The sequence below is a fragment of the Sceloporus occidentalis genome, unplaced genomic scaffold, assembly GCF_023333645.1.
Source record: "Sceloporus occidentalis isolate IW3139 unplaced genomic scaffold, rSceOcc1.0.p SCAF_53, whole genome shotgun sequence".
NCBI lineage: Eukaryota > Metazoa > Chordata > Lepidosauria > Squamata > Phrynosomatidae > Sceloporus > Sceloporus occidentalis.
The window spans coordinates 3,744,595-3,888,773 of record NW_028317033.1 but is presented as its reverse complement, the minus strand read 5'-3'; the positions used below and the strand labels follow the sequence as shown (position 1 = coordinate 3,888,773).

The window sequence follows — 144,179 nt, the reverse complement described above, 5'->3', positions numbered from 1 at the left end:
TTATAGGAGGCTCCACACCTTGTGCCCTACACCTTTATGGCCTGCCCTTGGGGCAGGTTCATTTGAGCAGATCATACACATGATACCCCTCACGCTGATGGTGTCCTTTGTCCCCTCCTTCACTGTGCTCCACCCCCCGTGTAGTTCAGGTATAGATCAAAAAAACATCACATGGAAACAGCATTACCGGTATAGCTCAACTGAAAAATCACAAGCCAACTCAGCACTTAAGGTATAGATCAATCAAATAATGCATGGAAACCCTAAACTACAGGCCAGTGGCGACTCTAGAAACAATATATAGGGGGGGCACAAAAGATACCACATTCAAAACTGGGGGGGGCATTAATAATTTCCACCATTAAATCATACCACTGAAAAAATCATATATATATATGGTATGTCCTGATGAAAGTCAGTAATGACTGAAACGTCGACTTGACTTTGAATAAAATGAAATTGTCTATTTAAAGACCTGGAGTGCTGACCTTCTTTTTGAAAGTGTTTTACATGGAAACTGCTGGTTACTAGCACCGGGCTTGGAATATTTGGAATGGTGTGCAATGGACTCTGTGAGTAAATATATATATATATATATAATATTCCCAAAAGTAATGATACTTTTGTTATGGACTAATACTTCAACATGGAAAGCCTGAAGCCACAAATAAATAACACAATACCTTAACTTTTCCACTAAATGATTTCTGGGTGTTTTATCTCTGGATATAGCTCTGCCATACCGCCACCTAGACAAACACACCAGGACAGTCTCTGCCACACCAACATCCAGACACACACAGCAGGACAGGTTCTGTCACACCGACACCCAAACCAGGACAGGCTCTGCCACACCGACACCCAAACACACACCCCAGGACAGGCTCTGCCACACCGACACCCAAACACACACCCCAGGACAGGCTCTGCCACACCGACACCCAAACACACACACACCAGGACAATCTCTGCCACAATGACACCCAAACACACACCAGGACAGACTCTGACACCCAAACACACACACACCAGGACAGGCTCTGCCACAATGACACCCAAACACACACCAGGACAGGCTCTACCACACCAACACCCAGACACACACACCAGGACAGGGTCTGCCACACTGACACCCAGACACACCAGGACAGGCTCTGCCACACTGACACCCACACACACACACCAGGACAGGCTCTGCCACACCAACACCCATACACACACACCAGGACAGGTTCTGCTACACTGATAACCAAAATACACAAACAGCAGGACACAATCAATGACACAGACATCTACACCAGGATGGAAATTCCACACTGCATTGTTGTTGATACCCCTCTTAGTGTTTTTGCCCCTTGTGTATTGGTGCCTCAGCCAGAACCCTTTTTAGTATAGATTAATGTGGTGCCCCCACACCCTTGTATGATCTCCTCCAGCCAGCACTATTTGTATTAATGCCCCCAGCGAGCCCCTCCCTTTATTATTGATTTATGTGATGGCCCAATCACATATATGCGTTAGACATGCATTTTTAACTATCATAATAAGTAGACTTGTGCATTCGTCTTCGGGCGAACATGAAAACGAACACGAAGAGTGGGTTTTCGTGTTCGTTCCGAAGACATGAAGAAGAGAAGACAGTGCCGGTAAAACGTAGGCGAAGACGAAGACTCACACGCGAAGAATCTTCGCCTTCGTCTACTATTCTCCCCGGTCCCTTCCCCATCTAACTTACCTTATCTTCACAGCATCGGGAGTTGACTGAAGTGGAAAAGTACTTATCACTTGAAATTGAAATATGATTTCAAAATAACAGCTGAACTGGCAGTTTCTTTAATATATTATTTATTATATATATTAATATTAGGCCCTGCCGCCGATATATATATAGATATATATAGATAGATATATAGATAGATATATAGATAGATAGATAGATAGATATATTAGACCCTGCTGCCTATAGCAGGTATAGATCCACACATTAACATACAAGCCCAGCATGTATAGATCAATTGAAATTCACTTGTGAACTCGGCATTGAGGGTATAGATCAAATAAACAGAATCAGACATACAAATCCTGCAGGTATATAATTATAATGTATGGAAACATAGCATTGCAGGTATAGATCAACTGCAAATCACATGTAAACTCAGCACTGAGGGTATAGATCAAATAAATACATGGAAACAGCACTGCAGGTAATGATCAACTAAATATGACATACAAACCCTGTATTTGCAGGTATACATAAATAATGTATAGAAACATAACATAGCAGATATGGATCTATAGAATAACACAAAAGCACAGCTTTGTGGGTATAGATCAATTGGAATTCACATAAAAACACAGCATTAAAGGTATAGATAACCCCCCACTTGGTATTTAGAGCTCACACAATAAAACACAACAAAACAATTACACACAGAAAGCTCAGCTGGACATAAGGCAGTGGATTCAACATGGTTTTGTGTAAATAGCTTCATTCTACAATATCATATTATTCACAATGGTTGCATAATTGAGTTATTGCATTTTTCCAGCATACCTGGAATGCATAAGGGAAACTGGGGTCAAAGGCAAACTCTGTCCCCAGTTTCCCATAGGCATCTTTGTCACTAAACATGGGACCATGGTAAGCTATTTACTGACAAAGATGCCTATGGGAAACTGGGGACAGAGTTTGCCTTTGCCCCCAGTTTCCCATAGGCATCTTTGTCACTAAACATGGGACCATGGTAAGCTATTTACTGACAAAGATGCCTATGGGAAACTGGGGACAGAGTTTGCCTTTGCCCCCAGTTTCCCATAGGCATCTCTGTCACTAAACATGGGACCATGGGGAGCTATTTAGTGACAAAGATGCCTATGGGAAACTGGGGGCAAAGGCAAACTCTGTCCCCAGTTTCCCATAGGCATCTTTGTCACTGAACATGGGACCATGGGGAGCTATTTAGTGACAAAGATGCCTATGGGAAACCGGGGACAGAGTTTCTCAACAGTTTCCCATAGCCATCTTTGTCCCAGCCTCCCACTGCCAACCATGCCCCCAGTTTGTCAACTTACCTGACTGAAGACACGCGGCCTGACAGTGGAATTGGTAATTGAGCCGTGCTGACGCCACCCACGAATGTTATTGAGCGGCGCCGGCTGACTCAATTCAATTTCAAATCGACAGGGGCGGCATTTTAAGAATACACCCCAGTCGATCCGAAATAGATTTGAGTCAGCTGGCCAGCGCGGCTCAATAACCTTCGTGGGTGATGACAGCCCCGTTCAGTGAGGTGCACTGTCCTGGATTGAATCCGGGACATCTGGATCCAAATTCGGCGGGGGGGCAACAGAGGGGGCAAGGAATAACCTAGGGGGGGCAATTGCCCCCCCTTGCCCCCCTGTAGCGACGCCACTGCTACAGGCATAGATTACAAGTTGCACAACCCAGAGGCCAGTCCTGACACCCAGATTGCACTCATTTGATTTGCCGCAGGATCACTCGCTGGCAGTAACGTGAATGAGCAATGAAACACAAGGTCATTAAGTAATGCTGAGCACAGATATGGCATATCCTTGCAGGGGCTGTGAGGTCAAGCGCACCGCTGGTTAGATCAATGATCTCCCCAAGAGGCCCTGTTCCTACAGGAGAGGACAGACTAGCCTGCTGCAGAGGAGCTGCCCCCAAGCATATCTGCCGGCACATACCTTGCCCATAGATAGCACCAACCCTGCCATTGGACATTTTTCATACTTGCGTAGAATGCAGCCAGATATATCCAGCCAGCGGTCGCACACTCAACGCACATTGACCTGGTGTTCCAGATGGCCAGTCCAGGCCTGATTGCATAAGTAATTTGGGTGATTCCTTAAGACGTTCCTCACAGATTTAGCCATGTATTATGTAAGGGCAGCTTAGCCCTTCTCCATGAGAGCCTCACTGGGGTTTGTCCTTGATAATGTGAAAGGGAAATCAAGGAGTTGAAATGTTGAACACTCCTTCAAACTTTAGTGGATAGAGTCCAAAGAGTTACTTACCGCTAGAGACAAACAATGCCAAAATTGCTGTGCGACTAATGTAATATATACCTTTGTTGTGTTTTGTCTGACCTTTATTGTGTTTTGTGTGACTTCTAATAAGAATGCTTTCAGCAATGCAATGGAGTGCCTGTTGTAAAGGATTCTGCCTCTAGTTAAAAGGACCAGGAACATTTCACTTGCATGCTATTTATTACTAGTTTCCATTACATTTCTTTTTTTAGGAGGCAGTTCTTTTTTGGTCACTACTCGTTTTGCTTTATATCAAACAAATTGTCCAATATATTATTGAAGTTTAAAACTGGAGTTTTTTCACTTACGTAAGCATATGGTCCAGACTGAGATTCCAGGGATAAAAGAAGATTCTATCAATTCTTACCTGGACTTAATCCTTTGGGTTACATCTTTCCCCAAATGAGCCCCCATCGTATCAGGCTGGCATCCGTTGTAATGGTGTTGTCTACCAGGAGGCTCCATGAAGGATCTATTGATAATTTAGAGCCCAGGGAATTGCATTTCTTGTTGGAGTGCCAAGGGGAAAACAAATGGCAGGGCCCTGAATTGAAAATGTCTCCTGAGAAAATACTAATGATCTGGATGAACAGCATTATGGAAGTAAGCATCTGAGAGACCCCGATCATTACGTTCCTTTATTCCTAGGATGTTGATAGACCTAGTCCTGTCACTGATTCTGTGCTATGTGGTAATGTTTTATACATGGTCCTTTAATTGACAGAACCTTTATCCTGTGCACAAGACATTCAAGTTCAGTCTCTTACAAAGTGACCGCACTTAAAAGTATCTATTGTAATCTTGTCTCACATAAGTCATGGCACTATTCTTTTATCCCACTAATTATATGTATCGCCTGGTACTACCCACCATTTGTTCACCGTTATCTATATTAATTTCATTCATAACCACCCCGTATTAGTTGGTTGTCCCACTTCTTCAATTGTTTTAGACCACCTTGTCATCTATTATTGTCACCAAGTGGAGTTCGACGCTTAATGTCCTGCCCATCCTGCAGGTTGCACTTCCAGGGGTCAGGTATGCTCTCAAACAAGTCTCCCTCGTTTAACCCAGCTCAATTTATGAAGTGAAATCATAGGAAAGATATTTTAGAAGGGAACACATTAATTTAGTATCCCTCTTTATCAACTCTCATGATTTGGCTGATAAAGCTCTCTCCTGCGGGCAAGTCTGGGGATCCAAAAATATATATATATCCCATAACTTGTTCAGGCCTTTAGGCTCTACTTGGATGTAGTCTGTGCTGTATATCCTAATAGAAGGGTAGAATTAGATCAATATTTGTACAATGCTGTTAATGTAAAAAATGTGGGAATTATTTATTCTATGACTATCATTACATTTTCTGCTAAGGTAGCAGCAGCTTTGACCAGTTGAACTAGATTTTGCCCACCAGTGCCTTCTGCCCCCTCAGGTCCTACTCCGGTTTAGACTCATGGCACGTTAGGAAGTATTAAACTTCAACACCACTGGCCCTAATCTTAGCCTGTGCAGATTACTTCTTATCTGTTCTGATTGCCATAGTACCTACCCCAAAACCATGAGTTGAACAGAGCTCAGTCCCATTGGAGGGATCTGGCTGCTTGAATTCATCACCTGCTGGGGTACTACAGACCAGTTAAAAAGCCTGGAGCCAGTCCTAACCTGAGGACCACAAAAATAAAGGGGAGGGAGTAAGAGAAAGATAACTTATTGTCTGCATTGTGCCTGTGCCGAGTCATCTCCAAGGGATGGCATGGGGAAATAAATAGATTGCAGAGGAGAGTGGAAATACTAAGCAGAAAAGCACGGCAACAGTCAAAACCGGAGATAATCAAATGGAGTTTTTTGTGGTTCATTGGAGATGTGAGGATATTTTTTTTATTTTAACACAAACAGGATGATCTAGTGAGGGATTTAATGTGAAGAATGAAAGAGCAGCAGAGTAAAGGACAACCTTAAGGCGTTGGGCCTGGACAGCAGGATAGTCATAACGGAGAATCGGAATTCAGGTAACATTGTGTGGTAAAGGAAGAAAAACAAAAAATACATATTAAAGAAGGAAAAGAGAAAGAGTTTGAGCATTAACTGCAGATAGGCGATACCGGAAGCCAAATTATCCTTTTCCAATAGGTTTAGAGTAAAGTGAAACAAGCAGAGCGCCAAGCACTGACCCTTTGGGGGACGATAGCTTGAAGTGGAAGAGGTGGGTGATATCTTGACAGAGAAAGTACAAACAGATACCTATAGAAGCAAGCGAGTCAAGAATGTGGTGATCAACAATATCAAAAGTAGCAGAGACAGGCAGGAGTATTTGGGTAGAGATATCTGAGGGACCGAAATCTTCGTAGGCATTGAATTATGAATTACACATGGCCAGCTCATCCCATCTTGCTGGAAAAACTTTCTAGCGTTGGCCGTTCATTAGGAAGTCTAAAGTAAAGGAGTTCAAACCACGATACTCCCATTAGCGAAAGGTTCCCTTTAACACCTTGTCTTGACTGGTGTTCATTTCTATGGAAGGATTCTGAAAACACAGGTCAAGTCTTTGAAACACAATAACACATTTATTTCCAACATGGCTTGGCAGTACGTAAGACGCACGTCTTCTGTGCGGCCCATTTGAGTGGATGTAAACAGAAACATAAAAGTAAAGCCTTAAACTGCTGTTTGCAAAATAGAAGTTAACCCTAATAAAGGCTTGATTTTAAAAATATACATCAACTTCATATTTACAATAATTTATTAAAATAAATACTTTAGACATTCAAAAGGTGAGATTAAAGATTGTGCGGTCATGCTGCAACAGTATATTGCTCTATAGTGAAATGCAGTTTAATATATTCAACAGCAAAGGTTTAACCGAAAATAGAAGTGACCAGGAAACCAAAATTACAGCCAGGGGCAAAGATAAAAGGGAAAAAAAAATTATGAATGTATAAATCCATTAGAAATGGAATTTTCTAATGCTGTATGAGGGAAAAAAAATAGTACGCTTTAACAATTTGCTCCTGTTGCCTTCCATTATCCAACATCCATACAGAGTACTGAAATATGCCAGAGAAGAATGCTTTAGGGTGCATCATGTACATACGTCAGAAAACCCAACGTTACCGTCTCACTAGAGCCACTGGAAAAAGTTTTGATGTAAACATCCCATCTTTAACAGGAGTTGGATATCAGGGGAAAAAAGGCAAACCATCTTTTCAGTAAACCAAGCAGACCCTTCTAGTACACTTTCCCAGTAGCTGCCTTCCATCATCAGGAGACAGTGCTGGGTATCTGCAGGTACATTTACATTGTATAGTGCTGCAGCTATATAAAACCCACCACCAATTCATTCTCCACATGCAGCATCGTGGACAAAAAGGATCTGTCCTGCTTTGCAAGTTGCAGGCTGAGAAGAATTACATTTTCAAAATACAATGCACATGGCTGGTTCTGCGATGCTTAATTATGCAAGACCACCGAGCTTATTCCCTCAATTGGCATCAAAATAAATAGGCTTCCTACTAGGCTGAATGTATTTTCACCTTGGCAATGGCATGATTTATTTATCTTGGAGAAAAACAAAACAGCTGGAAATATATGCAACTTCAAAACTGAAGAAAATAAAACCATCTATTGTGACAAACTGTACACTAATCCAGCATTTACTCCACCGTAATGAGAAACCTTAGGAAGCACATGTTGCTTTTCTTGTATTACAAAGTAAAGTATTCTGAAAAAAAGATTTCACTCCTTGAACCGATATACAGGAAAAAAAAAATAAAAAAATCTGTAACCTCTACCTGGTTTGGGGTTCTACAGATTTTATAACCAATCTGCTTGTGGGATTTAAGCCTTTAAAAGAAAAGGTTACATTGTCAGGATACTAAGTGACAAAGAAAAAACACAAACGAGTAGGAGACCAAGCCAATCACAGTCAAAGTCGTAGTCAAAGCTTTATCAGATGCTCAGCATGTCACCAAATGTCCTTCATTACTCAGTAATTGTATACATGGCCGACAAGTAAAGGCCGTCCCCTCATCATAAATAGGTGGCATTATCCACCATGATTACAAGCCGCAGGAAGGACTGTACCCAGCCACGTTACTGTTCATTATCAGGCATAGACAGTGCAGTCCATCCCTAAATACTGCTACTTCTGTGGTAATGCAAGTTTATAATAGCTGCTAATTCCCAAGTCCATGTGTTAATTAACAAAAGAAAACAGTATGGAAGGGAAGAAAGAATCTGAATCTTGCTTGTAAAGCGTAATGCGAGTGGTGAAAACTGGAAAACGCTGCAATTTGAGAACATAAAATGAGATCATCTGGCTAGAAGATGACTCCAGATTTGTGGTATAAGGCTTTTTTGAGGAGATTTATTGGCACCTGTTGGGACGATACGGCAATAAGTTATATGGTGGGCTGCCAGTAGACGGTAAAGTAGATTTAACCTGTTAACGTCTTCAAAGCTCAGTGAACTAGTCACTGTATTTAAATATAACTTAGTGTGTTACAATTGATGGCCACTAACTTTGAGCGGTAAGAAGATGTGGCAGATGCCAGATTCCAGAAATGTTTCCTCACAGTCATAAAGTGCCCTTACAACCACATAAAGAGACAGGTTTATGCTGATTAATACCTGTTCCCCGACCCTCTTTAAGGCTGCATAAGACCGCAATCATATTAGGGACCTCGCCACACAAAGGAGCCCAGCGGCAGCTGCCCTTTTGGTCTAAGGAAAAAAACTGAAAAATTTATATATTTTTCTTCTTAAGTATACTTTGTAAAGTGCATTTTAATAAAATATTCCAATCCATCTAAAACAAAAAGGCCCTTTCCATGACAGCAAGTGCTACTTAAAACGACATCAAGAAGGATTAAGATACAGGTAAAATCCAAGCTGTGCATTAAAAATATTTTTTTGAATGTCTTCTATTCAACATTATCTGCATTTATGAGTTTTGTTTTCATCAGTGTTCAGAATGTTAAATCACTTAAGTCCTCGCCTTCATTGAAACCATGAGGTGAATGAAGACCTCTGCAGTACTTGGTGGCAAGTAGCTCTGTCCACACACCAGAGAGCTTGGAGACCTAGCCGGTATTGGGTGCTGAGATGTTAGAGCTGGCTCCATCACCACTCCGAGACCAGTTGCTTGCAGTAGAGGCTCCATCTTTGGGTAGGCTAGCAATTATAAGTCGGACCACAAAACTCCTCTGCTTCCTTTGTCCACACTGACCACATAAGCACCAGAGGGAGACCACGCAACCGCATTTATAGAAGATCTGCAAGAGAGAATGTTAACTTGTTATTAAACAAACACAGATTTTTACAAGGTATATTTTACAGATTAATTTACAAGTTACACAACAATTTATGTTTTTTTCACTACATATTTTAAAGAAAATAATTTGTATACGAAACTACAAACCCATTATCCTTCATTTAACTGTTAGGAGTGGGACTGGTGTCTCACATTTAGCACCGCACAGTTTTAAAAGGGAAGCATGTTCCAGTTATAGAGAGGCATGGAATTTAGCACGATACAAAATTAAGTGCTTTAAGTTCTTAAATCACAAGCAATGTATTGAAGCTTGCATTCTTTTCAGTTCTTTCCACGGTACGTTTTGCAATATTCATACATGCTCTTACCCGTGTTGTTTCCCAAGCATCTTCTCCACTTTGCCTGTCAACACATTCCAGAAATACAGTGTCCCCTCGGCTGAACCGGCTGCCACATAATTGCCATCTGGGCTATATATAAAATAAGAGATAGATTAGCAGCTACAGATCATTTATAACATTAAAAAGGTGTCCTGAAATTCAGATGAGGATATGGCTGCTAAATCCCAATATTTTATTGAGAGAGAAAGCATAATATAGGTTTTAAGAACTTTACTGCAGCACTTACCTAAAAATGACTCTGGTCCAATCAGATCCGCACTTAAACCCTTGAGCACTGAGGAGAGGAACAGAGAAAGGGTTACAATCATCTTTCATGTCTGGCTTTCTCTAGGCATGACATTTTGGGGATTGTCTGTATTCAGAAAACCTACAAATTAGCTTGATTTCTTTAGAATAGAAGTTATATAACAGAAACAAGCCCAAAAAAGATAGATGGTAGGCGTGAAATGGCATCCTAACAAACATTTTCCTGGTTAATGTACAAGGTCATACACCTCTAACTTTAAGGAATATAAATTTTACATCATTCTATTCCTGCTCTGACACACGCAGATAAGTTGTGTCCATACTATGGCAGAGAACATGAGCTTCCCACTGACCAGGTGCTATGCATTTATTTTTAGGATGTGAAGTGCACTGGCTGAGGGCGATAGACGATAAGTACTTCTTAGAGCAAATTAAACTTTACATGACAGTGTACCTTTAACAGACAGCTACCAGTGCTATTTCTGGGCATTGTTTGCATTACAATTGGCCATTTACAACCAAATTACAGTTTTAAACCACAAAAAAAAAATTGTTCATTGTTACCCGCTGTTCTTACCTGAAGGTCTGCCGCACAGCACAGGCACGCAGGTCAATGATCTTAATAAGGTCATCACGAGAGCAGCTGAGCAACTCTGTCCTCTCTGGATTTAAATCCAGAGCAGTGATTCTACCTTGCAATTCCAATTCTCGAACAATGGTCTCTGTCCTAAAACAAAATAAAAAATACATAAAAAATTTAGGGGGGGAAAAATGTTTGCCTTTTTGTAAATAACCAGGAAGGGATAATATGTTTCAATTGTAACAAAGATTAGATAGGGAAGGGATTCAGGAAAGAAAGAAAGGAACAAAAAGCTTTAAGTATCAAATGAACATAGAAATATGCCTGTTATACCTTATATCCCAAAATCGTATTTTTTTATCGAAGTGACCACTCATCACACATTGTTCTGTACAGACAATATCATTACAGCTTGACCCAGCAAACACAGTTTTGATACCTGGGAAATAAGCACATATGTATTTACTACATTTATCACTGTTCAATGAGACAGATCAAAATTTATAAGTCCAATGACTAAAAGAATGCACCATCTACCCAGTTAAAAACAAAACAAGCTGTATGGTTTTTGAGCATCAGAGGAAATAAAGATGTGGTTATAAGTTTATATGTACATTTGACTTGCACAGCAAAGAATAGTGATTCAGAGCTTTCCTGGCAGAGGGCACCATTTACACGCACAATTGCCATATAATTCTGGATTCGATGCATGTATTACCATTAGGACACGCATCCTGTTACACAGTTCCTGCATGTTTAGGAGCACAGAGTAAAGGCTCATGGCTTAACCAGGAAAGGCCTTCATGGTAAAGTCTATACAGGGGTTGCTATAGAATAATGGCAAATAGAAAACATTCTTACAGACTTTGCTGCGCAAATCCCAGAGTTTTAATGTCCTGTCGTGGCTCCCTGAAACAATCCGAGCGTTGTCCAGCAAGAATTTGGCAGATAAAACTTTCCCACTGTGACCAGTTAGTGTGTGCTGAGGAAAAAGAAAACAAATATTATGACTATTGAAGAAGGCAATCTAGCATGGTGCATAATACCTGAAACCATCCTAGCCAAGTAAACCATTTTTGATACATGAGAAGCCATGTATACAGAAACTGTCTCAGATATACTTAAGAAAAACACAAAAAAAGATTAAAATAATAAAAAAAAAAAAGTACGAAGGAGGACTAAATTGGGATTATTTCAAATTATGCTCAGTAATTTTTTATAGTAATTTATACAAGACTTTGTAAATTTGGCGCTTTGTGTTATGAAGTTACAAGTCAAAGTTGCAAATACAGTACACAGTGTGGACACAATTTTGAGAGCCACTACATAAAAAAGAAGTCTCAGTTTAAAAATCATATCAAGCATTGTATATTGCTCCATCCATTTCACACTCCTTAGGGGTTGGTTATGTTGGATGTCCACCATTGCCACGCCTTGCTGTTCTCTACAAGGTGTGTGTGTGGGGGACTTCCTAATGTGTCATCAGTCTCAACAACCACTCACTGCACATCTAGAGCAGGACGGGATAATGAAGAGACCGTTGGGAGCTAGTAGGGTGTATGGCGAGGAGCACAACGCAATCAGACCTTTTACTTCTCATCACAGACTTCTTGTCAGAAGGAATACGTGAAAATTAGCTTATTTTAACCAAGTCACATTCTTACCCTCAACCGGTAGTCATCTACTGTCCAGATTCTGCTGGCAAAGTCATTGGAAGCAGCAAGAAGGTAAGAGCCCTGGTGACACAAATCACAACCTTAACACTGAAACTTTAAAGCTAAGCACACCTCGTTACAGTAACTTTGGCAGGCAGCACTATGAAGTCTCCTGTCTACGTGTACACTGAAGAGCATGCTGATGCCAAGAAGATCGACCAGAGGGAACGCAACCACAATATAAAGCCAGGTGCTTGCTAAGCAAGACTGAAAGCACATGGTAAAATTAATTTAAACCCCTATATTACTGCCATCAGTAAGTGGACTTCTTACCCCCTCAAGGATATGATATTTGTTTTTAATTCAGAGAGACTGCTAGTAATCTCTACTACTTCTGTTGGAAGGCACACACTGATAGGACTGGTGTTAAGTAAAGATGCAGTCTAAGTACTGCAGAAGATACTGCATTAGAGGAGCATGAATACTTACAGCGCTGTCAAACTCTATGCTGGTGATTCCTGCGTTGCTTCCAGTGAGGGAACCTTTACTCTCACATTTATCTGAAGAGATAAAGACAACCACGTAAGATTAAGTACACATCTAAGAACATGTGGCAAATAAGGATTAAAGAATAACAAACAATGAAGATGAGGTCTCAGCTTGAAAACTTGAGATCACGCACTGCATAGTGCCCAGCTCCTGCACCACAGCCTCCTTAAGGAAAAATGTTGGATGCCATTAATATCCACACACCCGTAGTCTCCTGGATACATGGAATAGTGGATATCCAAATTATGTCAGCAGCGCTTGAGATGCATAATGGCATAGCTAGAATATTATGCAAAAAGGGGCTGCTGGGAGCTTTTGGTGGCAGGGGGACAACAGTGCTTTCAGACCTTTTACTTAGCATCATGGACCTCAACACACTACAGAAGTTATCCCAAATTTAACAGCAGCTTGCTGCCTAACCTCATACTCCAAAGATTAAATGATAAAGCTCAGGAAGATTCACAGCATACGGTCAACGCAGCTTTTATAAATTGATTTAGACATAAAACATCAGATTACATAGACCAACTCCTGTGTGTGTTTCAGGAACTAACGTTGCAAAAATGATTTAGAAGTAGAAGAAAAAAAAAAAAAAAAAAAAGAAAGGAGTAAGCTTGTCCGAGAGATAAATTACAGATTTATCGAGTTATGCTAGAGCACTATATAAATGATCTATAGCCAAACAAAAATAATGAAATGTTCCAGAGCAGTCTCACATTGCCATTCTTACAGGGTTGTCATATGAGATCAGATGGCGCTTTAATATGTCTATAAAACAGACACCATCCGTGCTGGCTTGAGGAACTCTGGTAAACACACATTGCTGGAAAACATTCTGCCCTGTAGGTTTCCTACAAGTGGAATAACCACCACTTAAAACATAATACGTTTCAGTTGTACACATATGGAAATTCAGTAAAGAAAGAATATACCTCCAATCACCTCCCACAATTTTACCCTTCGGTCCATTCCTCCTGTGGCCAATAATCTGGAACCTGGGCCAAATCGCACTGCATTGACTTCACCATCATGCGCATCCTTAAAGAAAATTGTATAGAACAAACATTAATAGTGAAATTAATTTGCAACAAACACATTGTTTAAAGTTAACTTATTTGTGATATATATATGTAATTAAAAACATACTATAATAAAGTTTATCAAAACGTTAACTTAAGATTGTGCCATTGTATAGCTTACACATGAATGTCAAGTACAGAATCCAAGTGTATAAAAAAATGCCCTAGAGAATGAATGAGGTCTCAGCTTGAAAACTAAAGATCATGCACCATACACATAGTTCAACCCAAACACCTCAGTCTCCTTATTCATTAATTATGTAAGATGCTTCTTAAAGCCAGCACTTAGTGAATCTTAAGTAAATGCGGGTTAGAGTGCATCCGAGTGTGTCAGCAAACTCTCAAGCCTATCAGAGCATTACTGGTGCTTGAAGGGAAAAGGAGAGGATGCTGGGAGCTTGCTGCGGCGTGGGAGAACTTTAGTGCTTTCACACCTTTTACTTCTCTTCATTGACCTCAAACTAAACAACCACCTGACAGTGTGAGGAACAATACCATTCTGACATTCCTTCTTGGTATAAAAGCAACAAGAAACTTGAGTGTAACTTACAAAGGAATGAACAGCCATCGAGGGAACGCATACTTTGCGGTTTGCACCGGCTTGAGCATCGTGACAGTCATGAGAGGCTGGTGAGGAAGATATAGACCGTCTCCTGAAGGGAAATAAAGCTCAAAGTTAATTGAAATTATTATTTGTTCTATATATGCACATGCATTACACAAACAACCACCCCAGAACTGTCTTGATATAAGCAAAATGTCAGATTAAAATAATCAAAGGGGGCAAAGTAATCGGGTCTCCTTCCTTAAGATAATACAAAAAGAATCATTAAAAGCATCGGATACATGCAATGAAGACCATCAGAACAGAGGATTATTGCCATTGACCTTGCCATTACAAAAGTTACCCCATTGCAGGAGGAAACTGAGGAAAATACAAATTTTGAACAAACAAAAGCAATGCAGCATGTGCAAACACAAACTCCTCAGACATGCCGTGACTAAAGATAATTACATTAAATATTTGAATTGTAAAGTTAAACGATTCCCTACATGTGTGAAGCCATGAAAGTTTTTTCCCAGATGTAGGCCTTCAGTGTCGCCTCACTCCTTACCTAGCATGAAAAGCCATCTTTTCAATGTAACTCCTGACCACAGGGAATCTGAATGCTGCCGGAGAGTCTGTAGAACTCATAATACTGCATTCAGTGGGTATCTACACCTGCTGCCCAGCACTTATCACAATGACCTGATGTGCATGAAGTCCATAATTGTTAGGTTGAAATGGCAATGTCCAATAAGTCTGTGACAATCTGTTTTGTGTGAACAGATGGGATTGTCTACAACAGTTCGGGAGCCCTTTAGGTGTTGCGCTGTTTTCATTATGAAGCTGTCTCTTGAAGAATTACATAAAGTGGTGCTCACATTTTTGTGTCGGCTAAATCGGACTTCATAGAAGTTCAAATAAATTAAAGGTTTTGATTCTCAGTCATACTCCTATTATCAGCCACTACAGGTATCCCTGGTGGATAAAGGTCTGGTCCCTGTCTTCGAGACAGTTTAAGAGTAAATTCTTTCACTTTTATTCTATGTTCTTTGACTATTTATCCTGAGTGGTTTTTTTTTTATCAATCTAGACACAGGGAAAATAGCACACTAGAAAACAAAGCTGCGCCCTACTGCTCGCGGCAGTGTAACGGCCTCAAAGTAACCATGACAGAAGGATCAACGCCCCACGATTAAAGGATTGTATGCCTTGCAAAGCAAAGGTGTGAAAGGAAACGAAACATCACCTGGAAGTGTCAGAACGATGGCCCAAGAGGGGAGAATCAGACAGACTGCAGGGAGAGCTCAGTGAAGCAAAGGGAGAGAGGAACAAGAATCATAAAACAGTAGAATGACGTTAGGCCCTTGGGTACAAAAGCAGCCAGCAATTCCAGTACCTGGAGGTTAAAATGGCACATACAGGATGCAAGCTTTGAAAGACGAAACAGTGACCAATAGCCAACTGTTCTGTAATCTACAGCTACGGGCTGGATACATTACACCTAAGCAGACCTGCATTATAAAATACATGGGGTCTACGACATGATTGAACGATGTTAAATAGCCATAGAGACGTAAAATCATTTTGTGAACATGCACTAAAGAATGCAAAGTGCACAAAGTAAAGACGACCATATCTGGGCTATGTCATAGCTACTTTTTGTCGCCGGTAGCCAGCAAGGATGATGCCCATTTAGTGGTCATCCCTTTTGGCATCTTTAAAGTTATGTACCCTGAGCTCAACATAATAAAAAAATAAAAAAAATCTCCAACAGTGTTATGGCATTTTAAAAATATATAAATAAAAGGGGCAAGGATGCAGACCTACCCGAAGATATTAGTGATGGAGTCCAGGAGGCCTCCTACGGCAGGCTGAGAAAGTCGCTTACTAAAGAAAGAGGGAGCACAGGAATAAGCCAAGTGTTGAAGAGAGTCCATCACCAAAAACACCAGCCCCATAACCAGAAGAGCAACTTATAGAAACTGATACGGTCTATGGGCAGGGAACTTGGTTGAAAGTTAGTGTTCAAGGAGAATGAATAGTCTAAAACAAAAGCCAACCCTCAAGAGAAAGATCCTTTTATACTGACCAGTGGGTCTAACAGACATGTACACAGTTTATTCCAACAATGAAAGTACGTTGGAAAACATTGTACTATAATCTTTATTTCCCCAGTCACAGCTGTTACTTCTCAGGAGTACTTGGAGTAGTTTACTCATTTTTGCTTTGAGTTCAATGCCAACATTTAAGAAATCCAAGGTAAACACACAAAGTATGAAATTCCCATAAAGGTTTGTTTTTAGCAGCTAAGTATAATGGTAGTTGTATTTTCCCATGTGGCTTGTTGCCTGTCTATGGCCTTGTATACTATGTGCAACTGCACAAATAACTAAGTGACCATGCCCAAGGTACTTTGGCTCATTTAGAAGAACATAAGACAAAAACCACAGAATGTCCCTACCACCAGCTCCATTTGCTCACCTGGCCGTTCGTCCCAAGGTTTGCACTGCAGAGTTCTCTCCAGTAGGATCTGCACTATCAGGCAGCACCTCTATATCATCATCACTGCAGGAGGGGAAGGACACACCCTCAAATTAAACCAGCCAATCCTTGGAGAGAATGTTTAACACCTACAACCAGTTTTACCAGATCTGCTTTGTTTAAGGAACAATACTGGATTATGCAAATTAGATCTCATTAACATCTCACAGCACCTTGTTTAATGAAATTATCCTAAAAAGTTGTCATCTATTCACTAAAAAGAAAGTCCTTCAAGCGTCCTGCAAATTGTTGGAATATATCTGTCCCGCTCTCTGTCTCTCTATTATAAATATATATATCACAGATTTCTGTAAAGAAAGGCCTATGTAATAAAAAGCAAATATAACACAAACAGCACTTCAGCATAAACTGCCTGAAAACTAATACAATTTCAAAAAAGAGAATAGTTGGAACTCAAGTACAGAAAAAGCCACCCCCTTGTTTTGGAGTACAATGTTACCTCACAACTCCACGACACCTCAAAGTGCCTCTGATTTTAACGAATACCTGCTGTGAGTGTGATGTGTGATGAAATGCAATGTTATTGGCTCTAGGGTGATAAACTATCTTTATGTATACCACAGCTAGACAAAATTTAGTAGAAAGAGCCAGTACTTTGTATTATCGTTAGATGCCAGAAGGACTTGACAAGCACAAAGCACCACTCTAAAAATCAAGGCATCATGGCTACTTGTTGGCTGAGATCGTCAAGTCCCAATTTACACTCTCACATTCACTTATGAACTTAAAATCAGGCAGGTGGGGTCTTGCTGCATGGTCCAAGTATAGCAAACACGGAGTCCCAAGCATATTTCAGAAGGTTACATTAGGTAAAGATGATAACTTTATTGGCCGACATATAATGGATTACAAAGCTTTTAAGATGATTAAACAAGACTTTTAATTCTACAAAGTTGTGTATTTAGCTAGTATGATCATAGAAAACTGCAATACAAGCCAGGCTTCACTGAGCAACATGTACAGTGACACGCACCTAACTTCACAAGACCAGTGAATTAACATTCCGTTAAGAGTGCTTGGGTATCGTCCCAGACAAAGGCCCTGCCGGTGTACTTACACAAACTCTAATAGCATTTCCCACTTTGCATGGGTCCAGATTGAAAGCTCACAAGAGAAGGGCCCTCTTCTCCTTTTGTATCAATTTGTTGCTGTGTGTGATTTTAAATTATTCCACTGATTGTACTGTGCTACAGAGTCTGCTGGCGCTATATAAATGTAATGTAAGGGTTCAGGCTTAAACCCACAGAAACTCAACTGGGATGCAAGGGGGCAAGCGACTGTTTGCACTGGTGCCAAAAACAATCTAAGGCCAATATGTAACATGTTTTACTTTATTACGTTTCAAAGCGACTGTAGTTAGTTTGTGGTCAGAATAATACTTACGGCTCCAAAGCAAGAGGTTCTTTAGCTGCTTCAGCCAATTCCTTTTGTAGCTTGGCTTGCCTTCTCCTAAGGAATATAGAATGGAATGGACATTATGTCATGAGGCATACTTTTTTAATGTAAGGATTTTGTGCCCTATACAAGTAGTGATAAGATTTAAACCACCAGTAGAAGCAAAAGCCATTTAATGCAGGCATGTTTACCTGCATTAGTGTACTATAACGCATGCTTAGCCAAACAAATGACAGTAGGGGATCTTCTGGTGAGGCGAGACATGTTTTACACAGTAGACACCCAAACTCAAGGGGTTAAGTTCAAAGACACTACAAAACTAAGCATTTCCTGCTCAAGAAAAAAATGCTCAGGAAGGATAATCCACTATAATTCATATGAAATTTGTGAATTCTCATTCATGGATTACAAACAAAATTAAATTCCCAATATCAAAAGTCTAAGAATGAAGCACACAATGACACTGAAAGTAATATTCTCTACACCCATGACTACGCCTTCCATGAATTAGCACTGCTATTGCATATTAATAGAAAAAGAGGTGGTGTGCACAATTGTTGAATTGCTAATTCACATGAGTTTAGTTTGTATCTTTCACTTTCAAATGTAATACAAAGCAAGGTAGCAAGTTTGCTAAATGTGGGTATTGTTTCAGAGGGTGTCGAATTAATCTGAATATTGTGTAAATGCTGATGGAGGAACGCAGGTGCCATGGGGCCAATCTAGTTTGCAGATCTCCTTTCCGTCCATAAATCCACAAACCCTATTTGATATCTGACCTTGTCCAGGACAGCACAGCATTTATACAATAAATACTTAATTCCAAACAGCAGTTGCCATCCATTTAAGATTTTTTTTTTTAACCAGAGTTCTGTTTCTCTATTACCAAACTCTGTACCACCTCAAAGTGTTAGACAAGGACTAAATTATTCAGGGATATCTCACAGTTCATTAGATTTCTGCAAGTTGAGGAAAAAAAAACGGAAAAAAAACAAACCTCAATCTGCATTTGGTGTACAAAACGTAAAAATATAAGTGAGGCTCACTTTGAATCCTTCTCGTTCTCTGCATTTAGCTTGTTGGCTTCTTGGGCCTTCTCAGCCATCCAACGGGTCACTAGCTCCTGGTTGTCCTCTGTAGTCTTCCGCAGCTTCTCTTCCAGAGCGTTGAAAGTGATCTGTAGAGCGTCGTACTCGTCTTTTAAGGTCTGGTTGGCACGTTCAAGTTCTTGCAGTTTGTTACGCAAATCCTGGCACTCTGTCTCCAGCTCATTGATGATACGCTGGTACTCCTTAATTCTGTTGTAGGAAATCGCACAATATGATGGTGCTTCACATTTATCAGACTCGCCAGTAAATCAGAATAAGTGGAGTAAGATCATCTTGCAAAAAAGTAGAAGTACTGATAGAACAAGAAACAGAATTGCTAAATAAATGTCTCGGGAATAGGAGCAATACCATGCAATTTATACTCACGTTTCCTCGTTTGTTTGGATTTCTTTGTCCTTTTGTTGCATCCGATTGTTCAGCTCTATCACTGTCTGGGCCAACTGAGAGGGAGAGCGTTATTAGCAAACAGCTCGCAAGAGGAAAGTTAAAGGAGGGGGCTAGTGGAAAAAGAATGGATCGAAAAATGGGCTGCATGACTACAGATGCAGAACAAAATGCATCCAAAAAAATCAAATGCAGGTTCAATTCAATGTAATATTCATTAAGGCAAGACAAGAGCAGTTTAAGCCCAAGCTTCTCAATCAATTTTCCTTTAAGTACACAACACGATTACTGAACAAGTTTTAGTTAATTCTAAATAGAATTTTATACAAAAAATGGGAGAGCAACAGACCATTTTGTGCTGTAAGCACATTCTTACAGGAACAGTACTGGGCAACTCATTACATTCAACAGCTTGCCCATTATTTCATTGTATTCCCAGGGTGGTAGGTCTCTCAAAAAAATCTAAGTTGCCATGACTATAAAGTGCAGAAATATATCCCAATATATATAATAGATAAATAAATAAAAACACACAGGCTTATACCTCTCCACGCTTTTTATGAAGCTCAGTGAGCTCTTCCTGATGTTTTATCCTCATCTGGGCCATGTCTTGAAGCAGTGTGTCATTTCGCACCACATCAGGGCCCGGGCTGCAAACAGACATGTACAATTTGTTAAAAGCAAAAAAACAATTAAGCTCTCTAACACGGTAAACAAATATAGTTTAGAGCATCATTGTATTCTCTCTCATGGAAGTTTAATTAAACAGTACATTTTGCCTTTAAGGGAGTCAATCAGTGCTTGCTTTTATATTAAATCAGCAGCCTGAAAAAAATTACAAACAAGGCTAAATTTTACATGGTTATTTCTGAGAAAGGTTTTGTGGTTTTAAATGCTATATGTAGTTATAAAAATTAAATTCCACCAGAGTAGGTGGAGGTTCAAAAACAGAGCATCCAATACATGTTACATGCTCTTATGTGGACAGAAAAGATATGTTCTGTTACACTTGATTTACCCAATAATGCAATCAATTGAACCAAAATAATCCGTACACGACAGGAATTCATAGACTAATTTGCATAAGGTAGCATTATCCATACAAAATAGTCATGAAAGAAAGTCAACGCATTAATGAGCCCCTCTATTTTGATACCTGATGTCATGGCGGCTTTGCTGGTCATATTTTTCTGACTGCAGTTTATCAGCCAAAACAGACTGAAGGTCAGACTTTTCGAGTAGCCGGTTATCTGTTAAAAGAGAAAACAAAAGCAATTAGCAGAGTGACAAATCCTTACTCCCTGAGGGTTATTGTGCTTTAACTGTCAGATCTGCGCCCTTGACCTGTGCGTCTATGCATGTTCTTCCCCCCAGGGACGGACAGTTTATAGTTACTGCTACTCATCAATAAGGGGCAATACCGTTTAACTCACTCGCTGCTAGTGTGTACATACAACACCTAACAGAAACCATCAGACAACAAAAACAGAGTGTATATACACAAAGTCTAAGCCCACTCATACATTACATAGAACTGAACTAGGATACACAAAACATAAAAGGACAGTACAGTGTCACAGATTAGCTATGATTAACAAACATTAAAGTGATTTAATATCCGTTCCGCAATCTAAAAGGGAACAAAAACCACTTGAGAAGAAGGGTCTTGTTGGAACCCCTGGAACTCTCACACAAGCCTGAGGGGGAACTGACAGGAGGTGAGTATATTGCAGGCACACTTTGAAGAGCAGATCTGTAAAGATCCTTCTGGGTCAAAATATGATCAAATTAATCATTCCTGTCCCGAAAACCATATATAAATTTGTGCGGGTGCACTAAAAGAGAGAAGAAAATGACAGCTAAACAGCAACAGCACAAAAGTGTTAAACCATTGTTACAGCTCTGTCCTTAAGGGGTTAATTTTAAAAATGCCTTCACTTCTCTCCATGTACTGGCCAGACGAACGCCACATGCTAAATTACACCAGCAAGTATTTTATATTATAGGAAGATGACCATTTTGCCCTTAATTAGAAAGAAGTAGGATTTCAATCTAAAAATAGATGCTCACGAGGAAGTGAATGCACAACGATCATGCACGCTGCGCAATATACGAAAGGTGACTTTACAGCAGCTTCACGCTGGTAACGAGAAAGGTATGCATTTAATAATGCAATTATGCCAATTAGGAATAACGATAGTTAAGCTGCAGTTTAATTAAATTATGATTAATTGAAAGCAGAAGAGCCAGAGTTGATTCAGTCACGTCTAACTCCATTCCTCAAGCGTTTCAGGAGAATTGCCGGATAAAGCGGACTACAGACGTTACATATTTTCCCGGATCTATTTAAAAAGCCACCACAGAGAATTCTAACTAAATAGAAGCGGCTCACGGCTTAAAACCCCAAAACATTTTATCAGCCGGACGCAGATACGTCACGCTTTATCAATGCCTCCATAGATTTACTGAAATACTGAAGACTTACGGACATGTAGTGCTGCGCTAACCCTGCGTTACCGGGAAAGATCCGATACAGCATTAAACACAATCACTCCCAGCTCAGGAAAACAAACACTTATGGCCCAAAACGAAATGCTTTTAAAACAGCGCGGGAGGCTAATACACGGATCCCAGTCCCGCTGCTTAGTGTTATACATCGCTCCCCAGCACCGTTTCACAGAATGCATATTATTTATACACATTAACCCATTATGTGTACATACAGCAGTCTTAAGGGGACAGTGTCATAAGTACATATATGTCAGGGGGGGGGGGGTGTATTAGTCGTCGCATAAAACGCCCTCTTGCGGGTTAATGTTCCCGGAGTGGTTGTTTGTTTATTTCCGAGGCCTGTAAACATCACACATAAATACCCGCCGTGTCCGTGGAATTGATAGTTACATTGCTGGATGAGCTCTTCAAACGCCTGCCTCTGCTCGCGGTCTCTGCGCCTCAGCTCTCTAGCTATGTGCAGCTTCCAGCCAGGGCTGCCAGGCGCCCCGAACTGAGCACCGCCGTCCCGCAGTCCCCACATGGCAGCCAGGCTGCGGGGTGTAAACCGCAGATAAGGGGGCGCAATGTAAGCCGTGCGAGACGCTTACGAAGCAACAACTTCCCGCTCTCGCATGGGGCAATTATGGAGTTTGCGCCGGAGAAGGGAAAGACTTCAGCGAGTCCGGGCGCCTGTTTTCACCCGCACTACAAGCCGTCAGCGACGCGGCGCACATGAAATGACGTCACATTGTCGCACTCTTTGGACAGCACTAGGGTGGAGCTTAAACTCGTTATAATCGCTGCGGAATGAGGTGCCAGGGTTACCGGATGGCTTTGATTAACCCGTTCGGGACCGGGTTTTTTCCATAGTCTAAAGACCAGAATTTGTCATTTTTATTTTTAGCAATATGTTGGTAAACCCTTATTCTAATTTGCCATTTTTTATGTGCTCACGGAAGACACTGTAGGGCCTTCTTTTAAAATAATAGAAATCCATAGAACGTATTATTAGTCCAATAAACCTAAAATAAAATATATATATTTTGCAATTTAGCTTAGGAATTCTTCTACACAGTAGGTGCGGCTGCTGAATGATGTCCCAATCTACGATCGGCAACATTCCCTGATAACAGCAATGCCCCACATATGTTGCTTTTTATGTTCATTAGCAGTGGCGTCTCCAGGTTTCATATTTAGGGGGGGCACATGGGGGGCCAGGGACCAAAGTAGGGGGGCCAATTATAAAACGGTACATATACACTATATATATATATATATATATATATACACACACACACACACATAATATGCACTTATCTCTTTGAAGTAAAGACTGTGATTAAAATATGATTTCAAAATAACAGCTAAAGTGACAGTTATTTTTCATTCTTTAATATTAGCCCCTGCTGACAATATATATAAATATTAGACCCTGCTGCAGATATATAGAAATATTACACCCTGCTTCCGATATATATTAATATTAACCCCTGCTGCGGATATATATTAATATTAGCCCCTGCTGCGGATACATACTTATATTATACCCTGCTGCCGATATACATAGAAATTATACCCTGCTGCCAACATATATTAATATTAGCCCCTACTGCCGATATATAGTATTAGTCCCTGCAGCCAATATATATAAATATTAGCCCCTGCAGCCAATATTTATTGATAATAGGCCCTGCAGCCAATATATATTAATATTAGCCCCTGCTGCCGATATATATAAACATTAGTCCCAGCTTCCGATATATATTAATATTAGCCCCTGCAGCCAATATATATTAATATTAGACCCTGCTGCCAATATATTTGCCACACTGACTGCAGATCAGAGGAAGGCAGTGAGAGTCAGTGCAGTGTTCCCTCCTTCTGACTGCACCGTGACATTGAGAGGTCCTCTCCCCTGTAATCATCCCCATAAACCATAGCGCTCTTTTACTACACCCTGTAGTTCAGGTATAGATCAAATAAACAACACATGGAAACAGCACATGCAACTGAATGAGATTAAAAAAAACCTTGTATTTGCAGGTATACATAAATAATGTATGGAAACATAGCATTGCAGGTATAAACCAACAGAACACACAAACCCAGCATTGCAGGTATATATCAACTGGAAATCACATGTACACTCAGCACTGAAGGTTTAGATCAAATAATCAACAGCACTCCAGGTATTGATCAACTGAATAAGACATGCAAATCCTATATTTGCAGGTAAACATTAATAATGTATGGAAATATAGCCGATACAGATCAACAGAATGACACAAAACCCAGCTTTGCAGATATAAATCAATTGGAAATTACATATAAACTCTGCATTAAAGGTATAGATAAAACCCCTTAAATTACAGGCATAGATCACTGGTCACACACCCCAAAGCCAACCCTGGTGTCCACACTGCCCACTGTCACATAGAACCTGACCAGCACCTAAGTTACACATTATGTCAACTTTGTCCCCAAACAGCTGAACGTACGCCGTTTTTGTCCCATAAAGACCTCTCCCTCCCAATCTATCCTATCTACCCCCTCTCCCTCCCAATCTATCCTATCTACCCCCTCTCCCTCCCAATCTATCCTATCTACCCCCTCTCCCTCCCTATCTACCACATCTGCCTCTCTATCTACCACATCTGCCTCCCAATCTATCCTATGTACCCCCCTCTCCCTCCCAATCTATCCTATGTACCCCCCTCTCCCTCCCAATCTATCCTATCTACCCCCTCTCCCTCCCAATCAATCCTAACTATCCCCTCTCCCTCCCAATGTATCCCATCCACCCCCATCTCCCTCCCAATCTACCCCCTCTCCCTCCCAATCTATCCCATCTACCCCCCTCTCCCTCCCAATCTATCCCATCTACCCCCCTCTCCCTCCCAATCTATCCTATCTACCCCCTCCTCCCTCCCAATCTATCCTTATCTACCCCCTCCTCCCTCCCAATCTATCCTTATCTACCCCCTCCTCCCTCCCAATCTATCCTTATCTACCCCTTCTCACTTCCTATCTACCTCTTCTGACTCTCTAACCCCCTCCTAACTTTCTAACCCCCCTTTGAAGTTCACTTATCTTGGGCTTGTCCAGCGGTGAGATCGCGAGGTCTCTGTATCCCTGGTTCTGCCGGCTTCACTGCTGGGCGCCGGATATGACGACATATACCGGCGCTCGGCTTGAAATGCCGGCACTGCGAACCAGGAAGAGGCCTCGCGGTCGCGGAGAAGAGTGAGAGGCGCCGAACGGTTGCTGAGAACTTATTCCTCAGCAACCGCTCGGCGCCTCTCACTCTCTCCTCCGGGTCTATTAAAAAAAAAAAAAAAAAAGACGGCGTTTCAATTGGGGGGGCACACCGGGCGGCACAGCATGATGTAGGGGGGGCCATGGCCCCCTCTGGCCCCCCCCTGCCGACGCCACTGTTCATTAGGGCCACAATCATCCTTTACATATTACCGTCGGTTGTAATTTTTTTATTACAAAAGATTTGATTTCCAAACAGGGACTGTTCCTCCTAAGAGGGACACTTGGGAAGTGAGTTACAGATGGAGTCCCATTGGAAAAAAACACAAGCTTTCTGTGTCCGTCAAATACAGTCAAAGCTATGGATATATCTTTTCGCTGCTGTGGGACACTACTTCTACAACGTCCTAGAAGCGTAGCGTAATACAGTCTAACCTTGAAGTTTCTTCTATTTGGATAAAGTGTGGGATTGGACAGGCAAGTGGGAAATGAGGTTCAATACAGGCAAATGTAAAATAATGCATTATGGGAAAAATAATAATGCAACATATACTGTAATACCAACGTAGCCTTAAGCCTAAAAAGAGGAAGCACAACCCTACAACCTGTCACAACCTTATCACAGATACAAAAATGGTTCTAACCACTGGCATAACTACAGCGGCTGCAACCAGGCCCATGCCTCTAGGGGGTTCGATATGACCCCTGCGAGCCCTTCCTGTCTCCTCGTGGCGGTTCCATATTGTTTAGAAAGGGCCTCTCCAACCTGGCATGTGGAGATAGGAACGTATCAGGGTCACGTGACCCAGTGGTGAAACCGAGGCTGCCCGCACAGTGTGTGCGAGCAGCCAGAGGGAAAGTTGCATGAGCGCTGCGAAGTAAGCGCGGGCGGGAGGTGGGATATATGTGTTTGCATATATATATGTATGTATGTGTACCTGTGTGTGAGCATGCATGTGTACTTGTGTGTGAGCATGCATGTGTACTTCTATGTATGTGTGTGTAGGACACAAGTACTGGTTTTCACAAAGTTTGCTGCTTCAGTTTTCTGATATTTTTATCAGACATTACTACGGTATACTGAAGTACAATTACAAGCATTTCATAAGCATCAAAGGCTTTTATTGACAATTACATTAAGTTAAGATAATAATAATAAAAATAAGCTTTTTTTCCGGATGCCCCAAACAATTGGAAAGAGGATTCATCAGAGCAAATGACTTTACCCCAGTCCTCGGCAGTCCAATCCCTGTACCTTTTGCAGAATATCAGTCTGTCCCTGATGTTTTTCCAGGAGAGAAGAGGCTTCTTTGCTGCCCTTCTTGACACCAGGCCATCCTCCAGAAGTTTTCGCCTCACTGTGCGTGCAGATTAGGGCTGCATCTAACGATTATTTTCATAATCGATTAGTTGGCCAATAATTTTTTCGATTAATCGGATAAAAAAAAATACACAAATTTTTCGTTTAAAATAAAAACGTATAATTTACATTATGATGTGTCATTAACACTGACATAATAATAAAGCTATATTTTAAAGGAAACCAAACACACTATTTCTCTAACTAAGTTTTAATACCAAAAAAGTTTTGCTAGTAAATATTAATTCAAGTATATTTTTTCATATTTAATAAAAACTATGAGAAAAATGCCTCTTGTTTATATTTTCTTTTATTTGCCAACCTGCCCCCCAGTTATGCACATCTCACTCCCAGCTTGCAACTCTGCCCCATATATGCCTTATACCTCCTATGTACCAGAGATGCCACTGTGCTCCCCAATATGCATTATACCTCCTATATGCCACTGACATGCCACTCTGCCCCCTGATATGCCTTACAGACCCCGATATGCCAGTGTGCCCTCCTGATATGCCAGTGTGCCCCGATATGCCTTATATCCCCCTATATGCCACCATGCCCCCTGATATACCTTACACCCCCGATATGCCACTATGCCCCGATATGCCTTATACCCCCCTATATGCCACTGTGTCCCTATATGCCTTATACCCCCTATATGCCACCATGCCCCCTGATATGCCTTATACCCCCCTATATGCCACTGTGCCCCGATATGCCTTATAGCCCCCTATATGCCTTATACCCAATATGTCACTGATATGCCCTTTACCTCAATATGCCACTGTGCCCCGATATGCCTTATACCCCCTATATGCCACCATGCCCCCTGATATGCCTTACACCCCCTGATATGCCACCATGCCCCGATATGCCTTATACCCCCCTATATGCCACTGTGCCCCTAATATGCCTTACACCTCCTATATCCCCACTGTGCCCCCTGATATGCCACATAGCCCCTTTACGCCACTGTGCCCGCCTGATATAAAAAAAACTGACAGCGCTAAAATAGGCATAAAATATATGCTTTAATGAATATAGAAAAAAAAGGATACACAATACAATATAAATATATATAAATATATGGACAATACAAACAATAAATCATATATTACAGCAATCAAAAAATAAAAAACACAAATTAAAGAATGCAAAGACATAATTAATAGATCCTGAAAAAATTATACCTGCCCCACCAGGGGTTAATATATCAACAAAAGAAACACAGGGCAAATAAGCATAAAAATAAAGATAATACTCCATGCTTACCTTACCCAGTGGTGCTTACTTGCTCCGTTTTTCTTCTGCTGCTATATTAACCCCTGGTGGGGAAGGTAGAAGTGAAGGGATGTAGGGAGGTTGCGCACATCGCGCACTAAAATCCACTCCGGCAGCCGGTAGGGGTCTGTGCGATGCGCGCAGACAGCCGCTTCTCCCCTCCGCTTCCGTTGGGGCTTCCATGATGGAAGCCGCACCAGAAGGTCTCACGTGACGCCGGGTTCAGTAATAGAAGCCCCGGCGGAAGTGGAGGGGAGAAGCGGAAGTGGAGGGGAGAAGCGGAGGATGTCTGCGCGTTTTGCACAGACCCTCACCGGGTGACAGAGAGGATCCAGGTCTCCTTCAGCTTTGCGGGGGGTCTGGATTCTACTGTTATAATCCGATCTCTATTTGAGATCGGATTAAAGAAGGACGGGAGTTTTTCAGAGCATTTGCTCTGAAAAACAATTTTATAAAACGATAAAAAACGATTCAACTAATGATTATTATCGATTTTATCGATTCGTTGTTTCAGCCCTAGTGCAGATGCACTCACACCTGTCTACTGCCATTCCTGAGCAAGCTCTACACTGGTGTTACCGATCCCTCAGCTGAATCAACTTTAGAAGACGGTTGTGGTGCTTGCTGGATTTTCTTTGGCGCCATGACGCCTTCTTCACAATAATTGAACCTCTCTCCTTGAAGTTATTGATGATCTCATAAATGGTTGATTTAGGTGCAATCATAATAGCAGCAATATTCTTGCCTGTGGAGCCCGTTTTTGTGCAAAGCAGTGATGACAGCAGGTGTTTCCTTGCAGGTAACCATGGTTAACAGAGGCAGAACAATTATTTCAAGCACCACCCTTCTTTTCAAGCTTCTAATGTGTTATTCTAACTCAATCAGCATCAGCATAACAAACTAATCCCCAGCTTTGTCCACGTCAACACTCTCACCTGTGTTAACGAGAGAATAACTGACATGATGTCAGCTGGTCTTTTTGAGACAGGGCTGAAATGCACTGGAAATGTTTTGTGGGCTTAAGTTCATTTTCATGTGTGTAATTTGTGTTGTAGGGGGGGGCAAAGAAGGCACAGACCAGCTGTTAAGTTGGGGGGCCCCGGGGCAATTTTTTGCACCAGGGCCCATGGATTCTAGTTACGCCCCTGGTTCTAACTAATATAGGTGCTGAACCACTCCAGGATTTCAGTAGACTTATGGTATGGATACATTTACTAATATACTGGAGAGATTCATTTGATTCATTAATCTAAAAGGCTTGGGTGATAAACGAAGATAAATAAAAGTTCTTATCACAACATTCCAAATGTTTTTTGCAACATTAAGAACAGAGAACCAAATATTTAAAGTGAACAGTGATTTTCAGATGACACTATTAATGGTCATACTCCCTAATGAATCGATATCTGCAGCACTTTGCACTTTAGCTGCTGCTAACCACTTAAGCATCTATTAGGCAACAAGCTCAGGTAAAACGGTATGAGGATGATGAGATACATAGACAATTTTTTTGTCTTTTGTGACTTCACAAATTGCAGAATGCATGAACCTAATGATAGATAAAAACTAGGACTGCAACAACTAATTCATAAAATTGATAATTTCATAAATTTTAGGGGGTCGTCTTATAATCGAGCAAATACAGTAGTTCTGCAGATTCGTCCATTTGCTTCAACTACTCCGCAATCTTTTCCCCTCTTCTGTCACCACCTCTGGTATCTGCTACCCGCTCTGCAGTCTCCATCTTCATGCAGCCGTGTGACCTCAGCGCTCAGTTAAAGAAAAATGTAATGAATCAATGTACTACTGGCATTCAAATGATACCATTGTATTTTTTTTTTAAGAGAGTTCTGGAGCAAGTCTGAGTGCATAGAGCTGTGGCAAGTCTGAGTGCAACTATGAGTGCTGAGATAACTACATTGCAATAATTAATACACCACACACTTTTAAAAAGAATTCTAGCTGCATGGTGCTGGCACGGTAACTGTGGAAAAAAGTGTGCAACCCTGGTTCTCTAAGGCATAGGAGCATTTTACTTTAAATGCCGCAAAGAAGGTTGTTACCTGCAAAATTTGCAATATGGAGCTTGCGTGGCACGGAAGCATGACAGTGATGAAAAGGACACGTGGGCTTCACAGAGGAAGGCGAAACATCAGGATGGTAAACTAAACCCATATGATAATATGATATATTTATTGCATTACAAAGAAATTACTTTTTCTGCATACTACTACTCATCTAATCTGTTAATCTTTTCTTTTTCATTTCAGGAAGAAACAGAGCACTATGACAGAGTTTGTTCCATGAAATCCCCCATGCACTCCACAACAAGCAGCAGTTATAACAGATTCTATTCTGAAAACGCAAGTCACTGACATTCAGCCACCGTCCATGGTGGAAGACCAAGGATTCAAAAGCATGGTCAGTGTACTAAACCCTGGATATACTCTTCCCTTAAGAACTCATTTTACCAAATTAGTGGAGAGGAAGGACTAAGAGGAATTTCAGAATTTAAAGGATGCCATCAGCACTAATGAAAGCAGAATTGCTTTTACAACGGACATATGGACAAGTGTAGCTACCGAGGCTTACCTTGGCATTACATGCCACTACGTAGGGGATGATTGGAAGATGTCTTCTATCTGCCTCACTACCATGCCTCTGGAAGACAGGCATACTCAGCAAACATTGCAGAATGGTTGGAGAAGGTCACCGCAAAATTTGGAATTCCGGCTAAAAAAATTATTGCCATTGTGCATGTTAGTGGTGCAAATATTGTCGCTGCTGTAAACATCCTGGAGGACAAGCGTGAGTGGACCAGTATCTGCTGCACTGACCACACCTTGCAGCTGGTGATCAATACTGCATTAAAGCATTCAGGAATTTAGAGAGCTGTTAGTGCTGTAAGAGCACTAGTTGAACATTTTAAAAAAGTGAGCTAGCCAGCAGCAAGTTGAAGAAGCAAATGGGTACAGCTGAGCACAAGCTTCTTTAAGATGTAAGCACAAGATGGAATAGTACTTACTATATGGTTGACAGACTAATAGAACAAAAGTGTCCGGTATCTGCCACTCTGTCTGACCCATCAGTTACAAAAAGGGGCAAACATTATCTGGAATTAAAACCAGACCAGTAGAGTATTTTGGAAGAACTTTCCACTGCTCTTAAGCCCTTTGAATGCACTACTGTATTCATGAGTGGCCAGGAATATATAACACTATCTTCCATGCCTGCCCTTGTGAAGGGGTTGTTGTGGTCAAATGAGAGTGCCTATTTTGACTCATCTCCGCTGAAGAGCTTCCAAGCCACTGCAACAGACCAGCTTCAAAGCAGATGGAAGGGGATCCTTTTCTAAAAGGTCCAAAACACTGTAATTATTTCCTCTGCCCTGGACCCACAATTTAGAAGATTGACATTTTTAATACCAGAGCAAATCATAAGTGTACATTAGCCCCTATACTGTCTCTTAAGCCCAAATCTAACTAGATAGAATCACTGTATTATTATTGGTGTGCCACTTTGGTTTGAGACATTAACATTTTTAAATGAATTGAATTGCCCCCAAAGCCATGGTCGATAAAGCCTACAGGGTAAGTGTGAGAGCTCCGCGGGACACAACATAAGAAGATCAGTGAGAGGTGCACAGCACCATATTTAATTCTCCTGAAAAATCAATATAAAAACACAGGGTTTCTAAAAACATTTGCATAGAAAGGATCGCTAAGGAAGTCTTCATAGAAGACACTGATAAGTGTTATCACCTACAAACTGTGAATAATATGATATACTCTTTTTCCACAGAGGACTATGTTTGAAATACGTTACATAACAAACAGAAGTATTATTGTGTCATCTACTCGGTCTCGATATATTTATAGAAACCAACTATATGAAATTTGTACATATTTCACATGAGAAAGGCATTATCTCTTGATGCAATAATCAACTGCCTTGAGCATATTGTGTCATTTCAATAACCATTTTTTTCCCCATTTTATATGTATTTTTCAATTTTTATCATAACGAGATACCCTATCTTATAGGAAAGTTATTTTATGCAATTTATTTTAGAGTCTAGCTGCAAGGGCCCGGAAGTTGACCCTATTTTTTGTATTTGTTTTAATAAATGTATCTATGTTTCTAAGCCACTGTACACGGTTTTACTGATTGGATACTTTTAAACATTCTATATCATCACACACACAACACCAGCTGTATTCTAACAGACCATTCAGACTTTGTGTCCTGAACAAAACAATGTCTAATATGTGACGGTAGATCAAATATGGAAAAGAAAATTCATAGTTTAACAAAAATATGGTAAAAATGACACAAACTCCTGGTCTCAAAACAGGTTGTTTCATTCATTGTAAATGTTCTAGAGATATTTGGTTGTAAATTTGGGATCTAATCATCACAAGTAAGTTATGTTCAGTGGCATGTGATAAAACTGTCACTCCTAACACTGCCAAAAACAATTCACTACTGTGAACAAGGAGCAGTAATAAAATAGAGAGGAATACTCATCTAAATGTCACGACAAGGTGTTTAAGACAACTACTGTACATAATGCAGTTAATAAATGTGCACATATACTCTTGTTATTTTAATGTATGGACAACATAACCTTTTATTAGCTACTGTCTTGATCAATAGAAACTGTCCATCTATCTATCCACTCCACCCTAGCATCAGCTCTTAAAATAAGGAAGAAAACCATATCCAGCTTTTCACAACACTCACATTTTGAACCCTGGCACACTACACTAACTAGACTTCCCAAATGATGTTGAGGAACTTCTGATTGTAGCTGAAAGGAAGTAGCAAACTGCACTAGATTTTCAGCACCATGCATCTTTCCTATGTCCCTATACGAAACCCTATCCCTTGCCAAGCAAGCCTACTGAATCACCATTATCTCCTTATTGTATCACAACCCCGAGCACCTCTTTGGTATCTTGAATTTGCTACTCTGCCCAGTCATTCCCCCTACCACTAGCCTTACAGCCTATGACTTTGCAGCTTTAATGAGACATACAATCTCTGCACTCCCTACCGCCTGCACCCACCATAATTTTGACTTTTCACATTCACGTTAATATGTAGGAGATCAGGCATTGTTCCATAACAACCACCACCCATTTGTCAAATTTACTCTCCCCTAATAACTAACAAAGATAATAATGCCAATAATAAACCACAAAGACATAAATGTACAGTGCCCCCTGCTAATATTGGCACCCTTGGTAAATATGATCAAATTTATTGTTCAACCTTTTGACCTTTTCTTCAAAAAATACACATAAAATCTTTGCTTTCATGGATATCAAACAATTGCTAACACAATACAGGTTTATAAAAAAAATGTCAAATATAAGTGTGGCACAATTATTGGCACCTCTATAAATTCATATGAGATTTGGGCGGGACAGTCCCAATTTTGGGTCTCTGTCCCGCCTATCCCTACCTTTGTCCTGCTTTGCAGAGAGGTAGCCAAAAGGAAAAATATCTCATTCCCATGGCTAAATATGGTGGTGTCTCTTTAATGTTTTGGGGCTGGTTTTCTGCCTGGGAATTTTGTAAGAATACATGACATTATGGACTCATAAATCAAGGTCCTACCATGACCATCCCGGTCCCGTGACTTGAACACAGTAGAAAACCTTTGGGGTGAACTGAAGGTTAGAGTCCACCAGAGTCGACCTTAAAATTTGCAAAAGTGGAGAGATTCTGTATGGAGGAACAGTCTCAGATACCTTGCCATGTATTCTTCAACCTCGTCAGGCATTATAGCTGTTATCTTGGCAAAGGGAGGTAGCACAAATTATTAACTAAAAGTGTGCCATTAATTGTGGCACACATGTATTTAATTTAACAATTTTTTTTTTATATAAACCTGTGTTGTGTTTGAAATTGTTTGATATCCATGAGATACTTGTTTTTTTGGTGTTTTTTTTAGGAAAAGGTCAAAAGGTTAAACACTTAAGACATTTTCAAAGCCTTTTTTGCTCATGTTTACCAATGGTGCCAATATTAGTATATTTTTTTGGGGCAGATTAGGATTTGAAGACTGCAACTCTTCACCTTCAACCAGACTGTTAATGGGGGTGATTTGTAATTCTTAAAAGCAGGTAGTATTATTTTGGAAATGGATATTAGTATATTTTATTATATTTAGGTATATTTATGGTATTTAACCCCATTTTATTTGTGCCTACCCTGTCATAATATATCACCTATATGGGCTATGTTACTGAGGTGGGGTTTACAGAATATTTCATTTTCATTATTTTTATTATTTAGTTTGGCAATAATGGGGGTAAAATATTTCTTGTACCATTATATCATGTCATGTGATGAACATCTTGTTAGACTACACATATTAGAAGAAAGCCCTATTTCATGTAGTACCCAAAGAAGACCACAAGATGGCACACACTCTTCAGGCCTTTTTTAAAAGCATAGCAAGACATAAAACAGGAAACAATATATATCCGGTATTTTGGGGGGGGAATTTTGCCTAGAATTTTTTCTATGTTGTAAGTGCCACAGCTGAACAAATTTATAAATAGAAAAGTGAACAAGGTGCTTATTTTATCAATAAAATGTGCATCAAAAACACTTGTGCTGTTTCCCCAAACTGCACAAATAAACATGGAAGTCAGTGAAAAAGTGTTTTGTGCATAAAAGAACTTTAACTTATTATTATTTATTTATTGTTTTATATAGCGTCATCAAATTCCGTAGCGCTGTACAATGGGTAGACAGGACATAACAAGTAGTATGTAATATAACAAATATCGGTGAATGCAAACATATACAGTACAAATGTGTAACGGTATGATTTATATAAATGGATATCCCTATATTCCAATCAGACTTGCACTCAGATTCTTAAAACTGGGCTGGTTTATGCAGCATTTGGTTTGTGAATGCCAAAGTGTATGAGAATCATCCCACGTAGAATAATGGTATCTCTTATGATGCAGAAACAGTAATTTAAAAAGAACTGACGAGAGATCGGACATAAAAGCAAAAAAGCTAATTTTCTCTTCCCTAGGATCTATCACTAGAAAGAAATGCTTCTTTATCTGCTCCCTCTTTTTTTGTACCTGAATTCTTGCTGCTGTCTCCCAATATCTTGACTTCTCATTCTTTTTAAAGGCGACAGTGATGCATGGGGGGTGGAGAAAAGTTGAAGATGGGGGGAAAAAACCCCACAAAGCCGAAACTATTAGGTTTTATGGGTATAGAAAAAAAATTTCACAAACCATTAGGGGAGAGTTGGGGTTCATAAAGAACAAAATTTGGGACAGGCAGAAAAAAGCAAGGTATACAATCTGAACACTTGATTCCTGGAGGACTTAAAAGCGGTAGAAATCTTAATTTAGTTTTGGAGTTACAATCCATTTGCTGTATAAGTCTAATCAATTTATATAAATCATACAGAGTTATATATTTGTATTGTATATGTTTTTCATTTCTTTTATATTCATGGAGAATTTCTCTGCTGTTGCAACACAGATATTATGAAAGACAAGTAAACAAATTCTCATATGCACCACCCTTTATTTTTACTGAATATTTCACTGTATGTTCGGCAACATCTACCGATTACAGTAATGCCCCACATATATATTTTTGATATTTTCAAGAGGGTTATATCCATAATTTACATATTACTCTATATTATACATTTATTAATACTGCTGGCTTAAGTGAAATTGGGGCACTTAAATAAAAAAATTTTTTTTTCCCTTTTTCCCCATTGTTACCAGTGCAGTATGGATCAAGAGCCTTTTGGGGATCTCTTATATATTTTGGATGCCAGTGATGTCATGGTGACAACACTGGGCTCCCAACACCTTTTATTTTCCTCTTTTTCATCTTTTGGATGGGTCCCCTTTGTGTCTCTTCTACCTCAGGCCTTTCTGTGCTGATCACCTCTGGGATCAGCAAGCAGGGCTCTAAAAACCTTGCATTGCTGATCGCAATACATGCGTTCAGTCACCAGGGGGGAAGAAGTCAGATCCTGCTGGGGCTCTCCTGTACTCCAGTGACTTTCCGGTGGGTGTCAGCATTGACACCGACCAGAAGGGAATGCCCGATCGTGTCATCAGGTATTCCTTATAGAACATTGTGTCAGAGATGATGGCTTCTGCTGACAGGGAAGAATCCAGGCTGTGTAGCGGCAGGGAGGTGTCCCTGTTACTGCAGTCAGAACATACTGGGATGTCTTAAGGGGCATCTTATCACAGGTCCTAAGTATGTACTGGTACATACGTCCTTAGGGGTGCAAACAGGTTAAAATAGGGTGCTTGTGGGCAGCTGTTTGTTTTCTGGAACCCTAAGTATATCGGTGAACTATCTTTAAAACAAGTAATTCACCGAATATATTATTATATATAATTAGATGGTATTGCAATTATGTGGTCACACACTCATTCTAGTGTCCACTTGAGCTTGACTGTTTATTCTAGTCCTGGTTTTGTCTTTTACTTTTATTTGTAGATTTTCTTTTTTTTTTTATTTACAGAAGTTGCCTATGTTGCCTGGACAGAGGAGTTGCCACCTGAACCAGATGTTGGGGGTATGCTGGTGGTGACATTAATGAATCCATGTTTCTCCTCAACCCTCATGTTGGTTTAGTGTCCCGTGTGTCCAGTGCCCAGCAGTTTCTTGTAGCGAAGATTACAATTTAGCCACCTATCTTTTTATGTGGTTCATGAATTGAGCGATTTTTCTATCTTGTGTTTTACAGTATACCCTGTTAATGTATCTCATCTATATTTATATTTACTAGGATGGACCTGTTAACCAAATCATCTATGTTATGCCACACATGAATGTTCCCCCTGTTCATACATTACACCTAGTTTTGTTTCTTGCCAAATATTTAAATAATTATTGTTGCAAATAATGAGAGGTATAACATTTATTTAAAAAGACCCCCATCATTTAAGGTGAAAGTACTTTCTCGGCACAGGTTACTATTTACATGTTTGTTTTTTTGCCGGAACATCTAAAGAGAAACTTTAAAGTAAACTGACATCGAGGTCTCTGCTATTTAACCCCAAATAGTGTTGTTATGTAAAACAAATTCTGCCCAGAGTTTGTACAGCAAATGTTCTGTTAGTCAGACGGTGGCAAAGTCCTGCTCTGTCCACAGAGCAAAAAGCCAAAATCAGTATATATTTTCTTAAATCTGTTCTGTGTAGCTGAATACCACTGTTCTGCTTCATACATTTTGGATTCCTACTATCAGAAAGGAAGAAAACTAGAAGTCTACAAGAATTAACATCATAAAAGGTATTTTCCAAATTCTACTCAAACTGAAAAAATCATCTTTTTTTTTTTTTTTTTTTTTTTTTTTTTTTTTTTTTTTTTATTCAGGACTAGGCAATTTGTTCCTTTATATATCCATCTGTTTTGGGAATCAAAAATAAATATTGGGTTTAGGTAGATTAAGTAAAATTGATTTATTAGGCTCGAAAACCACTGGGTTGTCAAAATATAGAACTTGTTTTCAAAATAAGATACTGACATACATTACATTTAGATATTTAGATATTTATTAATATTAAATGACTGGGCTATATTTTTTTTGCATTTTTTCAACTGAAGGGCTGATTGGGGCTTTTCTTTCCTAATGCTTGGCTGAGGTTCCTGGATACATCTAGTGCACCATGAGCAAGACTGCTCTGCAGGTTTGTGCCTTGATGCTTTCACTGGCTGGAATGACCAGTGTCCTTGTCTCCACCGTATCCAGTAAATGGAAAACATCCAGCAGCACCGGCTCCATTATAACCTCCACCAGTACATTTGAAGGGCTTTGGATGCACTGCGTAACCAATGCAATGGGATCGGTGCAATGCAAGAAGTTTTCCTCTATCTTCAGCCTGACCAGTAAGTTACTTCAGCTAATATGTCTAATGTTTCTAAAAACCAAATGGGATATTATACGTGAGCACTTTGCTTTATAAATGTAACTTCATTTGGGTAATTAAATCCAGTGTTTTGACAGTGTTAAGTAAAATCTGTTTTTTTTGTTTTTTTTTAAAAAGCACCAGTATGCTCTCCTGGTTTCAGAGGTTCAGGAAAGCAGTGAGCGCACATACTGATACACACTAAAATACTTGCCACAGAAGGCTGGAAACAAGGCAATGAACATGCCACAATCTTTTCGCTGACAGTGTACCCCAATAATGGATAGTCCAATTGAAACCAAATCAATTGCCATAGGCTTGGATATAATGTTCGCACAGTAAATTGTCTACTTAGAAATTCTGCAACCTTCTCATCCAGGCTGTAGATGCCAAGATCACAAAGTAAAACAAGTTGGCAATGCCCACATTTGTATTTCACGTTAAGTAACATATTTTACATAGACCTGGTAGCAGAAGCTGTTATTAAACACACTCAATAAAGCATGTTTTAGTGTTCAATCTGAATTTGACCTAAATGTATAACATAACTCTACCATTTAACACCACTTGTTACCCTACGCAATAATGAAGTCTAAAGCATTAATAACACTGTCCGACAACTGGATCTAGGCCTTTTAAATATAAAATGTAAATGTAATTGGCAACAAAATGTATTAAAGGGATACCATCACAGATGTAACAAATAGCTTGATTTAAGTGAAATACAATAGGCTGAATGTAGTTAACCTGAACTGACCAGATGGGTTAGTTACACCGTACGAACTGCCTACGATGCAGCGTTCCTAATCTTGTACTTGGGTAACATTGCTGGATTAGCAAATATATTTCGCAACGCACAGGTCAAACTTGTCTCATTAAGATGCAATGCTGTGGCCAAACCATGACATCACCCTTTGTTACATGAAAAACACTTTGTTACCACCCCGTTGTACAGCTCTGGGAAATAATATGGCGGTATATAAATCAATGCACAGATAGTTATAGTTAAGTTAGTGTTATAGTTAGGTTACAGTGTTTAACAGTTTGATCCTCTTTTCAGAGGGCCAGGGTAGTTAGATCTCAAGGCACCTGTCCTGCTTCCAGGACTTCACAGGCCTCTTCTTCAGATATTCCTTCTAAGGACAAATTTTTTACCCCCAAACTATTTGCACTTTTTAAAAAAGTTTGGTTCACTTTAAAAAAGTTAATATATATATATATATATATATATATATAATTTACAGCAATATATGCTTATTTTATATTAGTATGTTACTTTGTTAGTCCAGCAATTCCCAGTTTTATGTACATAGGGTATTATTGCTCATTAGTGTTTTGTATACTTCTGTCAAAAGGTTAGAATATTTAGAAACTGAATTTATGTTGAATACATGAATAAAATAAACATATTTTAAAATGATAATTTCTTGAAATAAGCATCGAAAGCCCATTTATTGGTACAGATTACTTTCTTTACCATCTAGACACTGCATTTTGGGAGATAGAGAGCACTGATTTGGGGAATTCATTGGAAACACATAGATATTTGTTTCATACTTTCTATTTTTGAGGAATATAAATTGTTTTTAAGCAGATCAGATTGCATGGACAAGGATCATAAATTCTGAATAATAACACATCGCAGAACAGAGAATGCATAATAAAGAGTTCACATGGAATTAAAAAAGTAAAACTTTTAGTGTAAAAAAAAAAATATTACTTTTATAAGTCAATTGAAAATGTCTAGATAAAGTTGTGTTGCATACCATTTAGTAATGTGTGTGTGTATGAATCACATGAAAGACTGCAACCACACCTGATACCACTTTATAACCATAGAGCTCGAGCAAAGGTTGCTACAATAATGTGTTTTATGTATTGGATTTAGGGTAGGCAACAGTTACTTTTTCAATTAGCTTAACATAAAGAGACGCACCAGCCATAATATGAACTTTAACAGACTGGATAGCTAGGTGATCCCTTTCAATTTTCAAGGTGTCCATTGTATAATTGAATGGAGGGTATGCTGCATAACCCTGCAATATGTATTTGCCCCTTCCTTCACCTCCCAGCTATTTTCCACCTCTACATGCACGTCATATTCTGAAGTGTTTCATAGATACTGGGCTGGATTCAATAATAAATAGTAGAACTGCCATAGATCACACTTGGAAAAACAAGATAAAACAGTGATAAGAACCCAAGCCTTTTTTAAGTTTTATGTTTATGGTTGCTGTTCAGTTACTTATCTCGGCATCGAATCCTGCCTATTTAGTATAATATTGCGCCTCTTTGGAAACCAAGTAAAAGTGGCACAACGAGAATTTTCTAATCAATTTTCTGTCATGAAGTTACCTCCCTTCCCCTACCCCATTTTTACCGATCAAAATCATCAGTTTACCAATACAGGAGAGAAAAAATAAGCATAATCATAAGAGATTATCATAGAAACCCGGTGAACAGGAAGTTAAAATGGCTGCTCTCTTTTGTATAAGATTAAGGCCTATAATGTACATATACATATCTTACTTTAATTTGCAAATACAATTATATATGTGTACTTAATGTACTTTAAAACGTAGGATTTTAAGGCACAATAGAGATAAAATGGAACTAGTAATTATCCTGGAAGTCTTTGTTCCAATTTAACATAGTATATGGTATAGGACACTACTCTGTAGCGCGTGGTTTATGTTGCTTTTGTTTGGTGTTTTAATTGGTATAGGATCAGGTAATGGTGATTAGGTGTGTGTAGTACACCCCATGAAGGAGTCATAAAATTGATGTGACACAATGTCAGCGGAGAATTAATCCTCCAAGTGAACCTTTGGTCAATTTCTAAGCAAAGTAAGTCACGTAATCAGATGATAAAATAAACTGTGACAGAGACTGTTTGCTTAAGGATTAAGTCCCACTGAACATCAATAATCTGTCAAACATTAATTGCTTTTGTGCTGTTTGTTCCAAGAGTGGAGTGAGTGTGGGTAGAGAGCAGCAGGTGCAGCTATTTAAAACTTGTTAAGGGAATGCACTTTTATGTTTCACAGCGTAGCTTTATAATAAAGCACAATTTATCTGCAGAATCTTTTGGTGTGAAAGCACAGAATTTTGAGGGAAGATGTGAAATAATGACAATACCTGGCCAGACTAATATCAAACGTAAATAAGAACATACAGAAGTAATAATTAGCCTTTTGAACTGACACCGGTTTTTATGGACCTTGTGGTCTTCTGTCTTTTGTGTGATGGTGGTAGTTTTTGTTAGCAATTAAAATTACTCAAAAAGTGGTTTATTTCTAACATTTGATTTAGAAATGATGGCCAAGAGACATAACATAAGACGTCATACCTATGACAACTAGCCAAAATAACAAATCTTCCGCTAAAAAGTGTTTTGGAAATGAATGGCTTTCTGTAGTGTAGATACTCTGTCTACACTGATTTGACACTAAAATTTGATTAAGCGCTGCGTAAATTGTTGGCGCTATATAAATAAAAGATAATAATAATAATAATAATAATAATAATTTAGTTAATAATCTACTGGTGCCCTCTATAGGAGGAAGATATGAATAGCTTGTAGGAAAGATGAGAAACATGATAGAAACATTTAAATACTTAAAGGGATTTAACAAAGTACAGAATATCAGAGAACATTGTATTTTTTTTTCTCATTATGACAACGATACAATATTTGCCATTGCCAGAATTAAAGAGTGCTGTTCCACTTAGACAAAGCAGTAATTGCACTCTGTAGCATGTTAAAGCGACACTTCAGCCATCATATACACTTTAATGTATATGATGCTTGGTGTATACTTGTAAACGCATACAGATTCATTAAAATACCCTACTATGGATTTGCTCTCTTTCTTTGCCCCAGTTCATTTTTTTTTTTAATTGACAAAGAGGAGAGAGAGGGGCGCCGAGCGGTCGCTCATGAAGTTTTCAGAAACCGCTCAGAGCCCCTCCGTCTCCTCCGCGAGGCATCTAGCTTGGTTGCGGTGCCAGCATGTCATGCTGAGCGCCGGAATATGATGTCATATATGTCATATATGACATCAAATCCCGGCGCTCAGTGAAGACGCGGCAGAGAAGCAAGACCAAGGCCTTGCGCTCCCACCACAAGACTTCATCAAGGTAAGTGAGAAGTGGGGAGATGGAGTAGATAGTGAGAAGTTGGGAGAGGAGGTAGACAGTGAGAAGTGGGGAGAGGGGGTAGATAGTGAGAAGTGGGGAGAGGAGGTAGATAAAGAGAAGGGGGAGAGAGGGTATACTGAGAAAGGTGAGAAGTGGGAGAGGGGGTACTTAGTGAGAGGGAGGAGAGGGGGTAGATAGTGAGAAAGGGGATAGTAAGAATATTGAAATAAATAAAGAGTGAGAATGAGTGAGAGAATGAATTAATGTGTGGATTAATTGCTTGAATGATTTGTGAGAATGCATTAATGAATGTGTAAATAATTGGTGTGAATGAGTGAGAAAATGAATGAAAGAGTGAATGAGTGAGTGACTGTATAACTGTTTGTGTGTATCATAGATGTTTAAGTGATTTGGGGAAAGGCAAAGATGGCACATGCAGGGTGTTTATGGGACAAAGTTGGCTCAGGCTGGGCTATAATTTGTGTGTGTAATCTGGGTGCTGGTCAAAATCTATGTCTACAACCCAGTTTGCTAATCAGGCTGCAGGTCTACAGAGTTCCACCATATACCTTGTGCCACTGGCCTTTTTAGGTACTAATATTGTATGTCATGCTATAGGTTTCTTTCTCGTATTAATGAATGTAAAACCTTATCACATACTGTAGTGTCAGAGCAAAGAGCAAAGGTAGAATGCTTTTATCTAACAGGGAAATCCGTTATGGGAAGTCATTGTTCTCTAGTAGAGAAATCTTAAGTTTGCTTACATATGGTTTTTGGATACCTTAATCATGTCGGCTGCTCTGCAAATTGTTGGTTTTTTAATGTCTTTGGCTGGGAGTTTAGTCACTGGAGTAACCTTAGCAAGTAATCGCTGGAAAACCTCCACGCTAAGAGGCAGTGTGATCACTACGTCCATTTTATATGAAAACTTATGGAAAAGCTGTGCTGAGGACAGTACTGGAATAAGCAACTGCAAGAGATTTGATTCTCTATTGTCTTTACCAGGTGCGTACAAGATGGAAACATCTTACTTCTCATGAGATCACAAAATTCTACCTAAATTCCAAGGGGCAGGGTGAAGCTGGACACTTTTCAGCTGGCACTTTTTCATTGCGATTTCTCATTGATTTTGGGGCCAGTTATACTTATGTATTAGAGACTAAAAAATCCATTATATTAATTTACCATTATTTCTGATTTTGTGTTCAAAACAAAAGCAGAACAAGCCTGGGACATTGTTGCTCCATGTGTTGAAACTTACTTCATAGATATGGATCCATACTGAATTTCAGCTAAAGTTTGACTTTCTGCTAATTAAGTGTAATTGGGCTGGTGCACAATTTAGGAAATCACTCGAAAATAAAATACAAAGTACAAAAATGCACCACCATGTGGTCCACGATGCCAAGCTGGGAAGATGCAATAATTATACACAATTTCGTGACTAATTATTGTATGCATGTTTATCTTCCACATACATTGTATTGTTCAAGCATGCCTGCAAAATGTTAAATTGTTGTGAAATTGTCCAGAATCGAAAGTTTGAAGGGTTTATTTAAGTGGGAGTTTCCAGGAGAGTTGCCTTTTCAACTTCCTGATTTTGCTATTTATTATGAAGGTGGAATTCTTTCACATGAAGGACTGAGTTGGCCCTGCTTAATGCATGCATGATTCAATTAATGACATTTTATGAGTTATCTCACTGATTTAAATATGCTTTATTCAATAAAATGTCTCTAAAAATGTAAGATCAGTGATTATTTATTATTGGATCCCTTAACAACCACCATAGCAGGGGTGGATCCAGAGCCTCTGGAGGGGCACTCACACTGACACACGCACATCCAGACACTCACACTACTGCAACCAACTACACTCTAACACACAAGCGCCTAGACATTCAACTTCACCACACTTGCACTTACTAATACACAAACCCAGACATACACACTAACACATACACCTAGACACTTTAACTAACACACACCCCACATCCAGAGACTCACACTAACACACACCTCCAGCCACTAACACAACCAGTCGAGGACTCAGGACCTTTGTGGAGGTGTCTTCACTGGTAGTTGCATTGCCTGCATAGCACAGGTCCTGTTAGATAAAAAGACAGCCCTGAAACAGTGTTAACAGTGCTTTTACTGTTGTTGAATTCATGTGAAAAAAAAAAACTAAAGACTTTTTCAGGAACATAAATTTGTCACGCAGATGTGTGAACCAAAATATGGTTTATATGGCTACAGTATAATCCGTTGCACATACGACCATTGCCACTTTGTTGTAAGTTGTGTCTGAAAGTACTCTATTGTGCAGGGGTAATCCCACGGTAAAACATATTTGTTTCCCTGAGTATAAATACAAGATGTATACAGTAGGTTAGCATTGTCAAAAAAAATTTTTCTCTTATTTTGTTCTAATAAGCTTCCTTTATCTGCAAACTTTGAGGCTGCTATTCTTGTCAGTCACACTTAGCTGATTCTTTATGATAATGCAAATTAAGTCCATCCCTCATAGGCTTTCATTAGTCAGAGTGACTGGCTGGGTGAACCACTGTTTACCACAGACAGTATAAGGGGTCAGGGTGTTTGTTAAACAGATCGGGCTAAGAGCTAGAACAAATACCAAATGACTGATACGCAGCTGCCTGAAAAGATTTTGCAAAATCTATAACTAGTTTAAAAAAGAAATGCGCACCATATTGTAAAAAAATATTTTAAAACCTTTCTATTTTCAACTAACCTATTCTCTAATTTATGTGCAATGTTCTTTTGTAAATGACAGATGTCATGTCATTTTTAATTTTTATCTTATGTTGTGAAAATATTGACCACCTACCATTTCCAACAACAAAGCATAGTTCATACACAAAACCAATATGCATTTATGCACAGGCCTCCTCTCTTTACATTCACCAGTCCCCTGGCCTGTCTGGCACGTTATCATGCTAGTGTAACAAGATGGGGTAGTTCATAGGTCATAATTCAACTTCAACTAGGAAAAATTTATTGGGAGACTGTGAATGCATGTACCAGTGCATGCTGTATTATTATGGTTCGGCAACCCAGTTGTGATATCTTTCCTTATGTTCAGGGCTGGCCCAAGACATTGTGCTGCCTGGGACCAGGGACAAAGTTGCCCTCTCACACTTTCACTCACTCTCATTTACACTCTAAATGTCTTCCTACCTTCTCGGGCGACTGCTCTTGTGTCCCTGTCTCCTTTCTCGAAGTTCTGCTTATTCTCTTGCCTTACATTGTTCTTCTGCATTCTTTCTTTGTGAACATGGCCGCCTAAACCTTATATTTTGGCACCTCCCTTGTCCCCCAGTATCTCATACACACACACTGGCCCACATTTTACACACAGTATGACATTTGCACAGACTTACACACTCAAGCCAACACACATGCACACCAACATACTCACTTACCCCCTACACACTAATGTTAATATATACTCTGTCTCTCACACACATTTATGCTCACAAACACTTACACATTCATGCTCACAAACAAAAACACACTTATGCTCACACACAAACACACATCCATGCTCACACACTAACATTACATACACGTCCATGCTGACACATTAAACCCATACACGTTCATGCTCACATGCTCATGCTCAAACACTTACACATTTATGTGGCAATTTGCCTCTCCCTGCCACCTGGGTCCCATGGATTCGCCGGGACATATGTAAGGGCCAGCTCAGATGCTTACACACACTTACACATCCATGCATGCATACTCCCACACTCACCTCTTACCTTAGCCACAGCTTTTAACCATGTTTAACTGTCCTTGCGGCTTTGCTTTTTTTTGCCAAAGTGCACTAGATGCCAGGTAGATACATTCATGGAGAAAGAGAAGTTCAGAAATGATTCTCCTTCTCCACAAATCTATCCAGACCCATGTAAGGGCCGTCTCTGCTTATGTTATCACAGCAAGTACTCTTGTTTTCCAATGTTTTGAAATCACGGCAAATTGTACATAATAGAAATGTGTAATTTTAAAGTTTGATGCTTTTGTACATGTATGCCCCAACATATGGGGAAACATGGTATCGTATGTGAGATTTATGTCCATTTCTGACACAGCTATCAGGGTATGGTGACCATATTTAATTTCTTAATGGACGGCCACAGTTGCTTTAATTGTTAAGTAAGTTTAGTGTAGTGTCATGTAGGTGTATGTATGCATTTATATATCACACACACTCACTCTCAATGGTCACACTTTGGCTTACATAAAATGAAGGTGTGTGTTTGCATGAGTGACATCATACTGTACCTTTCCATTTACTCAAAGGGTATGCTATGATGTCTGAGTTGTGAGGTAGTGGACCTTGACTAACCCTAAGTGCTAATTTCATTAAGCAACAATAATGATCAGATGTTGCTATGTTTGTTAGAGCGAATTTAATTTGATTGAAATATGTATATATCTTGCACCGCAATTGGAGGCTCCATGAGAGTAAAACGGGATTGTCTTTGTATACATAATGTGTGTGCAAAGGTGTATTTGTATACATTTGTTAGCCTTCAGAGCTTGCTTGAAACTAACAACAAGATCTTGTATGAGCCTGGCCTTAAAAATGAATCTATTATCTAGTTTTTGGAATATGGATGCAGTTTACTAGGTAGGATTTTTCGACCTCTGTTAGCCTTCGAAGTGTTAGAACAGGCATAATCTCATGATTCATTCCCCTATCCAGCCTTGCAGGGAGACCCCTAACTTTTAATCCACATATTGTAAATAAATGCACTGATTAGAGTGCAAACAGCACATTTTTATAGGTAAATTACAGAGCCGGACACAAGCACTATTCAATAAGGAAAATGTATTCAAAACAGCAGTAATATATTTATGTGAAATACAGATTATTTGTGGTGTGAAGGACATTAAACATAAGTCTTAATTGCATGAACAATAGTTTATAAAACTATTTATTCATTAGGAAGACTGTATTCACCTTTGGTGCTTTGCTGCCACAGAACACTTTGTTGTAATACTCGATGCCACATTCTGCGTGACCTTTGCTTGTTTCTCTAATTTATCAGTATGTTAGACCCAATATTGTCTTTATTATATCAAGACACACATGCATTACTCACTCTGGTACATCGATCACTTCAATGGCAAACTACTCTGAACAATAAAAGATATCAACTTTGACTAAAGACTGCATTGAAAAGCAAGAGAATGTATTTTATTCATGCCCCGGCATATTTCAATTACCATCTTAATTCAGAAAAACCAAATATTTCGTAATACCTGGTTATGGGATTTTATTGCTGAATATGGACATAGACATTATCTTTTTGTCTATTTACATATCTGATGGGGAAAATGGTTGGGTAGATATGATGTGTATACCGTATATATATAATTATAGTGTACAGTCCTATTTGTCTGGACTCATTTCTTTGTTTTGTCTCAGACTGTTAGATGATCACTTTGTTTAGCTCATCCCTTATGTATCACACACAGCTTACGTCCAGGTATGTCGAGCATTAATGATCATTTCCATCATACTGGGCCTCATCTCTTGTGTGGTCTCCATGTTTGGACTGAAATGCACCAAGTTTGGGAGCAGCAATGAATACACAAAAGGCAAGATTGCACTGGGAGGCGGATTGCTCTTCATTTTAGCAGGTACGGTAATAGATTTTTCATGCTAATCAGGGAATGGTGGAAAGTCGTGTTGTAATTTGGTGAAGAAATAATGGACACGTGTAATATTTTCGGGGTTTTCAGAATCCTATAAATGCATACATTTGTCTCAGTAACTCAAATGATAGCTAGATAGACAGACAGACTTACATTACATTAGCCAAAGATCGAATAGCGTCATATCCAAAGAAAGCTGGTCTCGGATAAACTCCATTAAATATCTGATAAAATATATCAATATCCATTTACTCTCACAAGAACTTTTTTAAAAGGCAGATAACATACTACCGATTAGAAAGTGGTGTTACAGCATGTGAGTCAAGTGGAAGAAATATGAATGTTAATCAACTTCCCACCTAGGGAATGAATTCTTAATATTTTGGACCCTCTGCTGCTTTTCATCTCCCAGCCGTTAGCATAAAGAGTGTTTGGACAAGGCAACGGTCGGGTGAGGAAAAAGCAACAGAAGGGATTGCTTTGCCTTTGTGCATCTACACACACACACACACACACATCTTTCTTTATTTCTTCCTTCCTGGTAAATGCACTGGAGAACATGGGTGTCTGCTTATAATTCAGGATGAGCTTTTATTGCATAGTTTCAATTTTACTGCAAATTCAGTGTTTATGGTTAATTTTTTGGTAGATAGTTTAAGTGTGTACTGATGTGTGCCCTGGTAATAGAGCATTGAGGAAAAAGTAGGGTGTAGCTAGGAACTTGCCTAACTACAATGGGACACTTAGATAGCTTCTGGTTAAAGCTCTGAGCATGAAAGGATAATGAAACCCCCTAGTTTTTGTTACATCAATTATGTGATATATATATATATATATATATATATATATATATATATATATAGTTCTGGATTCTAACTTTCAGGTTATATACTTTCATACCTAGGTCTTTGCTGCTTAATTGCTGTTTCGTGGTATGCAGCCATGGTCACTGCACAGTTTTTTGATCCTCTCTATGGTGGAACAAAGTAAGTAATTCTTTTAGACAGGTATATAGTTACTTGTAATTTGAACTAATAAGATATATTCTACTTAATATGTAAGCCTAGTCATTTTAATGTGCAGCCACTGAATCTAGCCTAGCCAGCGTAGCCTCCTCCATATCTCTTCTCTATTGTCTCGCTTGTTTCTCAGGCAGTGGGCTCTGCACAAGGCACAGCATTTCTTGTTTCAAGTAGGTCCTGAGGGTTTACTGGGGACCCTACCGCTGGATTGGTAATAAGACAGCACCCCACAAAAATACACCACTGGTGCCAGGCAATTGCATCTGTATCAACTTTGCAGGATTAGATATGCATTCATTTTGGCGGTGTATGCCTTATGCCTCATTTGATCTGTTGTTGTGTCAGGACTCCAGCTCTAAATATTTGTTACACATATGTTCACATAATTCATTATAAACGTTCTCTTGCAGGTATGAACTTGGATCCGCACTCTACATCGGATGGGCTGGATCTTTGCTAGCCATTCTCGGTGGCTCCTTCTTGTGCTGTTCATTTAAGAAAAAGAAAAAAAGCAGGCCAGGGTATCTTCGCCATCATTTTTTTTTTTTAGATTTTATAGATTGCACAATTAATTACTAGTAATGTGTCAGAATTTCATTTTTGACATGACTTTTTAAATCATGAATATTGAAGTACACAGTGTGTTTCTATGTGAAATGCTCTGAGGATATGCATGGTACTGCACCTTTTCATTTGACTGAATATTAACCAGGTCAGAAGGCTAGCATGCCAGAGGCATAGACAGATCAAGGTAGGGTTTAGCTCTGTAACTAAAGAAGAATGCATTTATTGTGTCCCTGAATTCTTGTTTATTCACAAGAAGTAATGTGCATGTGAGTAAACCTAGCTATGTTGCCTGCAAGAAAATGGGAAGCATCCAAGCTTTAATGATTCCTGAAGGAAAAAAGGGCATGCCTACCCCGTTAATCTTATTAACTATCTGACACCAATATTTGTGTGATGAAGTATGAATGTATGTGTTTGTGGTTTTTTATCCTTAAGATCACTAATAGTCCCTCTGCTTCCAAAGCACATGACTGAAATATGTTAAAATTCAGATTTATACGTGAACAATTACAATATCTGCCTTGTTCCTCTTTGTCTACAGAGGCTACAAGTACAATCAGTCGGCAGCTCCTGATAACGATTTTAAGCAGTTCAAAGAGAGGAAGGAAAGTTCAATGGCTTCCAGAGCTTACGTCTGAACGCGTCTAAGGATTGTGTTAAATACAGCACATTTATTAAATGGATTTTTAGTTAGATTTTTTTTTAAAGTGGATTTATTTCTTACTTTGGTAAAATAGTAGAACATGACTGACTAAATATTACTTGCATTTTGCTCATAGCCTCTGTATGTGTAAATCAATAAACTATACTGGCAAGTATTAGTATCTTATCTACACAAATAAATGCTGTATATTTAGTCAAATTAGATTTTGTGTGTATTTACTACTCTATGGAAAATCTCCAGTTTGTAAGCCACAATTTCTATGATGAACGCTGTTGATTCTAGGCATGGCTGACCTAGCATTGAGTTATAGCTTAACTAAAGATTCAACCACCACTAAAAGATGACTACACCTGCCTTAAAGCTGGTTTATATTATATTATTATTTTTATATGAATGAGCCTTTCCGATTATGAATGCTAAATATCCATAGTCTGCAAACATGGTGGTGGAAATATTAAATATTAGCAATGAGAAATAAGCTACACACTGTATTAAGTATATATATACAGGGATGTGCTGAGGAGGGTGCCATGTGTTAGAGTCTGTGTTTATATTAGGGTATAGGGTTAGAGTGTATGTGCCAACATGTGTGTGTGTCAGTGTATCGAGTTAAGAGTGTCAGGGTTGGGCCTATGGTTAGTAGTGCGAGGGACAGGAATGTGTATCTATGTTTAAGTTTATGGTGCTAAAGTTTGCGTGTTAAGATGTGTGTTTTAGTTATGCGGTAAAAATACCGCACCCAGCTGCCACTACGCCTAGGCACAGCCCTGTTTATATGGAGGGTGGATAGCCAAGTATGACCTATTGGGGTTTCAGTCTAAGATACTTTCTACTGGTATCAGCTGCCAATATTCTTACCGGAAACGTATCGTTAGCAAAGAATTAGTATGGGGCAAGCAGACTCATTGAAGTCACAATTTGCCTTTCTTCCTTCATCCAAACAATTAATTGCTATCAACTAGCCATTAACAAAGAATAAAGACAATTCATTATTAGAGAACTTAGGTGCACTGATGTTTTTTTCTGCTATGCTACTAATAGTATAGCTGGAGGCAGCACAAAGGCCACATGTAAGTTATGGAAATTGGTATGAGCACAGACTAATCATTTAATGGATCTGTTGAGGATGGGGTATGTATTTACTTTAACACTGTAGAAAAAGTCAAGAGCCACATTTATGTATGACAAGACCAGATTTAAAAAAAAATCTTATAAAAAGGAACTATTTGACCTCTTCGTACCCTGATGCCTTTCATCATTTTATACATGAATATTCTACTGATGGTAGGCATCCATGAACCAAATGGTAACGAGGTTCCACGTCCGAAAATCCTTAAAGGGTGTTTATGCCACAGTTTTATCTCCTTGAAGAGATTTTTCATATCTTTCCAGTTGTGACCAGAATCCCGGATTTGGTTCTACTACTGGTCTTGCTGTCTTAACAACCTGCAACATGAAATATGTAAAGTAATACTCTTCTTAGTGATCTTTAAACTGTTTAAGACAGTTGCTGAATGAACACAAGAGTATCAATAGCATTGTTGCCACCTGTCATTCACTACATCTAACTGGTTTTACTCAGCATCTTTTGGTTTGGCTTATAAATTAGAGAAGTACAAATGCACAAATAAAGCTTAATGTTTAACGCAAGAAGGACCTGCTTTTGGGTAGACCAACCTTTTTATGGTACAATTTAGCTAAACCGTTGGCACTGAAAATATTCTTACAAGCAGTCATTTCAATATAAAATATAAATTTGTGAATAGCAGCCTATATGCGGGCGAGTGTGTGGCTTTGTCAGCCAGAGGCCGACCAGGCATTTGACCAGTGTGCAAGATGGCCAGTCCTGGCCTGCACAGTTCCATCTTTAGGGTTCAGCATGACATAGCAGCACCCTGTCTCAAATGCACACATAAACAAAGTTTGAGATGGAAACACTATACAAGGCACATAAAGTGTGGGATAACAATCAATAAACACCTTTGTAGGATGGGTGATCCTCAATTTGGACTAATGGTTTTGAATTTACAATAATTCAACTTACAACCTTACGGTCTTGAGCTGCCTAAAGGGCAGCAAAATATGTATTAATAATGCTAGTCACTCCAGTAAATATAACAAGTCTATAACTGTAAATCTGAATTACCTGAAAGGCCACATTCAGTGATAGCCGTTTATGTTTCATCAGATAGGCAATGCAGATAGTGGCGGAGCGGCTGCGTCCATTCTTGCAATAGACTAGACACTTCCCCCCACCGTTTATAGTGCTTTCTATCAGATCCACACACTGCTCAAAATAATCAGATAAGTTCTGAAGCGGGTGATCAAACACTGGGACACGCAGGGTATGAAGATCAAAGTCTGGGAACGGCTGCTGCCTGGAAACATTAATACAACACGTCACTCCCTCTTGAATCAGAAGATTTGTCTTGCAGGCATTTCTAGAATTGCTGATGAACAAAGACTCTGTTACTTTAAATAGTTCTGACATGTCAAGTATCTTCTCAGGATCCCTTTTTCCAGTAATGCTGGAAAATTCTGCATAAAATTCTACCAATCTTAGATACACAAGTTAAATGACAGATTTCTTAACTTGTGTCTCCATAAACCGACACTGCAGCATTACTTCCTAGTCACGTAAGCAAATGTCCTAGAGCTGCCTCTTCCCAAGTTATTTTAAGCTAAAGGCCATCTGATCTCTCACACAGAAGACCATATTATATAACTTCTTGATGGTTGCTTCCTTAAGTTTTACAGTGGGTGTGCAAAAAATCAAACTATGTTATTTTGACACCAAAAAAGTGTGTAGCCTGGAAAAAATATTGCGGAGGAGGGCTATTTGAACATTTATTGAATATGTGTATTTGATGTACAATATCAAGCTTGCCAGATCACTATGTATGGTCATCTCTTTCTCAAAGGGGAACTACCATAAGACATTATAAATTCCATATGACATTAAAAATAGCATTTGCATTAATTTAATGCATTAAATTAATGAGGTTTTTAGTCAGCAGGGCAATGAATCCTACCAGGGAGTAGAAGTGCTAATGACATGAGAAAAACCCATCGTGTTGTGATATCCTATTCATCTATTCCTATGTGTAGAGGTAAAAAAGGTAATATCTTATTCCTAGGTTTGCCTCTACACAACCTGAATTTAGACTACATTGTATAGATTATATAGATCTCAAAAAGATAACTATAAAAACAAATATGCAACTCACACTGAACCTTTGGACCATCTCAAATACTCCACTAGTTGTACGAAGCTTGGCCTGAGAGGGGCACACAATAAAGACATTTTTCAATCATCTCTTATCTCTTAACTGATTCCAGGCTTAAATCCCTAGTGCCCTGGAATTTTTATTTATTTTTTTAAATCTATTAATTCGTTCACAGGCATTGGAATATAACAGTCGATGTACAAGGTTCCATAAGCAGAATAATTCTCGCATGGTACAACGTTCATCTTACATATAGTGCAAAAAGATCTACCTAACCACCCGAGTTTAGCAGCAAGGTAAACAATCAAGCAGTTAACACCAACCCTATTTTTCTACATTTTCCTTAAACCTCAATAAATGAACAATAACTGATTAAGACACAATTAACTTGTATGTGTGTCCAGGGTGTCCAATCTTGCTTTCAAAATTAACTACCCTGCATGCCATCACCAAGGCGTCCCACTAGGGTCCCCCGGAAGCTACAGTGTTTGTCACTTGCTATACCAACTAGTGTACTGAAAAGCTTTGATAAGTAAAGACTGTGTGGGAGTCTAGTTGATTTATATAAGGGAACCATGTCAGAACGAACTTTTTATTCTTACTTAAAAGGGAGTTTCCAGCAATGGCCACTATGCCCTCTGGATATGCCTTATATCCCGTATATGCCTTAAACCCTCATGATATGCCACTGTCCCCTCTGATATGGCTTGTACCCCCTGATATGCCACTCCGCCCTCCCCAGATATGCCTTATACCCCAGGTATACCCTTCTGCCCCCCAGATATGCCTTATACCCCCTATATTTCATAGTGTCCTCTGATATGCCTTAAACCTAGATATGCCTTATGCCCCTCAGATGTGCCACTGTGTCCTCTGATATGCCTTATACCACCTGATTTGTCCCTCTGCCCCCCAGATATGTCTTATACCCCCTATATACCATAGTGCCCTCTGCTATGCCTTATACCCCAGATATGCCACTGTGCCCCCTGATATGCCTTATAACCCCGATATGCCATTCTGCCACCCCATATATGCCACTCTGCCTTCCCAGATATGCCTTATATCGCCTATAAGCCTTATGCCCCCAGATATGCCCCTCCCCCCCAGATATGCCTTATACCCCCCCCAGATATGCCTTATACCCCCTATATGCCATAGTGCCCTCTGCTATGCCTTATAGCTTAGTTAGTGTTTATTTGCTGTTTAGTTGAGGTCAGATAATAACACTAAGGGTATTTTTCAGAGCATTTGCTCTGAAAAAAACCCTCCTCTTTAAAATCGATTCAACTAATCGATAATGAAATTCGTTGGCAACGATTTTCATTATCAATTATTATCGATTTTATCGATTAGTTGTTGCAGCCTTAGTTCACAACAAATTGGATGAGTATATTAAAGGGGCGGTTTAATGTCCTAGAGAGGCATGAGCAAGCGGGACACCAAATATATTTAAGGGGACTACTGCGTTTATCATCTGCATTAATGTTCCCATGTTAGCTGGATAATGTCTAAATCCTGTTCTGATATCACATAGACGTGGTCCTGTTATCATCATGGCACCATCTATTAGTGATTACATATTTTGAATATTATTTGCATTGCCACAAGCCTGACAATTTCAGTGTTTTTTTTAATTTTTGTATTATTTTATAGACAGATAACAATAAATACATTAATAAAAATAAAAGCAGAAAATATGCTATTGAGTCTTAGGAGCAGTGTTTACATCACCGTCACGGTAAACACAGTGGTTGCTATTTAACATCACAAGCATTAGAACACTCATAGCAGGGATCAAAGAGATGCGTGTAGACATTCTTCCTTGTAGTGTAGAGGTGACAGTATCGAGAGGAGTGAAGCGCAGCCATGTCCATTCGTGCACTGTGCAGTATTTGTCGCGTCACTTTTAATAACACCTGCAATGTGACAGCCCTTTGCTGCGGACACCTTTTCCATCAGGAGTGCGTGCAGCAATGGTTTTACGCGGCTGCGAGACAAACTTGTCCACAGTGCCGAACTGTGGTAGGCAGCAGCCAAGATATAGTCCAAAAATTATTTTTTGAACTAGTTGAAGAGGATCCAGAAGAGCTGAGGAATGAAGTGGACAGAGTGTATGCCCGCCTTCTCTCAAAAGAGAGGGAGCTGACAGGATGGTTCAAATCGGCATGCTCACTATATGAGGAGGTGAATAAGAAAAAAGCGGAGTTACAAGCTTTAGAAAATAATTTTAGGGACATTACACACTCATACTCAGGGCTGGAAGAACAACTAAGGCTTCTCTATCAGGAGCAAGCAGAAACCAAAGGCGTCATGGAGAGAACCATCGGTCCTGTGATATTTGAGAGACCAGCTCCCACTGGATATCAGCGGCCGAAGCTCCGTCACCCTGGTAAATTCCCTGCAGTGTCTGTGGAAGCCACCAGTCCTACTGTATTTGGGATGTCATCTCCAATTGGAATCCAGAGGCCCAAGCTTCGCCCTCCTCATCACATGGGACGATCTCTTCCTTGATTTCAACGTCCTCAATAAAACAACTCAACCACTTGTAAATGTTAGGTGGTTTGAACCCTTGTAGTTCATAATAAATTAACTAGTTAGGATCTTATAATTTGTTGTGCTTGTTCTTAATTTTGTATTTCTCTGGTCCAAAGAAAATCAAAACTGCTTGGTATAGACATAGCTATATTTAGCATTTTTCTAAATTATGATATATATGCATAATATTAAGTGAACATATGATGGAGGAATGTCACCTTAGAAAGGAGAAGGGAGATACTCAACTATAGAAAATGATTGGTGAAATAAAATGTTAAATGTCTTACATTTTTGGGATGACTCCTAGATGCAAACCAAATTTGTCAAACCCTTCATATATCATATACACACACACTCATTTATATCACTCAACTTATGCATGTCATGGGATCTCTTGACTGCCTGTTCAAATGAATAGCATGATTATTCTATGTCATATAGTTCTTTTCACCTATTCTTTCTATGTAAAGGCTTGGATGAGGAAAGATACCGTATTTGCTCGATTATAAGACGAGGTTTTTTTCAGAGCAAATGCTCTGAAAAATACCCCTCGTCTTCTAATCGGGGTCGTCTTCTAATCAGACCTCAAATAGAGTCTGATTAGGAGACTAAGATCCAGATCCCCCGCACCGCTGCAGGGGACCTGGATCCTCCTGTCTCACCCCCCCCCCCATCATACACACTTACCGGTGCTTCCTGCTGTATTGCCGGGGCAGCGGGTTGACGTCTACGCGATCCGCGTAGACAACGTCCGCTGCAGCCGGAAGGAGGTGTGGCTAGCAGCGGGGGTTGTCTGCGTCCGTCGCGTAGACCTTCCCCGACTGTCAGAGATCTCTGATCTCTGACAGCCGGGGAAAGTATACGCGACGGACGCATACAAACCCCCGCTGCCAACTCCACCTCCTTCCGGCTGCAGCAGAAGGCGACGTCAACCCGCTGCCCCGGCTGGAAGCACCGGTAAGAGAGGGCTGAGAGGGGAGAGAGGAGAGAGGAGAGGGGAGGGGGGAGGGGAGGGGGGGGAGAGAGTGTGTGTGTGTGTTAGTTAAATGGGGGCATAGGGCATTTCTGGAGTGGCGTTAAGGGGGCATTTAATAGAGCACTCTGCCTCCTGAAATGCCTTATACCTCCCTATATGCCACTCTGCCCCATAATATGCCTTTTAACCCCCTAAATGCCAGAGTGGCATATAGGGGTATAAGGCATTTCTGGAGGCAGAGTGCTCTATACAATGCCTTTTAACTCCCTTAATGCCACTCTGCCTCCTGAAATGCCTTATACCTCCCTATATGCCACTCTGCCCCATAATATGCATTTTAACCCCCTAAATGCCAGAATGGGATATAGGGGTATAAGGCATTTCTGGAGGCAGAGTGGCATATAGGGGGTCAAAAGGCATACCATGGGGCACAGTGGCATATAGAGGGTTAAAAGGCATATCATGGGCCACAGTGCCATATTGGTGTGGCAAGCCTGGGGGCAGATGTGCGTAACTGGGGGACAGGCTGGAAAATACAAGAAATAAAAACAAAAAAAATATTTTTCTCAATCATAGCTTTTATTAAAAAAAATAGTTTACATGAATTAACATTTACTGGTAAAACTTTTTTCCTTTAGGGTCGTCTTATATTCAGGCTTTTTCTTTTTTCCTAAGTTAATACTCAGATTTTGGGGGGTCGTCTTATAATCAGGGTCGTCTTATAATCGAGCAAATACGGTACTTTCAAGAGTAATATTTAATATGCCAGTTCTGACACCTTTGGCCACATAATGTAGACTAATATCTTCAAAATAAATTACAATGATTACAAAACAAGAAGCACAAGTTACAATTTTAGTCAATCAGTTCAGAGAGGCTGAAATATGGTATGCTGCATTTACATGACACTTTAATCACGTAATATATTATTCGTTACACTATTTTAAATACTGTTCTCTATTGCAATTTTTGACATAAAATTAAAATCTATTTGATGGCAGCTCTTTATTCATAAAGACAATATGATTAAAAAGCTGTGTTTGGTATATTTGATATTTTTGGTTTATCACATTTATAGTGGTATCTTTCTTGAGCTAAAAACTTGTTGGACAAAAAAGGTGGTGCAATCTAGGACTTTTTAGCAGTTCTTGTTGGATGAATTAGGGAACCACTTCTTGCTACCATAAAAGATGGGCATCAGTGCAGCAAACAATGTCTGCTTCACTGACCTGTGTCAAAATAGCATGATGCTATGATTATATATTATTGTTTAGTTTCCCAGGAGAAAGCATCTAAAGAAATCTAGGAGAACGCATTTCCACCATGGAATTTACCATGATCATGTTTTTTTTAATCAGCAGTAAATTCACTGTATCACTGTCAGGCTAAATGGGATACTTAAAATTGACATTACTTTGCATGTCTATTTCAAAGGGAAAACCTTAATGGTAAACCCAGAATGAATATATTCTATACCTGTATTGGCAGAATTGTTGTGTTGTGTGCCTGATCTCCCCTGGGTGGTGTTATTTCCCAGTAATTATGTGGTATTCTATTTAGTCATATTTTCAAGGGCCCCCTTATTCCGGATAGCCTGGTCATCATTGCAGATTGTTTCTATCATATGATGTTTATCTGTAATTTGAAAGTGTCAAGCTATTTTAGATGGATAATTGCAGTGAGAATTTAAAGTGGATCTGTCACTTTGTGTCCCCCCTTAAATTTTCATATGATTCTGCAGTATCCCTACATATGTATTTGTTTCTTAACCGGCCCCCCAGCTCCTATATTTGCAGACTGTCCCCTCGTGGGGAACTCGCCGCCAGTCAGCTCTGGTGTCCTGCTGCACAATGGGCCAGTTACATGAGAGATCATGTAATGACATTCACTTCATATCCCAGTGCTCCTTTTCTTAAAGGTCTACAGCGCCTTTTATTGTGCTAGGGATGCTGTCCATGGAGGGGGAGTGGAGGGGGGGCGCAGCCCTGGGTTGGATCTTGGACGGCTGCTAAGGTAAATAAATCACCAGCTGGCTCAGCAAGGGAGGGGGTGTTAACAAGACCCCTGCGCACATGCATAGAAATGGCGCCCATTAATTTGACATTGAGGTGTGCCTTTAACTGTGTGATAATAAAAATTCACAGTCCACTTTTCATTTGCAACACCTCATTGAAGAGTTTACACAACATGAGTTGTGGTGGGGTAAAAGTGATGAAAAACCTCTCCACTTAAAAGGGGTTGCAGAGGCTTTATCAGACACAAATCTGCAACCACCAGAAATGCCAGAGACTTGCTGTTTCCACAGAAATCTTGTGGTGCTTCCACCACTGAAAGTGATTCTAGGTAGGCGTGTGCCTAGGTTAAGATAGAGTGACGTTCTACCCCCTCTCCCCCCTTCTCATACTATCTACACCCTCCCCTCTTCTCACACTATCTACCCGTTTCCTCCCATTCTCACACTATCTACCCCCTCTCACACTATCTACCCTCTCCCCCCTTCTCACTAACTACCCTCTCCCTACCCCCCCTTCTCACTATCTACCCTCTCCCTACACCCCTTTGTATGTCACTTACCATGCAGTCCTGTGGTGTCCTCTGTCTCGCTGCTCTGCTGCGGTGCGTGCGGCTTCACCACTGACCGCCGGCATATGATGTCATATGCCGGCGCTTAGTGTGAAGCACGGCACCGAGACAGATGCCTCACGCTCCCACCACTGCAGCCGGGGCTGCGTTGAGGCAGGTTGCGGATGGGAGCAGAGGAGACAGAAGGACGCCGAGCGGTTGCTGAAAATGACCGCTCGGCACCCCTTTGCCCCCCCCGACTGTCAGAACTCCAGGGCCCGGTCGCAGTCGCGACCCTGGATGTTCCGCCACTGTCCAGAGATTAAAACATCAGTCATTAGGGTTTCAACAGCAGCATGTTTGGACCTTCTTCACTTTATTCATGGGTATCATGTGATCCAAATTTAGAATTTTTCTCAGTTTGCCAGTAATAAGTGATCAGGTTGCAATAATTATCATTAATCTACAGCTTTTCTGTTTGCTGCTAGTTTTGCGCATATACACTGTGTCTCTTCACTGTTTGCAAAGCATAAATTAAGAGACCGTGCCATTGGGATTTTTTTTGTATTTGTTTTTAGAACAGAAAAATAAAACGATTGGTTTTAATGAGCTTCTGTAATCTTGACAATTTGTGAGCACATTCACGATAAATTGTTCTTACAGTATTACACAATGATTATGTGTTTGTTTTATTTTCATGTAATTGCCTACATCTACTTTTCAAGGAAAGGGTATTAACACTTTGTGAATCAATTGGGGTGCGACGTCACTAGCATTTTGTCCGTAATAAATATGCATTAAAAATAAAATGTTTGGGTTTTTTTATTCAGATTTTTTGCCCTCTCTCTCTCTCTGTAAAAGTTGTCTCTTATGGGAAAGAGACATCAAGTGGCTATCATAACGATGTCCTTTGTTGTCAAGGGGTTAACCTAATCATAAAATCCCAGAGCATCAACAGGTCAGCAGAGACTAAAAAGCAGCGAAGGATTTTGTACGTTTGTTCACTGACAAAGACATGATCAGTCTATAATTGTAATGGTAAGTTTATTTGAACAGTGAAAGACAGAACAAAAAATCCAGAATAACACATTTCAAACAAGTTATAAATTTATTTAAAACAGGCTTCCGCCGCCATACAGTGTATGGCGGATGTTGACGCCTTGGGGAGGGGCCAAACACGGCCCCCTGATGCCAATCTCGGTGTTATACTCATATACTTACAGGGTCTAGATAGACCCTCCATGTATATCTTGTCCTCTCTGTGTTTCTATCTCTCTCTGTGCCAGTGAGTGTGTCTCTCTCTGTCTCTTTCTTTGTGCCAGTGAGTTTCTCTTTCTCTGTGCCAGTGAGTGTGTGTGTCTCTCTGTGCCAGTGAGTGTGTGTCTCTCTCTCTCTCTGTGCCAGTGAGTGTGTCTCTCTCTCTGTGCCAGTGAGTGCGTCTCTCTCTCTCTCTGTGCCAGTGAGTGCGTCTCTCTCTCTGTGCCAGTGAGTGCGTCTCTCTCTCTCTGCCAGTGAGTGTGTCTCTCTCTCTCTGTGCCAGTGAGTGTGTGTCTCTCTCTCTCTCTGTGCCAGTGAGTGTGTCTCTCTCTCTCTGTGCCAGTGAGAGAGAGAGCACGTGCCGAGAGAGAGAGAGCACGTGCCGAGAGAGAGAGCACGCGCCGAGAGAGAGCACTCACTCTAGTTAAGCCAGGGATCTCAACTCTCCTGCACATCATTTTTTAGTGAATAGACTCATTTGTTATAGACTAAATGCCACGTCTGTAATTGAGACCTTCACAATGTATATGAGAATGTGATAAAATAAAGCAACAGCTGTATATGTTTCATAATAATAATAATAATATATGTTCACGAATAATTAAATGAACATAATGCATGTAATATATTTGGAGTTTTTTTTCTTTAACTCGATGTTTATACTGTTTTCTTCTTCTACAGTCTATCTCAACCACTCACAAAACATTAACTTTTTAGTGACATGGGTAGATTAATAGATTAGGTCCTCAGGGTGGTGGCTTTTTGGAAAAGGAGCCAGGCATAAGGTGTTGCCCACGGAGTATTGTGCAGCAGACAAGTGCAAAGGTAGTGGGAACAGCTCAGCAGTGTGCGTCGGACTGCCATACACAAGGGAGAATATCCAAGAAAGCCTCCATTGGCTGTGTCTCTCTCCTGCTCAGATGTTTAGGGACCACACAGGGTTAAGGTGTGAATCCAGGACAGATGGAAGAATATTGGAGTCATAAAAAGGACACGTCGGTACCCATTAACACAACAATTATTAGGAATATCTATGGCACGGGCGTCCAACCTGCGGCCCTCCAGCTGCTGCGGGACTACATCTTCCATAATGCTCTTTCAGCTAAGGGGCTGGCTGAGGAGGATGGGAGATGTAGTCCTGCAGCAGCTGGAGGGCCACAGGTTCGACGCCCCTGATCTATGGGTATGTTATGAAACCGTGTTCTAATAGACAATGTTTCTGGAATTTTTCTTGTCTTTATGACCATGGCATGCAGATGTGTGTTGTACCTAATCCCAGTGCCACTTTACAAAGTGTCAAGATGAAATAAACCAGTTTCATTCTTTTTTTTTTTTTGTAAATAAAAGTTTATTGAGGACCAAAGATATGAATACAGTATCACATTAAGAGCATACGCAACCAGCAAATGGAGTACATCATATCAGGATAGAAGATAAGGAACATAAAAATACAGATCCACGATGGTCTTTGTAGGAGTCAAAGACTGCCCAAGATAGAGCCTCACATTCGTCGACACACCGACAGGTCGGAGAGAACACATAGTGGAGGCAGAATAATACAGTTGCGTAATGAATTACAATAATTGGTCTGGTTTTTACATAAAAAGGCAAGGTTGTGAACCGAACTATAATAAAAGAACCAAATAAAACAAAATGTATCGCACTCTGTAGTAATGCGTTTAGTGGTGTAGTAAAAAAAATAGGACATAAAGCAAAATAAAAAGCACTAGAAATGGTATATCAACGATTATGCCAAGTTGGGAAGCGGTTAAGGAAAATGTGTGGAGTAGACGGAGCTGCTCACCCAGGAAGACCATACCCGGTCATAGAGATGAGGTGTGTGATTTGCCGTATGCGACATCTTTTCCATGATCCTGTGTTTCTCCAAAGTGGAAATGACTTCCAAAAGAGAAGGCGGGGACGATGCCTTCCATTTTTTAGCTATACACAATTTAACAGCCAGAAAAACATGGATAACCAGTTTCCGTACGTGGGGGGGGGGGATCATCAAACATGTGAAGGAGGGCAAGTTCAGGAAGAAAGTCCAAATGAATCTGACACAATAGCGGGAAAAGGGAAAATATTTGTTTCCACAGGGGCTGTATTATCGGGCAACTCCACCACATATGGATCATAGAATCCACGAGTCCACATCCCCTCCAGCAAAGTTTAGAGTGGCCAGGGATGACATGGGATAGGCAAGCTGGGGTAAGATACCACCTGCAGCTGATTTTCTTTTGAAGTTCAAGGTGATTTGTGCAATACGAAACACCCCTCATCATGTCCTCCGCCTCAAGCCAGGACTCATGTGGCAACTGTAGGTGTAATTCTCTCTCCCACGCCACCATATGGGGAAGCTTATGGGCATAAAAACGATGCAATAGAAGAGAATACCAGCACGAGATGGCACCCTTACATTGAGGAGCGACTGCGCACAGTGATAGGATAGGACGAAGTGGCTGTGTATGTTGGGTTAGAGAACAAGACGAGGAGTTGAGAAGGTGACGGATCTGGAGGTATTTATAGAAATTGTGATGTGGAAGGCCATGGTGAGATGAAAGGTGTGAGAAAGGGTGCAGGTCGCGGCCACCATAAAGGTCACCCAAAACCTGGAGGGTGGGCCGGAGCCCGTGGGCCAGGCTAAGGCCAGGGATCAATAATTCGAGAGAGCGGGGTGGTGTGAGAAAGGTAAGTTTGGTCAAGGGCAGGTGTTTGGAGACGGCGTCCCAAGTATCAAAAATAAAGGAGGTCATAGGTGGTAAAGCCGGCAAAGAGGGGCGTGAAGGGCCCCGCACCCAAAGGAGTTGGTCTAAAGTGTAGGGAGATAGTATAGCGTTATCCTGGTGTACCCAAGACGGGGAGTTAGTGCGTGCATAAAATTATAAAACGTGTGAGAGAACACAGGCCGAATAGTAAGAGGGGACATGTGGAAGCCCCAAGCCCCCCCGTAGTCTGGGGACTACTCAAGTACGAGTAGCCACCCTGGAGGTGGTTTTCACTTTGGTGAAGTGCATAAAAAACTTTTGAATTGTGGTCAATAGATTAGCCGGGGGGCGTACAGGGAATGTACGGAAAACATAGAGAAGTTTGGGGAGGGCTGTCATCTTAAGGGCGTTCACACGACCCAACCAAGATAGTTCATACTTCTGCCACCTAAGAATGTCCGCCCTAATACTCTTCCAGGTAGCTAAAATATTGAGATTGTTTATGTGATGGATACATTTGGGTAGCTTGATTCCCAAGTAAAAGATGTGGGAACGTTGCCATGTGAAGGCATAGGAAGTGGTAAGGTGAGCATGCTCGACCGGGTCCAGATGGAAACACATAGCCTGAGTTTTGGGTATGTTTATCTTATGGTAGGAGACATGAGAATATCGAGATAGGTGATGTTGCAGAGCGGGCAGAGATCGGGAAGGAGAAGTAAGAGAGACCAATATATTGTCTGTGAAAAGACCCAAGACACAGTGGGAGTGGTTGGGGATGGGAAATCCCGTAATCAATGGGTCAGAGCGGATGGAAGCTGCCAAGGGCTCTAAAGCTAAAATATAGAGTAGAGGGGATAAGGGGCATCCCTGACATGTGCCGTTAGAGATATCAAACGGAGAGGACAGGAAACCCAACATGGAGATGCGGGCAGAGGGAGAAGAATAAAGTGCCATGGCCGCTCGTATAAATTTGGGGGGGAAATTAAATTTGGACATGGTAAGTTCGAGGAACTTCCAATGTAGCCTGTCAAAGGCTTTTTCCACATCATATGATAAGAACAAACCCGGAAGTTTTTTCCTGTTGGCTTCCCATAAAACATTAATAAACTTACGGGTGTTGTCTGAGGGTTGCCTGTCTGTGACAAAGCCAACTTGATCGGGATGGAGGAGCGATGGTAGAACGGGTGAAAGTCGGTAAGCTAAGATTTTGGCATATATTTTTATGTCGTTATTAAGGAGGGAGATAGGCCTATAACTGGAACAAGCATCCAGGGGTTTACCGGGCTTTGGTAGGGTAACTATGTGAGCTGTTAAATTCTCATAGGGGACAGTGCCAGAAGCCATGTAAGAGCGAAATAAGGAAAGTAAATGAGGGCCCAGTATGGGCAAAAAGGTACGATAGTAAGTAGCAGTGTAAGCATCTGGACCCGGTGCTGAGTTCTTTTTAAGCTGAGCCACCGCTCTCTCGACCTCACCCAATTCTATTGGTGCCGCCAGAGAGGCAGAGCCATCCTGTGGGAGAGAGGGTAAAGGGATAGGGGCAAGGTAGGAGGCAATGTCAGCGTGAGAAGGTTGATGTAGAGATGTGTCGTTCTGTAAATTGTATAACTTGGCATAATAGGATGCAAAAACTTCCGTCATTTGAGAGGGATTACTAACATGCAGACCAGAGGGTGCGGTAATGTAATGCGGTCTAGAAATAGCCGTGGTATGACGAAGTTTACGTGCTAACAGAGTATCGGCCTTGTTGCCCTTAGCATAGAATTTTTGCTTAATTGCTTAATGTGGGCTGTAGTTTGTGCATTAAGTTCCGAAAGCTGTAGTTTGATATGTGTGATGTCGCGCGTGAGGGAATCCGTTGTGTGGGATTTATTGAGCATATTTAGGTCATATAGTTTCCTCAATAAGAGGAGTTTCGAATCAGACCGTTGCTTCTTAACATAGGAGGCCAGGCTAATAAGCCTGCCTCGCAGGACCGCTTTGTGAGCGTTCCATAAGGTCTCGATAGGAGTGTCAGGGAGGGCATTATCCTGAAAATATTGTGTCAAGTGTGAGTGGATCTGTGACCTGTGGTCATCATTGTGTAGGAGGGAGTCATTCAAACGCCAGGAGCCGCGGCCTATGAAAGGGGAATCAATTTTGAGGGCGAGCAAGACAGGGACATGGTCGGACCAGGAAATGGTCCCTATAGTACAAGATGATACAGATTGCAGTGTGTGTTTGTCCAAAAGGATGTAATCAATACGGGAATAAATATTATGTGGGGTCGAAAAAAAAGTGTAATCCCTTTCCGAGGGGTGCAGGACCCTCCACGTATCAAAGAGTTGATGGGAATGAATCAAAAAGGACATGTCTGACCCAAGTTTAAGTTTCTGCTTGTCGTGAGTAGTGTTGCTTCGTAAGATGCAGTCTAGTGTCGGGGAGAGGGCAGTATTGAGGTCACCACAAAGGACCACCCGGCCTTGTTTACAGGTGTCCAACTTCCCCAGAAACATGCGGAAAAAACTAAGCTGCGATGTGTTGGGAGTGTAGAAAGAAGCTAAAGTGTAAACAGTGGCATTAAGTTTACAAACCAATATTAGGTATTTGCCCCGCGGATCCACATGTTTGTGTATCAGAGAGAAAGCAAGACGGTTGGAAATTAAAATAGAGACTCCAGCTGTTTTGGATGTTGCCATTGAGTAAAACTGTGTGGTGGAGTGGGGAGAATACAACAGAGGCCTTGGAGATTTTTTAAATGTGTTTCCTGAACACAGAGAATGCTAGCTTGGAGAGATTTTGCATCATTAAGGCCTTAAGCGTTTATAGAGAGAATCTTTATGTCAGCCATGGTACCGAGTAGAGGGAGAGATTAATACATCCAGCCGGAGTCACAGGAAAAAAAAAGTAAAAAGTAAAAAAAGGTAACCAGTGGAACAGAAACAAAAATCGGCTCATGGCCGAGAGCAACGTACGGTAGGAAACCGTGCTAACGGGATAAATAGCACCGAGGGGGCACTAAACAGGTTGGGGAGATAAGACCCACGACAGCTAGCCAGCCAAAAGGATTAGTGGGTACGTTTATGTGTGTGGTGTAGTGTACCCAAATAGAAACACAAAAACTCAGTGCAGCACGAGGAAGTCCAAGTAGGCTAATAAGGTGAGAAAAAAACCAAAAAAAAACCCAAAAGAGCTAAATTTGGGCTCGAATAAATTCGGCATCTTAGTCGATTTCCTCACACGGTGAGTCGACATAGACGGACGAAGTTAAAAGGATATGAAATATGTGGAAAAGACCACTAATTCGTGCGGATGGAATGCGATGGAGCTGGTAGGTCACGGAGCACCAGCAAAGCACGTCCGATCAGGCAGCCATGCAAACCACCCCAACCCAGTTTCGTTCATTTTTAACAATCCTTAGACCAGTTTTGACCAACACACCCTTACCAAGGTAAATCGAAATGACCATAAAGAAGGCAAGCCACTGCAGCCCTCGCAAAAGAAGGGACAAACATGGAGAGCACAGCAACAGAGCACGGAGGCGTATTGCAGACACAGGAGCGTAGCGAAGAACAGAATAATCAGGAACAAAATAATAAATCAAATAATAAATACAGGGGTCAGGCAGAAGAGTAGCACCTCCTGTCTCCACTAAGTTCTGGCGTTTCCCGACCTTCTGGGGCATGCATAAATCAAATGTCCTTTTTGCCCACAATACAAACACAACCCCAAAGTTCTGCGGCGCTGTTTCTCTTCTGCTGTAAGATGAAGCACTGGGCCTATTTCCATACGTTCAGCAGCAGCAGCAGGTTCTGTAGGGGCCTGGAAAGTTGGACGAACCGGAGGCCTAAACTGATGTGGCCTTCTGTCGCGTTCTCTGTCTCGCTCAAATCTTCTTTCTTGACCTCTGGCTTCTAGACGTAGACATAATGCAATCAGATTTTCGAGAGATGTGCTCGGAAGTGTAGAGTGCACTGATTAAAAAACCTCTACATTCTTGGGGGTCACCGGAGAATTTGTCTGAGAAGGCCATTTTGGGTGCTTTTACCTGCGTACCGAATCCGGGCGCTGGTGGTGATGAATCAGACGATACACCTTGAGCGACGGTAGGGGACAGATTAGTAGCCATGGATCTGAGGATTGGAGTTGAGATGCATGAGCCGCTAGGACTTGATCCTGTCTGTCTTGATGATTGGACACCCTTGCCAAATCTGCGGGATCCATGTTTTGGCCTGTAATAACTGTCACGTCGGCAGTACTGGCAGTGGATCCACGCTGCAGAAATTGGAAAGGCGCCTCCACAGCAACAGAGCACGGAGGTGTATTGCAGACACAGGAGCGTAGTGAAGTACAGAATAATCCGGAACAAAATAATAAATCAAATAATAAATTCAGGGGTCAGGCAGAAGAGTAGTCGGGGTCACAAGCAGAGGTCAGGGCAGGCAGCAAACATCAAAGGTCAAAAACTAGCTGGAGTCAGAACCAAAAATAACAAAACAGTACTGGAACGCTAGTGAAGGCTATAAGGCACTATCACAGGCAAAGGTGAAGTGCCTACTGAGGGTTTAAATATCCCTCTCAATATCTGGATCCTCCTACCCACCTAATTAGGAGGAGGAGGGAAAAAAGATGTCGTTTTAAGAAGCGACATGAATATTCATGACGTTGAGATGCGCGCTCCGTCAGGATCCATTGATCTCTGCGGGACGCGGCTCCCCTACCCGTGGGACGACAAAGGAGGTAACAAGCTGTGAGGGGATTTTTAAAGGTGGCGCACACTGAAATTGTGCCTAATAGTGACACAATCTTAGTGTTTGGCAATTTATAATGCTAACCTTTTGCTGGTTCAGACTTTCTTTGTTGCTCTGGTGCAAACTGCTAGAGTGCTTCCCACCAAAAATTGCACTAACAATCTCCACCACAATGGGTGGAAGACTCAATTTCAGGAGCCAAGAATTGTGCTGAAAAAAAAAAAAAAGTGCAATGAATTTTATAAATATAACAGCGATTGCTAATTTTTTTTTTAACTCTCCTGAAACTTGCGACTGCTGTTCACTCTCTGAGTCCATATATCCTCCTTTCAGCTTCCATGGGTCCATATATACTACCCACACCAATCTCTCCACTGTCAGCAATCGAATCAGTTGAATTCCCCTCCCATGTATCGCAGTGTATCCCACTTTTCCCACTGCTACAGCTTTACCGAGTTGGGGGCAACTCGCTCTCCCTACCGGAGAGTAGATCTGGTCATAATGAGCTGCAAGGGCAGCAGCAGGTCTGTGCATGTAACAAGCTCAGATCTCAGCGAGCGTGATGAATTCAATTCATTCCCTTTATCGACTGCAAATTTCCCAGCAGATAAAGGTTCATTAGCAGCATAAGAACTTGGAATTACTGTGTGAGCTGGAGCTTCAAAGAATCCCAGTATAAGAACTAGGGATTGTTATCCTTGTAAAGGACCGTTAGCTAAAGGTATGAAAGTCCTTTAGGTGGATGGAAACTAGATTTCTCACTGTAAACCGTCTAGTTCCTATCTCTGTAAGGGACCTGTGTGAGCTGGAGGTATAATTGTCTCTTGGCTGTATAAGGACCTGTGTGAGCTGGAGGTATGAAGGTCCTTCAGCTGGATGGAAATTGGATTTCTCACTATAAACTGTCTAGTTCCAATCCCTGTAAGGGACCTGTGTGAGCTGGAGGTATGAAGGTCCTTCAGCTGGATGGAAATTGGATTTCTCACTATAAACCGTCTAGTTCCTATCCCTGTGAGGGACCTGTGTGAGCGAGAGGTATAAGGGTCCTTAAGCTGGATGGTAACTAGATTTCTTACCATGAACCATCTAGTTCCTATCCTTTAACAGTACCTGGCCATGATGGAGCAAAAGGTCCTTTACAGGGATAGAAACTAGCTCTCTTTACATGAGTTGGATAGTTCCTATCCATGTACAGGACCTGACCACTAGGGGGCAAAAGGTAATTTTGCTGGATAGAAAATAGCTCACACACACTGAGCAAGCTATTTCCTATCCCTGTAAAGGACATGGTCCTTCTACTAGATAGGACTGGAGTCAAGCTATCAGACACTTTCAATCAGTGGTCATGCCATCCAACGCTTTTTCTTTAGATTAGCAAAAGGTGCATTAGACCTGCAAACGTGATAATAATCATATAATGTTACAATTCTGAGTGGATTATGCAGAGTTCTCACACAAATATATATCCCTGCAAAATTACATACGTTTATTAAACAAATTAAAGCTAAATATCCGCTCATATCCAGCAAATTACATTTTCTAGCATTTCTGCATATATTACAAAATTCCACCATTGGACCAATATATTTACACTGCACATATATCAGCCCGGTAGACAGCAACTGGCATTTTTTAAAATTCTACAGGGGGTTAAAAAAATTCCCCCATTGGACCAATACAGTTACACTGCACATATCTCAAAAACATGCCCCTCTATTATTTCTGAGAATTTGGTGCATTTTTACTGTGGAAATTTAAAGCTATAGCGCCCCAAATATCAGCCCGGTAGACAGCAACTGGCATTTTTCAAAATTCTACAGGGGGTTAAAAAAATTCCCCCATTGGACCAATACAGTTACACTGCACATATCTCAAACACACACCCCTCTATTATTTCTGAGAATATGGTGCATTTTACTGTGGAAATTTAAAGATACAGTCCCCCACATATCAGCCGAATACATAGCAAATGCATTTTTTCAACATTCGACAGGGGGTTAAAAAAAATCCCCCATTGGACCAATACAGTTACACTGCACATATCTCAAACACACCCCCTCTATTATTTCTGAGAATATGGTGCATTTTACTGTGGAAATTTAAAGATACAGTGCCCCAAATATCAGCCCAGTAGACAGCAACCGGCATTTATCAACATTCTACATGGGGTTAAAAAAAATCCCCCCATTGGACCAATACAGTTACACTGCATATATCTCAAAAACACCCCCCCTCTATTATTTCTGAGAATATGATGCATTTCTACTGTGGAAATTTAAAGCTATAGCGGCCCAAATATCAGTCCAGTAGACAGCAACTGGCATATTCTCAGAAATAATAGTGGGGTGTATGTTTGAGATATGTGCAGTGTAACTGTATTTGTCCAATGGGGGAATTTTTTTTAACCCCATGTAGAATGTTGAAATATGACATTTATCAAGTACTGCGCTGATATATGGGGTGCTATATCTTTAAATTTCCACAGTAAAAATGCACCATATTGTAAGATATTATACAGGGGTGTGTGTGTGTGAGATATCTGCAATGTAAATGTGTTGGTTCAATGGTGGAATTTTGTAATATATGCAGAAATGTTATAAAAGGTAATTTGCTAGATATGAAGGGATATTTACCTTTAATTTGTTTAATAAATGTATCTAATTTTACCTTTAATTTTTTTAACCCTTAACGTCCATTGCCGGGTCAGGCACGTCATACAAAACGGTCACTTAACGACCTATGACCTGCCTGACACGTCATGAGACTTAAACAAGCTTAGAAAGTGATCAACGATCACTTTCTAAGCTTAAACAGTGTTGCTGTAATGACTTGACACCGAGAACGGCATCATGTCTGGCCCCTCCCCGGGGCGTCAACATCCGCCATACATTGTATGGCGGCGGACGCCCGTTTTAAAAGCGTTTAGGAGGCGATCAACGATCACCTCCTAAACTTCAATGGTGTCGCTGGAATGCCTCGATCAGGAGGCATTCAGCGACACCAAACACTTACTGCCAGTGATTTTCGCCATCCGCAAGATGGTGGTCGCCCGGTAAAAAAATAAAGTTGAAAAAGTTCGCTAGATGGTCTCCAGACCCTCTAGAGAACTCTGGCTCCACTTGCAGGTTCAATACAGGTACTGCATTGAACCATACAAGTCAATGGAGCCCAGCTTTCTAATCACTATGTGATTAGTAAAATATTTTAAAAAATGTAAAAAAAAATTTGAAAAAAAAAGGAAAAAAAGAAAAAGCTTAAAAAAAACCATGGTAACATTTAAAAATTATTATGCATCAGAGGAACTATCCAGTTCCATCAAAATGTAAAAAAAAAGTCCAAAAAGAATAAAATAAAAAAATAAAGTTTATTATTATGAGCAAGTGCTAAAATTAGCGCTGTATCTTCCCAAAAATCCTGACATGGAAAAATTTAAATAAAAGCATTTCAAATACCCAAGGGGTGTCTAATTTAAAAAAATGAATGGTTTGATGGGGTAAATTGAAGTTGCCAGGCTCAAAGGCACAGACTGACTGAAATGGGGGGGAAAAAGCACACTTCCAAAATGTGGCATTTTAACCCCAAACACCAGACAAACCCATGCATGGGTGGTATGACTGTACTCGGGAAATGTTCCTGAACACATATTAGGGTGTTGTTTGATAGTGACATATACCTGGAGCTATAAATTTATACCCAAAGTACAATTTGTGTGAAAAAAATACCAAAACAAATACTACCACAAAGTGTGGCAAAGGCTGGTGGTAGAATCTGATGCATGGAAAGGGTTAAATACTATAATTTTAAGTACCTTGGGGTGTCTAGTTTTCAAAAATATATGGTTTGATGGGGTAAATTGTAGTGGCCGGGCTCAAAGATAGGGCATAGGCACAGACTGACCGAAATGGGGAAAAAAAAGTGCACGTCCCAAATGTGGCCTTTTAACCCCAAACAGCAGTCAAACCCATGCATGGGTGTTGAACACATATTAGGGTGTTGTTTAATAGTGACGTATACCTGGAGCTATAAATTTATATACAAAGTACAATTTGTGTAAAAAAAAAATACCAAAAAAATATTACCACAAAGTGTGGCAAAGGCTGGTGGTAGAATCTCATGCATGGAAAGAGTTAAAATACTAGCATTTGAAATACCTTGGGGTGTCTAGTTTTCAAAAATATATGGTATGATGGGGTAAATTGAATTAGCCGGCTTCAAAGATGGTGCTATTAGGACATGGGGGCAGAATGACCAGATGTAAAAGTTCCAAGTTAAAAAATGTGCACTTCCTAAATGTGGCGTTTTACCTCCCAAACAACCCGACAAACCCATGCATGAGGGGTATGACTGTACTCGGGAGATGTTGCTGAACACATATTGGGGTGTTGTTTGAAAGTGATGTATACCAGGAGCTGTAAATCCATACCTGAAGAGCAATTTTAGCGATAAAAAACACAAAATAAATTACTGCCACAAAGTTTGACAAAGACTGGTGGTAGAATTAGTGCATGGAAAGAGTTAAAATTCAAGCATTCATATCTTGGGGTGTCTAGTTTAAAAAAATATATGATTTGATGGGGTAGATTGCATTGGCCGGCTTCAAAGATACCCGAAATGGCACATGGGGGGGAAGAATTACCAGATTTGGAAAAAATGGTTTTGAAATAGCAAAACCCTACTTGTACTTAATGCTCCATAGCGTGCAGAAAAAAGCAAAAAAACATTGGGTATTTCTAAACTCAGGACAAATAGTAGAATATATTTAGTAGGTTTTTTCATTAGCTTTTTTGGATGAGTAAAAGGTTTTTGGAGTAAAAGTCAGAAAATTTGTGGTTTTTTTTACATTTTTCATCATATTTTATTTTTTTTTTTTATGGAAAATTAGATAATATGATTAAAACAATGGTATCTGACGAAAGCCCTTCTTGTCCTGAAAAAAACAACATATAATTTGTGTGGGTTCACTAAATGAGTGAGGAGAAAATTACATCTAAACACGAACACCGCAAAAGCGTCAAAACAGCCTCGGTCACAGTGGTACAAAAGGTAAAACACAGCCTGGTCCTTAAGGGGTTAATAAACGTATCCAATTTTGTAGGGAGATATATTTGTGTGAGAACTCTGCAAAATCCACTCAAAATTGTAACATTATATGATTATTATCACATTTCCAGGTCTAATGCACCTTTTGCTAATCTAAAGAAAAAGCGTCTGATGGCATGACCACTAATTGAAAGTGTCTGATAACTATCCAGTTAGAGAGGAACTATTCGCAACCCATCTTGCAGGCCTTAGTTGCCATATATTCCTTCCAACAATGCCCAGTTCTTCTATACCTGAATACTAAAGCAAATAGATTTAGGATTTTGCATGGCCGCTATTACACTACCACCGCCCTAGGTGTAAATACACCGTCTGAGAGAACTGCACGAGCATATGTAAATCTCCTCACAACTCTCCACAAAACCAATACCAACCAAAACCACAAAGAGCGCCACAAAACCACCGTAAAGTTCACCTGCCGATCCTCAACTAATAGAGAATTGTAAAAAAAAAAATAATTATATTTATATATATATATATATATATATATATATATATATATATATATATATATATATATATATATATATATATATATATATATATATATATATATATATATATATATTATGTCACTGGATTGCGACTGTTTCTATAGGACGCGTTAAATCACGTGTCTCAGCCTTGATTCGCTTTCCGTGTCCATGGAAACCAGGGATACAGATCCAGCCACAAAGTTTCGAGAGATTGTTCTATAGATGGCGATCACTAACCGGTAGTTGGCAGGTAACGATGTTTATCAAAAATTAAGCATGACGCCTGCTTCCTGCAAAGTACACGTATGATTATCTCTTGCAGAATCATGCCTGTATATGATCATCCAGCTCAATGAACACATTCCAATCAAAAAATGTCACCTGATAGAGTTTACTAAGGTTTCTGAGAAGTGTTTTAAATCGCATTCACTTAGATTCTTATATTGTGGATATGTTTTTAACTGGATGAATATATTTACAGTTATTGCAAAATATTTTTAGATTACCTGCACGTTTTGAATAATTGCAATTTGGATCAAGTCGAATTTTTTGCGTGAAATACATATTGCCTGTAATACTGTATAGATATTATATTGAATACGTATTGTATGTAATACATATGGCCTGTAATACTGTGTAGATATTGTATGTAATACATATTATTATTATCTTTTATTTATGTAGTGCCAACAATCTACTCAATGCTGAATTCAATACATATTGCCTGTAGTACTGTGAAGATATTGTATGTGATGCATATGGCCTATAATACTGTGTATATATTACATAGAATAGGGTACATATTGCCTGTAGTACTGTATAGACACTGTATGTAGTACATAATGCCTGTAGTACTGTGTAGGTATTGTATGTAATGCATATTGCGTGTAATACTGTATAGCTATTACATAGATTTCATATTGGCTCTAATACTGTGTAGATATTACATGGAATACATATTGCTTATAGTACTGTGTAGATATTGTATGTGCTACATATTGCCTGTAACACTGTGTAGATATTGTATGTAATACATATTGCCTGTAATGCTGCATAGATATTGTATGTAATACATATGGCCTGTAATACTGCGTAGATATTGTATGTAATACATATTGCTTGTAGTACTGTGAAGATATTGTATGTGATGCATATGGCCTGTAATACTGTGTATATATTACATGGAATACGGTCCATATTGCCTGTACTACTGTATAGATATTGTATGTCATACATATTGCCTATAGTACTGTGTAGATATTGTATGTGCTACATATTGCCTGTAACACTGTGTAGATATTACATGGAATACATATTGCCTATAGTACTGCGTAGATATTACATGTATACATATTTCCTGTAATATTGTGTAGATATTATATGGAATACATATTGCCTGTACTATTATATAGATATTGTATGTAATACAAATTGTCTGTAGTACTGTGTAGATATTCTATGTAATACACATGGCCTGTAATACTTTGTAGATATTACATGGAATACATATTGCCTGTAATACTGTGTAGATATTACATGGAATACATATTGCCTGTAATACTGTGCAGATATTGTATGGAAAACTGATTGCCTGTAATACCGTGTAGATATTACATGAAATATTTATTGCCTCTTATACTGTGTGGATATTGAATGGACTACATATCGCCTGTAGTACTGTGTAGATATAACATAAACATATTGCCTGTAATACTGTGTAGATATTACATGGAATACATATTGCCCATAGTCATTGTACATTTTATTTTTTATTATTCAAGTGTTGGAACCCCCAAATTATATGCTGTTTAATACAGCGGGCGGTCGATGGATGTAATTATTGTGCAAAGTATGGTTACTCCAGAAATCTTTGAAAGGGTTTGGGGTTCTTAGGTTTGCAGTAATGTTTATATGTCCTTGTCATTCTGTTGATGGCTTCCATGGAAAGGACTCTCCTTATAACTAAGATATAATTACTCAGTAAATGATATTTGTGAAATTCCTGTGTGTACCTTAGATATACATTATTAGTTGTTGATTTAATTCCTTTTGTCCAGAACAGCGAGAAAATAATAATTTTACTTTAATCTCCTTTAGAAATTCTGGATTAAATACAAATAGGTACTATTTGTATTGTTCGATTATATCAGACCGTGCCAATCCTTGAGGTAAATTGATATAATTGATATTTTCTAATTCAACAAAAAAAAAGGGGGAAAGAACAGTGTCCTCACCATGGCAACCAATGGAATGGCCCAGTTGTTGATTTGGTGATATGACAGCAACAGTTCCAGGTATACTTGTACATGCTAGTTTAAGGAATTTAAAGGTTGTTTCAAATCTTGGAGAAATAACCACAGATCTCCTGTGGATTTAGGCGCCTCAGTTGCTTCTCTCTCTTCATGTAATCCCAGACAGACTTGCTGAGGTTGAGTTCATAGCTCTGTGGGGCAATACCATCACTTCCATGACTCCTAGTTTTTCTTTAGGCTTAATATAGTTCTTAACCCATTCAATCCCAGGGGTTTTTGGTACCTCAAGTCCCAGAGCAATTTTTCCAGTTTTGTGGTATGTAGGTTTAACGATTATTCTCCTTTCTTGTGAATAGTGTACCCATGTAAACTATATATTGTTTTTTCAAGGAGAGAGGGAGAGAGCTTTCTATATATGGTATAGCTTGATACCATAGTTGGATGATTAGCTGAAAATTTAGAATGAGAAATTTAGTAAAAACTAGCGAAAATTAGAAAAAACACCTAATATTTTTTAAATTTTCCCTCTGAATCCTTACAAAATTAGGTAAAGTGATGGAAAATCCCCTCCAAGTTTATCAATTCAGGTGTCCTGATTTCAGAAATACCTAATTTATATAGATTTTCCATACTTTCCCAGCACCAGGGAGCATACTATAAGGTGTACATTTTTTGTATATTTTTTATGCCTATGGCTTAACGGGTTTAGGGGTTGTGAACGGGGGCAGGAGGGTTATACTGGCTAGATGTTATGCTAGGGCAATGGGATGTAAGGTTTTTTTAATTTTTTATGATTATTATCTTTTTTATATATATTTTTTTAATTATTTTTTATATTTTTTTTTTTACACAGAAATGGTTAGAGGTCCTCTTAGGGACCTCCTGAACATGCCAGTGATGTCACAATGACATCACTTAGCTCACATTATTATTTTTTATTATTATTTATATTATTATTTTAATTATTTTTTTAATATTTTTTAAATGACTAACCTTTTTTTTTCTGCTTTTCTGTTTCAGGATGGGAGGGCGGGTATGAGACATGGTTTCTCACTCCCCTCCCCGCGATCCCCCTGCACCGATCACACTGTGATCTCTATGCAGGTCCTCACAGACGTGCATAGAGATCGCAGCGTCTGTGCCTCATCAGAGGACAGGATATCAGCAGTGATGCAACCTGGAAGGGAATGCCCGATCGCGCGATCGTGCATTTGAAACTGCCCGATCGCGCTTTCATGCCGGCGATGCTAGCTTCTGCTGACAGTGGGGAGTCCGGGCTGTCGAACGACAGCCTGATCTCACGTGCAGCGGCAGGGATGTGTCCCTGACGCTGCACGAAGGGCTGGACGCACCGGTACGTCCATAGGGGTTTCTTAAAAGGCGTTTTTTGGAAGTCCTGGTACGTCCATAGGGGATTGAAGGGGTTAAAGTCTTTTGCTGTATGTTTGGGGTTGTTGTTATGCTGCAGAAAAAATTGGGGCCAATCAGATGCCTTCCTGATGGTATTACATGATGGATAAGTATCTGCCTGTACTTCCCAGCATTAAATAGACCATACATTCTGACCAAATCCCCATCTCTGTTTGCAGAATTGCAGCCCCAAACTTGCAAGGAACCTCCACCATGCTTCGCTGTTGCCTGCAAACACTTATTTTTGTAGCACCTGTTGCCATTGTTCTGCTCCTTAGTTCCTGTGTTTTCGTAAATAGTTGAGTTGCTTGGCCTTATTTACACACCAGAGGTATTGCTTTTAGGCTACAAGTCTTTCACGGGGACCACCTCGGACCAGACTTTTCCAGACAGTAGATGGGTGTACAAGAGTCTCTGTGTTTTCTGCCATGCTGAGCTGATGGCACTGTTGGATATCTTCCGATTGCAAAATCGAAGTAAGCATGATGTGTTTTTCATCTGATGACCACTGTGTCTGCAATCCTCAACGTTGTCCATTTCTTTGTCATTCTTCAAATAAGCTTAAACATAACCTTTGCAAACCCCCATTTGCCTTGACATTTCTGCCTGGGAGAGACCATGCTGATGCAGTAAAACCACCTTGTGTCTTGTTGCCTTGCTCAGTCTTGCCATGGTGTGGGACTTTTGTCATTAAACTATCTTTGGCAACCTCACCTTGTTAGTGTATTTGGCTGTTCCTCACCCAGTTTTAATACTCTTACACATATGTTTCTCTTTCAGTTATTAAGTGTGTTTCAACGTACATATTAAATTGATGATCATTAATACTTGTTTTGGTATAATTGTTTAATCATACAGTTAACTATATGCCTATAAAATCCCTAACTTTATTCAAGCGTACCTAGGCAACTGAAATTTGGTCCAGAAGTGGCCCACAGGGAACCTGCTTTGTATGACATATGGTCAGTCTCTTCCTGTGAGTGGCTCTATGGATTCTCTATGGATGCGTTAATTTGTGCAACCCTTGTGACTGTTTTCAGCCTTATCACACAGTATTTCATCTCTCATGCAATCTTTCTCACATCCTCACCAATCCCCTTTTCTCCAAATACAATGAACCATATACCTTTATTTTTTTCCAGACACCTGGAAAAAAATGGGAAAAAGAGACCAAAATGAACGAGTTGTGTGAGAGCGCTCCAAATTATCTTTATCTGTGACCCAGCTTTTGAACAAGTGTCTGAGTACATGTACTATTGTATGAACATAAATTGCAGAACTGATGTTCCTTAATGGTATCAAGGTCCTAAGCAGTCAATATGTTTATTGCTTCCTTATAGGTGAAGAAGACATGGCAGGAAATCATAGATCAGCACCGCTAAATGAACTGAGTGTACACAAAAACCTAAAGGAACAAAGCAAAGGACAAGCACAAGATAAATTATGTGTATGGGGACACTGGGAGAAGCATAACAGATGGAATGATCACCATAATCAACCCTTGGAGAAAGATCAAATAAGGGAGGTTATGATGGAGGATCTAGAGAGACATAAAAGCAAAGAGGATCCATGCAGCAACAATATTACTAATGACCTGGGTATAGAGCATAGTTCTTCGGTGGACCTTAAGAAAGAGGCCCACAAGGAGACAAGTGTATTGGATGATTTGGACAGTTTAGATGGAAAGAAAGGTCAGCAGGAGAAAAGCAGAGTGAATACACCAGAGAGTACACAAAGGGAGAAAGATCAACAAGATATGAATATTGAGGGTCATTGGGGGAGTCTAGGCAAAGAAAAAAGCCAAATGGACACAAATTTAAGGAAGGAATCAGTTAAAGTACCATCAGGAGCTCATGAACTTCAGGAGTGGCCTGATGGATCGTGCTACAGAGGAAATGTTTCTATGAATATGAAGCTGGGTTATGGAGAGTTTAAATGGGTAAATGAAGAGGTATGTTCCCATGAAGCAATGTCCAAGAAAATTATACAATTTCAAACAGTGTGCCATGTTCAGGACACATAATGCAAATATTATGCATTTGTTATTATTTTACACTTCCGATGACATAAAACATTATATGAAGTAAATCTAGTTACTTTTAGTCCATAAAATAGCATGTAGCATTAGAATAATTGATGAAAATGCACAGAATCCCTTTAAGATTGCTTTTATGTGCAGTATTACAGATAACAATGCATTAACAAGAAATCAATATTGTATGTTTAGAATTAGTTTGTATACAAATGTTTAGCCTATAACGGGGTATCATAAGTCTCGGTGTGACAGACTGATAAAATGGTACAAAATATTTCAAAGCATTCCTTTAAAAATAGCTTTATAGTCTCAGTTAACTACTATTTACTACCGTTAATGTTTGTCTGAAATTGCAGAGCTATGCTGGGGAATTTTACAAAGATCATCAGCACGGAAAAGGAGCTTACTTTTGGCCAGATGGATCCAGATTCACTGGTTCTTTTTATCTTAGCCGAAAGGAAGGTTATGGGACTATGACATTTCCTGACAGCAGAAAATTCCAGGTATTAAAATTGTTAGATTTTCCTTTTTTGGACCTATATCAGAGCTGATGTGGTCAGAGGTAAGATCAAACTAATAATATCCATCAGTAATGTATGAATAATGTTCAGATGCAGCTTTACTTCAAATATTTAATGTGTTATCTTCCAATATATGTTCTATTATATTACATTATGTGTTCCACTTCCCAGAAATACAACTTTTTTTATTCTAAGCCATTACATTTTAATGTCTAAGAGCTAAAATAATCTTATCACTGAAGTCACCTTCCTTTCTAACATAACAAACCCTTTGTTTGCATGTTATATTAACTTGTTCATAGGCATTTCATAAGGTCAAATGAGATTTAGAAAGTCTATAGGAGTGTGGTCTTCTTACCATTGAAGACACATATAGCTGAATTACAGACTATGCTTCCATTTTTTATTAAATTGGTTCAGGATATATTTGGGAATATAGGGAAATTTCATGGGGACATCTTTGCTAAAAAAGGTTCTATTGTATAGCAATGTTAGTTTAATAATGCTATGCATGGGCTTAAAAGAGAAAATGTTCCTAAATTTCTAATATGTTTTGTGGGATATCTTCAGATAATGGTCCACAACTTACATCTTGTGATTTTAGAGATGTAGAAACATGAATAAGCTTGCAGAATGCAAATCAATTGTCTATTGTCCATGTCCTGAATAACAAGTGAATTCTATCCCTAGTTTAAGATCTCTTTACAGCTTTTGACTCTTGTTTATGTTCAGCCTCAAGAGAACAGTTCCGTAGCAGCTTGACCGATCCGTAGGGGTATAATCCTCCTATTTATCATTTGTTTTGGATGTGGATTGGGGCATACTTTCCTCTTGCTAAAGTAGACACTTTTTAAAGTCTTTCTTCCATTGAGTTATCACTTGCAAATAATATTTGTATCTCATTTAATTTGATTATTTGTCACTGTTCCTGTTCTACAGGGCCTATACAAGGCGGATGTTCGTTTTGGGCCTGGGATTGAAAGCTACAGTGATGGCAGCCAGGATGTTGGCATTTGGATAGGACATCACCTCATTAGGTTCTGTAATGTGATTCCAGGCCCATTCACTGTTTCTTGTTACCCATTGCTTTGTCAGAAGCTTGATGAAGAAACATCTAATAACGAAGGTCTTAGTCCAAGACTAGATGCACATTTGGTGGAAGATCCCTTTTACTATAGATTCAAGATCCTGCTCTTAGAAGACAGCTACACTCTACCTGATAGGATCTACTCTTATTCTTCAGATACAGACCATCTCCCTCTCCCCCCCTCTGTGCGTGCGGACTTTGATCACCATTTTTATAGCACTGCCATTAACCAGCAAGAGCAATCCCAGAATGTACAATGTAGTGATCAAACAAAAGCAGTGTATTTGCATGTTAACAAACACAGGTAAGTGTAAAGCAAGAGCCATACGCGTATTTATTGAATATAGACTGCACAGGAGGTCCAGGAAAAAAAGCCACACATACAGCATATTGAGAAATTGAGGCGTACCAAAATTATGTGATGGCAATTTAGACTGGCCAGATAAATTGTGCAAAAAAGCAATGCATTAAACTTAAAAGGTAAAATACGTGGCACATGTCCAGTTGTAGGCAAACAGTGCCTCTTCTACCTTATTTTGAACTACAGCCATCATGTTCCTCGGGCCATCGATAACCAACCAATTACAATATCACTGCAACATTTTTTATGTAGAGATATTTTGTAAGCATATTCTCATTCTCTGATACCATATGCATAAATTCAGCATCTATACTTGTTGGCCAAGATCTCTGCATTCAGCAAGGTGCCATTACTTATTCCCAATTTAAAAGCCACCATAGGTGTTTCCCTTCTCTTCTGTAGCTGTATCCTACTTCTTGTATCTTCCTTTTATAATAGAACTGATTGGTTCTTTTGGACTGGTTTAAGAGTTTCCTAGTAGACACATACAAACAGTTGATGAAATCAAAAAGAAACCTTGGTGAGAAAAGAAAAACAGCCAGCACATTACCAAAATTAAGTAAGCACTCAACAAATATTCACAGCATTAAAAAGCATTTATGGGCCCAATATATGAAAGCATAAAGGTTTTTGAGAACTCTGCCAGTAGGGGCAAGAAACATACGAGAGAAGGATCGTCGACAAACATGAATGTTCCACAGACTGGATGTCCCACAGACTGCCAGCTCTTACACATTTATGGTCTGTACACCATATACCGTATTGGCTCGAATATAGGCTGCACTTTTTCCCCCCACTTTAAGTCTTTAAAGTGGGGGTGCGGCCTATATTCGGGGTCTGACGCCCGGGACATGCAGTTCCGGGCGCCGGGCAGGCAGCAAGGTTAGGATACAGATCCCCCGCAGCGGTGCAGGGGACCCGTATCCTACTCTCTGATACGCTCAGACAGCCTCCCCTGCCAGCACTTCCCACGGGGGGAGTGCTGGCACGGGAGATTGTCTAAGCACATCGTGCAGACGTTCACCGGCAGCGGTGAACGTCCGCACGATGCGTTTTACCTCTGCCCCCAAGACTCACCAGAGCAGATTCCCGGGTGTCTTGCGGGGCCGGCGTGGAACACCTACGCCATATGCGTATACAACTTCTGGTGCCGGCACATCCGCTGAGTCCCGGCACCGGAAGTTGTATACGCGCATTGCGTAGATGTCCCCCGCCGGCCCCGCAAGACACCCGGGGGTCTGCTCTGGTAAGTCGGGGGGGGCAGAGTGGCAGCATATCTCGGGGGGGGGGGGAGGAGGATAGTGGCAGCATATCTCGGGGGGAGGAGGAGGAGGAGGACAGTGGCAGCATATCTCGGGGGGGGGGCAGTGGCAGCATATCTCGGGGGGGACAGAGTGGCAGCATATCTCGGGGGGGACAGGGTGGCAGCATATCTCGGGGGGGGGACAGGGTGGCAGCATATCTCGGGGGGAGGAGGACAGTGGCAGCATATCTCGGGGGGGGACAGTGGCAGCATATCTCGGGGGGGCAGTGGCATCATATCTCTGGGGGGACAGGGTGGCAGCATATCTCGGGAGGGGGAGAGTGGCAGCATATCTCGGGGGGGGGGGAGACAGAGTGGCAGCATGTATATTAAAAAAAAAAATTCTTTAAAAAAGCACCAAACTTTTAGGGTGCGGCCTATACACGGGGGCGGCCTATATCCGAGCCAATACGGTATTAATTTGTATGCTTAATATTTTTGTTTAGATAGTGTTTGGTGTTACACTTGTTTTGTAATGTATGTGCCGTATCTCTAATGATGATATCTCTCTATCTACAGTATATGTACATCTCTGCCCTCCTGTAAGCAGCATTGTTATATCCATCACTCACCCACTACTTTTATAAATAATTAGTAAATCTCATCTTACTCACATTTCACTATTATTATGTGATATTGTATCCTGGTCAGAAAATGTAAAACCTGATTGTTTATCCTAACAAGGAACAGTCCAGAACACTGTACCTGGAATATCAGTTCTATCATGTGTGGCAATCGAGAGCAGTTTGGTCGTAAAGGCCCCCAAGAGCTTATAGCGGAGAAAATTATTGAGATGGCTGCAGTGGGAGATTATGATGCTGTTTCTAATATACTGCGACATGATGTGGCCCATGTGGATGTGAGTGACTTTAATGGGAACAATGCCCTGCACACCGCAACTGTGAGTATTCCAGAGCTTTCATCACCGGTTCTTGTCCATATAAAGCAAGTTCATGAGACACATCTTCTAAATGAAGTCATGTTGCATAGTTGTGACTCAATAATTGAGTATTTTATATGCACAAATCTTTTGCGAGACAGCACTAATAATATTCAATATTTTCCGCTCATGCCCAGCGACCTAAGAAAATGTTTTCCAATAATCTACCAACGGTGTAACATTAAGGCAGAATATGGATTTCTAGATACTGGGCTTTGCGTTGTATGGGATTGGCAGTGTTATAAATTCCCTCTTAGAAATGTAGATTTGATTATAGTTTACTGACAAGATCTTTTGTAGGTCAATGGTAATAATAACATCATTAACCTTCTGCTTGATAATGGAGCGGATGTTAATGCGCAGAATGATGAGGGACTTTCAGCTCTCGCTTTATGTATGATGGCTTTCTACAGCACGAAAACAATATGGGCAAACGTGGCCGAGAGGAACTTATTGACTTATGAGGTCAGTAACTTTTTAGATACATTTTTTGTCTTTTCTTTTTAAACAATGTCCTCTGTATCATCATTTTTTTAACCGAAGGTCTGCAATCTAGACGTGGCCTATGTACAGCTCTATTCTTGCTAAAAACGCATAGTCTCGTATGTACTGTACATAATTGGTCTAATTGGCTGGCAGTTTGGACCTAATGTATCCGCCATGTATCCCATTCATAGCAGCACTATGACCCCTCCCTCGCACTCTTTAGTGGGGGCTGATGATCCACTAAGCGACCTTCTCTTACCCCACCAGCCAGTGGCGACTCTAGAAACAATATATAGAATAAAATAATACTTGATCATTCAACATGGGATGCCTGAAGCCACAATTGAGTGCGACTAATCCTTGAAATAAATATTATAACACAATAATAACTTTTCCACCAAATGATTTCAGGGCCTTAAACGTTTTGTCCCCTGAAGTCACTACAACTTCAGGAGGGCATTTTATCTCTGGATAAATATAAATTAAATTATTCCTACTGTAAGTGCCAGGAAACAGATGACCAAACACACACACACCAACGCAGGCTCTGTCACACCAACACCCAGACACACACACCAAGACAGGCTCTGCCACACAGACACCCACACACATCAGGACAGGCTCTGACACACTGACACCCAAACACACACCCTAGGACAGGCTCTGCCACACCAACACCCAAACACACACCAGGACAGGCTCTGCCACACCAACACCTATACACACACACCCGAGGACCGGCTCTGCTACACTGATAACCAAAAACACACAAACAGCAGGACACAATCTACATCACAGACATCTACATCAGGATGGATTTTTCACACTGCATTGTCGTTTATACCCCCCTTAGTGTTTTTGCCCCTTGTGTATTGATGCCCCTGCTGCCCATATATATTGATATTAACCCCAGTTGCCGATAGCAGGTATAGATCAACACATTAACACACAAACCAAGCTTTGCATGTATAGATCAACTGAAATTCACTTGTGATCTCAGCACTGAAGGTATATATCAACTAAACAGAATCAGACATACAAATCCTGTATTTGCAGGTATACAATAGTATATGAAACGTAGCATTGCAGGTGTAGATCAAATAAATACATGGAAACAGCATTGCAGGTATTAATCAACTGAATAAGACATACAAACACTGTATTTGCAGGTATACATAAATAATGTATTGAAATATGTAGATATGGATCTACAGAATAACGCAAAAACCCAGCTTTGCAGGTATAGATCAATTGGAATTCACATAAAAACACGTCATTAATAGGTAGCCCTGGCATCCACACTGCCCACACAGCAATCACACTCCTATCATACCCAGGCAACCAGTAAATGCTGGTACAGGGTGGCTGTAAGTGATGTGTAGACTCCATACTGCTGGCAGCATCAATACACAAGGGGGGCAGCTAGGTTTCAACATGTACTGGCGGACTTGGCATGATAGGAGTGTGATTGCTAACAGCAATCAAAGTCCCATCATGCCTAGGTTCCAGCACTTACACATCCAACCAGTAAATGCTGGAACCTAAGCATGATGGGACTGTGATTGCTGTTAGCAATCACACTCCTATCATGCCAAGTCAGCCAGTACATGCTGGTACAGGGTGGCTGTAAGTGATGTGCAGACCCCATACTGCTGGCAGCATCAATACACAAGGGGGGCAGCTAGCTAGGTTTCAGCATGTACTGGCTGACTTGGCATGATAGGAGTGTGATTGCTGTTAGCAATCACACTCCTATCATGCCAAGTCAGCCAGTACATGCTGGTACAGGGTGGCTGTAAGTGATGTGCAGACCCCGTACTGCTGGCAGCATCAATACACAAGGGGGCAGCTAGCTAGGTTTCAGCATGTACTGGCTGACTTGGCATGATAGGAGTGCGATTGCTTACAGCTCGGGGTGCGGCCCGCGTAAGATTGGTTGCCTTGGCTGCCGATCTTACACGGGCCGCACCCTCTCTCTCCTCCGCATTTTTTAAAAAAGACGGGATTTAAAGTTGCATTGCGACTTTATTCCAAATTCGGCAGGGGGGCAACAGGGGGGGCAAGGATTCACCTGGGGGGGCCAATTGCAATTAAGAAAATAATTTAATTGACTTATTCCTATAATATAGGAATATATGTATATTTTTATTTTATTTATTGTAGCGTTATTTATGTCATATAATGTGATGCACACTTTCTCCTAAACGTTTTGTTTATATATATATATTCATGAATACAAAGCATGTTGATTTAAGCATAAATTACCAAATACAATTTATAATCACATATTCTTTATGTATTTTATAACTACACTATTGTTATGTTTCCATGACAATAGACCCAAAACAGAGAACAAGAAGAAAAATAATTTCATTATAATTTCATTTTTTTAAAATATATTTCTTGCTTCAAATGATGAATAATACAAGTGTACTTATCGTGATGTGCAATTTTTCCTAATAACATTATTCAAAGTTAGCTAAGTTGTATTACTTCATCATAGCGCCATGGTAACGAGGTGGCTATAGAGTTATATATATATTTGGGTGACAGAAGTTTGAAACTATGTCTAAAAAATGCTTTGTACGTAGACCAGTACGTCAAACTGATAATATACTTTATTCTGTAAAGAGATTTACACAATGGTAATGTGTATTATTTATTTATTTTAATGTGTTACTACGGTAGCACGCTATTGGAAAAGTATTAGATGCTGTGTTAATAATTTGTTGATGTTATCACTTTTTATCAACAGGAGAAAAAAAATGAAGGCGAGATGAACCCCTTGCTAAATGGCACAATCCTTAGGGATGGAGACACTGACAGATCTAACTCCCCACCAAGTGACTTAAAAAAACGTAAAAATTCAGAAAATAAAGGATTTTTTCCGTCATTCAGTCTAAATAGGTATTACAGCAATATTTAAATACTGTATGGCGGGTGGTTATTTAATGTACTGATTTGTGTTAGACTTCTTTTTAGCTTTGTCTTGGCTCAGCATTAGCTGTGTTTTGGTCTCTGTTAGTGTATTGTGTACCCATCCCTTGGCAAGGCAAGGGTTACTAGAGGGTAGCATTGTTTAAGCCTAATCACATTTTGTCTAATCCAACACATACCTCCACCAACCTGTCCCATCTGTTCAAAGAGGTCAAGGTGCACTACTGCATCAACTCCTTTAAATTGAAAATGAGAAGTAGGTATACAAATCAGAATTAATATGCATGGGAAGCTCATACCCACAGAAGCTTATACAGGGTAGTGTCGTTGAACTCTACGATGTAGAGGAGTACATAATATTCAGATTATAGTATTGTTTGGAAGGCTGTTAAATTTCTGTAATAAAACAGAAAATATGGGCTTTTAGGAGATGTGTGGGAGATTGGAGTGTAGATGGACTTTCATACTGTCCGCAAAAATTTCATCTAAATTGCATTGACCAGCATTTAATGGCAAGGAGAGACTGGCCACTAGATGGCAGCATGGTTTACCAGGAGTTGCCATGTATTATGCTAAACTAAAAGAAAAAACACATAATTCAATAATATTTAATTACTAGCCTAATATGTGGGTCCTGTTACGTGATGGGAACCTCACCATACCTAGAGAGGCAGTCCAATTAGTATGTTTGCATTATGTGCGCTCCCCAATATAGAATCTTGTATGTGCTGCCCACATGCTAACTTGAATGGCATACTGTTGTCAATGGCATATTAATTTTGTATTCTTACTTTCTTGAAATAATTCTAATGTTTGTATTTATCCAGCCCCAACAACAGAGAGGCCACCATGAAATTACTTCTCTTGCGAGGTGCTGATCCCAATAAATGCTGTGTGCCAATGCATGCTTTGTTCCTTGCAGTGAAAGCTGCCGATGTAAGCACTGTTCAGCTATTGCTGGAACGAGGGGCTCGAACAGACATACGCCTGGCCACAAAGGTAACAATGTCTTTTCAGAAATGCATTCATTACTCAAATGTGTAGTCCGCTAAATGGTTAAAAAGTCCGAGACATTCAGCCTTCCCAATTTATTATCTTAAGGAAAGCAAAGGAATGCCCCACTGACTATATTTCCAACTTCTTATTTACTATCCTCATTTGTTATGAAAGCAATCCGATTTTACCTGGCAATTATATATGGTAAATGTAATTGGCATTACCCTGACTGTCTGTGTTAGAATTATGTCCAGTCTCTTTTTGGGTATTGATTAAGTCCACATAAACAACTTAATTTGGCAGTAAATGACACAACTGCTTACTCTAAAAACCTCCTTCCGTTCGAGGACATTTATTCCCTTTTCCTCTAACTTTAAACCCCACGTCAAACAGGATATAGATAGGATATGATAGCATTATACAAATACATAGAGGGACAATACCATCTGCTCTCTGATGTTCCGTTCATTAAAAGGACTGTGCAAGGTTAACCCCTATCAGTCCTGGGGGTTTTCATTACCAAAAGATCAAAATGTTTTGTCATTTTCACCATATGATTGTTACAGCATGAATCCCCCTTTCTATATTTAATGAAAATAATTATATATTATTTTGTTGAGGAAAAAAAGTAGGACCCTCTTAAAATAATTGAAATACATAAAACATAATCATTATTAATGTTAATAGATAAACAAAATCTATACTATAATGGAAAAAAATCACATTTTTGCAATCTTAGTGCAATTGTCTTCTGTACTATGAGCACCACAGCTGAACAATGGCCAAATTTAGTTCAGCAACATCTCCTGATTGCATTCATACCCCACATACATATTATTTATGTTCCAGAGGGCCACATCCGTGCTTTACATATTACCCTATGTTTTTTTAATACTATTGACTTACGGGGTTTGGGGGTAGTGATTATTTTTGTATATTTTGTTTCTTATAGTGGAAGTGTTAAGGGGCACTTTTTTACCAATTTTTTTTTTTGTGCTGAGATGCTGAGATTTTCCTTATTTTTTTTTTTTTCTACATTTCTCCCTGTCCTCCTCCTGTTTACGCTGATCAAAATGTGATCATCAAGCAGGGCTCCAAAGCCGTGCATTGCAGATTACAATAATAAACATACATTCTTGCGTTTGGAGAGTTTAAGAACGGTATACTTAAAAAACCCAATGCATAGGAACTGTGAGATAACATGTGAGGTAAAAGTGTATTTATAAAAAATGATTATTAAAGCACTGAAAAACATATGTAATTTGTTATGTTTAGGATTTTAATATTATATTATGGTTTTGTAACATTTATATTCTGAATTGCCAGGAAATGATCCTATTGGCTTAAGCAGTAAATTGTAGCGTGTCTCCTATACTCTGTCTGCGTTGCTTTAGCAGACCGCACGTGATTCTCTTACACTACGACCACGGACGATAGTAGCCCATCATTAAAATCACATGCCTAAAAAACTGTTTCTATTTCTTTATTTTTTTGTCCAAAAATAGTAAAATAGGTATTTGTATTATTCATACTCAAGTAAGCAGAAGGTTAACAATTTAGACAGCCGACTCTGCAACCCATGTTGAAGGTTCAACTTATCGTATATTCTTGAGGCTCCCCTTGGTTTGAAACCTGCAAAAAGCCACATTAAAGTACTTTCCGAGTTTACGTCAAAATATATCAACAATACACCTGTTTTCACATTTATGACTATATATGGTAATAGTACTGTGCTGAAAATGCATCCAAAGCAAAGGATCCTATCCCTAAACTTGAGAGACATCTGGTAATGGCTAAGGCCATTCCGTGCATGATTGATACGTAACGTTTATTGAATTCTCCTCAGCATGGCTCGGTTACTCCTCTTCACGTTGCGGCAGCACTTCCAGTCCCTGAGGGAGTCAGAATAATGGAGATCTTGTTGCATGCAGCTGCTGACCCCAATGCAAGAGCGGGAGATGGGGATGATGTTTATGAACAAGACAAGGTACGATATTTTGCAGAGAGGGTGGTAGATAAGTAAGATGGCCTCCAAGGAAAAGTGGTAGCGGCTAATACAGTGAGGGAATTAAAACATGCATAAGAATGGCATAAAGCTACCCCGAATCAAAGACGACACCAACAACTGATTAAAGCTCATATATCAGGAAAAAGGAACATTCATGTGATATATATATCCATATACATCCAAATACATTGTATTATCTCCATTTCCAATAGCAAAATCTGAATTTAATTCTGTACCTCGTTGTCTATCTGTATTCAAATTTAAATTGTTTTCCTTAAATGACACAAATGTATCACTTACTGCGAAACTACATTGTTAACCTTGAAGAAAATTGCTCAGATGTTTGTTACAAAATAGGATTCCAAATTTGTGTTTCAACACTCAAATGTTCATACATAAGTCCGAATACATTATAAATATGAGTGCTCTTTTTGAATTTGCGTGTGCCGCAGCATTTTTTACACTAACCAAATAAGTGAGTATTAAGGAAATGTGCACTTTTTTGGCAAAGATGAGTTATAGTTTATTATTTCACCCCAGGGTGAAAATACAGGTCCCATCGCAGGCTTTTTTACGAAAGGCTGTCTGGATTCTGGCTCTTCTCTGTCTCATTACTGCAGTCGAAACCCCATCGTGCCGGTGGAGGGAGGACGGACACCTCTGCATGTAGCATGTGAGCGGCAGGATAACTTCAAGGTAAAGTCGTGTCTTTGTGCCATCTGTCTGTGTAGATCTTCCTCCTTCGTTATTCTGGAGGTCAATAAAAACTTAATAAAATTAGAGAAATACTTTTGATTCCTGGAAACGTACGTGAAAAAGAACGTGTTCTGTCTGGGGAAGTTAAACAAACTGTGCTAAGTGGCCCGCCTGGCATTTGCTGCAGTGATAAGACCCCTATAATTGTTCATATATAGCCTCATCGTATTTGTTTAGTTATATATAATTATATTATTGATTTTGGATACCTTTAATTAAAATGTTTCCATTGAAAATAAAACACCAATTACTTAATTTATTTAAACAATCGTTTGTGTTTGTGTAGCATGCTAGAGACATAATCTGCCTGCTTCTGGACCATAATGCCGAGACGAACGTTCTCTGGAGTGGCCACTCTCCTCTCTCCTTAGCCGTGGCCAGTGGAAATGATCTGGTGAGATTTCACAAAATATAAATATCTAAAGACTTTCTTGTGTTTAAGCTCCAGTGTTAAATATCTTGGATTCGGTCACATTATAGGCTCTGTAAATCTGTGGGGTGTTTTTAACAGCCAAGGTGATTAGCTACCAATATGACTGATTCAGTCTATTACTATTAGATAGGTAACTTTGGTGTAACCTGCTGAATAATAAAGAAGGTACATTCAGGAGAAACGTACCACCGTGTGGGAGTTTATATCACCTGTATGAGCAGTGTCGTTGACATACAAGACTATTTGATTGGCCATCAATCCAAAAACAGAAAACACAGCGGTCCGGGGATTTTGCAAGTGAATCCACATGTTTAATAAGTGTGATGAAGGACAAACGTTTCGGGGTACACTTTGCAACATCCCTGGGGCGCTGTGTTTTCTGTTCTTGGATTGATGTCTTATTGTGTACTCGGCTCGTTGGAGCGGGAGGGCTTATGGACATAGCTGCACAGCATTTTCCATTTGCTTACTAAGGCACCTTGTGTACATATTCCATTTTTTGTCTTTTGGGTTTTTTATTTTTATTTTTATTAAAAGGGACCGAAAAACCTTCACTTGGTTTTAGCCCTCCAAGATTATGTTTTAGATCAATGCCTTAAACATAACAAAGTAACTAAAAGTTATGTTTCTTATAATTGTGCCCTGTGTATATTTGCTGATAAGGGCAAGACGGCTCTGATACAGAACTTTTAAGAAGCTTATTCTGCTGCTATGACAACAGAGTATTCAAAGTCTCCATTTTTTTTATGTCTTTAAACTTTTTTTTTTATTTGCTCGGTTAGAATAGCAACTTAATGTTTTAGCTAGGTGGAAAGAATAAAGGGATAAGGATAACTATATATGCTGTGATTGCTAAAACAGTTTTCATGTTTCCATTCCAATCAAATAATTATTTGAAGATCTGTATAAATGCAAAAATAAGACGTCTCTCATTGCAGTGAAATCACTTAGTAAATAACCTTTTATAGGATCAGACGTGCTGTGATATGCAGGTACTGAATGCTTTGCTAATTTTGACCCCAGGCTGTGAAAGAACTTTTAGCAAGAGGAGCGGAACCCAACTTGGCCCTCACCCATGGAGTGGGCAGTGCTCTCTGTGCAGCTGTCAGTACCACTTACGAGAGGCAGAGGACCTTAGCTGGGCGCTTGGCTCTGGTAAGAATCCATATACTTTACATGGAACATTTACCAACAAAATTCTGTCCGAACATATATAAATGGTTTACGTTAAGGGTGTAGTTTTCCTTTTTCTTGTTTTTATTATTCTGTAAGGATCAGTGACTACGTTTGCTTCACTCTCCAAGTCTTTGAGCTTTCATATGAGAGATGCTGCTCTTGCGCTTACCTTTTGCCTGCCTTCTGACGTCACGGGTTCAATGAACGGCTGGAAGTGGCAGCTCACACATCTTTCCATTGCATTACTCCATCTATTCGCAGCTCTTATCAACTACGTGAAAGCCTGTCATAAAGAGTGTCCTTTAACCGCTCGGTATAACGTTTCTTATAGAAACACAGTTTTCATGTGCAAGCGAAGATATATTAAATTAATCGTAACGTACATGTTAAATTAAAACAATCGCATGTCCCTTTGAGGTAAAACAATCTAAAAGTTATATCGAGTTTTGATTCAGTGTGATATTTTTTCCAAAAAAATACATTTGTCACGGAAGTAAAAAATACTAAATGTACTAAAAAAATAGTTTCCAATCTTATTCAAAAAGGAAATTATGTCAGAATGTGATGTTGTTACAGATGTTTCTGATATTTCAGTTTGGTGAATCATTCGGGGGCATTATCAGAAAAGGGGTTAACTTAACGTATCTTTTGTGGTCTGTTCACATTAGACTGACTTGATCCAAGTGCTTCCCGGGGGATTTTCCATTCTATCAATTAACAAAGCTGATCCCATTTCCAAGACACCTTAAGCAAATCCACCAGGTGCTTTTATGAGCAGAAAAATTAAACATGAAGTTGCTGCTGACAGTTTTAACTGCAATGTTGAGATTAATTTGAGTTTTGTATAGGGCCCCAGTGACCTTTAGCGTAATGTGAAATTACCACCCATGGGGAATTCCAGCAACACGTTTTAATTGTTTTCAGAGATTTTGGGATGCAAAGTTCTCTCAAGCTCCAGAGGTCACATATCCTGAAGACAAACGCACTGTGGTAGTGAAAATCCTTCATTAAATAAGTAGATTTCTTTAAACTTTAAAAAGAAGTCTAGAGTCTTATCTGACGGACCTGCTCTTTTTTCTGTTCGCAGGTAGACAGGCTTATAAGGGCTGGTGCCGACATTCTGATGCCAATCACAATCGTAGCAGGGAAGAAGACTGCAGTGGGGACAGCCACAGACTATGCTTATTACAAATTCTTTAAGGTATGGTACATGTACTTTATTATATATTTGTGTGTATGTGTGTAAATATAAAGAAAGGTAGATGATCTCTGCCTCCTCCTGGACATACCTTTACAGCAGCAATATCTTATGGCTTATGGCTATCTGGAAGGAAATCCAGACTAGATTTTGCATTTTAGGACCACCAACAACAACTTCAATGCTACATCAATAGATAGACACACCCAGCAGCAAGCTGAGAGGCGATATTTTGGTAGGAAACATGCCAGATGTCTTCCTGGAGTTATTGGTCACTGAGACGTAGTTTAAAAATTGTTAAGGAAGCAAAACAGGATGAAGAGTTGGATGTACAGTAATAGTACATTAAGGAACAAATGATCTCCCATGTAAGGAAGTCAGAGTTATAACAGATGTTTTCTAGGTAAGGTCCTGCAGCCGATGCCGTCCACTGGATCTTTTTCTGAGGTTTAACCTGTGTACCTTCAGACAGGATGGTAAGACGCAGCAAATTAGGGAAGTGATGTCAAGAACACGGAGTTATCTCTATTTCCCACACAAGTCCTATTTGGAATAAAAAGGAACTGTGTGAAAAGATGGATTGCATCTTTCTTCTAAAGGAACAGAAATTTCTATTGAGCAGTTCAGTGATTTTAGTAACAAACATTTAAACTAGTGTCTGTGGGGGGGGCAATCGGATGCTACAGTGTAACACTGTTGCATGTATGAATTAAGACAAGGTATACCTGTGACACGGTAAATTTAGATGCCCACAGTTTAGGGAATAAGATCTAGGAACTTACAGCATTCGTATTATTATTTATTGTTTTATATAGCGCCATCATATTCCATAGTGTTGTACAATGGGTAGACAGGATGTAACAAGTAGGATATAACATAACAATTTTACTTACAGAGACAACAGGTAAGGAGGGCCCTGCTCAAACAAACTTTGGAATCTAGAGGGAGTTCCGTTGTATCACACAAGATGTAAAAGTGCCGTCGTTAGGAATGGAGCAGCCACTCTAGTATAAGTATTGCAAGAGAGGGACTAGGAAAGGTGAGCTAAAGCAATATGGGGGAAGGAGTGTTAACTTGTAAGGTTGTTAAGAAATGGGTCTTGAGGGATATTTTAAAGGATCAAAGCTAGACAATTTTGATTCATTTATTCCTCTGAGTAAGGAAGAGGATAGAGAGGCAGTAGCAGTAGTAGGCCACTGGCAGACATATACATGAAGCCATTTTGTATGGGACTAAAATTTTCCTGCCCCATTAATGCCCAATGGGTTGGACACCCCAATATTCTGCTCCGAGGAAGAGCTCGCTGCTGCTCCATGAGAGATCAGAGCCAGACTACAGATGGTGTGGCTGGTTTTGTGTGGATGGGACACAGAGTAAAAGGACTGGATGGTAAATGGGAGAAGTATACTATACTAAGTGTCTCCAAAGCAAATCTTTTTATTTTACTGTATAAACATCCAAAGTTCCAAACATCCAAAGTTCTCCAGGGCCAGACAGGATGCAAGTACCCAGCACATGGCATGTATGCTGCCATGATTTTGTATCAGTACTGTATCAGGGACTATTGAATAACCCTTAAGTTATTAACTATTGCGTTTACATAAGCAAATATAATTCGCCTATGCTTTATATATATACTCTATACACTACATTACACAAATACTTAAAAAAAAAAAAGTCCATTTGATGATAGGATTAACTTAACTAGCTAAGTGTTATATGTGATATTATTTATGTATCATTCTAATATTATGCACAATTACATGTTCTTCTTAAAAGCAAGTGCTCCTAAAGTTCTGTTTTGCATATTCTCATTTATTAGCATTAGTTAATAATGTGTACTTTTTAGCATCCACTCAGAGCCTGGAAGTGCCAGGGTTATAATATCATAGTTGGCTGGTGTTTCTGCTAACAGTAAATTGCTTTGTGAGCCGTGTAATTTAGCATCTCTCGTGACAGATTTTTGGATGGCTTGCGGTGCGCCAGAGTGACAGATTTTACAATGAAAAGCTGTTGGAGATGAAACTAATAGCGACCCTATAGTCATCCCTGTGGAACTGAACTGGAGATTAGAAGTCGCATAATGTGTTGGGCATGTGACATGATCTTCCTAAAACTCGCATCTTATGAGACTCAGCATGTTTATAACCATCACCAGTAGTGCATTTACTCTTATATTTCAGGATAAAAGAATAGCAAATACCCCTTATCATGCTTTGTCACCAGAGGAGCGTGAGATTTACAATGAACGGGGAGAGCTGCTAGAGCACTTGGGGAGCCTGACCCGAGATGCTGTTATCCTGAAAGACAGAGAGTGGACAAAAGAAGGCATCTTCAGTAAGTCTGCCATGTACCAGGGATGATACAATATGAACAGCTACGTGAAACATCTGAAAATGATGAGAAACATGAAGCTTTGAAGGCATTGTGAGAAGGAACGTGATAGATTCTTGGAATTGTCTACAGGGTGAAATAAAAGTTTAGAATGATGGTATTTTGGTTGTAAAATGTTCCTACGGGGTACATACAGGTGTCTGATATGCAAGACCTGGTGGTTATATTAAGGGGCATATTCACAGGTTATATTAAAGGGCATTCACACTTGAGCTGAGCACAGCAGTTAAAAACCCTTTTAGTTTATTTTCGATTAAACTACAGTTAAGTTCAGCAGCCCAGTGCTACCCCTAGAAGTGAAAAGACAACTTTCTATTACACCCAGGAAAAAACCCAGAAACACAGCAGATTCTGCGAATATTGTGAAGCTCTATTAAGGGCAAACAGAAGGTCCGTGTGAACTGCTTACTCAGAATGTTAACTGGTATATCTTATACTGGTCTATTCCTTATGATCCTGCATGAATAAAAAATGCACACCTACTATGTGTCCCCTATTGTCCTTGACTTACCTGTCAACTGTAATCCATATGTGCATGTGGAGACATGGGGGGGGGTTAGAGCATGGGAGCAGCTAATTATTTGTACTAGCAGATCCTGTAATACAGCTTAGTGATGATATACATTATGCAGGTGCGTCTGGGCTATCCAGAGATTCAGCAATAAAGAGGCGTGTGGAACATTCAACTGACGAGTCGCTACAGAGGTGAGAGATATGCCATGTATTTCTATGCTAAGCATAGTCAATGTTTTATGTCCTAAGGATGTTAAATGGGTTTTTTGTTTTATTCCCCAGGAAATCCGTCTTCAAGTTTTGCTACCAGTGTGGGCGCTCTGTTGGTGTGAAGCTAATGCCGTGCTTGCGCTGCTATTCCATATACTTCTGTAGCAAGCAGTGCAAGAAGAGATCATGGAATGAGCTTCATAAAGAGGAATGCCAACTATTTACAGGTAACTAATAACTGTTGCAAATATACACTTTCCCTCACCGCAATCCTTTGAGAGCGAGCAAGACACTTGTTTAAATTACCATAGGCTTTTTGTACCAAAAATTTATCTCATACTGTGAATTACAAATTGCTCTTGATCCATGATCACATGACTAAAGCAGCGCACGTGATTGTGTCCTGTTGTAATGTTTGATCTTTAATATAGCGGGACTGGACAGATGCCAGGGCTGGTATATATTCACTGCCGGTACATAACCATTTTGCATTGATCTTTATGTATACATCTATTTCTGGCTTCTCACATATTCTACCTGGCCCCATAATGCTACATAGATTTAAACTACCCTCCCTCCGAAGAGATTTCCAAGTGGTTAGCAGACTTGGGACGTACTTGAGAGCCTTGGGACACAGCATAGAATCACATTGTTCTTAAGTCCAATGGAAACAAGTATATTTTGCCCTAAGAAAAGCCGGTTTTATTTCGTTTTGTTCCAGACCTGTAGGATGTCATTGTAATCATCCATGCAATAGTTATGATAACTTTCTAACAGTGGTCAAACACCACACCAAGATCCTGCTTGTCCACTGAAACCCTTTCCTCCATATACTTTCAGAATGTTATTGTTTGGCTCAATCCTAATCACCTATTTTACTATTCACCAAAAGTTTGTGTGATATGGTCAGTTTATGTCTAGATTTGGCTAAGACCACATACAAATTATTAAAACCCAGCTCTACACAGAGCCGGCCTTAGGCATTGTGGCGCCCTGTGCGGACTACTCCTCTGGCGCCCCCCCCTCGCTACCCCTGCCCTCTGCCCCTTCAAACTACCCCCCCTCTGCCCCTTCAAACTACACTCCCTCTGCCCCTTCAAACTACACCCCCCCTCTGCCCCTTCAAACTACACCCCCCTGCTCCTTCAAACCACACCCCCCTCTGCCCCTTCAAACTACCCCCCTTTGCCCCTTCAAACTACACCCCCTCTGCCCCTTCAAACTACACCCCCCCTCTGCCCCTTCAAACTACACCCCCCCTCTGCCCCTTCAAACTACACCCCCCCTCTGCCCCTTCAAACTTCACCCCCCCTCTGCCCCTTCAAACTACACCCCCCCTCTGCCCCTTCAAACTACACCCCCCCTTCTGCCCCTTCAAACTACACCACCTCCTCTGCCCCTTCAAACTACACCACCTCCTCTGCCCCTTCAAACTACACCCCCCCCACACTTACCTTGTTGCCGGAGTCCTGCGGTGGGAGCAGGAGGCATCCATCTTCTCGCTCTGCCGCGGTGCCGGCATTTCATGTTGAGCGCTGGAATAGTCTGGCGCTCAACATGAGATGCCGGCACCGCGAATGAGTCACGTAGAGTAAGGGGCGCCGAGCGGTTGCTGAGAACTTCACGAGCAACCGCTCGGCGCCCCTGCCCGGGACTTAGATTAAAGCATCAGGTTTTTTTTTTTGGTTTTTTTTTTAAACTTTATTTAACATGAATGATGTTAAATAAAGTTTTAAAAAAAAACAAAAACAAAAAAACCCCAAAGTTTTAAGTTAAGTCCCGGGCAGGCACCCCTGCTACCATGGCGCCCTGTGCAGTCGCACAGGTCGCACACCCCTAAGGCCGGCCCTGGCTCTACGTATTCTGTAAAAACCAGAACTGTACAAAAACAATACAATATTTTTGAAAACTCATTCTAATGTGATACCGGTTATCGAATAATTTCTCGTTTAAGTTTCCTCTTGTCTGCTTTTAAAGGGAACCTCATCAACAAAAAAGCCTCTGCAAACAAATTAGAAAAGGCGAAAACAGATGGTAAAGTGAGCCCATCAAAACGTGTAAAATCAGGAAACACTACTAGAACACGCATAATGTCAGAAGATCTTCCAATCATCGGTGAAAACTACAGCTTTAACTAACATTGTATCACGTGTAACAGGGCATGGCTCTCCTTATTGTTCTAATAAATAATCACTCACTCCTTGTCAATCCTAAACTTAGTTAAAAGTGGCGCACGTTAACTGCATCCAGTTTTTTGGATATACTTCAATCGAGGTATTGAAAAAAGTATCTTAAGGGTGTTTAATCTGATTTATATAATGATGCTTTAGTTGGCAGATCCACTTTAAATCTAACAGATGTACAAAAGATGAAACATATCACTAACAGATGGGACATGTACCTGCTTAAAATTCATTTGGATTGTGATCCAAGTGGGTAGCATCTGACTGATTCTGGTGACATATTACTCTAAAACATGGACACACTCTACATAATACAAAATAGAACTCAATGTACCTGAATATTATAATGTGGGAACTATAATGTTGGCATAGGTTGTAAGGCTGCCTCTATCTGGTTGAATCTAGCATGAAGCAGATATGTTCTTATCCGACACGGATGAGATCCAACATGATCCAAACATATGTCTGTAGGTGGATATCTAGAAGATTTTACTAAAACTCCTATCTGGCAATGGGTAAAAAAATAAAAAAGTTACATAATTTGTAATTTGCACGTCTCTGCATAGATCCCGGAACATGCATTGGTCATGCCAATATGACTATACATTTTGCTTGCCCTATTCTTGATGAAGCCGTTTTACATGCTTTAAAGTGGACCTGTCTCCTAAAACAAATCATTGTTTAGTAATACAGAAATAACCTTTAGCCTAATGAGTCCCTGGATATGTAGATTAAAAATTTTAATTTAAAAACTACTAAACAGATTACAAAAAATACCACATAGAGACAGTTTGTTTTTATTCTCTGTTGATTTAATAGAAAGTTCTTTTTAGGTGACAGGTTCATTTTAAAAACAAAATGACACTAGACATGAGAGAGAAAAATAAAGGTATACACTGATTAGTGTGAAATTAGCGATTAATAGCACTGCCCCTGATAATATTTTATAAGTATGTACATTTTTATAGAGCATTGGGTTATCTCAAATAACTTTGTACAATAACAATGAAAGTCCATATGCATATTTTTTCCAGTAATATCACCTCTTCAAGCAAACAGATCGCACTGTATTCCATTACTAACCTTATAAATGGATCCACACACACACACACATATATACACCTGAAATATTGAAATTACATTTCGGTGTCCTAAATCAGGCCACTTTACAAAATGAAAGTAAAAAATCTATTTACGAAAAAGAAAAATGTCAGTTAAGACACATAGAATAAACTTGGGTCTACTCATGAAAATATCAGCCTTAAACGTTTTACCTTGTAAAAGCCAATCTGTTTCGACTTCTTGGCTATTTGCTATGGGAAGAGGAGTGATGGACCTGACGGCTCTTGAGAGAACATCTAAGATAACTGGTGAATTACAACTATGCCTGAGAACACTTGAGTTTTAGGTCATGTGGCGTGTGCAGGAGAGCTGAACATATCAACTCATAGATTTCACTATGCATTATGAAGGGCAAATCCTGGCTTGTCCTGCAAGAAAGGCTACACTAACCCTACATAACACAATTCATGTGGGAAGAAGTTATCTCACCGATTTAACTATGGTTAGGCATGATGGATACAAAAAGTTCTGTCCTTTTAATATCATGTTCTGCATGGAAATTGGGGGATTGTTATTTATGAATGAGGTGGTCAACAGAACTGTCACGGCTGCCTGGTTCATTAGGACCAACCCATTACCCACCAGGAAACTTTTAACAGGGAACTTTTACCTGGTATATGGATTAGTTTGATTGATGGAAACTATACTATACATTTTCTTTTTCCACCCAGCATAATTGTTTTAGAGATACATGAGATCCGTGGCAAGAGTAGAGGTAATTATGCAAATACAAAAAAAAACTGGTGGTTAAGATAACTTCTCACATGATATACACATATGATGGGTTTACAGACATATACTGATTTTTCACAAACACAATTACATAGATTTATTAAGTAGACTAAACTCAGAAATGTAGGATTCAACTGACCCACATTAATTACACACACCCACTGTATATTATATATATTAGTTTACAGATATCATTTCTTCTTAAAACATAGCAGTTAGGATTCTAGAAGTAATCAGATTTAATGCATTCCAATATACCTGCCCTTCCCATGTTATGTTTTTCCTTTCCTGCTAAATAACATCTGATTTTTAAAATGGTTATGCTTTAAACAATATTTCTGATTTTGTTCACTATTTGTTGTAATGTATTGTTATTTGATTACAACCTACATCTGCTTTTGTTACTCTTTACATTATACACGGCTCATAAATCTTAATTTTATATAGTGCCACCAGATTCATCTTAGCTTCCCCACTATTTAGACATTAAGTTATAGAGAAGTTAGATTAATTCTGGTGCAAACGTGGTCTTATCACAATAGCAACAAATTGAATAGTCCAATCAGCAGGACTATTTAATTATTTGCTAAGGTCACAAGACCAATTATATCGATGAACTGATTGTTGGATGGTTTATTGCGATGAGCCACCTAAGATGAAAAACCCTGGTTGTACAACACAGAGGAACATAATCTGTTTGGGACAAGGTGTTTTAATGTTTGTTAATGTCCAATCAACTAAAACTATAGGGGATACCTGTGTGAAATGGATGAAGCTTTTCATCGTGATTCCAACTGCTGAAAATATTGGAATGATTAACATTAGGACAGAGTTGCATTTCTGGAATGATAGGCGCAAATTAGTAAGTAAGGAGCCTGACCGCATATATCGTTTTTTACTGATTTTTTACTGATAAAACTTTTAGCAAAAAAATTGTAGAGAGCCTGCCACCTAAACAAACAGTATATTGGGAGTAAAAAATATTTACACTGTGCCTGCAGATCCATGAGACTGTACAGATGTAATTGTGTTGGTTCTGCCACCAGCACCAAGTGGCCTAATAAGTAAATGAAACAATTGCACAAGAGAGAAGAAATCAACCACAGATTACTGTTAAATTATAAATTGATTTTTCCATGCCTGTAATTATACACAAGACTCCCAAATGGTGCTTTTGAATAGAGGTGACCCAATTAAGTTTACCTTTAAATGATGAGAAGTATCAGAGGACATGTATCAGAGTAATTTGTTTAGCCACTATGTAGAACAGAACAATGTTAAAGGGTTAATATTTCAAGCGTTAGCTCATTGAGAATGTTTACAGGTATGTATGTGTGTGTGTGTGTATATATATATATATGTATATATACACACACACATATATTTATTTATAATTGGGCAACGTAGATAAGCCTAGAGCAGTAACGAGTGCATAATTGTCACTGATTGTTTGACATCTTGTCATGCAAAAGGTTTTGTTCCTGAAACATGAAAAAAGTCTTAATTTTTAAAAAATCTGGGTACATGTATTACTCCATACCCTTATCTCAGCAAGATGTTATAAAACAAATCACCACCTGTTAACATCTGTTAAAGTAAGGATGAGTAGCCTTTGGCCCTCGAGATTTAGATTGCATGGCCACCGACGTGCATTATGGGAATGGGATGTCTCATCCATCATTGAGATTTGTAGTCCAAACCAGCTGGAGATCTAAAGGTTGCAAATCCCTGGATTACAATGCATTCTCTAATGTAATGAAGGAACAGAATATCAATATTCCTCAAATTTACACAGTCCTAGAACATTAATTCAACATTAGTTTTCTATTATATAAATATCTGTTTTGTGTAGCAGTGCCAACTGTAATGTACAAAAAATGCCATGCTAACGGCAAAAGTGTGGGTCCCATGTGACCACAATGTCACACACAACTTTTCACTGAATGCAACAGAACACGCAGCGCCAGAAATAATAAAAGTCAATATTTTATAAAGAAAGTAAAAGAAATTGCATAAATTGCTTTTCCGCAAATGGATAGAATTTTTTCTCTTTTAAACGAATAAATATTTTTTTTTATTTTAGGTATTTAATCATAAAAAAATGACGCAATATTAGTGAAATTTACATCACTTATAAATATTGTGTCCTGTCAACCAAGGAGGAAAACCAAAACAGCCATTCATGGTTTAACTGTATTGCAAAATAAAATACACACACTTACAAAAACATCCTAGAGGTACAGAGGCAGTGTGAGCCTATGGAAGAGCACAGTGTTAAGGTGTCCCATACCAGCACTTCCCATACCTGCTTCCAAATTATGAAGAGATCAAGTTTATTGTGAGCAAAAAAAAAAGAAATGGCATTCCCTTTATTATAACAGTCTGCACGTTACCACCTAGCCACCAGCAGAGCCAGGAGAAGCAGTAAAAAGTCCCATGAATAAAGAATGGAGCCTTTGCCAGGCACATTGTTTCCTTGCTTATTTGGGATTACGTGTATCGGTGGCTGCTGTACCATGGTAGAATCCCTGTAAGTCTTTTTTTCACAGGTATCATCACTGCAGCCATCGCCGCTTCCGGAACCACTCGCATCGTCACCTGCGGAGATATGTCAATGAGTGCCGTGGGTAGCAAGGAGCACACAGACAGAATTTACTGTGTAATGATTATGTTGCTATCTGTTATTTAACTGTGGACTTGAATAAAGTTCAATACGACTTTTTATTGAAATAGACCCGGAGTTTCCGGGTGAAACCCTGCTTCCTGGGTCTACAGATGAGCTTCTTCATTCTCTGGGCAGAGGAGTGGTGAGTAGCTACTCCCACTCTCCATCCATGTCCTGGCTACACACTTTCTCTTGATCCCTGCCCACATACTCTCCACAAAAGGCAATCTGGGACAAGTCCTGGACGATGCATATTTAGACCCCCCGACACACACATGAAGCAACCCCCAGAAAAGGAACAATTGCAGTAGCCTAACCTGGACCGTTCCCATCTATGCCGATTGGGTGGTCTGTATCTTGTATATGTTCCTATTATCAGTCTACACACAAGCATGTCTCTGCTGTACTCTGATCTACAGCTGTAGTCAAACTGCCAATGCAAATGCTTAACCAGCCATGGTAATAGACACCTCAATCCTTCTTCGCTGTCTTGCCTTCGGCTGGCTGGGAATCATGTGTGATGCTGGGGTTCATAGTTTTGGCAATCTCTGCCTTAAAGCAGATATGTCACCTTATCAAAATCATACATTTTACTAAATCTGCATAATGGCAAATACAGAATAAAATATACAACATATTTTTTAAACCTACTTAATCTGTAACAACAAAGGTTCCACTTTAAGGCAGGGATTATTGTAGACAAATTAGGTAGCTGTGGCAAGTGGTTGGTCTTCAAAAACAGCATTGTGTGAGCGGTAACTGGGACTTGTAGGAACAGCAGTCCAGCATTACATTGATTTGATCAAATGGTAGGAAAATTCCAGAACGAAACACATATGTATTTTGAATGGTCTTAAAACTTGATTATTTTCCAGCAGATGCCTTTAAGTATATGGTTCAGCACCACATCTAGCTTTTACTTTCACATACAGTACAGTCTACTTACTGGCGTCTTGAAAGTCAACATCATTTCCATTGTATGCATTCCGCAGGCGGTTTGTCATAATCTTCAACTGCATAATATGCTGACGGATGTTCACATCAGGCTTCGTAATGTCAACATCGACCTCAGGGTTATTAATTTGATTAGCGAGTCCGCTGCCCATACGCTCAGGCATATACCTTAACAAAGAAAAGAAACGGAAACTAAGGCACGCAGTCCAATTTTAACATGCATTGTTGAATAGCTCGAGGCACACAAGCCTAATGGGGCCCTTAAGGATTTTATATTTTTTTTATCACATTGCGTAGAGATGGTCCATGACAACCAATTGACCCTACTGAGCTTCTGGGCTTAAAATAAAGTGACATACCTTCCCTTAGTATTTCCATTCCAGCACTTGTCTTCATTAGTTGGGCCTGCGGTAACCTTTTCATTGCAGAATATATTTGGAAGAGAAACCCAAAAATCTTGGATGTCGTTCAACATTACTTTAACCTCGGAGACCTGCATGTAAATAATTGTAACAATGTAACCAAAGCTAGATTTGCCATTAATCATATTAATTAGAAAACCCCTGAACATTTGGTCCGATTCTAGCCCCTGATGAGTGGTGCAATTTACTGCCATCCACTTTCACCAAATTCTGGTCTAATCAGGACTGATTTTCTAAATCAAAAGGTGCCAGGGCACATATTACCAGTGAGTAGAACTAGGTTCTCCTGGTTCTCATTGGTGAGCCACTAAAATGTGATATATGTAGAGAAGCACTTAAGCCTCTAACTGGGTTAGGGTAAAATACATTAATAATGAAAAATACACTTTGCCATCCATTATTTTGTCCCTGTACAGGCTTTTGGAATCAACTGATGTTTCCATTGTTGGATTGTTAATAAAATCACAAGTATTTCAAGAGTGCCTGTCTTATCTTTTTTTTCCGTGAGACAGTAATGTATTTCAATTGGCCATGTCAGATAAAAAAAGGAACAGAGATGTCGCAAACATGACCCTGCTGACAAAAGACACTGTAATGTAACAGATCAATTTCACAATGTACAATCCTACACTTGACTATAGCAGTTAAAATGCAAGAAAAAAAATCTCAATTTAATTAGACAAACCAATAGCTGCAAACTTCAAACCTATAATTTACCAGCCTTGCCCCATCCTACAAGACCAAGAAGGTTCCCAAGAATGGGTATCACGATTAATAAAAAAAAAACAACTCTGGGCACATACCAAGTTCTCTGCGGACACAACAGCAGTTTTATCTTCCTGAGGAACCTTCACTTTTCTCTTTATCTCGTCAGCTTTAAGACCTTTACGGTTCTTTACGCCGCAGCTAGCCAAAACCTAGGAAAAAAGGTGATATTTATCTAGAAGAACTGGGTAATACAAATGCTGTCTTTAATGCATAATGTACATCACTAAAGAAAAAGAGGACTCTTTCTCACCTGGTCTGCTACATCATCTTGGTTTTTCTGCATGTAAGTTATTGCTTCTGAGATCTTTATGTGGATCGACCCCATGATGTTGACCACGTTCGATGCACCCCTAAACTTATCTGCCACCAACATGAGGGAGTCTGAGAGAAATACATAAATATATATATTGGAAACATTCATCGGCATCTGTAGCCTATAGCTTTTTGAAGACCAACCTGGTCCAGAAGTTACAATTTTAAAACCCACCACATTTTCCAGGCTCAGCACCTGAGAAAGAGTTTCTGGTCGATTCATTATCAGCTCTTATATTGTAACGGAATTGTGCCTACATCTCCCACAGTTTTAGCTTTCTAGTTCAACAACTACGTTGGCCAACATATATGGTTGATGTATGCATATAGCATGGGTGGAACAGGGTAGGGTTATCTCTCCACTCGCCTCCTGTGACATAAGTACCTAACAGCCATACCCAGAAGATTTCCCTAAATTAAAATAGTAAGACAATGTAAAAAAAAATAAAACAACAATGTGGCCAATACATGGCCAATACAGGCTATAGTGAGAAATGGAAATACAATCCATTTAGTAAGTATACATAGGGAATTATGTTATACTAGATGGCTACTGAGTATTTGTGAGTCTTATCTACTGAGTATTTGTGAGTCTTATCTAGATAATTAGGGATCAGCTGAACCAGTGTCATCAATATTGGATATGCTCTTGTTTTTAGACATTTTAGATTTTCTATATCTTAATTTCTTAATTTTTAATATTTATTATTACATTTTATCATGATTACTACTCCCTATTGCAGATGTGCTGGGGTGAAGAGAATGGGGAGCAAACTTCGGGAGAGCAAATTAATCAGATAATGCTGGATCTGCCACAGGCTGCTGAAAATCTCCACTTCCATAAGATTTAAACGAAATACGTGCACAGAACAATTAAACTGATTGAGAAATATTTCATGCTATAAATGCTTTTGATTAATAAAAAGTGTTAATGCTAAAAGCTTCAATGATACTGCTATAGAGGAGATGTGAGTGATAATATTAAGTACGAAGGTCCAGAGAAGTAAGCACTGTCAGTGATTGGTACAAAGTGTTAGAACTCCATCCTTACCAATAAGATTTTTCCACTCAGAATCCAGGTCAGCCTGATTGGCCAAACATCCACATATAACGTTCCAGCAATAGTTGACGCATGGCTTTGTGCTGGACAGGCCCCGGCAGTGTGGGCAATACTGAAGTTTCAGCAGGGCACGCGTACATTCCTGGCTCATAGGAACCTGCAAGGAGAAGCCTCATTGTAGTTCAAGTGGCATTTCGCGCATTGGTCTTCTATTGCCTTTAGAACATCCACATCTTGTCCATTCACGATTCTGGGACAAAAGTTTTTATCATAGCAACTAATGGAACCTTCCTGCTAAATTGGTTGATGTTGTCATTGACTATATGAATGAACACCTGTCTGCAATAATATAGTTTAGACAGTATATAAATGTAAATATATAAATTTTTTCCAGCACTTTGAACGCTTATAGAGATTTTTTTAACTATATAATAACCTCCATGTAGTATTATATATGTCCATCCCCTTTCTGTTTGGCTTGTGTTTATATGTTCATAATTTAAATTACCAGCAGCGGGTACTCGAACAAATCCTCATGAACCTGCACAGTCTGAGGACTATCCACAGATATTAATAAGCATTGAAATTAGGTGAAATGTTACATCTTGTGTAATATACCCTAAATACTAAATTGTATGCTCGCTTGATCAGAGCCCTCCTTACATTTTGTTTCTTTAAGTCAAATTGTTACATCACTCTTTATGTCCTGTTTACCCATTGTACAGGGCTGCAGAATATGATTGGACTATATAAATCAATAGAGAACACAGCATAGTTTTTTTCTGAGCATTTTTAAAGACATTGGTGGTAAAATGGCTGCATTAAATATGACAATATGACCCTAGTTAAATACCCTGGTTTTTCTAGTCACCTTTGATGACCGTTTTGGCTTCTGTGGCCGATATGGACGTTCCAGCATACCAAAAATTATGGTTTGAAAATATGGATGGGTTCCTTCCAACATTTGCTCTGTTATTTCTGTGGTATTTTCTTCCCCTGCTCTAGTTGTGTGCACATTCATATACATTTTATATTTTAATCGGTCTAATTTACGTGCGTAGAGATATGGCACTGAAAGATAGCCCTAAACAACTATGCAATCTGTGGGTACAATACATTAGAAAGAGGCAAACTATGGTTGAACAAACACATAGCAACTAAAAGAAAAAACAAAAAGCTATTATATCTGTGGTTCAAAACAGCCCTGATCATGAAGGGGTTAAAGGCAGTAACTCTAATTTCTAATAATTGCTAGGCGAAGCAGCATCTGCCCCACCATACAGTATGATGGACCTCCTCACCATGATGTCCTGCAACATACTGCACATGGGATGGATGCAAGGGAAGTGGGATGTTGGTTCTGGGGGCCTGAGCTGCTTGGGTTTATTTGATTCCATCATGGCTTTGCTTTCTCATTGGAACCAAACTAGAATCAAAAGTTTGGGATTTTCCCGTCAGTTTTCATATATATTTGCAAATACCCTAGTTGTTTCTTTTTATTGAAGGCAACCAAACCTGGTATGAGGATGTTTATGTACTTTTCTCTGGTAGTGAGATGACATACCTGAGAAACCTTCCTGACAATATCAGCAGCAGCACTCAATCCTTGCACAAAGGATCTGGCCGCAATAAACGCCCGGGTCACTTTCAGCTTCATTTCACGCGGGATGTCCCCAAACAACTTCAAGCAGTCCTCAGGCTCTTCTGTGAAAGAAACCTGCACGTTCTGTGCCTTGAATAAGATCTCCAGCAAGTGGCTCCAGAAATCATGCAATGACTCTTCCAGACTGATTCCAGAGCCGCGGTAATACCGGCGCAGTTCAGTGTATAAGTCTTTGAATCTTCTTTCATTCTTGTTATAAAGGTCCCCATACATATTTGGAAAAGTTTCCTGAAGAATCTGCTCTGATTTATTCAACAGGTTCTGGAAGTAAACTGTAAGAAAAGAAAGGTAACGTAAAATAACCACAAGGTATGTATTAATGTTTTTCTTGGGAAACGTATATATGCCAGCTTGTGCGCCGAGGTCGTATGAAATATTATCGGGGACATAGCAAATAAACATGATACATATTCATTAAGGGTAACTGTTTCAATGGGTCTTACGGTCAAAGGTTCTGTGCTGTGCAACGAATAATCCCTGAATAGACAGACTGGATTCTTTTAGCCTTGCTTCCAACTCTAGTTTGCTTGTGTTGGCAAAGTTCTCCTCCATCTCTGAGGTGCAGCAGGTATAGCCTTGAGGACAGATCCTAAGGTGCTCTCCTACAAAGAAGAAGGGTTATGTTAATGGAACCGTTCCCCGATAAAAAGGCATCATGCTTTTAATCACTCCTATTTACAAGTAGAACTGTGTTAACCCCATTCAGTGGCAAAGTATAAAATGAACGGCAAAGCATTTACAATCCATTGCAGGCTCTGATTATACACTGTGGTCTACAAATAAAAATGGGTGAACTTTCATCTTATAGAGTAAGAAAATGAAGTAAAAGCAATAATCATAATAGCCAATTACATATGAATTAAACATGTTAATGTAGATCCCCAACATCTCACTTGTTCTTCATACTGATAAGTCTCCATCTAAACTTTACCCTATTATACAAAAACTCTCTAGATATAAACCATGTTTGAGCAAATAGATTGAGCAAAAGAAATGCAAGTGCCAGTTATTGACTTTGGGGATGTAATATATGCTTCAACTCAACAAATCCATCTTTGCAAACTCAGCACCCGTACAATTTATCATGATGCTTTCCTGTCCAATATAATTATACTACTCATCATTCCACCATGTGCATCCTGCTGAGCAACATCACACTGCTGCCATAAGTCAGTCTTCTCCTTTTGCCTTTAGGATCAATGAAGGAGGACTCGGTATGATTTAATCCCAAACTGCACAGGTGCACTGAATATTGTGCAAGGGGTGAATTTAGAATTGTATGTAATGGAAACTATGCTCTCACTACTAGTTCAGGGTATCAATATATAGGGGCTAAGATCGATATTTCACACAAAATATATTATCATTGCTATTATATATTCAGAGAACTCATCCTTGCCCATTGAGTATCTGCATAGGCAGGCCATGTCTATGTGGCTTAAAGGATGCTGGCTCAGCACAGTCCCCCATTGTGTCAATGGGCCTGTTAGGGAGGTCAGATATCTCCTTAAATCCAAAACACTGAGCAGTGATATACCAGGGAGCTTGGACCTGCACTCTAAACCCAGGCTGGAATATGTTGTTGGACACACATATATTCTGGAGCAACATTTTGTAGGCTTAGTTAGGGAGGTTTCGCTCCTCTTCTCCTTCACATCTATGCATTTTTAAGTGTGTGCAATACATCAGGGCTCAATTTTGTCTGTTATATCACAGCTGAACTCCCTGTTGTAACACAGGTATCTCTATTCATAATATGTTATGGTTTTCATAAAACAAATTATGTTGGTCATGATATGCTTTGGGAGAAAACTCAATAGATATGCTTAAAAATCTGATGAGATATTACTACTTATTCTCTTGTCTTTGCATGAGAGGTGTTTTAGGTGTCATTGTTTCCACTACATTCAGTTGTATCACAAGTGACACATCCCGGATAAAGTCGCATCCCTGTCAGGTAATCTGCCAAATTAACCGATAGGTATCCTCTCTCCAACTCTCTACATATGATCTCCTGTCCACCTCAATCGATCACCGTGATTCCAAATGACAAGGTGTTTCTCCCTCTGTATGATCATAACTGGGAACCCAGGCTCTCCAGGTGAAGCATTGTATTCCTGGGTCTCCGGATCAGTATCTTCTTTCTCTGGTGTGTGGCCGTTCCCACTGTCCATCCTTGTCCTGTATAGTCCTCACACACTGCTCCTACTCAATCCTCTCTCACTAAAGGAATTCTGTGGCTAGGCCTGCCCCTATGCAAAGCCACTACCAAAGAAGGGGGAGAGTTCCTGCCCTGCCGGCTGCCACAGTGTTGAAACGAAAGCAAACATGGGGCAGAATTATATTTAATGACCATAATAATGAGGTTATATAATGTACGTCTGTTTCTGCCATGATGTATCTTGATATCGGGTTTAAAATAGAGGCATTATGTACAAAGGATTCACTGCATGCGGATCATTTTGAACCTTCCAGAAAAACAGTAACTTTTGACTTTAATTTCCAAAAATATTTGCCTATTTGTATTTAAAGTTGGGCTATCGCCTAGAAAAATGACATGGACCAACAAAGCATAAGGACTCCTCAATCCTTAACACCATATGGAAGCCATTCTTACTGATTGCTCATTTAACAGCCTTTTTTTAATCAGTGTAACACATTTAATAACTGTTGCGAAAAATAAGAAATAGAATAAGGGTTTATATCAGTGCCCTAAATGCCCAACAGATAATGAACTTCACAAGAGGTAAGGTGAAATCTTTAATTATCATTATCTCAAAAACTACCATATGGTGTGTAAAAAAAAAACATTAGCCTTCAAAACAAAATTCATATGCGCATACAAATCTGTAATTTCAGTCCTTAGTAACTTTTAATACAGTTATTTGCTGTAAATGATTTGGAATCATACCTGAAAAAAAGAGAAACTTACTGTTTTTGTAAATGCATATACATATTGTGGGGCAATTACTTCATGCTATCTTCATATAGGTCACATAGGGTGAGAGGTATCTATATTTGTAATTTGGAAAACCTAGTTACATCATACAACCTACATTGGTTTTAAAAAAGTGCAAATTATGTATAAACCATAAATTTAGTACTTTTGTCCTCTTTCACTCTGTATGTTTTCATTTAGTGCAGATCAAATGCTGTTCATTTCACATTCATGAAGACAGTGTCAAGAAGACAGAGAGATGGTGATGAACAAGAAGAACACCAGGACACACAGAGCTTAAACAGGGAGAGGGGATACTTAAACCCATTAGTCTAGGAATCAGATCCAGACAAATCACCCACTTCTACAGTAGGCAAAAACAACCTGATATACCTCAAACCCAGTCCTTACGCACATTCAAATAAACGCATGTCATAGCTCATAAGGGGAATTACATAAAGGACCCAGTCAGGATGTAAATACTGCATAAATTCCTTTACGTGGGACACCCAGTGGCTATTTGTGGAACTGCAAAAAACAAAACTATATGAAGGAATGGGTGACAGAGCAAGGGGGTAGAGGGCTGGTGAAATTTTTACAATTGGCTAAAATGAAACTCTTGTTTCACATTTTTTACTTTTTCCTTAGACTGTAAAGTGTATGAGGGGTCCATCTATTTACACATCCGACAAACTGTTTCGGATTTAACTTGCTCCTTTGTCCAAAGTGCATTACTGGCTGTTTCATGTTGTGTTACTGCACGCTTCACATCCTCCAAGCAAAAGACTAAATCCACTGCTATGAAAAAAGGCTTAGACTACACATTTTTAAAGCATGCCAAGGGATTCATTACTGCCCTCATTACACCATTCTGCTGTCAGTCTCCACGTGAAATGAAAAAAGGCTTTCACTGACTATTTACAAATAACTTTATGCGCTGCATGATTAGTAGCTGTGATATATAACTTTGTTTACTTGGTAACACAGCACTCGAGATGCCTTATAAATCATTACATAGGTGTAGCACGAGGAGCTCCAAGCCACGTCTTCCAAACCCCCATTATAAATATTATATTGTTGCATTATTTGTAGCATTTGTTCTAGTGTTAAAAGCCACCTGTCTAGTTATACATATACCGTAAAAAAACTCAATGTTATTTTGTTCTAGCATGTAATGAATAGGGAAAATTCCCTTAAATATACTAATAATACTAATAACCATGCTATATACATACATATACATACATACATATACACATATACATACATACATATACACATATACATGTGTATGTATATATATATATATATATATATATTATTTTTTATTTTTACAAATCTTCCTGCTGTTTTTTCAGTTATTGCTAGTCATTAAAAGCATCTGGGATTTTGAGTCGGCACTAAAGGTCAGTGTACGTTATAAATCTGTTACTGATGCACCATGATCCACATACGTTACTGACTGGTCCTACATTACAGGTACAACCTGCATCAAAGCTATACTCATCCCTGGCAGGTATATATTATAGTCCCTGTACCATACCAGGGTATACCCTGTAGCACACCCTGCTCTCTACCCATTACATACGTGCTCAATGTATATATACCATCACTCTATACACAATTGTTTCCGTTTCAGAAAGCACAGAACAACATTCATCAGTTAGTCCAATATTCTCTGCCAGTTCAGGGTTAAATTGTTGGATATTAAAGTACACAAAATAGCTCTCATTTTAATTAAATCCACCCACAGCGACGTGTGGATTTTAATTTCCCTTTAGACAGTTTGTCATCACAGTTTCTTATGACGTTACAATATTTCTTTGTCAATTAATAGAATCAGATCTACAGCTGCCTGTGTTCCTAACAAATTATCTCGGAGGCTCATCTATGAGACTGTTCGTTCTGCCCTTTGATCTAACATAATATCTGTCCTTCTGTCAGTCTCTGCAAAAGAACTCAGCACAGTATCATTACTCCAGGAGTTTATTAAATGCTAATGAAATGTTAGGTCATAGTTTGAAGAAAAAATGAATTTCTTGAAACACACAATCTGACAGCAGATAAGAAACACTTGCCCTACTATAAGGAAACCTTTCCCACCTGCGGAAACCTCTCATGTCTAGTATGAGCATCTTTCGTTCTTACAAAGGCCGTCAACGCCAAACAGGGACCATAACTCATCACAAGAGTATAAATAACTTAATGGGGATAAGTGACCACACAAAAGATTAGAACAGGAATTAAACAAGGCTGTTCTAACACACATACATTGTGGGGTTTTTCATGTGTAAATAAAAAGACATAGGTTAATTTGGGGCACTTAAGTGTAATAAGAAAATTGTAACAAATCTCATTTAGTTTACCCGTATCTATACATTGTGATCGCAGGGACATCACTTTCAGAATATGAATTACGGTGTATACAACACTGTATATGCTTTGAACAAAGCAGAGAGGACACACTGACACAGCCTCCATTGCTGTTTTTTGTGCACAAAAAATCCTCTAACGTAATAACCTTGTCGATTTATTCAGAAACCTGCGCGTACTTTTAATATGTTAATGGGGAGAGATTGCTTGCCTATAATCAATAATTCCTATTACACTCCAGCTCTACTTTTTTCTATTTTTTTATTTTTTTTTTTAGTTTTAGCCACTTACTATAATGACACAAAAATGTTACATTAAAGCCTCATTATTCTATGTCACAGTACTAAAAATGTAGTTAACCCGGTTCTCAATATATCCCCCTTCCAGACATTTCTGTAAAAGTCTGTGAATTCTAAAACAATTTTTATTTTCCATGATCTCAATATTTATCAAGGCCAATGGTCCCTCATTTGTTTCATAGTTCCTTAGCACACACACTGTTTAGAGTCTGTCAGGGACAGGAGAAATAGGTAACATGCTGCTGTTACAGGGTCACCGTACCCAAGGCTGGGTCCCCCTGTTTGAGGTCTGAGGAATCACCAGTCAGTCCCTCATACGGATCGCACTCAGCTATCCACGGATCATCCAGACCACCATTCGTAGCAAACCAAGAAGAACTCTTTTATTTACAAACACACAGAACTTATATCCAATCTCAATGCAATGTGTACCGAACCCAACCCCCAATCCCATCAGCCACATCCCATCACAAATCCCATCAGTATACAGGGGATGTATCAGGTGAGGGGATTACAGAATACAATGGGTTCCCCCACCTGTGATATCCCCCCTGTAGTGCGGGTGCCGTCTGGGCAGACAGGGCTGTGTTGGCTGATTAAGAGCCCCAGCCAGATTATAGGATCGTCTCTTTGAAGGCTGGGGCTGAATCCACATCAGTCTCTGGGCCGGTTACACAATAAACACAATATAATATATTACCGGGTCACGGTATACGGAACCGGACACAAAAGTGCTCCATGACCCGGCTAAACTTCATATGACATATGAGCCAGCTAGCCTGGCCCTGTCACAGCTGCATCAATGCCTTTATTTATAAATAAATATAGTTATATATAAAATAACAGATCTCTTTAATTATCCAATGTGCAAATCCGTTTACATAGTACTTGTGTATAAAAGTTGGACTACCTGCCAATGCGTTGGGCCCTTACACAAGTGCACACAAGGAATTGTTAATAAGGCTGAGTTCTCGAGGGACAGCGAGGAGAACAGAGACAATTGTTTTGGTTCTATCAACATAAACAGAAAACAGAGCTGCTTTTAATTGCTCATCAATCAATTACAAACACTCTGGTATCTGTAATTAAGCAAACGAGTGAAGTAATAGAAAGAGAGGTCTTGCAAGTTGATATTTATATAATGATTGGACGGGTTACACCGGCTGCAGTGGGTTCTACAGCCATAGACTCCAAAAAAAAAAAAAAAAAAAAGAATGCCAGGGGATGGCAGATTTATAAAGCTCCAATACTGTCAAAGCAAAGGATACATACTTTGGTTTTCAAGATTTTTACTAAAAATTGTGATATAAAGTGCCCCACCCTCCGAGAAGGGTGTTACATGGTGATACCAGTTAACATAGGGAGAGGTAGGAGGTAATATTGTAAATTATTGTGAATATGCTATATAATACTCTCCTGGTGGAGTTCATACATCTAAGATCTCTCAGCAGAAAATGAGCTGTTTTATTATTATTATCTGTCATCCAAGAGCCTCCCTTTTAAATAAGGTTGATGACCCCTTGGCCACTCTACAGTTTGAGTATTTTATAATTCACTTAGTGAAGTCTGTCTCCAGACTGAGTGCTGCTCTGGGTGAATACTGAAATTGCCCTGAAACTTGATGAATACTGTTGCTGGGACAATATTCAGCGCCCCCTAACCAAATCACAAATAGACCAAATCTGTATTTTATGCATTTATTCATATGGAGAGAATGTTAGAATCTGGCACCCCAGCTGCCATGCACTACAATCCTCATCACACTGGTCAAACACTCACATCACTTGGCTTAGAGATGTAGTTTATCCCATGTTTATGACTCTTTCTAAGCTTTTGTTGGTCTATACTTTTTATATATAAAACTGCAGCATAAGGGTATGCCGTTCCTTGAAAGGACACATATAATCTAATTCAACCCAATACGCCATAAAACAGGAAGAAAAATGTGATCATCAATCAAAGTTATGATTCTTGGAACAGTAACCTACCGTAATATAATGCAATCAAATTTACACAGAAAAAGGATTGCAAAATTACATGAGCGATAAAGAGACTTTTCATCATACAGACATCTGGGGAGTTCACTCTCCTGGGGTGACAGCTCTCAAGAGTCAAGCTATTCTAAGGAGTCTCTCTATGGTTCCTTAGATTAATACCAACCTGAGAGGTCTATACCCCAAGAGAAATAGTAACATGTAATGATACAAACAGTAATAATAAGTCTAACCTATTTATTATGTATAGGATCATTCTCCCTACACTAATGTCAGTAACTTTCTACCACAGATTTCTCTACCCTGACCTTCCATTGTACTTAATGTACTTGTTTTGCAAAGTCCAAGACACATAGTGCATTTATTTCTGGCATAGTCACACTCAAAGCCTTCAGGTCAGCCATAAGCCAATGAGCAACTTAGATGAAATCTGTATAAAAGGGACAACCACCTCCAAAAAAGAAAGTTACGCACAGCTCTATCATACTAACAGACAATAACAACTTACACCTATAACGGCTTGCTTGGAAAAAAACACAAACTGACATATTAGTACACATATTCTGACACAATGTGAATAATATATAGGTATACACTGACTGTGACTGACACATTCATATACAATGGTAAGCTTACAATGGCCTTCCTAAACATGCAATACACAAACTGATATATACACACAGACATTCATTCATGTACACACACCTATACACAACTTTAGCTTTTACATTCTCCTCATACAGCTGATTTTTAGCAAGGAAGCCGCCACATAGTGATGGTGGTGAGGGGAACAATCAGGATATGGCAGAGACCTAGCACCCCACCACCCCCACACTGTGTGCCTAGTAGGTCTTCCTGATGCGCAGAGACATCTGCGATACAACCATGTTATGGGGGGCAAATCCTCAGGTTTGCCCCCCAATGCACAGCTAGTCCTGCCCCCTTGTCATCTGGTCTTGTAGTTTGCCACCATAGAAACACGCAGTTGCACATATCCAGCCAGCGGCCACAGATTTGTCATTTGGCTGCGAGGGCCTAACTGGGCATGACTAAGCAGCTCTGGCACATCGTACATACATTGCGGAGACTTCTATTTTACACTTGTCATGCACCAGACCAGCCTCTACCCATTGGGGCATTTTCTGAGGTGACTAATGGTATCCCCTGGTCCAGGTGCCCCAGACAGCTAGCTGACTTGCCTGGTCTTGGTCTTAGCCACATATCCGTCTGCTACATATAAGGGGCAAAAGACGAGGAGACACAGGCACCCAACCATTGAAATGGCTGTATGTCTATATAACCCCATGTAAGGATATATTATATAGAATAATCTCTCCAGTGCTCTTCAGAATTCAGAGAGAACTTCAGCTGCAAATAAGAATACTGACAATAAAAGCAGCACACAAATAGGGCGTTTTCTTTCCCTTACGAAAAAATTACTGCAGTTTTTCTGAAGTAATACTGCAGTTTTTTGGACATGAAAAAACTGCAATACTGCACTTTTACTACAGTGTTACTGCACATTTACTACACTTTTTTTTATATTGCAAACCTACAGTTGTACTTCAATGTACTGCAGCTTTATTGCATTTGTACTTCCGTACAAAAATAACTGCAGTAAAACTGCAGTACAGTGAAGTACAAATGCAGTAAAACTGCAGTAAATGTGCAGTAATACTGTAGTAAAAGTGCAGTATTGCAGTTTTTTCATGTCCAAAAAATTGCAGTATTACTTCAGAAAAACTGCAGTAATTTTTTCGTAAGGGATAAATTAGGGCTGGACTTCGTGGTGAGAAGGAATCTATTAAAAATGCGCTCGTAGAGAAAAAATAGTACCTTATGTAAGGCAAATAGGAACCAAATCCTATTGCTTGAATAATTTCATGTGGTGATTTTTGTAATATATGAAATATGAAAAAATCTTCTGCATCAGCACCCAACCTAATACTTAAAAATGTAAGGGATCGTTAAGGGTTATTTATTTTTCATATTCAAAACTACCTGCTTGATATAAGGTGAGACGGAATCCATTCTAACACCTCTTTGGTAGGATATAGAAGCATTTTTACCCTCCATAAGTATTTGATAACGTTATGAAGGCAAAAGTCCACATTGTGTCATATGTACCCAACTTTTTCAGTCTGCATTAAAAGGCTAACAGTGAAAATTACGTACAAATGTACATGTTTTAATGTACATTTATGCTATTGTCAAGCACAGACAAATGAACCACTTTGCACCATAATTGCTCCAATTTTGCCTAGGTAATAATAATTATGTGTGCGTTGACAGAATGTAAGATGTATAACATTGTGTGTGCTAAATTTGAAGAACCTGCCTGCAGATTCCTGCTGCCGTGTTTCTCGGGGTGTAAGCTCCTACGTCCATCAAAGTGAACACTTAGCCCTCTATTTCATTACTATAAAGCACCATGGGATTATAGAGCCACAAATAATTAGCTGCTCCTGAAATCCATAAATATGACCTATAACTCAGCCCTCGGCCTTCCTATTATTTCACAAATTGCATTTCGAATTGATTTCCATGACCTCATCCAGTAGACAGCAGCTCCCTGTCATGCAGACAACCATTAGCTCACACTAGACTTCAAAAGCCGCTCTGCAAGTCTTTCATCGTTTCATTCTTAAGCAAAACCTCCAAGAAGGGTCACAAAATACAAAATAATTGTCACAAAAATTGTTTGAAATAGGAGTGAAAGGAAGCCAGCTCTGTCGCCTTCGGGCAGGATTTAGATGTACAGCCTTGAACATGAAAGAGGCAGGTATAGGAACAACTAAGAAACTAGAGAAGCACCCAGTCTTACATGACAACACCAAGGAGATCATATGTCTTGTTGCCATTTCAAGACACCTAAATGTCATTAAGGAATGACAAAAATGTCTTGATCACAGCTGGGTAATGACATTGAAAAACGTGATGCATGCAGCTAACCAAAATCAGCAAAGAATTCACCTTAGGTAATAATGACAAAAGCAGGGGACATCTTATCAGGAGCAAGATTCTAACGGCCCAATGCTGATCTCTAGCACAATAATTTAATTTAATTATACATAAACCAAGAACTGCCATGCACGCAGAAACGCATCACAATCTTTAAACATAAACAGTTACCACAGTTTAAGACGTTACTTGGGCCGTGTAATTATTTTGGAGAGATTCAGTTTATAGGCCACCAGCAGGAAAGCTGAGATATGAGTTCCAATGAGCTACAACAAGCACTATCCTATCAGTTCCTTATACTATTGTTACTTCTTTCTCTCTCCCTCCACCTTTATAATGGCTGCCTGAACAACAACAATCCAAAACTTGACAGTAGGGGAGAGGCAACTTAATGTGGATGCAAATCCTAAGAAAAGACGTTAAGATCGCTGTTCCCAGTGGTGTAACTAAAGGGGGCTGCAACCCCTTGTCCCTGTTAGCAAGTGTAAGTAAGTGTGTCTAATCTGTGTATGTGTGTTTACATATGTGTACCAGAGTGTATGCTGGAATGGGGGGGCAAGGGGCCAAGACAACTTGTTTGGGGGCAGTCATGGTATTCACAAGTTGTTTGGGGCAAAGATGGCGCGCACAAGCTGTTTAGGGCAAAGGTGGCACTGTGGGCCATGTTGCTTGGTGAAGTTGGGGGGCGGAGAAATTTTCGGACCAGGGCCCTGTGGTTTCTAGTCACGCCTCTGATTGTTCCCATTGTCAGGGAAGCTGGTACCTTTTGGTCCAGGGGACAAGCAAAGCAAACAGCTTTGTGCAAGTATATACACACACTATCTCCCTCACTTCCATACACATTCACTCTTTCTTACTCTTACTTTTACCTGAAACCAACTGTTGTGACACCATTGTGTACTCACCTCTCATAGCAGGTCGGACCATTGCCCATTGTATACAGCTAAGGTGGGTTTCTAATTCATATACAATAGAAAAGGAGCATACCAGGGCTTTTTCAATAAATTTTCTATATTTACATCAGTATCATGGTGGTACCGAAAATCTCAATATATATATATATATATATATATACTATAGAAGGTAGGATCTGGGAAAAGCACAAGGAGGACAATTACCGTTCACTGTATTGGTTTGTCTTGGTCTATTAACCATAATTTTGCAATGCCTTTAAATTATTATACATTACTGCTCAATAATACATGTTCACCATATGATATAGGAAATAAGTAACAAACCACAACGTTTTCAGCTGCTATAATTACAGTTTACGTTGTTAAAAGCTTCTCTTACTCTTGAGAAATAAGGTTGGACGCATTGTCACCTTGGATAGGACAAGGACATCACATGTCATTCGTCAAGCACTGCCGCCTGCAAACAATGAGATCAGTGATGGGTTCCATCCCTCCCAGAGTTGCCATTATCAAAACCATAGATCTTTCACCATCATGCTTGTAAAAATGTATTTTTACAACTTGAGATATCTAGTCCTTGTATCCACTTTTTATTCAGTAATTGCAATGCGCATACTTGGATCTGGAACACCTAGAGTATTTTTTCATAATGATTATTTCTTTAAGCAAAGGTCCAAGCGATTTCTGAATAGAAACTCAATTTTTGAGTTACCACTGGAATCATTAGTCCCTGTGAGACAATTCATAGCCCAGTCCTGCAGGAACCCCAGCACGAATTATGCAGCAAAAATAATGGAAAATGATTAATTGCTTTTTTTCTTGTTTCCAGAAGTACAATTAAGAGGAAAAATGACCTAGTAGAGGAATTTATTATGCATATAATCATTTTGTGGTGCTATTTCTACTCCTGGTGAATCTATTTTTATGCACAAAGAAGCAAAGTACTTTTGGCTAATGAAGATGTGCCTGTATTTTCATCGCATGAGACAATATGGAGGATTGTGATACTTAACAGATTAGGACTGCAACTCCCATCACACATAGAATGTCTCTATCTAGCTATTGATGATCACTATTTCCACAAGTTAACTGGCTGAGTGGATTACAAGTTATTGTCTAAAATAAGACCACTGAAATGTGTTATAATATTTCCATTAGAAATACATAGTGTGTATGTTTTGGAAAATGTCTAATGATTTTCCACACATAAAACACACATTCAGTATTTTACAATAATTTATTCTTAAATGAGTGCGCCTCTTATTGTTTCTGCATTATATCCAATGCAATAGATAAAAATGATTTTTATTTTATATATATAGATGTAGAATAATATAGAATATGCAACGTTTCATTTATTTATGGCATAGGCTGTAGAAAACACAGCCGAAAGATGATGCAACTATACAGCTATAACTCTGATCACGCTCAGCCATCACTCTAGAAATCTATAGAGTTTTGTAGCATGTCTGGTAGTGTAGGAGTCAAGTTTAACATTCCCACAGCTCACAGCAAAATCCTAAGAACGTGATTTATGCCTGACCGATGATGGATTCCTGACACGTCTTTAAGGCAAGATTTGACTTGCTTGCTCTAAGATCCTAGCTGCAACTAGAACGACTGCCAAGACATAAGACTGCACTGTGGGAAGGAAAGGATGAGGCAGCAAGTCAGCTGCAGGAGATAGGACAATGCATGCAGGCATCCTATTTCTGCGTATTAACCCACTCCATGCTGCTTGGAGCTGTACATATTTAGTAGCGGGAAGAAAAAAAAGGATATATAATTTCATCAAATGTCAGGGGCCGACACATAAACATTTTCATTATTTTGGATGGTACATAGCATATGCTCACTTTGTTCTTGGAACATTTGCACCTGAAACATTCTGACTGGGTTTGTCATAGAAACAGGATATCTGTTCTATTTGCCCCGGAGCAAAATACTAGATTAATGACAGTATAACAGCAACCACTAAAAACACAGCGAAGCCTGGGGGTTGTTATCCCAGCTGTGGGCAAAGAAAGCAGAGAACAGACTGCGATACTATATATATTCAATACATGTAGATGCATGTACATACACGCTAATAATAACTGTCCTGTCTGTGATTGGTTGAAATCAGCCAATCACAGAGCAATATTCCCCTGCTATAAAAAGCCCAAAAACAGTTTGATAGGACATGGCTCTGTAGTGCGTTTGCTTTTGTTCTTTATTGAAACTAGTATTTACACGTGTAAAAGGTTTTAAAAATAATTCATTCAGGTTATAGGGATCAGAAAACCCTCTTTATACTAAAAGAAATACATCTCGCACTCCGGACCACAGCCATACTGTCATGCGTTCATTCTTGCCGTCACTTCCCCTATTTGCCTTTGGCTGAAATCCCATACTCTTGATGACTTCCACCATGACAGATTCTTCTACTTGTTTAAACCCTTCTCTCAGCCTGAAGCTATTCCTTCAATAATCTGCATCAGCAAATAGAACCACAAGGTTGATTCTCTGACAATGTCCCACACCACCCATCGGGTGGGATACTTTTCTTATAAAGCCATTGGAGAGTCGTGCTTTAGTAATAAAGAAATCACAAAAGTGGAGTAAAAAAAATCACACCATTACTTGCTAATTTAGTGGCTCTCTGGACAGCAAGGTCCCTTCTTCAGACATAATAAAACAGGAGTCTCTCTATCCTTATATTTTATACATTTTAAAATAGCATTTAATGTTAAAACAGGCCCAATCGCATAACTGAAGTGTGAAGCATGTTTTTCCTCTAAGGGCTTCTTATAAGAAACTGCACAATAAAGAGGAGCTGTTAGAGCTTTTACCAGCTTTTTGCATAAGTAAATTCATTAATAGAAACTATTTTTTGTCGGTGTAATTGTTTTTTGCATAGAGTATTTAGTTGAAACTTTCACCTTACAGATGATGTGATCTTTGTCAGAAACATGCGCATAAGACACATAAGGTATATAATTAATATTAGCACTATATATTTGTGTATATATATATATATATATATATATATATATATATATATATATACATATAAATTGCCTTTAATATGAGACACATTACATGGGTTTATTCACTGTATAGAACTGTAAAATGTAGGGGGGGGGGATAATATATATATATTTGTTTTATTATTTCAACAATAAATATTGTATTATTGACTGTTGTATTTTGTTGTTTTTGTTCTCAGGCTTTGTAAATGAAAGACAATCTGTCCCGCTTTCGAAAATGAATGTTGGTTGGATCCAGTTAGCTTTTATAATTTTTAAAAGTATGTTTCAGAAAAAAACTGGAAATAATTTAGCGGTTACAGGATGCATATAACACACCCGCATAGATGACTTTAATTGCATATACACAGTTTTTAGTCTAAGACACAGTTGTTCAATTACAAGCCTACGGGTTCAATGTGGACCTCAAAGGCTTTTTATGGCCCCATTCTGTCTTAAAATCCTACTAGCCTTATTGTATTACATAATTAATTTAGTAGTGACTTCTTAGATTTGTGAATGGTAAGAGACTCATCACACTTGAAAAAAAGTTGGACAGCTGTGATTTATTGGAAACTTAAAAGGCCAGCTAACAACCACCAAACAATAGACATATTCAGCTTTGTTCTGGTCATCCATATAAGATTTTTTACAGCATAAAGACTGTGAAAACTAGCAGGGAAAATAAAGCCTTATGGAGTTCAACATCAAAGGTATGAATGCGGATATAGTTACTAAATAAAGGAAACACCAATATCTGCTTGCAACAGAAGGAGCATCAACACAAAGGTAACCACAGCAACCAGGAAAATGACATTTAACAAATTCTTATGTGTGTCTGGAGTAAAATGTAAAGTAGAAAGATAATACTTTTCAGAACATTACAAATACCAGAAATATACTGTATAGTGGAATTAATACTACTTAGGAAAATTGAGAATAAACTAATCCTGGCAGTTAAACCAAGGAATTAAAATGTAGCCCAAGATTCAGGAATTAGTGAACACAAACAGAAAAAAAAATAAAATAAAAAATAAATTATATATATATATATATATATATATATATATATATATATATATATATATATATATATAGTAATGGTATACACAGTATGGAATATGTAAACCAGGAGGACCAAAAATACAAATACAAGAATACGCCACTGGCCCCATGGTGCTATTGTGACAAATTGAGCCATGTAGACAGACAATAATTACCCAAATGCCCCAACAGATAAATGATTGTATTTAGGGCTAATGCTTCAGGCTGTACACAAATACAATGTATGACAGCAGGATAGAACTGCTTGGTCCAGCTATTCTGTCCACCTCTCTACCTCATTCTCAAACCTCACGTTTATATTTCTAAATTGCATTAGCGTCTACCATTTCTGCTAAAGGCTTTTCCATGTACCTGACACCCAGTTATACATTCACATTATAACAAAGCTTCTGATCCTCTAGTTTTAGTCCACGGCCACTTGTGCTAGTATTCCTTCTCCTTTGAAATATCTTTTTTTCAAATCCTTTTATGTATTTGAAAGCCTGTGTCATATTCCCTCTCTTTCACCTACTGTCCTTTAGTCCTTCCTGATATTTTATTTTATTCTTTTGGAGATGGAGTCTCTGGTTCTGCACACCATGCTCTTGTGACTGATCCAGGGACATATTCTGGCCTATGGCAGCTGGGCTGGGGGGGGGGGGTCAGCCCCTGCGCCACGTTCCCATTGCACCACAGCTCCCAATTTGCCAGTTGGGGAGACAAGTTGAGAAATTTCCCTTGAAACCTGACAATTTCGATTGCATGGTTCTCTGTAGGGGAGCAGGAGCCTCTTGACATGATAGGGCTGAGGGTACTGTCTTGGGTCAGGTTTAGGGAAGTGACCCTCATAAGTACATCACTGTTGGCATGACCATCTCCTTTATCCCCTAATGCTTCCTGCTATGTATCCTGAAATCCGTTTTGCATTTCCACCCGCTTTGCTGCATTACCCCCTGATGTTACATCATCAGATGGTTACTTTTAAGTCCCTAACCTCTGTAGTTGACATCAGTAAATAACTGTTAACATCATAATCTGCCTTTCACTTCCCATGGTATTATTACTGGAACTACTCCAGTCGGTAGCATCTGATTAAAGAATATATGATACGTAAGCACTTTAGTAAGATCTTTTAATAAATTTAGATTTATCCCATCAGACATCACTAACATCTTTCAGAACAGGCTCAAAGTACTCTCTTGAGTACCTGTCTGTACACAAATAAAAACATTTTGTCGTGAACATTTCTCATAGTTTAAATTAAGATGAACCTCTGTGTCTATTCACTGATGTGGACTGATATTAATTTCAAAATGTGGACACACAAGAAACTCGTCTTAATCAAGCTGGAGAATGGTTTGCTTTAAGAATGGAAAGCAGGATCCCAATTTAGCTAAACAGCGAATGTGTGAATTTCCCTGAGACAATAAATCTAGATGTTAACAAGAAAGCCGAACACAATACTTGTAGCACGTATTATCACAATTGAGTTTTGTTTCAGTACCTATTAAGACACCTGCCAAAAAATACAATAGCAGAAATCAGAAGCACACAGAATTGTATCCACTAGGATCAGGGGAGGGTTGGCACATTGTGGCCGGGGGTAAGTAAATCCAGTTGGGCCAATTCCTTCCCCACCGTGTTTGTACACACTTTCACACACCCTTACCTGGAGCCTTTCTTGTGCAATGAATGCATCAATAAATGCATCAACCTACTGCACTCCCACTTTCCATTAAAAAATAATAGTCCCCCTGCCCTGTGGTCCAGCACACTACTCGCTAGGATCAGGAATGGCAAGTAATTTATATAAACATAAAAAATACAGATGCCAATTCTTAAGATTAATTAGTCATACCTTTTAATCTATTTTTGTGACCAGTTTCATTATGGAACATCCCTATAATTTCATAGATGGCATCATGCAGATATAGAGATATACTTTTTTTCTGCTTATTTCTTGACAACACTGTCTTTTATATTTAAAAGATTCATGATTTATCAGAAACACTAATGCGAATCTAAGTAGTATATCTACTGCATGTTTTCTCCACTGCCAGGTCTCAGTTTTCACATTCATATAGGTATAGGTGGTATATAGCTTTGGCTGTCATACTCAGGAAGCGCCACCATTAACTATGTTAAGAATTACATTGTAGACCCAGAATAAAAATTCATATCAATCCATAAAACTATGCAGAACAATAATAATACATCGCATACATAGTATAAAGCGATAACAACCTGCACAAAGCAATCCTGTATCTAAAAAAAGATTTACCAGATGTTCGTACAAAACACAAATGTTATGGGCCAGTTAAAAGGTTCAGAAGACTGACTGGCCCGGAGCATGTAATGCATGGAGGTGCAGCAGTGACGGTGTGCGCCTCTACTGTCTAAGATCTCTATATGTGAGTGCTATGTAGATGCAGAATGACAGGTTATGATGTTGTATGAAACAATACAGAGGACTCTAGGACAGTCTAGAGGCAGACCAGGTCATTCTGCTGAACTGGCAACAAAAAGTCTTAGCCAGGCTAAAATAAGATATAATTAATCACTATATATTATTGTGTAACTACACACACACACACACACACACATATATATATATATTTATACAGTATATATATATATATATATATATATATATAAACACACATTTATACTTATAGATAGATAGATAGATAGATAGATAGATAGATAGATAGATAGATAGATAGATAGATAGATTCACAAATCTCCATAGTTATTAAGTAACTGAGATTCGTACTTGGTTCAGCCATACACATAACTGTTCTGCTGATCAAGAAAAATGGAAATTAGACTATCCCAAGGTGGTTATAAATACCCTACCTTTATGAAAAATAATTCCAATAGCTCCAATCAGTCATGAAGCCTGTGCGTACAGCAACTAGCTAGAGGCACCACAATATTGATACAAATAATTTGCATTTATTTCTACCAACATCAAAGTAAGGCAAGCAGGGTTCTACTGAATCAGCATGTCTTACTGTGTTTCTGTATTTTAATTTTAAAATCCGTCACTGCAGAATATGCGACTGCATAGCAAGCAACAATAATAAGCACATTATAACGTAATTGCCATTGTTATATTTGATAGACCTGGTCCAGTGTGTGATGAGTTTGGACAGGGGTTAACTGCAAGTATCTGGAAATATCAGTAAAAGCACCCCTACAATATTCACACTTTCCTGAAAATTAACTCCAAAAACACCAGCATAAAAAAACTTCACAACTATGCTTACTGAGTTTCTTTTATATTGGTCAATGCTCTGATGTCATGGATCCAACAATGATAAAAACAGAAGGACAGGGTTCCAACATGAAAAGCAAATTAAAGGGTTGGTAACACGTTTTACCATCATTTTCTGAGTGGGTGTCATTTTGGGTGTGTACACTACAAATACCTTTAGTTTAGAAACCGATTTTGATGGCAGATAGGAACCTTATTCTATCTAGTCCCGGTTTACTTATTGCAATTCACAAATATGCGTTTACATTAATTTGGAAATAGCAAAACCTTCTGGAGGTTCATTATAACATATTTCTACTAATGTAGCGAAAATGTATTCACATAGTTTAAAATGTCCCAATTTCCTTTGGACCCACCTACAGTTTTTTTTTATTATTGGATGGTAACAGCTGGCTGGAAAATTGCAGAATGTTGTCAAAAGTATGCCTTTGTTCTTGTTAGGATCAGCCAGCTACACACCTTTTTTTCCTCTCAAACACACCCAGTGCCTGAAAGAATGTGAAGGTCCTCCAAAAAGGAGTTTTCTTTAAAGGTATGTGTAGACACCTATGGTACATTCTTTTATGAAAGACCATCCATGTGAAATATGATCTGTATCTCAAGTGTCCACATGCTTCCAAGTAACAATGGCAAATACCAGTGTCCCAGATGCTTGTAGCACACATTCAGTCTCACATTTTACTAAGTCTATTTGAATACACAGCCCATCTCAATAAATTGCATTTCTAAACAGTAACACTCTATTAATCCTCTTGGTGCTAATGGGGTAGCTCTGGCATTCCAAATGGTTATTCTGTTCATGGAATCACAGGTGTCATTTGTTAGATTGTGTGTTCCGGATATATTGTAAGAACAAAGAGATCTCTTCGCTGTTTGAAGTGACTGACTGCCCTGATATCAAGACCAGCACCATGTAAAGGGATACAAATCACACTCCAGCTGTTACAAAGAGATTCCATCACTTGAGATATCAAACAAGCATCCTTCATATGAAATCTCAGTTGCCAAGAGATTGCTTTGAGTGAAGTGCTCGTCAAATAAGAATTTCTAAGAACATGGAGAGATAAGGTACTACCAGGCCACAATACTTTTTTTCTGTTGTGTTATGCAAGAGTAAGTATATTTGCAGGTCATCTCCCCTGTCTCTGTGCCATGTCTCCCCAATATTACAGATAAATGTTGTAAGTTCCAAATAAGCACACCTATCCTGTCCACCCATAACTGTTGGTGCATGGTCACAACTATGCCAATGTTTTACTGAAACACCATTGAATATGTAGACCTGGGCCAGTGATTAAACAAGCAAGATCAGTATTTTTTCCTAAAAACCCTAGCTGTATTTCCTCTATTAGAAAGTACATAAGAAGCACAGAGCTCTCTCCTAGCTGGCTCCTGCTAATGGATTTGACTGCTATGATGACTTTCCACTGTCCCTCACTCACATTCCTTTGTCATGATCTTCCTAGGAAAAGGTGCCTCCAACAAATGCAATATGTTGTAGAACAAACCATATAATTCTGTCCAAAAATCAGGCGCTCACTCTCAAAGTGGATACTAAATGTAAGGTTGTAATGAAATGTTAGATAGTATCTTCTTTGTGTGCCAAAATAATTTACAAATGTATTTTTCTTTAATTCCATAAAATATTAATATATTATAATGAGAAACCAAGATATTACAGTTACCATGTGCTCTTTTGTCACAAAGGAAACAAACCCAGTTATTCAGTAATAACTGCGATCCCCCTGATCTTGGTTAGGAGAGCATCAGTATAATGTAAGCCTGTAAGAGTCTATATCAGGGGAAAAACTAGGCACTAGACAGTGCATCTTGAAAGAAACTGGGGAAAAAATGATTTCATTCATATTTACTTTTTGCATTATGATTTACAGTTCCTCTAAAATGCACATACATCTTTTAATGCGTTAACCAATTTAGTACTGACTAAAACCCTTACTGTGTTTTGCAAGATCTGGCAAAAAAAACTCACACCAAAACAATTCTGTGTCTATCCATATAGATATTATATGGATCCATATAGATCCATAATGGATCCATATAATATGACCCCTCTTAACCTTTATTATTAGTGTTTCTAAATCAGTTACACATTTTCAGTTTTAATCTGTAAAAAAGTAAATTTTCTGATAAAATAAAGTATTCTGTTACAAAGAGGTCTCAAAGAAGTGTCATTTTTACCCACCTTCCTGTTTTAGATCCATAGGTTATCTGGAACACTCACATACTTTGGCTTGAATACTCATCTGAGACTACCAGCTATTAGATTCACATTTCTTAATTTCAAACTGCTACCACCACTACATGTTATCTCTAGCTATAAGGGTGTAGGAATCAAGGAAGATTAGGGAATCAACATCTCAAGTGTTTTTCCAGAAATGATATGGAACATCTAAAGTATATTTTACTTTAAGCTGGAAGTTGTGGGTGTTCCATCATTCCTGCCTCTCTATATTTCTTGATATGAACATTCATAGAGTGGGCTTTTTCATTTGAAATCTCTGGCTAGGTTCCCAGTGGCTTGGCCTGGGCTCCTAGACTAGCGCTATTACTTTAGATCTACTTTTGGGTGCACTGAGCTCTGTAACTTGGTCATCATATGAGGTCACTGACACACTCACCTGAAATCTCCGACTGGGGCACTCCACTCAAACCAAAGCCCTTGGAACTGTACACCTGCTTAACCTCTGAGCAGCTTTTGGCTTTGCTGCCTGTGTCTCCCGCTGCCCAGTGAAGCAGCAACACAACTCCAAAGGTCCACCACCAGTTCCAGCACAGCTTCTCCATGTTGTCAGTGGACTTTGTGATAATAGAACCCAGTCGATGAAGGTTTCAAAGTCAGGAACAGAAAAACAGGTTAAATAAAGCACCATGCACAGTGCAAGAGGCAATGCCTAGAAGCCCTTCAAAGCTTGTCCTGTGTCCTCCTTATGGTGGAGAGCAGTGGTACCAGCTAGAGTAAGAATGCAACCGTGCATTCATGGGGCGGTAGGGGCACACAAAAGCCCCAAGCTAAAGTCACAGAATACAGGCAGCAAAAAGGCATGGAAATAAACTGCAATGAGAACAAAACGCAAACCTAGAAGCCGCAAAATGCCACAATGCTGATGTGGTTCAGCCTGGAAATGTTCTTCACTGCTATCACACTGGGGTAATGCCACTGCCTTGCACTGGAGTGAAACAGAAGCCACAGCACTGCACTAGACAGATGCTGGAGTCAAACTGGATGCAGTGAGGTCGTTCAGAGACTCCACGGTGAGCAGAGAATTCAATCTTCACACGAGAGGCTCCTGCTGGCTGTTAGAGATGAGGTGCCATTTATTCAGGGTCTGCCACGCAACATACAGCAGCTTTTAATACTGATGATGATGGCTCTGATGACCTTTTGGTTACGGTATAAATTGTAGAATCCCCAATGCTGTTATTTCCTGGATGTCACAGCTCTTTCTTGTCCACGATCCGTACTGTACCATCCTCCCCCATCCTGCTGTAAGTGTATGCTCCTTGCTGCAAAAAGCTCTTGGCTATACTGTATTATTGAATAGCCTTTGCTTGCATTTCTTTAAAGGCAGGGATCTCAGTATTGCTACTTGATGTTAAAAGCCTGGGGTCTCAATCTGATGCATGGAGCTGTTTCCTCGGAGTCCCGCAGCTTGTGCAAGGAGATGCTGATCACATGCAGAGAGCCGCTGCTGCTCCCCTTGTACAGAGTGCTTCCTCCCCAGCTCCTTCTTACACTGAGGACTCTAACAAGGGCTGCACAGATCGCACAGAGGAGGCTCAGCCAACCACATGCTACTGAGACAGCATCTACCCCGTCCCTGATTGGGTGCCTGGCTCGGTAGGAGGTGGGGTCTAGAGGGGTGTGTATGGATGCATGGAAATATGCATATGTATATATATCACCCTGTCTATACATTTATTCAAATGAGTCTTTTTACTAAATTATTAATTATGCATGTGCTTTGTGTATTAATAGTGCAGGGTGGCAAACAATAGATTCATGCAACAGATGTTTATTTGTGTTACTTACCAACAAAAACAGTGATGTGGCTTGCACAAAATGTAACCTTTATTATAAATATTTTAATTAAAAGGCAAATATACCCCTTGATATCAAACTAGAAGAATACTATATATACTAAAATAGTAGTAATTATAATAATAAATGAATTGAATATATGTATATAACCTGCGGTGCGCAGAAAAGAAGTGTTGTGCGCAAAAATACATTTCAATTTATTTTGCGTCTAAAGATCTGCAGCAAGAATACTAAAATTACAGCAGAGATGATTTAGCCAGACAAGAGTTTTTGGAAAATACCGTAATATGATTGTCTTACACACACCTCCTAAGGGGAATACAGGAAAAGGACTCTCATAAATGATATATTGTATACAAAATGTTATGTATAAAAACAAAGCTAAAAAAAAATAACGCTTTAGATGCCAGAGGGCAACACAACACATTACATTTTCACTTAATAAATAGCCCATAACCATGGAAAAGGAAACTTGCTCATTAGACCTTCTGCCCTTTCATGAAAAAGGAGACTGATCCATACGCTTTAAATTGAAACATAAAAACGTAGAAAGTGACAGTAGGTAAGAACCATTCGGCCCATTCAGTCTGCCCAACCTCAGGATACTTTCCGTAGTCCCTGGCCTTATCTTATATCTAGCTTAGCGGTATACCTTTCTCATGCTTGCTTAAGTCTTCACTGTATTAACATCTACCACTTCTGCTAGAAGACTATTCCGTGCATCCACTACCCTTTCAGTAAAGTAATATTTCCTGATATTACTTTTAAACCTTTTCCCCTCTAGCTTAAGACCTTAAGTCCTCTTGTGGTAGTATTTCATCTATGGAAATTGAATAAGTAATATATATATATATATATATATATATATATATAATATAAAAATGTGAACACTTGCATGTGTTTAATAAACATATCAAACTGTAAAATTAAGGGTTTGGGTAGGTGATAGACCCTTCTTGCTTGATAGCAGTGCTGTTGGCCGGTATTTTAAACTTTTCAGAGTTGTAATAATAGGGGTTGCAGACAGAGGTCCCTGAGAGCCCCACACAAACCCCTTTCCTTCATGGCCCATTGTGTAGAAGCACATGTGGCACCTTCCATGTTACGATACAAGGCTGGGTATTTGATCTACCTGATCTTGTACACTGGCCACCACAAAATACAGGTAGCTACCCATAAAGAAACCCATCGGACTCAAACTCGAATTATCGCTACTTCTATTAACAGAACAGGATAAATGTGGTGACATTAATAAATAGCAGTTCTTTTGAGATCCTGACTGTTAATACGTACAAACAGAAAGTTGCAGATAAAAATAGTTGACATTATGACCTTTACACCCTGACCCTTCCTGTGTGGCTCATTGACATTGGGACCAGGACATGACCCTTCTTTATTTGCAATGCCAGTTCATATTTGATGTACAGAATGTATGTTATGGTACAAGCTATACTTAAGTCACAGTTCCTTAAAAATAGGATTTGTCCTGTGTACGTAACTATGTACTAAAACAGCTGCGAAGAAAAAATGACAACAATTAGAAGAGGACACTTTCGCTGATGCCTGAGATTAACAGCTGAGGGCTTGTAAATTACTTATTTATTCATGGCCAGGGCTAACACAACACATAGTGAAAAAGTAGTCAGGGCATCTGGGTGGACAATAAATTAGAACATGGCCTTCTGTCAACCAGTAACTAACATTAGAAATCGCTTGTTATTTCACACCTTTTCTGTACAAAGTGAGATTTACCATTTCTATTTTGAAATTATAATCTCTTTGTTCCGTGTGAAATTTGAATTTGCAATGTTTTCAAGGGAAGGTTTAGGAGTCTATTTAATAAAGAATGATCTGGAGCAAGAAAAACCGCCACGATCAAGATGATCAACTCATACTATTCACTAAAATGTTTCAAGGACCAACTTGGCCCTTCTCAAGTGAACATTCTACCTCATACCCTTTCCAAAGCATTATGGTTTTACAACCGTTTTACATCCAGCAGATGTTGCACCTGTGAGTCTAGTCTAGGGTTGCCACATATTCAAGTTTCAGTTCTAACATAAAGAGCTCCCATCCTGGGCCAGTGTCCATGTAAATCCAATGTATTCGGTTGGGGGTCTGGGCAGTGTTTGAGTCGTCTGTCTTTATTTTTCTTCTATCCTTTCATCTCTCCATCAATTTTCTTTATTCTCTCTCCTCTTTCACCTTTCTATCCTTCACTTTATTTTCTCTTTCTTCTCTTTAACCTTGAGTCTCTCCTTTCCTTCTGAACCTTTTTTTTCTTTTTCTCCTCTCTTTTCTGTCTACTAAAACAAACATTTTAGCTGTCACCAGTAAAAACATGCTCATGGCCACGCGCAGCCTCCCAAAGTGTGTCAAGGAAATGGCTCTGCAGACCTGGAAGCCCTAGTCCAGCACACTTGAAATCATAGGTGACGAACAATTGAAGCTGCAGAATCCACAAGCTGCTCAGTGAATGGCGAAACTCCACGTGATCACCAGAAATTCAACAGTGGGGCTTTCTCTTAACATAGAAATGAATGAATACACCTTTACAACACAGAATGTCTAAATAAATCTTTAATAACATGAGTTGGAGATACAAGGTTAAGTCCCTGTACCATCAATTAACCAGCAAAATGCACCATTTACTTTACATATACGATTTACTGTATAATTTTTGCTGAATTAACAAACGGCATTCAAGGCACTTGTTATCTCCGTTTATTTAGGATACTTACATGATGTATACAATCCTACACATTTCTGTTGTGTGTTAACAATGTGAAGGAAGGATTTATGAGCAGACCAGGAGAGCATCAATACCACTTTATGCAACTCCAGTGAGATTTCACTCAAAGGTCAGTTCTATCAAGGCCAGTCTTTTTTTTTTTGACCTTCTAGGATAATTTCAGTCAATAAATGAACACTTCAGCTACTAAGTTTTTCTCCCAAGGTCGTCATTGGAACATTTCACTCATTATTTTGGTTTGCTGTATTTCCAAAAACCTATATTTATAGTGTTATTTTAAGTATTAAGCCTTTCTTGACCACTTTATGTAGTTATATATTCCATTTGTATTATTCTAGACTGTATCATTCTTTCAACAAATGTATCAGCCTAGTGCAGTAATAAGAAAGTAGAATGCTTACAACAGGTGGGTAACAATTGTTTATTTACTAGCAGCTAAGCATTTGGTTATAGTTTGTGTCTTTTAGTGGCCACTATTTACGCAGTTAAATATGGTAAATGCTAATTCTGAATGCATTGTGGCAAAACTGCAATAAACGAGGGCTCTGTTTTGGAAGGTTTTTGTCCCCTGTTCCTGGTGCCTTTACCATATTTAGCTGCGGAACAGGGAAAGATGTGCACTTTTCTATAACACAACCTATTATTCATACACTATATGGGCAAAAGTATTGGGACACCTGGTCATTACACTAACAGGGACTTTCATGACATTGTATTTTAAATACATAGACAATAATATGTAGACACTCCCTTTGCAGCTATAAAAGCTTTCACTCTTCTGAGTGTTTATGTGGGAGTTTTGCCCATTCATCCAGTAGAGCATTTGTAAGATCAGGCACAGATGTTGGATGAGAAGGCCTGGCTCACAATATCTGTTCCAGTTCATCCCAAAGGGTGTTTGATGGGGATGAGGTCAGCACTCTGTGTGGGCCAGTCTTCCACCTCAAACTGTTCCCACAAATTTGGAAGCATGGCATTGTCCAGAATGTCTTGGTATGCTAAAGGAGGACATATGAAGACATTTTGGACAATGCTATGCTTCTAACTTCGTGGGAACTGTTTGGAGAGGGCCCTTTTCTATTTAAGGCATTACTTCAGACCTTGCTCAGCGCACTGGGTCACTGGTTTGCTGAGTTTGGTGTGAAAGCACTTGACTGGCCCGCACAGAGCCCTAACCTCAACCCCACCGAACACCTTTCACATGAACTAGAACAAAGTGCCTGACCTCACAAATGTTCTACTGGATGAATGGGCTAAAATTCCCACAACCTTCCAGAAAGCCATCCCAGAAGAAGCCATCCCAGAAGAGGGAGAACTCCAAGCAGCTTACCCTGGGAAGCTCCCAGGTATTATAATAGTCCAAAATACTGTTTGATACAAACAGTGATAGTGGAAGCAGGCTTGTCAGTGTGGCGAGCAGATGTGTAAATAAAGGCACACTTTTAGTGCTAAAGGCTGTCAGTCTTTTTTATATATTTTATATTTTTCCTTTCACTTACATATTATGGTATTATTGTTACATATAATATATTATATATTACATTTGTATCTACATCTCATCCCATTGAACAGAATGATTCAAAATAGCAACAAAACACAGTAGATAAAGGCAATAGATTGCTTCAGACATGAAAGATTAAGCCCAAAACCCAAATCGGTTACTCAAAGATATGTTAAATGATCCGGGGAAGTATTTACGTGCTGAACAAAATGTACACAAATGATTAAGAATAGAAATTAAATACTGCTACATCTGGCATATATCATAATTGTAATGTGCATACTAAGAATCAGCATATAAAATGGATTTACGTGTCAGATATATTTATTACCGTGAACAATGATTAATGTTCATAATTCAAGTTATGTTGCCTGAAGCAGGAAGCGACCCATACAATGACCCAATACAGGAATCAAATGAAGTTTCACGGATTCAGGCTCAAAGCTGCTGTTGTTAGTGTCAGCAGATCTAGCAGTGGCCGCCTACCCCTTGACAAACGCTCTGTCATTTTGCTCACCAGACATTATGCGTGACAAAAACACACATTATCATGAAAGCTACTAAATGTCAAACTTAAAAGGTTATACATCTAATGATGTTATTCACCCCTGAAGCCCCCCAAACTCTGTAGATGGGATAGTTTGATGCATACATACCTCTCAACATTTCCTAATGCCAAAGAGTGACCCCCTGGCCTCCTGCCGTGCAGACACACGCCTTTTCCAGTCCCCCACCCCATACCTGTGAGGTATTTGCCTTAAGCTCATTCCTAAACTGCCTCTCCACAGCTACCATAGAGCGCTAGGGTATGACATCATATCCCGGCGCTCTGTGTCATAAAGGCATGGAGCACCTTATAATGCGTATTTTTGCAGCTGCACCAACCCTATGTCAGAATACATTTTTTCCCCATCATTCAATTTTATTTTTTAATGCCTATTTCTCATTTAGCAGCTCAAAATGCCAATAAAAAAGTACTGGTATATATTTTTGGAGAGAAGACAAGCCAGGGCATTTGGACACTTATCAGGGAACCAGTTAGTCACCAATCCCTGGCAAATGTAGCCAGAATGTTAATTTTCGCTTTTTTCACCAAACGTTCCATGTTTTTTAGGAATGTTTGCCCAGATTAAATATAGCTGCAGAGGAACCCACCAAAATGTATCCAGTTACATCTTCACATTACAGAAATATCCCACATGCATAGGATTTTTAAGCGTTTTGGGTCACAAAATAGAAGATACTCATAGCCTTTACAAACTTGCAATTCTAAAAGTTTATTTTGTGATGCCTATGTCTCATATGGGAATGTTTAGCAGCCTACCAGATTCTGAAATCTGCAGGGCACACTACATGCCACCCTCATTTCACTAGGCAACAGCACACAGACTAGGGCAAAGTAGGCACAAAGAAAATAAAGGATTAAATGATAACACACTATACAAACAGTTTACATAAGAAAAGCTACATTTTCACAAGAAGACCAGCCTTTTGCTTTTCTCGTGTACCCGTGTTCTCGTGTAATCCACAAAAGCAAGTGCACGAAAAAGTAAAATGCTGGCATCAACCCATTTAAAAAAAAATAAATTGATGTAGGGTATTTGATTTCAGGTGGGTTGGCTGACTTTGACATAATGTCTGATCCCCTGCATCACTGTGCCTGCCAACTAACTATAACTATTCATAATGGAAGTCTAGTGTGACCCGGAACTGCCGTACGCGTACACCGCTACTTTCTTCATGATGTTCTATGCTGTTGAGCGTGCATACCCCTACTTTCTTCATCATGTTCTATGCCGTCGGGCGTGAACACCGCTACTTTCTTCATGATGTTCAATGCTGTTGGGAGTGCACACCACTACTCTGCCATCATGATTTTCATTATGGTTTTTGGGCCACTTCATGACAGGAAGCTACTATAGCTGAGTACTTAGTAATTCACATTACACAGCTTCTTCGACCACATGAGAATGAAAGAGAAGCAACAAAGTAGACATTTTTTGGTGTGCACACTTGTGTGTGCACAGGGCTAGGGGCCTGAAGTATGTTAATCTAGCACTGCTCTTTACTGTACTATGGGACTTGGCCTGAACCAGGAATCTATTAATATGGCCCTTGCACTCTTACCTGCATCAAAACACACAAATGGGGCATTCTGTAATGCACCCTCTCTAACATATGTGAGGCACATCATGCCTCATAGAAGACACCAATTAAAGCAAGTTTAATCTATTCCTCTGTTTACCTAACTTTCTAGGCACATTCCCTACCGAACCACTCCCTTATAACACGGGTCAGCCAGGGCACTGAAGGACAACCAGTGGGCAAAGGGGACACTATTTATGGGCCCCTAAGGGTGACTTTTTGTCCTGTAGTAGCAACAACCTGTAGCATTTTATCCCTTCTCCATCAAACACCAGGATGATAGTGTCCACCAAGCCCTGAGTCCTCCTTCAGACTACCACCAGATGGTGAAGTGTGATTCATAACTCCACATGTCTCATGCTCCACAGTCCAATGGCAGTGACTGTTATATAAAGCATTAACTCGATTGATGTATTTGGCTGCTTGGGTGTGCAAATCCATTTACAAGTGTTGAAACTCCTTCAAAAGTTGTTGATGCTCATAGAAATTTCCATTTCACCATAACAACATTCACAGTTGGGGGCAGCTCTAGGAAGGCATTTTACAGACGGTTTTGTAGGAAAGGTGGAAATACCACGTTTTCTCAGATCTGCACGACAGGCCATTTGCATGGCAGTGCTACGTCCATTTGTCACAAGACAGAATATTTGTAGATTTTTTTCATTGGAGAGTCTGTTTAACCAGTATGGTGCTGTGTTACAGTTGGATAAATATAAGACTATCAAAGTGACTGCAGTAATTTCAGGCAGAAGTGGCTAAGGAGGTCACTTTACATATTGATTATTGTTCCTTCTCTGCAGCATTCTTTAGTGCAGCTTCATTAGATTCAGGGGGTTGGTACCTTCAAGACCATTATAGGAGAGTGTGTATATTGATCGATCACCACTGGCATCTATAATATAATTTTTGTTCAACTGGGGCAAAAATGATGTTCTTTGAAAATTAAATAATTGTATTTATTAAAGACATTGATCTCCTTGTTTACGTAATTAAGTATTTTGAAATATTGTGAAGAATTTCATATGTTCCTGTTTTTTTAGAGGGAACCAAAATGACGACAAAATAGTAACAAACTTTGTGTCACCTCTGGGTTTTGTCTATAAAGAATACTAGAAGACATACAATGTTAAATATACATAGAAAATGCTAAAAACCTAAAGAAGTTGTCTTCATAACAGCAACCCAATAATACATAGAACTGACACAAACAGATAGGCCAGCACACCAATAATGCTAATAAAGTTTATTTATCACAATAAATGCCAAAGTTGTCCCAAGGTTTTGTGCCATGTCTGATGGGACTTAAATTGAGGTTCAGTATCTTCAGAACTATATTGTTATCAGTAGACAAGCAAACATTAAATTATTAGGTAGTAATTGTGGAAGAGTTGTAAAGTGATCAGGTAGAAGTTGCCTTTTGGTCTTTTCAAAGAAAATTTTTCCTAATGTAGAAAAAAGATACAACATGAAGATAGGCTATCACAGCATATTTTGCAAGAACTGCCAAACAAATCTCCTCGGTGCAATAACAAGGTTTTGATGTGGTTAGCTCATTAACCTTTGTAAGAAGAAAACTTTGATACAAATTAATTTATAAATTGCCGAAAACAAGATTATGCTCCTTTTATAACTGTTTTCATGCCTGTAACACCTTTATAAAGCACTCCATTGTGAGGTTTGGTGGCCCTGCTGTATGGGACCTATTGAATTCCATCTTTTTTTAACCTAGTGTAAGAAATTGTTGTTAATTACTAAGAGAAAATCATAGCTTAATGGTTTGCACCTCTACTCCAATTATTTAAATAGGAAGGACAGTGTCTACTGAAACTGTGCCTTTTCATTTCTATATAATGTTTGTTTGTTTTTTTAATTGGCAATGTCACTTTTTGGGTTCCATTTTTGCACCACTTGTTTGGGCTAACCCCAATTTTCTTTAGGACGTGGGAAGTAAGTGTCAAGTGTGGAATGCCAGAACCATGGAGCAGAGACTGAATTGCAGAGAAGCAGAACTCTCAAGCTGGCAAACCAATGGACCAACAGGCAGAACAATGAAGGCAGGAACTGGGTCACAGGCAAGCCAGAATGGTGAAGATCAACAGGAAATAGCCAAAATAGGATCCAACTCAGTCAGCCACGAATAGCAACTGGACATGACAAGCTAAAACAACAGATTGAACTGTGGTCAAAAACAACCCGAGTCAGGAACCAAGACAGCAAACACGCACAAGCAAGAAACAACACAAAGGACAAGGATAAAGTGCAGGTCCAAGGTTTAAGTCTGCCAGGAAATGTTGTCAAAACAAGGTCACGTGGGCCCTTTAAAGCCGTTCACGTCATTTGTCATGTAATCATGCTAAGAAAGACAGGCCTGGATTAGGGCCTACTCGCATAGGAGAGGATGAGGAGCAGGACGCATTATCTGGACATGGAGGTAAGTGCTCACAGTAAGCAGGAACTGGGTGGGATAAACAGGCAAAATGTTTTCTAGTGCACTTTGAACAGATTATCCATTAGAGACACGAAGCACATGGCTTGGGACCCCTGGTACTTTAATAGATAATCTGACCACCAGTTCTGTGAAAGGAACAGTGGCTTGTATCTGACAGCCCTGGGGTGTCCTATTTAAGCACTGTATGGCATTCAAAAAGTAGCATTGTCCCACATTGTGGAAGCTCTTAAAGTACATGACTGAAAAAGTTGGTCCAACTCAAGGCTTATTTAATATACCACAGTATATGCAGTATATCAGAGCGGGTCTGGACTGGCCGTCGGACACAATGGGCCTGATGACAAATCCAACTCACCTCCATCAGGTCAGGTTTGCTGCTCCATATACGCAGCTGTGCTGCAAAAGGGTATGCTGGAGATACACAAGTATAAGGTGTGGTTCTTTGTATATAGTGGGTGGCTGCACTTCTATGATTTGTCAGCTACTGGCTTTAAATTACATTGGTTGATTTTCCACTGCTGGCCCTGTAGTCGTTTTAGCATGTATCGATCAGCCATAACATTATGACCACTGACAGGTGAAGTGAATAACACTGATCGTTTTGTTATCATGGCACCCATCAGTGGGTGGGATATATTAGGCAGCAAGTGAACATTTTGCCCTCAAAGTTGATGTGCCAGAAGCAGGAAAAATGGATAAAAGTAAGGATCTGAGTGACTTGAACAAGGGCAAAATTTTGACTAGACGAGCATCTCAAAAACTGCAGCTCTTTTTAAGTGTTCCCAGTCTGCAGTGGTCACTCCCTTTCAAAAGGGGTCCAAGGAAGGAAAAGCGGTGAACCAGCGACAGGGTCATAGGCGGCCAAGGCTTATTGATGCACGTGGGGGTGGCCCGTGTTGTCAAATCCAACAGACGAGCTACTGTAGCTCAAATTGTTGAAAAAGTTAATGCTGGTTCTGATAGAACCACACTGTGGATCGCAGTTTGCTGCATATGGGGCTGAATAGCAGCAGACCAGTCCCAGGCGCATGCAGACCCCTGTCCACTCCGAAAAGTGACTACAATGGGCACGTGAGTACTAGACCACAGAGAAAAGAAGGTGGCCTGCTCTGATGAATCACATTTTCTTTTACATCACATGGATGGCTGGGCGCGTTACTTCACTTACCTGGAGAAGACATGGCACCAGGATGTATCCATGGACGCCCTACCTCACAACTAACAGGATCTGCTGCTAACATCTTGGTGTCAGATACCATAGCACACCTTCAGAGGTCTAGTAGAGTCCATGTCTCGACTGGTCAGGGCTGTTTTGGCTGCAAAATGGGGACCTACACAGCATTAGGCAGGTGGTCATAATGTTATAGCTGATCAGTATCAGACCTTTCCAAAATTTAAAATAAGCTACGAGACACCTGTCATTCTAAATATAACTTTCAATTTCTGTTCCGCACAAAAAGCTCCTTTAAATGGCAAAGAAAATTATAAGAAAATTATATAAAATACTCTAATAACCTGCAATTTACAACAACTAAACTAAATGACACCCTTCTATGTAATGCAGCCTGAAAAAGAAGGATCTTACAAAACTCACCTGACAATAACCTATAATGCTTTTAAAATGAGTATAATCATATGAATGTTATAAAGAAAAAACATAGCTGTGTAGCAATCCTGCTTTAGATGTTAAATAATAAAGTGACAATACTTGTGCAAGAATCTAGATACAAGCAGAAATTGTTTTGTTTTTTTCTATGATTCCAGGGATTCAACACTGTTGTAGACGTGGAGGGCTGGCATAAGTGAGTTGGAGATCCTCCTTAACTATACTTAAATTATAGCAAGACATTTAGGAGAATGCTATGCTTCCAACTGCATGGGAAAGGTTTTGGGAAGACCCTTTTCTATTTCAGCATAACTGTGCCCCAGTGCACAAAGCAAGGTCCATAAAGACATGGTTGAATGAGTTTGGTGTTTGAAGAACTGTACTGGACCAGACACAGCCCTGACATCAGCCCTACTGACCCCCATTGGAATGAATTGGAATAGAGATTGCTAGCCAGGCCTTCACATCCAAAATCAGTACCTGACTTTACAAATGCTCTACTGGATGAATGGGCAAGAATTCCCGAAGAAACACCTCAAAATCATGTGGAAAGCCCTCCCAGAATAGTGGAAGCTGTTATAGCTGCAAAGAGGGGACAACTACATATCAATGTCTATGTATTTAGAATGCATAAAAGTTCCTGTTGGTGTAATGGTCGGATTTCCTAATACTTTTGTCCATATAGTGTAAGAGGCATTTCCTACTGAGTTTGGGGATTATAAAACTAATAAAATGCCCAAGTGTTTTGCTGAAAGAGCTCAAGAAAATGAATACATAATAACCCCTATGAGAATCGGTACAAAATATATGAATTTACTGATGGCTTTCCATTTGTGATAAAGAGAGGCTTAATTGTCCTCCCATTAAGAATCATTCAACTAATAGTTTCAGTTATTTTTTTAGCAGCCAAAAGACAATTGATTCTACCAAACAAAAGAAGGGACAGGTGGTAAAAATAGCTTATAAAAGCATTCAGCTCCTACTTTTCATTTTTGAACAGGACCTTAATATCATTATGAAACTAGGAAGTCTGCAATATTGTATCTATTGTAATATATTTAGTTCTTATATATATATATATATATTGTGACAGGGAACAGGGCATTGTGGTGGATAACATGTACATTTCCCACAAAATACTGCAGTGCAATGTATTCGATAACCCCAGGGAGAATGTTTTGTTACCAGCAAAGTAATGGTAATGTTGTAGTTATGTTTGGGTCCCTGGGGTGGAGCATTTGGAGAGAAGGGAGGGCCAGTGCTCCACTCCACAGTTTACTTGCAGCAGGTGATGCAGCCAGTCCAGGAGTTCTGGTTCAGAGATTTACTCACCTGTTACCAATGAGCAGCAGGGGGCTGCTACAAAAAGGAGCCCTGTAAGTTAGTCAGGTGAGAAACATACAAGCAGTGAGTGAGACTGCATTTTCTCCTAAACAAATCTGCTGAACGGTTCCTAAACGAAAAAGGTCTGTGCTAAATGTTTTTTGTTGGTAGCGGGTAAGCCGTCCAACGATAGTTAGTTTGTTTGTCAGTAAGTGCTCAGAGAGCAAGGCTTTTCTTTTTGTTTGTTTTATTTATGTTTGTTTACAGACCTTTTAATAAAAAGGACTACAATTCTAAAAATAATTCAGCCTTATGTGGTATTTCAAACCTTAAGACTGTGTGGTTACATGATCCCAGCTCACAATATATATATATATATATATATATATATATATATATCCCCATCAATCTGGTAACAGATACAGCAAAACTAAAAAATATCTGGAAGTTTCTATGCGTTTATAGTGAATCCATCAACTAAATTGCCATACACAGAGTAGATGGACTATCTCCACACAACACAGCAAAAAATAAAATTTAACTCATCATTATGAAATCATTAGGAATCATTGAAATTGTTTCATGTATGATGGTTTTGCAACAGACAAGGTTTCTTCTTTAATTGATAAGATAAAATGCTGTTCTCATTTGGATTAGTAATGGAAGTATTTAGGTATATATTATAGAAACTGAAAATGTATTAATTTCACTTTAGAGGTGTGTTCATTGCTTATGGTGGACATATACCGGGGTCTGTGGTGGACAGTTTAATGATGTTCTATGGACCTTCACAATTCTTGTACGGGCACTTCGCCTGTCTCTGGCCACATGTATGCAGTTGAGTCG

At 39.5% G+C, this 144,179-nt stretch overlaps 5 protein-coding genes and 3 non-coding genes across 8 annotated transcripts; 2 read left to right on the top strand and 6 right to left on the bottom strand.

Moving 5' to 3' along the window:
- Positions 1–9,226: 9,226 nt before the first annotated feature.
- On the bottom strand, positions 9,227–22,860 carry LOC149288229 (autophagy-related protein 16). The gene is made up of 19 exons (XM_089491982.1): positions 22,728–22,860; positions 20,983–21,076; positions 20,371–20,476; positions 19,809–19,882; positions 19,380–19,631; positions 18,322–18,387; positions 16,858–16,941; positions 16,204–16,263; positions 15,623–15,667; positions 14,380–14,482; positions 13,683–13,788; positions 12,691–12,761; positions 12,211–12,282; positions 11,408–11,528; positions 10,880–10,985; positions 10,544–10,693; positions 9,947–9,994; positions 9,688–9,789; positions 9,227–9,320 (listed from the first exon to the last, which is right to left on the bottom strand). Exons 1-19 carry the CDS (start codon positions 22,858–22,860, stop codon positions 9,227–9,229), a joined length of 1,887 nt encoding a protein of 628 aa, XP_089348108.1.
- LOC149288232 (small Cajal body-specific RNA 6) lies at positions 11,883–12,154 on the bottom strand. Its single transcript, XR_016277425.1, has one exon.
- Positions 12,853–13,119, bottom strand: LOC149288231 (small Cajal body-specific RNA 6). The gene has a single exon (XR_016277423.1).
- On the bottom strand, positions 14,009–14,285 carry LOC149288230 (small Cajal body-specific RNA 6). Its single transcript, XR_016277424.1, has one exon.
- Positions 22,861–43,069: 20,209 nt separating the features above from the next.
- LOC149288228 (claudin-15-like) lies at positions 43,070–50,195 on the top strand. Its single transcript, XM_089491981.1, has 5 exons — positions 43,070–43,286; positions 47,789–47,953; positions 48,873–48,954; positions 49,401–49,511; positions 50,099–50,195. Exons 1-5 carry the CDS (start codon positions 43,070–43,072, stop codon positions 50,193–50,195), a joined length of 672 nt encoding a protein of 223 aa, XP_089348107.1.
- Positions 50,196–51,565: 1,370 nt separating this feature from the next.
- Positions 51,566–52,712, bottom strand: LOC149288227 (dual specificity phosphatase 28-like). The gene is made up of 2 exons (XM_089491980.1): positions 52,368–52,712; positions 51,566–51,667 (listed from the first exon to the last, which is right to left on the bottom strand). Exons 1-2 carry the CDS (start codon positions 52,710–52,712, stop codon positions 51,566–51,568), a joined length of 447 nt encoding a protein of 148 aa, XP_089348106.1.
- Positions 52,713–78,805: 26,093 nt separating this feature from the next.
- On the top strand, positions 78,806–98,946 carry LOC149288226 (ankyrin repeat and MYND domain-containing protein 1-like). The gene is made up of 16 exons (XM_089491979.1): positions 78,806–79,405; positions 79,846–79,992; positions 80,950–81,401; positions 83,446–83,662; positions 84,002–84,166; positions 86,943–87,094; positions 87,952–88,123; positions 89,967–90,107; positions 90,669–90,824; positions 91,171–91,278; positions 92,341–92,472; positions 93,581–93,694; positions 95,875–96,028; positions 96,718–96,790; positions 96,881–97,035; positions 98,786–98,946. Exons 1-16 carry the CDS (start codon positions 78,806–78,808, stop codon positions 98,944–98,946), a joined length of 3,099 nt encoding a protein of 1,032 aa, XP_089348105.1.
- Positions 98,947–99,346: 400 nt separating this feature from the next.
- On the bottom strand, positions 99,347–130,302 carry LOC149288225 (glypican-1-like). The gene is made up of 11 exons (XM_089491977.1): positions 130,137–130,302; positions 109,133–109,291; positions 108,591–108,961; positions 107,018–107,183; positions 105,905–106,035; positions 105,690–105,803; positions 104,824–104,957; positions 104,457–104,632; positions 103,239–103,443; positions 101,745–101,796; positions 99,347–99,496 (listed from the first exon to the last, which is right to left on the bottom strand). Exons 1-11 carry the CDS (start codon positions 130,300–130,302, stop codon positions 99,347–99,349), a joined length of 1,824 nt encoding a protein of 607 aa, XP_089348103.1.
- Between the last annotated feature and the right edge of the window lie 13,877 nt (positions 130,303–144,179).

Coding starts and splice junctions, on each gene's coding strand:
- LOC149288229 (XM_089491982.1), bottom strand. CDS start 22,860: ATGTGGGGACTGCGGGACGGCGGTGCTCAGTTCGGGGCGCCTGGCAGC. Junction 10,986..11,407: donor GGATTTGCGCAGCAAAGTCT/GTAAGAATGTTT, acceptor CTTATTTCCCAG/GTATCAAAACTGTGTTTGCT. Junction 9,995..10,543: donor GCTGTGCGGCAGACCTTCAG/GTAAGAACAGCG, acceptor TCCTCTCCTCAG/TGCTCAAGGGTTTAAGTGCG.
- LOC149288228 (XM_089491981.1), top strand. CDS start 43,070: ATGTCGGCTGCTCTGCAAATTGTTGGTTTTTTAATGTCTTTGGCTGGG. Junction 43,287..47,788: donor TTCTCTATTGTCTTTACCAG/GTGCGTACAAGA, acceptor TATCACACACAG/CTTACGTCCAGGTATGTCGA. Junction 49,512..50,098: donor AAGAAAAAAAGCAGGCCAGG/GTATCTTCGCCA, acceptor CTTTGTCTACAG/AGGCTACAAGTACAATCAGT.
- LOC149288227 (XM_089491980.1), bottom strand. CDS start 52,712: ATGTCAGAACTATTTAAAGTAACAGAGTCTTTGTTCATCAGCAATTCT. Junction 51,668..52,367: donor CACTGAATGTGGCCTTTCAG/GTAATTCAGATT, acceptor TTCATGTTGCAG/GTTGTTAAGACAGCAAGACC.
- LOC149288226 (XM_089491979.1), top strand. CDS start 78,806: ATGGCAGGAAATCATAGATCAGCACCGCTAAATGAACTGAGTGTACAC. Junction 93,695..95,874: donor CTTATTACAAATTCTTTAAG/GTATGGTACATG, acceptor CTTATATTTCAG/GATAAAAGAATAGCAAATAC. Junction 96,029..96,717: donor GACAAAAGAAGGCATCTTCA/GTAAGTCTGCCA, acceptor TACATTATGCAG/GTGCGTCTGGGCTATCCAGA.
- LOC149288225 (XM_089491977.1), bottom strand. CDS start 130,302: ATGGAGAAGCTGTGCTGGAACTGGTGGTGGACCTTTGGAGTTGTGTTG. Junction 106,036..107,017: donor TGAGTGGAAAAATCTTATTG/GTAAGGATGGAG, acceptor TATTTCTCTCAG/ACTCCCTCATGTTGGTGGCA. Junction 104,958..105,689: donor TTGTGTCCGCAGAGAACTTG/GTATGTGCCCAG, acceptor ATTTACATGCAG/GTCTCCGAGGTTAAAGTAAT.